The sequence below is a fragment of the Zonotrichia leucophrys genome, chromosome 26 (assembly GCF_028769735.1).
Source record: "Zonotrichia leucophrys gambelii isolate GWCS_2022_RI chromosome 26, RI_Zleu_2.0, whole genome shotgun sequence".
In the NCBI taxonomy this organism is placed as follows: Eukaryota; Metazoa; Chordata; class Aves; order Passeriformes; family Passerellidae; genus Zonotrichia; species Zonotrichia leucophrys.
Genome location: NC_088195.1, coordinates 2,296,536 through 2,412,393, shown reverse-complemented (window position 1 = coordinate 2,412,393; position 115,858 = coordinate 2,296,536). Strand labels below are relative to the sequence as shown.

The 115,858-nt window shown below is 50.5% G+C and overlaps 7 protein-coding genes across 15 annotated transcripts; 4 read left to right on the top strand and 3 right to left on the bottom strand.

Annotated features, from left to right (window-relative positions):
- The first annotated feature begins 14,000 nt into the window (after positions 1-14,000).
- On the top strand, positions 14,001-32,948 carry CCND3 (cyclin D3). The gene is made up of 5 exons (XM_064732882.1): positions 14,001-14,509; positions 17,440-17,655; positions 25,012-25,171; positions 25,864-25,997; positions 31,668-32,948. Exons 1-5 carry the CDS (start codon positions 14,312-14,314, stop codon positions 31,824-31,826), a joined length of 867 nt encoding a protein of 288 aa, XP_064588952.1. The 5' UTR covers positions 14,001-14,311; the 3' UTR covers positions 31,827-32,948.
- Positions 32,949-33,036: 88 nt separating this feature from the next.
- Positions 33,037-42,220, bottom strand: BYSL (bystin like). Its single transcript, XM_064732881.1, has 7 exons — positions 41,944-42,220; positions 41,029-41,185; positions 38,551-38,689; positions 38,305-38,438; positions 37,925-38,085; positions 36,934-37,036; positions 33,037-35,118 (listed from the first exon to the last, which is right to left on the bottom strand). Exons 1-7 carry the CDS (start codon positions 42,218-42,220, stop codon positions 34,770-34,772), a joined length of 1,320 nt encoding a protein of 439 aa, XP_064588951.1. The 3' UTR covers positions 33,037-34,769.
- On the top strand, positions 42,213-48,385 carry MED20 (mediator complex subunit 20). Its single transcript, XM_064732883.1, has 5 exons — positions 42,213-42,333; positions 43,420-43,571; positions 44,640-44,893; positions 47,003-47,214; positions 47,861-48,385. The coding sequence occupies exons 1-5, from the start codon at positions 42,320-42,322 to the stop codon at positions 47,862-47,864; spliced, it is 636 nt and encodes a 211-aa protein (XP_064588953.1). The 5' UTR covers positions 42,213-42,319; the 3' UTR covers positions 47,865-48,385.
- Positions 48,386-49,591: 1,206 nt separating this feature from the next.
- On the top strand, positions 49,592-80,667 carry USP49 (ubiquitin specific peptidase 49). Of its 3 annotated transcripts, none has more exons than XM_064732968.1 (7): positions 49,592-49,645; positions 65,369-65,496; positions 71,121-72,486; positions 74,702-74,906; positions 76,916-77,024; positions 78,487-78,692; positions 80,415-80,667. In XM_064732968.1, exons 3-7 carry the CDS (start codon positions 71,149-71,151, stop codon positions 80,579-80,581), a joined length of 2,025 nt encoding a protein of 674 aa, XP_064589038.1. In that variant the 5' UTR covers positions 49,592-49,645; positions 65,369-65,496; positions 71,121-71,148; the 3' UTR covers positions 80,582-80,667. The 3 variants fall into 3 exon arrangements, with proteins under 3 accessions (XP_064589038.1, XP_064589039.1, XP_064589040.1); XM_064732969.1 differs by lacking the exon at positions 49,592-49,645 and adding an exon at positions 55,795-55,879; XM_064732970.1 differs by lacking the exons at positions 49,592-49,645; positions 65,369-65,496 and adding an exon at positions 69,226-69,249.
- Positions 80,668-82,389: 1,722 nt separating this feature from the next.
- Positions 82,390-84,855, bottom strand: TOMM6 (translocase of outer mitochondrial membrane 6). 5 transcript variants are annotated; one of them, XM_064733117.1, is made up of 4 exons: positions 84,705-84,855; positions 83,708-83,809; positions 82,738-82,776; positions 82,390-82,696 (listed from the first exon to the last, which is right to left on the bottom strand). In XM_064733117.1, the coding sequence occupies exons 1-2, from the start codon at positions 84,833-84,835 to the stop codon at positions 83,713-83,715; spliced, it is 228 nt and encodes a 75-aa protein (XP_064589187.1). In that variant the 5' UTR covers positions 84,836-84,855; the 3' UTR covers positions 82,390-82,696; positions 82,738-82,776; positions 83,708-83,712. The 5 variants fall into 5 exon arrangements, with proteins under 5 accessions (XP_064589187.1, XP_064589188.1, XP_064589185.1 ...); XM_064733118.1 differs by having other exon boundaries at positions 82,738-82,748; XM_064733115.1 differs by having other exon boundaries at positions 82,390-82,824.
- Positions 84,856-86,607: 1,752 nt separating this feature from the next.
- LOC135458146 (uncharacterized) lies at positions 86,608-101,639 on the top strand. Of its 3 annotated transcripts, XM_064733111.1 has the most exons (13): positions 86,610-86,831; positions 89,698-89,772; positions 90,545-90,943; positions 94,557-94,715; positions 94,849-94,925; positions 95,073-95,194; positions 95,286-95,428; positions 95,513-95,623; positions 96,333-96,455; positions 97,662-97,841; positions 97,935-98,081; positions 100,267-100,374; positions 101,159-101,639. In XM_064733111.1, exons 1-13 carry the CDS (start codon positions 86,820-86,822, stop codon positions 101,342-101,344), a joined length of 1,842 nt encoding a protein of 613 aa, XP_064589181.1. In that variant the 5' UTR covers positions 86,610-86,819; the 3' UTR covers positions 101,345-101,639. The 3 variants fall into 3 exon arrangements, with proteins under 3 accessions (XP_064589182.1, XP_064589183.1, XP_064589181.1); XM_064733112.1 differs by lacking the exon at positions 97,935-98,081 and having other exon boundaries at positions 86,608-86,831; XM_064733113.1 differs by lacking the exons at positions 97,662-97,841; positions 97,935-98,081 and having other exon boundaries at positions 86,608-86,831.
- A 479-nt stretch (positions 101,640-102,118) lies between these two features.
- On the bottom strand, positions 102,119-114,898 carry PRICKLE4 (prickle planar cell polarity protein 4). Its single transcript, XM_064733182.1, has 8 exons — positions 114,891-114,898; positions 110,743-110,877; positions 110,553-110,648; positions 109,512-109,649; positions 109,225-109,425; positions 107,621-107,807; positions 104,966-105,262; positions 102,119-103,700 (listed from the first exon to the last, which is right to left on the bottom strand). Exons 2-8 carry the CDS (start codon positions 110,872-110,874, stop codon positions 103,246-103,248), a joined length of 1,506 nt encoding a protein of 501 aa, XP_064589252.1. The 5' UTR covers positions 110,875-110,877; positions 114,891-114,898; the 3' UTR covers positions 102,119-103,245.
- Between the last annotated feature and the right edge of the window lie 960 nt (positions 114,899-115,858).

The window sequence follows — 115,858 nt, the reverse complement described above, 5'->3', positions numbered from 1 at the left end:
CATTGATGGCAGCCCCAAAAAAAGGGGACAGTCCCAATAAAGTCCCCAAAGATGGCAGCTCCAAAAAAAGGGGACAGTCCCAATAAAGTCCCCATGGTTGGCAGCAGCCCAAAATGGGGACAATCCCAATAAAGTCCCCAAGAATGGCAGCAGCCCCAAAAGGGGACACTGCATGGGGATGGCAGCCCCAAAAATGGGGACAATCCCTGATAAAGTCCCCAAAGATGGCAGCTCCAAAAATGGGGGACAGGCCCAGTAAAGTCCCCAAGGATGGCAGCTCCAAAAAAAGGGGACAGTCCCAATAAAGTCCCCATGGTTGGCAGCAGCCCAAAATGGGGACAATCCTTGATAAAGTCTCCAAGAATGGCAGCCCCAGAAGAGGGGACAATCCCTGATAAAGTCCCCATTGATGGCAGCCCCAAAGGAGGGGACACAAAGGGACAATCCCAATAAAGTCCCCATTGATGGCAGCCCCAAAAAAAGGGGACAGTCCCAATAAAGTCACCATGGTTGGCAGCCCCAAAAGGAGGGGACAGTCCCAATAAAGTCCCCAAGGATGGCAGCAGCCCCAAAAGAGGACACTGCACGGGGATGGCAGCCCCAAAAATGGGGAACAGTCCCAGTAATGTCCCCAAGGATGGCAGCCCCAAAAGGAGGGGACAATCCCAATAAAGTCCCCATTGATGGCTGCCCCAAGGGAGGGGACACAAAGGGACAATCCCTGATAAAGTCCCCAGGGATGGCAGCCCCACAGGCACAGCTGGAGCTGCAGCAGCAGCTGGGAGGCCACGATAGCTCCTGAGCTGTCACCTCCCTGTGCCATGGGGACAGTGCCCATGTCCCTCCCTGTGCCATGGGTGTCCCTCCCTGTCCATGGGGACAGTGCCCATGTCCCTCCCTGTCCATGGGGACAGTGCCCGTGTCCCTCCCTGTGCCATGGGGACATTTTTTTTTTGGGAGTTTTGGATTTTGTTTTTTGGGGTTTTTTTGGGAGGGTGTTAGGGTTTTTTGGGTATTTTTTGTTTTGTTTTCCGGGGGGATTTTTAAATTCTTTTTTGTTGTTGTTGTTGTAGTTGTTGGTTTGGGGTTTTTTGGGTTTTTATTTTTTTTTGTTTTTTCCATTTTTTGAGGATTTTAGATTTGAGGATGAGCAGAGGAGGGGTTTTAACAGGAAAAGCCTCAAGAATTCAGAACTTTTCCCTGATTTCAGCAGCAATGATGGAGACGGGATTTCCCTCATCCTCACCTGTAGAGCCGGGGCTGTTTTGGGGGAAATATTAAAATATTGATGAAATCCAAATATTCAAACATTGATGAAATTCAAATATTCAGATGTTGATGAAATTCAAATATTCAGACATTGATAAATTCAAATATTCAGACATTGATAAATTCAAATATTGGAATGTTGATAAATTCAAATATTCAGACATTGATAAATTCAAATATTCAAACGCTGATAAATTCAAATATTCAAATGCTGATAAATTCAAATATTGGAATGTTGATAAATTCAAATATTCAGACGTTGATGCCATGGTTTCCCGGGGGCACCCCAGGGGGGTGGCAGGCCACGCTTCACGTGCACACAACTGTCACCTGCTGTCACTTGGGGCCCCTCTGGTGTGACAGAGGAGCCACCACAGCTGGGGCGGCCGTTGGGGCTGGGGGGGATCCAGGGAGGGGGGACGGGGACAGACAGACAGACAGGGGGTGACAGACGGAGTGACAAGCAGGAAATGGGGAAAAAAAAAAAAAACCAAAAAAACCCAAAACTGCCCCATTTAGTGACATTGGGATGCTCCAAACCCTGTATGGACTCAGGGAAAATGCAACCCCAATTATGTAGGATACTCCAGAAACAATCCAAATCTTCGGGATGCTCCAGATGCAATCCCAATCTTTGGGATGCTCTAACCTTTATGAGGCAAGAAGAATCCCAATCTTTGGGAAATGCAGTCCCAAATTTGGATGCTCAGATGCAACCCCAATATTTGGGATGCTAAACCCTTTATGAGCAGGGAAAGAGACAATCCCAATTTTGGATTTTATCCAAAACCCTTTATTGAGCAGGGAAAGAGACAATCCCAATTTTGGGTTATCCAAACCTTATGAGCAGAAAATCACCCATTTTGGGATGCTCCAGATACAATCCCAACATTTGGGATGCTCCAAACCCTTAATAGAGAAAGGGAAAGAAATCCCAATCTTTGGGATACTCCAAATCTTTTATTGAGGCAAGGAAAGAAATCCCAATCTTTGGGAATTGCAATCCCAACATTTGGGATGCTCCAGATGCAACCCCAATCTTTGGGATGCTCCAAACCCTTTATTGAGAAAGGGAAAGAAATCCCAATCTTTGGGATACTCCAAATCTTTTATTGGCAGAAGAAATCCATATTTGGGAAATGCAGTCCAACATTTGATGCTCAGATGCAAGCCAATATGGGATGCTCCAAACCTTTATGAGGCAGGAAATGCAATCCCAACATTTGGGATTCTCCAGATGCAATCCCAATCTTTGGGATGCTCCAAACCCTTAATAGAGAAAGGGAAAGAAATCCCAATCTTTGGGATACTCCAAATCTTTTGTTGAGGCAAGGAAAGAAATCCCAATATTTGGGAAAATGCAGTCCCAACATTTGGGATGCTCCAGATGCAACCCCAATATTTGGGATGCTCCAAACCCTTTATTGAGGCAGGGAAAGAGACAATCCCAATATTTGGGATTTTATCCCAAACCCTTTATAGAGGCAGGGAAAAATACAACCCAAATTTTTGGGATGCTCCAGATGCAATCCCAATCTTTGGGATGCTCCAAACCCTTTATTGAGGCAGGGAAAGAAATCCCGATCTTTGGGAATTGCAATCCAAACATTTGATTTCCAGATGCAACCCCAATATTTGGGATTGTTCCAAACCTTAATAGCAGAAGGAAAGAAATCCCAATTTTGGGATACTCCAAATCTTTTATGAGGCAAGGAAAGAACATCCCAATATTTGGGATACTCCAAACCCTTTTTGAGGCAGGGAAAATAAATTCCCAATATTTGGGAGAATCAATCCCAACCTTTGGGATGCTCCAGATGCAATCCCAGTCTTTGGGATGCTCCAAACCCTTTATAGAGGAAGGGAAAGATACAATCCCAATATTGGGATTGTATCCCAAACCCTTTATAGAGGCAGGGAAAATACACCCCAATTTTGGGATTGCTCCAAACCCTTTATAGAGGCAGGGAAAGCAACCCAATATTTGGGATGCTCCAAATCTTTATAGAGGCAGGGAAAAGACAACCCAATTATTTGGATTTCCAAACCCTTTATAGAGGCAGGGAAAAATACAACCCAAATTTTTGGGATGCTCCAAATCCTTTATAGAGGCAGGGAAAGAAACCCCAATATTTGGGATGCTCCAAATCTTTTATAGAGGCAGGGAAAAATGCAACCCCCAATTTTTGGGATGCTCAGGACCCCATCAGAATCCTTGAGCTCAAAATTCCCCCAAAACGCCTCAAAACCAGCCAGGGCTGCAGGTGTGGGGTTCAGAGGAGATTTCGGGGCGCACAAACTGCTCAGCTGTGCGCCCAGCCCTGCAGGTGAGCAGAAATCGTTGCTCAGCAGCTTTTGTTTTTTTTGGTTTTTCCCGCCCGATTTTTCACTCTGCAGGAAGTAAAGAAAACACTTCTGAGCGCTCACCGTGGTGTTTGGCGGGTAAAAATAAATTTGTGGGGCACAACGGGTTTGTGGGGACCCCCTGAAATCTGGGGGGGGGCAAAGGCAGCCTTGTGGTTTTGAAGATTTTTTTTTGGTTTTTGTTGTTTCCTGAGGGGAAAAACCCTGAGGGCTCCATCAGGGCAGGAATCAAACAGGATTTTGGTGCTCAGAGGTGCAAAAATTGGGATTTTGGGGTGTTTTGCAGCATTTCCCAACCCTATTTCACAGCAGAACCCTGTGAGGGTTCAGGCCAAATGTGCAGTCACTGTTTTTGGTTCGTTCCTTAGGATAGAATTTATAATTTAGGATATAATTTTTTACTTAGGATACAATTTATCTCTTATTTCCAGTTTATTAATTAGGATAATATTAATCTCAAGCAGAGGATCCCTGAGAAAAAGGGGAGGGGGCTGAGGAAAAATTTGGGATTTCCATTCCAAAATTTGGGATTTCCATTCCAAACCCTGCAGGCCTGAGGAAAAAATTGGGATTTCCATTGAAACCCTTCAGGGCTGAGGAAAAAATTTGGGATTTCCATTCCAAAGCCTGCAGAGCTGAGGGAAATTTTGGGATTTCGATTCCAAATCTTGCAGGGCTGAGGAAAATAATGGAATTTCCATTGAAACCCTGCAGGGCTGAGGACAAATTTGGGATTTCTATTCAAAAATTTGGGATTTCCATTCCAAATCCTGCAGAGCTGAGGGAAATTTTGGGATTTCGATTCCAAACCTTGCAGGGCTGAGGAAAATGGATTTCCATTCCAAACCCTGCAGGGCTGAGGGAAAAATTTGGGATTTCCATTCCAAAATTTGGTATTTCCATTCCAAACCCTGCAGGGCTGAGGGAAAAATTTGGGATTTCCATTCCAAAATTTGGGATTTCCATTCCAAACCCTGCAGGGCTGAGGGAAATTGTGGGATTTCCATTCCAAAGCCTGCAGAGCTGAGGGAAATTTTGGGATTTCGATTCCAAATCTTGCAGGGCTGTGGAAAATGATGGGATTTCCATTCCAAAGCCTGCAGTTTGATGGCACAGCTGCCTCTGGAAGGGCAGGCAGCTGTTCCCCTTTAATCTGTGGGGTGCTGATAGCCCAGGGCAGCCTCTCCCTGCGCCTGGGGACAGGGACAGGGACAGGGCCAGCCCTGCTGGCAGCGCTATCACTCCCTGTCCCCATCCCCACACGTTTTGTTTGTCTCATTTCTCCTTTGCATTCTGAGAAACCCAAGCCTGGAGCTGCAGGAACAAAAAAAAAAAAAAAATTGAGTTTTTGTTTTATCTTTGTCTGGAGCCGCAGGAGCACCCAAGAAAAAAAATGGAGTTTTTGTTTTATCTCTGCCTGGAGCACAAAAAAAAAGGAGTTTTTGTTTTATCTGTGTCTGGAGCTGCAGGAACACCAAAAAAAAAAAGGAGTTTTTGCTTTATCTGTGCCCTTTCTGCCCCCACAGGGCCTCGATAGCCCAGGCTGGGCTGGCAGGATTAGACACCAAGGTGCCACCTGCGTGGCTCTGGGGACACCCAGATGTGGCACAGCTTCCCAAACGCCCTCCCAGCTGCTCTCCACAAAACTGAGGGGATTATTCATGGCTGGAGATGCTGCAGCCACCCCTCAGTGGGGTCTGAGCCCCTCCTGAGTGCCCTTTTTGGGGACATTTTGTGGGATTGTCACACCCGTGGTCAGGCTGGGCAGAAATCAACCAAAGGATGGAGAATTTATGGGAAAGAGAGGCCAGGCTGGTGGGTTTAGCTGGGTTTTTCTGTTTTTCTGATAAGGAAACGAGGGCAGAAGTTCTTAAAATGTTTGGGTCCATCCTGGTGGACAGCAGGGAGATTTTTGTGGGGTGGGAGGGATTTTTTTCTGTTCACCCAGAGTGAGGGGCTGAGTCCTGCAGCCCAAAATTCCCATTTAGGGCATCACAGCCAAACCCTGCTCCTCCACAGAGGCAAACAGGGAGAGAGGGAATCACAGGCACAAAATTAGGGATTTATTTCGGGTAGGAAAATCAGCTCCTCACAGGATTTTGGGGGACAAACAGCCAGTGATGTTTGGGGTTTTGGAGATGAACATTCAATGAAGTATGGGGCTTTGGGAGTTGAGGGAGTGAAACATCCAGTAAAGTTTGGGGTTTTGGGAGACAAACATGCAGTGAAATTTGGGGTTCTGGAGATGAACATGCAGTGAAATTTGGGGTTTTGGAGATGAGCATCCTATGAAGTTTTGGGGTTTGGGGTGACAAATATCCAGTGAAGTTTGGGGTTTTGGGAGATGAACATCTGGTGAAGTATGGGGTTCTGGGAGTTGAGCATCTGGTGAAATTTGGGGTTTTGGGAGACAAATATCCAGTGAATTTTTGGGGTTTTGGAGATTAACACCCTGGTGAAGTTTGGGGTTTTTGGCTGGGAATTTCTTGGGAAACACTGGAGCAGCCCCAGGGCAGGAGGATGAGGAGAATTTTACTGCCCTCACTCAGGTTTGGGGTCCTGGGGGGGCTCCCCCAGCCCCGGGTAGGATGTGGAAGGGCTGAAATCGCCAACAAATCCTGCTGCAAACGCCCCAAACCCCCAAAGCAAAACCCCAAAACCCCCAAAGCAAAACCCCAAACCCCCAAAGCCCCCAAACCCCCCTGGTGCCGGCAGGAAGGGGATCTGGGGCTGCTGGGTCTGAGCCTGCAGAGGTTTCCTGGAGACCCCAGCAGAGCCCTGGCAATGTCTGACCCTGCCTGGGCACTGCCACTGTCCCCGGGGCTGGCAGCAGAGCTGGCCCTGCCACTTCCTCCGGCTGCTGTGTGCCCTGCCAGCTGCTGGCACCGGGACAGGGACACAGAGCCTGGGGGCTCCCAGGGGACAGGGACATCAGCCTGGGGGTGTCCCCTGAGGGGCTCTGAGGGACAGGGACACTCAGCCTGGGGTGTGTCCCCTGTCTGGACAGTCTGGGGGGTTCCCAGGGGACAGGGACACATATTCTGGGTGCTGTCCCCTCTCAGGGACAGGGACATCAGCCTGAGGGGCTCTGAGGGACAGGGGCACTCAGCCTGGGGGTGTCCCCTGAGGGGCTCTGAGGGACAGGGCCTGTCTGCAGACTAGGCCTGTCTGCAGAGCCCTCAGGGGACAGGGACACCAGCCTGGGGGTGTCCCCTGAGGGGCTCTGAGGGACAGAGACACAGAGTCTGGGGGGCTCTGAGGGACAGGGACATTAGCCTGGGAGTGTCCCCTGAGGGGCTCTGAGGGACAGGGACACAGAGCCTGGGGGGCTCCCAGGGGACAGGGACACTCAGCCTGGGGGTGTCCCCTGAGGGGCTCTGAGGGACAGGGACACAGAGTCTGGGGGGCTCCCAGGGGACAGGGACATTAGCCTGGGGTGTGTCCCCTGTCTGGACAGTCTGGGGGGTTCCCAGGGGACAGGGACACATATTCTGGGTGCTGTCCCCTCTCAGGGACAGGGACATCAGCCTGAGGGGCTCTGAGGGACAGGGACACAGAGTCTGGGGGGCTCTGAGGGGCAGGGACATCAGCCTGGGAGTGTCCCCTGAGGGGGACTCTGAGGGACAGGGACACTCAGCCTAAGGGTGTCCCCTGAGGGGCTCTGAGGGACAGGGCCTGTCTGCAGAGCCCTCAGGGGACAGGGACACCAGCCTGGGGGTGTCCCCTGAGGGGCTCTGAGGGACAGGGACATCAGTCTGGGGTTGTCCCCTGAGGGGCTCTGAAGGACAGGGACACAGAGTCTGGGGGGCTCTGAGGGACAGGGACACAGAGCCTGGGGTGTATCCCCTGAGGGGCTCTGAGGGACAGGGACACAGAGCCTGGGGGTGTCCCCTGAGGGGCTCTGAGGGACAGGGACATCAGTCTGGGGTTGTCCCCTGAGGGGCTCTGAGGGACAGGGACACAGAGCCTGGGGGGTGTCCCCTGAGGGGCTCTGAGGGACAGGGACACTCAGCCTGGGGGGCTCTCAAAGGACAGGGACATTAGCCTGGGGGGTGTCCCCTGTCTGGAGAGCCCTCAGGGGACAAGGACACAGAGCCTGGGTGCTGTCCCCTCTCTGGAGAGCCTGAGGAGTTCTCAGGGGACAGGGACATTCAGCGAGGGTGCTGTCCCCTGGGGGGGGTGGAATTCAAGGGACAGGGACATCAGCCTGGGGGTGTCCCCTGTCCCTGAGCCTGGGGGGCTCTCAGGGGACAAGGACACAGAGCCTGGGGGTGTCCCTTGGGGGGTTCTCAGGGACAGGGCCTGTCTGCAGACTAGGCCTGTCTGCAGAGCCCTCAGGGGACAGGGACATCAGCCTGGGGGACTCAGGGACAGGGACACAGAGCCTGGGGGGTCTCAGGGGACAGGGACACTCATCCTGGGTGCTGTCCCCTCTCAGGGACAGGGACACCCAGCCTGATGCTGTCCCCTGTCCCCGAGCCTGGAGGTTCTCAGAGCTGAAACCACAACGGTTCTTGCAAATCATCCCTGGGCAGGTCCCTCCCTGGCTCAGCTCTCACACTTTCAGCAGCAATTTCTTATTTTTTTTAGTCTCCTAAATGAGTTTTGCCCAGAGAAAAATGAGAGTTTTTCCACTAATGGGGTGTGTAATAAAAATATGGGGTCAATATTTATGGTGAAAATTCATATTGGGAGGAACCAGGGATTGAGGATTGTGAAATTCAATATTCAGGGTGGAAATTCATATTGGGAAGAGCCAGGGATTGGGGATTGTGAAATTCAATATTCAGGGTGGAAATTCATATTGGGAAGAGCCAGGGATTGGGGATTGTGAAATTCAATATTCAGGGTGGAAATTCATATTGGGAAGAGCCAGGGATTGGGGATTGTGAAAATCAATATTCAGGGTGGAAATTCATATTGGGAAGAGCCAGGGATTGGGGATTGTGAAATTCAATATTCAGGGTGGAAATTCATACTGGGAAGAACCAAGGATTGGGAAGAACCAAGGATTGAGGATTGATTTTTGGTTTTTGCTCTGCTCAGAGCATTCAGCTGCTCCTGGCCTCAGTTTCCCCCCAGCCAGGTGAGATCACAACATTCAGACACTCCAGGCACCCTCATGGAACTCTAAAATTCACCATATTTATTCTGCATTTCCAGGGCACGGAGCCCATTTTTTATTTAGGTGATTAATTATTAATAATTTTCTTTGATTAAAGGTAATAAAGGCCTTCAGGATGGGAGAAAACTCCCAGGTGGGAGAGGATGCCTTTCAAAACAACTCCACAAACACAGAAACAAAGGGTTTAATTCCCCTTGAAAATGCCATTGTGCACTGCAAGGCTGCAGCAGCCCCTTGGAAAGGCACCTGGTAATTAACAGGGTGTAAATTAATCAGCTTCACACAGGATTTAGGGACTCTCAGAGCTGCCTTTTGTAGTGACAAAACCCAGGGGGGCTTTGAAGTCCTGCCTGCTCCAAGGGGTGGAAATCCAAGATGGGGTGGAAATCCAAGATTTGGGAATATTATTATTATTATTTTAAAAGCATCCCCAGACCAAAATCTGGAATTTTTTTGGGCACTGTCACACGCAGGAGGTGCCAAGCTGGAGATAAGGAGGACAAAGGAGCTGCTGGGAGCCCAGGGAAGGGGAAATGTGGGATTTGGTTTCCTGGGAAAAGCCTGGGGACAAGGACAGGGCCTGGCTGGCTCATGGAAAAAGGGATTTAGGGGAGAATTTCCCTCAGAATCAGGTGGGATCCGGGCAGATCAGGGCTTTGCTCCTTCCAGCAGCCAGCAGAGGATGTTGTGGTGGTGGAACCAGCTCGGTGTGACTGTATTTAAATCAGCAGAAATGTAAAATCAACGGGCTTTGATGTAAAGTGAGGCTAAATTTGTGTAAAAACATCTCAGGGGGGAATAAAGGTCCCGTCAGCTCAGCAAGCAGTGATCCCTGAGGTTCCCACACATGGAATAAAAATAAGAATAAAAATACAAATAAAAATAAAAATTAAAATTAAAAAATAGTTAAAATAAATATAACTATAAATGAAATATAAATATAAATATAAATATAAATATAAATATAAATATAAATATAAATATAAATATATAAATATAAATATACATATACATATACATCTGAATGAAAATGTGTGCAGACATAAATGTAAATATACCTATAAATACAGATGTAAATATAAATATAATATAAAAATAAATGTGCCATAAAATAAAAATAAAAATAAAAATAAACCTAAAAATAAAATAAAATAAAAATAAAAATAAAAATAGGAATAAGGAAATATTCTCCCAGAAAATCCCAGGAAATTCCATTTGTGCTGCTCCTCTGAGGAGCTCCAAGCTCCCAACATCAAATAAAAAATATTTAAAAAATAAAAATATATATATATAAAAAAACCATAAAAATAATCTGCAACCCCAAATTATTCCTTTAAATTTTTAAACTATTTAAATATATAAAATATTCAAAATATTCAAAAAACCCAAACTCATGGACTCTCCCATCAGGGCAGGAAGGATGGACAAGGCAGGGGTGCGGAAAAGAAAAAGAAAAAAAGCTGAATTTTAGATGTAAAACATCAGGGCAGAGGTTTTTGTTTCACTGTTTGCATAATTGGTGACCACAGATAATCCCCTGAAATGACCTAAATTTATCCCATCCGGGGGCTTTCCAAGCCCAGGTTGTTTTCTGAAATTTTGGTTTCAACTTTGCTTTTTTTCTTTATTTTAATTTTTTTAAATTGTCTTCCCCAGCAGAATATTAGTTCTAAAAATGCTGATTTTGGGAGGAAAAATGAGATTTCATTGGAGATTTCCTGGGAAAAGGGAACTGAGGCACCAAACAGCTGGGAAATGGCAAAGGAGGGCAAAAAACCTGAAAAATCAGGGGAAATGAAGGAATTTCCTATGGGATCAGCAGGAATTTCCTGTGGGATCAGCAGGAATTTCCTTATGGGATCAGCAGGAATTTTCCTATGGCAAATTTCCTCATGAAAGGAATTTCCACAGGAATTTCCTCATGGAATTAGGAGGAATTTCCCTGTGGAATCAGAAGGAATTTCTTCAAAAAATCAGGAGGAAATTCCTCATGGAATCAGCAGGAATTTCCTCATGGAATAAGGAATTTCCTTATAGGATCAGGAAGAATTTCCTATGAAATCAAGAGTAATTTCCTATGCGATCAGGAGGAATTTCCTCATGGAATCAGGATTTTTTTCCTCATGAAATCAGGAGGAATTTTCCTACAGGATCAGGACACATTTCCCTATGGGATCAGGAGGAATTTTCCTAAGGGATCAAGAGAAATTTCTTCATCAAATCAAGAGAAATTTTCCTCATGGAATTAGGAGGAAATTTCCCATGGAATCAGCAGGAATTTCTTCATAGAATCAGGAGGAATTTTCCTATGGGATCAGGAATTTCATTACAGGATCAGGAGGAATTTCCCCCATGGAATCAGCAGGAATTTCTTCAAAGAATCAGGAGGAATTTTTCTACAGGATCAGGAGGAAATTCCTCATAGAATCAGGAATTTCCTTACAGGATCAGGAAGAATTTTCCTACGGAATCATCAGGAATTTCTTCATAGAATCAGCAGGAATTTTCCTATGGGATCAGGATGAATTTTTCTTCAGGATCAGCAGGAATTTCCTCATGGAATCAGCAGGAATTCTCCTATGAACTCAGCAGGAATTTTCCTATGAAATCAGGAGGAATTTCTTCATAGAATCAGGAGGAATTTTCCTATGGGATCAAGAGGAATTTCCTCATGGAATCAGGATGATTTTTTCTACAGGATCAGCAGGAATTTCCTCATGAAATGAGGAGGAATTTCCTCATGGAATCAGCAGGAATTTTCCTATGAAATCAAGAGGAATTTACTATGGGATCAGGAGGAATTTCCCCATGAAATTAGGAGGAATTTCTTCATAGAATCAGGGGAATTTTCGTACAGGATCAGGAGGAATTTCCCCATGAAATTAGGAGGAATTTCTTCATAGAATCAGGGGGAAATTCCTCATGGAATCAGCAGGAATTTCCTCATGGAATAAGGAATTTCCTTATAGGATCAGGAGGAATTTCACTGTGGAATCAGGAAGAATTTCCTATGGAATCAAGAGGAATTTCCTATGGGATCAGGAGGAATTTCTTAATGAAATCAGGAAGAATTTCACTGTGGAATCAGGAATTTCCTGTGGAGTCAGGAGAATTTTCCTATGAAATCATCAGGAATTTCTTCATAGAATCAGCAGGAATTTTCCTATGGGATCAGGAGGAATTTTCCTATGGAATCAGCAGGAATTTCCTCAAGGAATTAGGAGGAATTTTCCTACAGGATCAGCAGGAATTGCCTCATGAAATGAGGAGGAATTTCCTCATGGAATCAGCAGGAATTTTCCTAGGAACTCAGCAGGAATTTTCCTATGAAATCAAGAGGAATATACTATGGGATCAGGAAGAATTTTCCCATGAAATCATGAGGAATTTCTTCATAGAATCAGGAGGATTTTCCTCGTGGAATCAGGAATTTCTTCATGGAATCAAGAGGATTTTCCTATGGGATCAGCAGGAATGTCTCTGTGGGATCAGGAGAAATTTCCTTATGGAATCAGGAATTTCCTATGGAATCAGGAGGAATTTCCCCATAAAATCATGAGGAATTTGGAGTCCCCATTCCCAGAGGTGCCCAAGGAATTCCTGGATGTGACAGAGCTGGTGACAAACTGGGGACCATTCCCAGACTGGGCTGGGATTTTCCAGCCCCAGCAATTCCAGGAACACAGAAATGCCCCCACATTCCATGGAAAACTCCCACTTTTCATCACCAACATTCCCAAAAAAATCCCAATTTTATCCTTCAGCCAAGACCAACCTCACCCTGCCCAGCCCCTGGAAACCTCTGAGGGTTTTTTTGTCATTTGCACTCCCAAGGAATTTCCTTTTTTTAACCTTGTCCAAGCCAGGAAATCGCCTATCTACGGCCAGCAGTGACCAAAATTTGGTTTTCCTGGAATTTTCCCCCATTTTTCTGCCCACACTCAGACATTTTAGGCTTTTTAGGATCCTGCATTTTAATTTTTTTTTTTGCATTTCCAGCTTCTCCTTGTGGCTTTCAGAGGTTCCAGTTCTGCCCAGTCATCATCTGGAGGGAACAGCAGCTTGTGCAATGTTCCCTTCCCCCTTTTTTGGGGCCACAAACACCAGAAAAGGAGCAAAAAACTAAACAATTAAAATAACAAAAATTAAAAAAAAATAAAATAACAAAAATTAAAAAATAACAAAACCAGAAGGCCCAAAAGGAACCACTGGGGTTTAAATAACAAAAATAACAAAACTTCTGACTCCTTTGCTGGAGTCAAAAGTTTTGTTATTTTTGTCATTTAAGTTTTGTTATTTTTGTTAATAATTAAATGGCATAAATGGCAATATTAAATGGCATAAATGACAATAATTAAATGGCAATAATTGCAATATTAAATGGCACAAGTTGCAATTATTAAATGGCAGATCCCAGAAATTTTTGCTCTCTTCCTGAGTTTTGTGGGGACAATATTTTATTTTAGTTTATTTTATATATTTTTCTGTTATATATTTTTAATTCTAGGTTTATTATTATTTATATTTTTTATATTTTATATATTTCAATTTTTATTTTATATTTTTATATCTTTTATATAATTTTTATATTTTTACATATAAAATATTTAATTTCATATATAAAATAGATAAAATTTATATTTTCTATTATATATTTATTTTATGTATTTTATATTAAAAATTTTACTTTATGTATTTTATATATAAAATAAAACATAATTATATTAAAAATACTTAATATACATTTTATATATAGAATATTAAAAACGATATAAATTTTTAATATAAATTTAATATACAAAATTTTAAAATTCTATATAAAATATAAATTTTATATGCTTTCCAGCTTATCTGGGCAGCTCCCCCCACGGTTATCTCCCGCCCCAGGGCGAATTTTGGAAGCCAGCAGGGTGCAAACATGTGCAGGGCTGATTATTTCCGCAGCCTTGAAAAAAATGTGCTAAAAAAAGAAGAAAAAAGGAAAAAAAAAAAGGAAAAAAAGGGAAAAAATGGGAAAAAAAAAAGAAAAAAAAGTTATAGGATAAGAAATTCAAGTGTCAGAGGTTGCCAGGCGCCTCGGAGCAGGAAGATGAAGGGGACGCGGCGGAAACGCGCGGGGGGTGCCGCAGTGTCCGTCTGTCTGTCCGTCTGTCTGTCCCCCTGTCTGTCCCCGTGTCCCCCCCCCAAGATGGCAGCAGCGCCCCACGTGCGCCCGTCCCGCCAGAGCACCCCGGCTCCGCCCCCTCCGCGGCGCTCAGCGCTCTGATTGGTCAGTACCGTTATAACCACTCCCTCCAACTCTGCGGGCGCGGCGCTGCCTGTCTCTGATTGGCTGCAGCGCGGCGGTGCCGCTCGGCGATTGGCTGCGGCGCTGTTCGGGCACGCCCCCTCCCGGCGCGCGGCGGCGCCTGGAGCCGGGGCCGGGGCGGGAGCGGCGCCAGTTCCCGGCGTCCCGCGGCGGAGCCGGCGGTGCCCGCGGCGCCTCCTCCGAGCGTCCCCTTGGCGTCCCCACAGCGTCCCCTCAGTGTCCCCATAACCCCTGCCCGCCCCCTTATGGAGCTGCTGTGCGTGGAACCCGCGGCCCGCGCCCCCCGCGCCGGGCTGGACCCGCATCTGCTGGAGGACCGGCGGGTGCTGCAGAGCCTGCTGAGCCTGGAGGAGCGCTACAGCCCCCGCGTGTCCTACTTCCAGTGCGTGCAGAGGGACATCCAGCCCTACATGCGCAAGATGTTGGCCTTCTGGATGCTGGAGGTACCGGAATGCTGCGGGGTTTGACCCCAAAAACCCTGGGGACAAGGCAGAGCTGATGGGTGTCCGGGCACAGCGGTGATGCCGGTGGGGATGGAGGGTGAAATTCGCTCTCCTGTGTTAAAATTGGGATTTTTTTTTTTCCTCAAAAGCTCCGGGCAGGGCTCAGCTCAGCCCCCAGGGGGAAATAATAACAACGCTGCTGTTAAGTTCCTGAAATTAAAAATTAATCTGCGGGTGGAGTTTGGGGCAGGGTCCCCATAAATGACAATTCTGCAGGGCTCCGTCCTGCCTGTCCCAACCGATGCTGCGGGCAGCGCTTCCAAAAAATCCAGAATATTTCCATTTTAAAGGGAATTTTTTTTTCCCCCCTTTTGCTATCATTATTCCCGCAATCCCCTTTTGTAGATAAACCCCCCCTTTGGGAGCGGCTCTAAAAGCAGCGAGGTGGCACTGGGGGATGTCACGACCCGCGTGTCATTGTCCCCATCGCTGCTGGCACCAGGGTGGCGTTGGCTGCAGGAGGAGCAGAAACCGCAATAGATTTGGTGGTGGCGGTGTCGAAAGAAGGAAGTTCGCTGTGACAAGTGGCTGGGGACAGATAAGAGACACGGGGCTGAAATTTGGGAGCTGCTGGTGGCTGAATTTTGGGGAATTTGGGGGTTATTTGGGTGATGCCATTGATTGTCATCGCGTCCCTGGAGAGCTCCGGGTGGAATTGGCAATCCTGGATCCTTCTCTCCACCCTTCAGCCAAAAAATGCACCAAAAAAAAGGAAATTTGGAGCTCCAGAGCTGCCCAGGGGATCCCCAGCAGGGCACAGCAGAATTGGGGCTAAATGGGGCAAATTCAGATTTATCCATGTGCTACAGGTGGAATTTCCAGCCCTGGATCCTTCTCTCCACCCTTCAGCCAAAAAAATGCACCAAAAAAAAAGGAAATTTGGAGCTCCAGAGCTGCCCAAGGGATCCCCAGCAGGGCACAGCAGAACTGGGGCTAAATGGGGCAAATTCAGATTTATCCATGTGCTACAGGTGGAATTTCCAGCCCTGGATCCTTCTCTCCACCCTTCAGCCAAAAAAATGCACCAAAAAAAAGGAAATTTGGAGCTCCCCAGGGGATCCCCAGCAGGGCACAGCAGAATTGGGGCTAAATGGGGCAAATTCAGATTTATCCATGTGCTACAGGTGGAATTTCCAGCCCTGGATCCTTCTCTCCACCCTCCAGCCAAAAAACGCACCAAAAAAAAGGAAATTTGGAGCTCCAGAGCTGCCCAGGGCAGGGGTGGCAGCTGGCAGGAGCCGTTCCCAGCAGGACACAGCAAAAATGCGGCAAATTCAGATTTATCCTCATGTTCCAGGTGGAATTGCCAGCCCTGGATCCTTCTCTCCACCCCTCAGCAACCTGAGGGAGGGAAACTGAGGCACTGGGAGATCCCAGGGTTTCCATGAATTTCAACTCTTTTTGGGGCACATCCTACCCAGGGATCTGAAGGATCCACCCTGGTTGAGGGAGTTAAATCTGAATTGTCCATGGATTTCAAAGAGAAGATATCCAGGGATCTGTGAAGGGTTCACCCTGGTTGAGGGAGTTAAATCTGAATTGTCCATGGAGAGTCCTCTTCCCTGGATTTCCATGGATTTCAAAGAGAGAATATCCAGGGATCTTTGAAGGATTCACCCTGACTGTGGGATTTAAACCCAGGTTACTGGATTTCCATGGATTTTAAACCTTTTTGGAGCACATCCTGCTCCAGTAAAAAGCGCCCTCCACCAGGGCACATTAAAAATGGGGCAAATTCAGATTTATCCATGTGCTACAGGTGGAATTTCCAGCCCTGGATCCTTCTCTCCACCCCTCAGCAACCTGAGGGAGGGAAACTGAGGCACTGGGAGATCCCAGGGTTTCCATGAATTTCAACTCTTTTTGGGGCACATCCTACTCCTGTGTAGAGGGAATATCCAGGGATCTGAAGAGTTCACCTTGGTTGAGGGAGTTAAATCTGAATTGTCCATGGATTTCAAAGAGAAAATATCCAGGGATCTGAAGGATCCACCCTGGTTGAGGGAGTTAAATCTGAATTGTCCATGGAGAGTCTTCCTCCCTGGATTTCCATGGGTTTCAAAGAGAAAATATCCAGGGATCTGTGAAGGATCCACCCTGGTTGTGGGAGTTAAATCTGAATTGTCCATGGATTTCAAAGAGAAAATATCCAGGGATCTGTGAAGGGTTCACCCTGGTTGAGGGAGTTAAATCTGAATTGTCCATGGAGAGTCTTCCTCCCTGGATTTCCATGGGTTTCAAAGAGAAAATATCCAGGGATCTGTGAAGGGTCCACCCTGGTTCTGTGAAGGGTCCACAGCAAAAATGGGGCAAATTCAGATTTATCCACGTGTTCCAGGTGGAATTGCCAGCCCTGGATCTTCCTCTCCACCCTCCAGAGCTGCCCAGGGCAGGGGTGGCAGCTGGCAGGGGCATCCCCAGGAATACACAGCAGAAATGGGGCAAATTCAGATTTATCCACGTGTTCCAGCAGCCCTGGATCCTTCTCTCCACCCTCCAGAGCTGCCCAGGGCAGGGGTGGCAGCTGGCAGGGGCATCCCCAGGAATACACAGCAGAAATGGGGCAAATTCAGATTTATCCACGTGTTCCAGGTGGAATTGCCAGCCCTGGATCCTTCTCTCCACCCTCCAGAGCTGCCCAGGGCAGGGGTGGCAGCTGGCAGGGGCATCCCCAGCAGAAATGAGGCCAAATGGGGCAAATTGAGGTTTCTCCACGAGCTCTTTGGAGCTGCAGCTGCTCCCCTGCAGGAAGGTGAAGCCTCAGGGGTGACACCACGGGGGCAGCTCCCTGTGACAAGCGTGAAACAGCAGCTCCAGGGCCGAGCTCAGCTCCCTGCCCTCACCAAAACTTCCTTTTCTCTCCGAGGCAGGTGTGCGAGGAGCAGAAGTGTGAGGAGGAGGTGTTCCCGCTGGCCATGAACTACGTGGATCGCTTCCTGGCCTCGGTGGCCGTGCACAAGAACCACCTGCAGCTGCTGGGGGCTGTGTGCATGCTGCTGGCCTCCAAGCTGAGGGAAACCATGCCCCTGACCGTGGAGAAGCTCTGCATCTACACCGACAACTCCGTCACGCCCCAGGAGCTGCTGGTAAAGCCCTGAGTGCCAGTTCCTGCCTGGCATCTTCTTGGCATCTCCTGATCCCATCCCTCTGCGTTTTCTCCCTCCTTGGTGAAGGATTTTCTACTCTTCCTGTGTTGGGCAGCAGAATTGTCCCCTCAACTATCCCCATCCTGGTTGTGGAGGACATTTCCTGTGCCAGCTCTGGGCTGTCACTCCAGTGACATCTCCAAGAGTCACAATTCTGGTCCCTTCCCAGTGCCCATTTCCTGCCTGGCATCTCCTGATCCCATCCCTCTGCATTTCCTCCTCTTTGGTGAAGAATTTTCTACTCTTCCTGTGTTGGGCAGCAGAATTGTCCCCTCAACTGTCCCCATCGTGGTTGTGGATGAAGTTTCCTGTGCCACCACTGAGTTGTCACTTTGGGCTGTCACTCTGGGCTGTCACTCCAGTGACATCTCCAAGAGTCACAGCTCTGGTGCCCTCCCAGTGCCCAGATCCTCCTGGCATCTCCTGATCCCATCCCTCTGCATTTTCTCCCTCTTTGGTGAAGGATTTTCCATCCTCTCCATGCTGGGAAGAAGAATTGTCCCCTCAAATTGTCCCCATCCTGGTTGTGGATGAAGTTTCCTGTCCCAGCTCTCGGCTGTCACTCTGAGTTGTCACTGCAGTGACATCTCCAAAAGTCACAGCTCTGGTGCCTTCCCAGTGCCCAGATCCTCCTGGCATCTCCTGATCCCATCCCTCTGCATTGCCTTCCTTCTTGGTGAAGGGTTTTCCATCCTCTCCATGCTGGGAAGAAGAATTGTCCCCTCAATTGTCCCCATCCTGGTTGTGGAGGAAATTTTCTGTGCCACCACTGAGTTGTCACTCTGGGCTGTCACTGCAGTGACATCTCCAAGAGTCACAATTCTGGTCCCTTCCCAGTGCCCATTTCCTCCTGGCATCTCCTGATCCCATCCTTCTGCATTTTCTCCCTCCTTGGTGAAGGATTTTCTACTCTTCCTGTGTTGGGCAGCAGAATTGTCCCCTCAATTGTCCCCATCCTGCTTGTGGAGGAAATTTCCTGTGCCACCACTGAGTTGTCACTCCAGTGACATCTCCAAGAGTCACAGCTCTGGGAACATCCCAGTGCCCCCTCCCAGTGCCCAGCTCCTCCCTGGCATCTCCTGATCCCATCCCTCTGCATTCCCTTCCTCTTTGGTGAAGGATTTTCCATCCTCTCCATGCTGGGCAGCAGAATTGTCCCCTCAATTGTCCCCATCCTGGTTGTGGATGAAGTTTCCTGTCCCATCTCTGGGCTGTCACTGCAGTGACATCTCCAAGAGTCACAATTCTGGTGCCTTCCCAGTGCCCAGATCCTCCTGGCATCTCCTGATCCCATCCCTCTGCATTCCCCTCCTCTTTGGTGAAGGGTTTTCCATCCTCTCCATGCTGGGCAGCAGAATTGTCCCCTCAATTGTCCCCATCCTGGTTGTGGAGGAAATTTTCTGTGCCACCACTGAGTTGTCACTCTGGGCTGTCACTGCAGTGACATCTCCAAGAGTCACAGCTCTGGGAACATCCCAGTGCCCCCTCCCAGTGCCCAGCTCCTCCCTGGCATCTCCTGATCCCATCCCTCTGCGTTTTCCCACTCCTTGGTGAAGGATTTTCCATCCTCTCCATGCTGGGAAGAAGAATTGTCCCCTCAATTGTCCCCATCCTGCTTGTGGAGGAAATTTCCTGTGCCACCACTGAGTTGTCACTCCAGTGACATCTCCAAGAGTCACAATTCTGGTGCCCTCCCAGTGCCCAGATCCTCCTGGCATCTCCTGATCCCATCCCTCTGCATTCCCACCCTCTTTGGTGAAGGATTTTCCATCCTCTCCATGCTGGGCAGCAGAATTGTCCCCTCAATTGTCCCCTCCTGGCTGTGGATGAAGTTTCCTGTCCCAGCTCTGGGCTGTCACTGCAGTGACATCTCCAAGAGTCACAGCTCTGGTGCCTTCCCAGTGCCCAGTTCTTGCCTGGCATCTCCTGATCCCATCCCTCTGCATTCCCACCCTCTTTGGTGAAGGATTTTCCATCCTCCCCATGCTGGGAAGAAGAATTGTCCCCTCAATTGTCCCCATCCTGGTTGTGGATGAAGTTTCCTGTGCCACCACTGAGTTGTCACTTTGAGCTGTCTGGGCTGTCACTGCAGTGACATCTCCAAAAGTCACAGCTCTGGTGCCCTCCCAGTGCCCATCTCCTGATCCCATCCCTCTGCATTGCCTTCCTTCTTGGTGAAGGGTTTTCCATCCTCTCCATGCTGGGAAGAAGAATTGTCCCCATCGTGGTTGTGGAGGAAATTTTCTGTGCCACCATTGAGTTGTCACTCTGGGCTGTCACTGCAGTGACATCTCCAAGAGTCACAATTCTGGTGCCTTCCCAGTGCCCAGATCCTCCTGGCATCTCCTGATTCATCCCTCTGCATTCCCCTCTTTGGTGAAGGGTTTTCCATCCTCTCCATGCTGGGAAGAAGAATTGTCCCCTCAATTGTCCCCATCCTGGTTGTGGATGAAGTTTCCTGTCCCAGCTCTGGGCTGTCACTCTGGGCTGTCACTGCAGTGACATCTCCAAGAGTCACAATTCTGGTCCCTTCCCAGTGCCCATTTCCTGCCTGGCATCTCCTGATCCCATCCCTCTGCGTTTTCTCCCTCCTTGGTGAAGGGTTTTCCATCCTCTCCATGCTGGGAAGAAGAATTGTCCCCTCAATTGTCCCCATCCTGGTTGTGGATGAAGTTTCCTGTCCCAGCTCTGGGCTGTCACTCTGAGTTGTCCCTGCAGTGACATCTCCAAGAGTCACAATTCTGGTGCCTTCCCAGTGCCCAGATCCTCCTGGCATCTCCTGATCCCATCCCTCTGCATTCCCCTCCTCTTTGGTGAAGGATTTTCTACTCTTCCTGTGTTGGGCAGCAGAATTGTCCCCTCAATTGTCCCCATCCTGGTTGTGGAGGAAATTTTCTGTGCCACCACTGAGTTGTCACTTTGGGCTGTCACTCTGGGCTGTCACTGCAGTGACATCTCCAAGCTCAGGGTCAGGGAATGTGAATTTCCCACATCCCCCCAATTTCTGCAGCTCTGCCTCCCCCCCAGCTGCAGAAATTGGGGGAATGTGGGAATTGAGGGAATGTGGGAGATTTCACTTCCACAGCAGCAGGAAAATTGGGATTTTAGGTGCAGAGTGAAGCAGCAGAAATGGCTGTGAGGGCTTTGTGGGCTCAGTGGGTGCTGGGGATGGGTGGAATTCCTGCTCTGCCCCTGCATTTCTCATCCTGCACCCACAAAGTTCCATTCTGAGCTCTGAAAGGCCAAAAGTTTTCTGATAAAACCTCTGAGATCCAACCCAGCGAGCTCAGCCTCAGCCACGAGGGAGGAAATGGGAGAAAAACCCTTTTTTTGGGGCCTGAGGAGGGAGCAGTGACCTCTCCTCAGTGACAGAGCATCCCTGGGGACCCCGGGGGCTTTTTGGGGTTACTCATCACCCCCCTGGTGGTTTTGGGGTGGGATCTGAGCCCCAGAACCCCCAAAACTCTCAGGTGGTGACTCAGGGGCACTGCAGAGCTCTGAGCTCAACCTGGTTTTTCCCAATTCTGGGGAAAATCCCCTCCCCTCCACAACAGTCATTAGTGGGTGCTGATTGCCTTAATTAACACTCCTAATTAGCTGATGAGGGATGGGGATCCCACAGCAATGGGGTGCCCCATCCCTGAGGGACACCACGGCCACTCCTGGTGGCCCCACAGGTTTAAATCTGATTTTTTGGGGAGGATTTGCTGTTCCCAGCTCAGCCTGGAGCATCCCTGCAGGTTCCCCCTCATTCCCAGGCTCCATTCCTGCTGGGAATTCCTCTTCCATCCAGCAAGGAGATATAAAATAAATGAATTTATTTTCCTCCCTTCCAGGATCCCTGGGTTGCGCTTGGATGTTTCATGAATGAAAATAATTTTATTTTGGGGGTCAAAAGTGATTTTTTTGGCTTTTCCAAGCAAACTGGATCCTTTTCTTCCCTGGATTTCCATGGATTTTAACCCTTTTTGGAGCTCATTCTGCTCCAATAAAGAGAGAATACCCAGGGATCTGAAGGATTCACCCTGGCTGAGGGCCCTGAGGGAGTTAAATCAAATTTACTGGATTTCCATGGATTTTAACCCTTTCTGGGGCAAATCCTGCTCCAATAAAGAGGGAATGGAGGGAATACCCAGGGATCTGAGGGATTCACCCTCACTGAGGGCCCTGAGGGAGTTAAATCAAATTTACTGGATTTCCATGGATTTCAACCCTTTTTGGTGCACATCCTGATCCAGTAAAGAGAAAATACCCAGGGATCTGAGGGATTCACCCTCACTGAGGGCCCTGAGGGAGTTAAATCTGAATTTCCTCACCCCAGAGCTGCTCCTTCCCCCTCTGTGCTCACCCCCTGCTCCAGTAAAGAGGGAATGGAGGGAATACCCAGGGATCTGAGGGATTCACCCTCACTGAGGGCCCTGAGGGAGTTAAATCAAATTTACTGGATTTCCATGGATTTTAACCTCTTTTGGGGCAAATTCTGCTCCAATAAAGAGGGAATACCCAGGGATCTGAAGGATTCACCCTCACTGAGGGACCTGAGGGAGTTAAATCCAATTTACTGGATTTCCATGGATTTCAACCCTTTTTGGGGCAAATCCTGCTCCAATAAAGAGAGAATACCCAGGGATCTGAAGGATTCACCCTGGCTGAGGGCCCTGAGGGAGTTAAATCTGAATTTCCTCACCCCAGAGCTGCTCCTTTCCCCTCTGTGCTCACTCCCTGCTCCAGTAAAGAGGGAATGGAGGGAATACCCAGGGATCTGAGGGATTCACCCTCACTGAGGGCCCTGAGGGAGTTAAATCTGAATTTCCTCACCCCAGAGCTGCTCCTTCCCCCTCTGTGCTCAGCCCCTGCTCTTTCCCAACCCCCTGAAGGAGGGAGGGCAGAGCAGGGCCAGGGGAGCTTCTTCAGCAGCCTGGGGACAATGGCACATCCTGGTGGCCCGGGGCCATCCCTGCAGGAAGCTGGCTCGAATTCCCGGCCTCTGCTTCCTCCTCCTCCTCCTCCTCCTCGGGCAGGGGCTTGGCAGCAGCTCAGCCCTTCAGAAGGACACAGAAGCGCTCTGGAGTTATTCTGGGGGAGAAGGAAATGATGCAAGGAGGGATTTGTCCATTTGGAGGAAGTTGGGTTTCCGTCCAGGCCCTTCTCTAACCCACCTTGGGGTTGGTGTTTTGTTTAAATTTAATTCTTTGTTTTTTTAATTTAATATTTTATTTTATTTTATTTTATTTTATTTTATTTTATTTTATTTTATTTTATGTTATTATTCTTATGTTATTTTTTTATTTTATGTTATTTTATATTATTTTATTATTTCTGTTATTTTATGTTACTATTTTTGTGTAATTTTATTTTGTTTTTTATTTTTACATTATTTTATTTTACATTATTTAATGTTATTATTTTTATTTTATTTTATTTTATGTTATGTTATTTTATGTTATTATTTTATTTCTGTTATTTTATTTTATGTGATTATTATGTTATTTTATTTTTTAATTTATTTTATTTTAATTTTTACATTATTTTATGTTATTATTTTTATTTTACATTATTTTATGTTATGTTATTTTTTATGTTATTTCATTATTTTATTTTATTTTATTTTATTTTATTTTATTTTATTTTATTTTATTTTATTTTATTTTATTTTATTTTATTTTATTTTATTTTATTTTATTTTATTTTATTTTATTTTATTTTATTTTATTTTATTTATTTTATTTTATTTTATTTTATTTTATTTTATTTTATTTTATTTTATTTTATTTTATTTTATTTTATTTTATTTTATTTTTATAAAGACTTTTCTGGCCTGGCTGAGGGGGGGTTCAGCTGCTCAGAGCTTGGGGAAAGCAACTTTGGGGCAGGAATGGCTCCTGTGGGGACAATGGGGTGACAAATTTGGCCCAGTGTGGGTTTTGGGGCACCTTGAGCAATTCTGCCCCTTTGAGCAACCCAGGGCGGGTTTGTTGTGCAAGGGGAAGGGAGGCAACAACCAGAAAAAAAAGGGGAAAATGAAGATCTGAGCTTGGGAAAGAATTGTCACTGTTGTCACTTCCTCAAAGTGTCTGTGCTGAGCTCCGGGGCAGCGCTGGGGGGATCCTGAGTGTGGGGAGCAGAAATGAACCTGGGCCTGACCTGAGCCCAGGGCAGCTCTGGAGCCTCAGCGGGGACATGGCCAGGGCTGGAATTGTGCCTTGGGGACAGCGTGGGGACAGCACAAGGGACAGCCCTTCCCCATCCTGGAGCTTCCAGGGCTGGAATTGTGGCCTGGGGACAGCGTGGGGACAGCCCAAGGGACAGCCCTTCCCGATCCCAGAGCCTCCAGGGCTGGAATTGTGTCCTGGGGACAGTGTGGGGACAATCCCTCTGCCCTTCCCCATCCTGGAGCCTCCTGGGCTGGAATTGTGGCCTGGGGACAGCAATGGGGACAATCTCTCTGCCCTTCCCGATCCTGGAGCCTCCTGGGCTGGAATTGTGCCATGGGGACAACCTGGGGACAGTGGGGACAACCCCTCTGCCCTTTCCTGTCCTGCCTTGGCCCTGGAACCTCCTGAGCTGGTGTGGTGGCACAGGGACAACATGGGGACAACCCATCTGCTCTCCCCTGTTCTGCACTGGCCCTGGAGCCTCCTGGTCTGCAATTGTGCCTTGGGGACAGAGTGGGGACAGCACAAGGGACAGCCCTTCCCGATCCCAGAGCCTCCAGGGCTGGAATTGTGGCCTGGGGACAGCAATGGGGACAATCCCTCTGCCCTTCTCCATCCTGGAGCCTCCTGGCTGGAATTGTGCCATGGGGACAGTGTGGGGACAACCCCTCTGCCTTTCCCCATCCTGTCTTGGCCCTGGAACCTCCTGAGCTGGTGTGGTGGCACAGGGACAACATGGGGACAACCCATCTGCTCTCCCCTGTTCTGCACTGGCCCTGGAGCCTCCTGGTCTGGAATTGTGGCCTGGGGACAGCATGGGGACAGCCCAAGGGACAGCCCTTCCCCATCCTGGAGCCTCCAGGGCTGGAATTGTGGCCTGGGGACAGCGTGGGGACAATCCCTCTGCCCTTCCCCATCCTGGAGCCTCCTGGGCTGGAATTGTGCCATGGGGACAGCCTGGGGACAGTGGGGACAACCCATCTGTTCTCCCCTGTCCTGCCTTGGTCCTGGGGCCTTCTGGGCTGGCATGGTGGCACAGGGACAGTGTGGGGACAGCCCCAGTGCCCTTCCCCGTCCTGCCCTGTCCCTGGAGCCCCCTGAGCCCCCCATAACGTGCTGCCCCCTCTCTCTGTGCCCTCAGCACTGGGAGCTGCTGGTGCTGGAGAAGCTCAAGTGGGACCTGGTGTCGGTGATCGCCAACGATTTCCTGCCGCACATCCTGCACCGGCTGCCGCTGCCCGCCGACAAGGTGGAGCTGGTGAAGAAGCACGCGCAGACCTTCATCGCCCTCTGCGCCACAGGTGGGGGCTCCTGGCACGCCTGGCACGCCTGGCACGCCTGGCATGGGCTCCCCTCCTTTTTTGGGGGCTTCTTTGCAGTCAGGGTTCAGGGTGGGATGGTGCTGTGGGATGCCAGGAGAGCAGGGGTGTGTGCCAGGCTCTGTGTGCCTGTGGGAGGGCAGGTGGGGTCCAAGGATGGAGGAGGAATTGGGAATCTGGCTCCAACTTCTTAGAAGGCTAAAATATAATATAATATAATATAATATAATATAATATAACATAATATAATATAATATACATAACATAATACAATACAATACAATATAATATAATATCATATCTATTATGTCCCACATTATATTATATAATATTATATCAATAATGTATTGTATTCCTGTATAATATTGTAATATTATATTATTCCATATTATAATATAACATAATGCATAATAGAATCGATAATATTATATTTTCTATGTGTTATATTACGTTACATTACATTATATTACATTATATATCATATTAAATTAATAACATCATATTATAATATTATATTATTTTATTCCATAATATAATATAATATAATATAATATAATATAATATAATATAATATAATATAATATAATATAATATAATATAATATAATATAACCCTGACCCCAAACCCTGCCTGACCCTCCCTGACATCTGCTCTGCCCTCTGTGGCGTTTGCAGACTGCACGTTTGTGATGTACCCGCCGTCCATGATCGCCACCGGCAGCATCGGCGCCGCCGCGCACGGCCTGGGGCTGCCGGGCAGCGGGGAGGCCCTGACCGAGCTGCTGGCCAGGACCACGGGCACCGAGCTGGTCAGTGACGGGCACCGGGCTGGGAGTGGGCACTGGGGCTGGCACCGAGCTGGGAGTGGGTACTGGGGCTGGGGAGTGCCACTGGGGCTGGCACTGAGCTGGGAGTGGGCACTGGGGCTGGCACCGAGCTGCTGGCCAGGACCACGGGCACCGAGCTGGTCAGTGACGGGCACGGGGCTGGGGAGTGGGCACTGGGGCTGGCACCAAGCTGGGAGTGGGCACTGGGGCTGGCACGGCTGTGGGAGCCTTCCTGCCCCTCCATCAGGGTGGGACATGGGGAGGGTGTGGGCTCTGTGCCTCTGGAGATGTTCCAGATCCACCTGATGTGTCACCTGTGTCACCTGTGTCACCTGTGTCACCTGCTCCAGGTGAACATGGTGATGGTCAGCCTGGGATGGTCTGGCTGTGGTGATGGTCAGCCCAGGATGGAGTGGTCATGGTGGTGGTCAGCCTATGATGGTCTGAATGTGCTGATGGTCACTGGGATGGACTGGCCATGATGGTCACTGGGATGGTCTGGCCATGATGGTCACTGGGATGGTCTGGCCATGATGGTCACTGGGATGGTCTGGCTGTGCTGATGGTCTGGCCGTGCTGATGGTCACTGGGATGGTCTGGCCCTGGTGATGGTCACTGGGATGGTCTGGCCGTGCTGATGGTCACTGGGATGGCCTGGCCATGCTGATGGTCACTGGGATGGTCTGGCCCTGGTGATGGTCACTGGGATGGTCTGGCCGTGCTGATGGTCACTGGGATGGCCTGGCCATGCTGATGGTCAGCCAGAGATGGTGATGGTCACTGGGACGGTCTGGCCATGATGGTCACTGGGATGGCCTGGCTGTGCTGATGGTCACTGGGATGGACTGGCTCTGGTGATGGTCACTGGGATGGTCTGGATGTGCCGATGGTCACTGGGATGGTCTGGCCCTGGTGATGGTCACTGGGATGGTCTGGCCATGCTGATGGTCACTGGGATGGTCTGGCCGTGCTGATGGTCAGCCAGAGATGGTGATGGTCACTGGGATGGTCTGGCCATGATGGTCACTGGGATGGTCTGGCCATGCTGATGGTCACTGGGATGGCCTGGCCATGATGGTCACTGGGATGGTCTGGCCGTGCTGATGGTCTGGCCGTGCTGATGGTCACTGGGATGGTCTGGCCATGATGGTCACTGGGATGGCCTGGCCATGCTGATGGTCACTGGGATGGCCTGGCCATGATGGTCACTGGGATGGACTGGCTGTGCTGATGGTCACTGGGATGGTCTGGCCGTGCTGATGGTCACTGGGATGGTCTGGCCGTGATGGTCACTGGGATGGACTGGCCATGATGGTCACTGGGATGGTCTGGCCATGATGGTCACTGGGATGGTCTGGCCATGATGGTCACTGGGATGGACTGGCCGTGCTGATGGTCAGCCAGGGCTGCAGGGATGGACTCGAGGGCCCTTCCAGCCCCATCTGCTCTGGGTTCTGTGGAATTTTCTGTTTGCCCCGGTTTGAGCAGAGCCCGGGGCTGATCAGGCACAGCCAGGGCGGGCTCGGAGCCCTCGGAGCGGCGCACAAAGGGCAGGATCCGTTCCCTGCCCGGGCAGGTGTTGGCAGGATCGGGTTCTCGGCCTGGGACGGGGACAGGGACACTCAGGCTCAGCATCTGCTCCCCTCAGTGTCCGGTGTCACCTGGGGGGGACAGGGGGGGTGGCACATGAAACCTGGCAGCTTTGGGGGGGCTCTGCAGCCCCTCCGTGCCCTGGGAGGGGGCGCAGGGACCCTGTGGGGCTCCAATCTGAGCTTCTGCTCTCCCCTTTGATCTCCTCCCCTGCCCAGGTGGGTTACAGTTCCCTGCCAGGACCCGGGGTGGCTTTGTCCGGGGGGAGGCTCCTGCTCTGTTTGTGCAGATGGAATTTTTTTTGTTCTCTGGGGCCTTTTTGAAGAGAGAGAATCAGTGCAGCCACCTGCTCCCAACCTGCTCTGGGGGCCGGGGCCGTGCAGGGAACAGGTGGGAGGCAGGGAGGGCTCTGTGCAGGGAGAGGAGCTGAAATGGAGCCCGGCACCCTCCTGTCCCCTCCTGTCCCCTCCTGTCCCCTCCTGGCCCCTCCTGTCCCCTCCTGTCCCCTCCTGTCCCCTCCTGTCCCCTCCTGGCCCCTCCTGTCCCCTCCTGTCCCCTCCTGTCTCCTCCTGTCCCCTCCTGTCCCCTCCTGGCCCCTCCCGTCCCCTGCTGTCCCCTCCTGCCCCTCCTGTCCCTTCGTGTCCCCTCGTGTCCCCTCCCTGTCTCCTCCTGTCCCCTCCTGTCCCCTCCTGTCCCCTCCTGGCACCCTCCTGGCACCATCCTGACACCCTCCTGTCCCCTCCTGTCTCCTCCTGTCCCCTCCTGTCCCCTCCTGGCCCCTCGTGGCCCCTCCAGGCCCCTCCTGGCCCCTCGTGGCCCCTCCTGTCCCCTCCTGTCCCCTCCTGACACCCTCCTGTCCCCTCCTGGCCCCTCGTGGCCCCTCCTGTCCCTCCTGTCCCCGCTGTCCCCTCCTGTCCCCTCCTGGCCCCTCCTGTCCCCTCCTGTCCCCTCCTGGCCCCTCCTGGCCCCTCCTGTCCCCTCCTGGCCCCTCCTGTCCCCTCCTGGCCCCTCCTGGCCCCTCCTGTCCCCTCCTGTCCCCTCCTGTCCCCTCCTGTCCCCTCCTGTCCCCTCCTGGCCCCTCCTGTCCCCTCCTTGTCCCCTCCTGTCCCCTCCTGTCCCCCCCTGTCCCCTCCTGGCCCCTCCTGGCCCCTCCTGTCCCTCCTGTCCCCTCCTGGCCCCTCCTGTCCCCTCCCGGCCCCCCCGGCCCCTCGTGGCCCCTCCTGTCCCCTCCTGTCCCCTCCTGTCCCCCCCTGTCCCCTCCTGTCCCCTCCTGTCCCCTCCTGTCCCTCCTGTCCCCTCGTGTCCCCTCGTGTCCCCTCCTGGCACTCTCCTGTCCCCTCCTGGCCCCTCCTGGCACCTCCTGGCCCCTCCTGTCCCCTCCTGTCCCCTCCTGTCCCCTCCTGGCCCCTCCTGGCCCTCCCCAGCACCTGCTGTGCCCCCTGCCCAGCTGTGGGTGCCTCACAAACAGCCCCAGCCAGGGCAGCTCCTCCTGGGGTTGAACACAGAGCTTGGGGTTCCTGAGAGAGCTCCTGGGCTCAGCTCCCTCACCTGTGCTGCTGCTGCTGCTTCCTGAGCGTGCCCAGGTGCCCCTGGTGATGCCCAGCTCAGGCCCAGGAGATGCACAGACCATGCCCAGGCCCCTGTGATGCCCAGCTCAGGCCCAGGAGATGCACAGACCATGCCCAGTGTCCCCTGGTGATGCCCAGCTCATGCCCAGGAGATGCACAGACCATGCCCAGTGTCTGCGGGGATGCCCACCTATGCCCAGTGCCCCAGGAATGCCCAGCCCTTGCCCGGGTGCCCATGGAGATCCCAGCCCCTGCCCAGTGTCTGTAGGTTGCCCAGCCCTGCCCGTGCCCATGAGGATGCCCAGCCCCTGCCCAGGTGCCCATGGAGATGTCCAGGGATGCCCACCCCTGCCCAGTGCCCATGAGATGCCCAGCCCATGCCCAGGTGCCATGAGGATGCCCAGCCCCTGCCCAGGTGCCCAGGGATGCAGGGCATCTGCCACTCAGGCCCAGTGAGATGCACAGACCATGCCAGGTGTCTGTGGGGATTGCCCAGCCCCTGCCCAGTGTCTGTGGGATGCCAGCCCTGCCAGTGCCCATGAGGATGCCCAGCCCATGTGGTGCCCATGAGGATGCCCAGCCCATGCCCAGGTGCCCCAGGGGATGCCCAGCTCAGGCCCAGGAGATGCACAGACCATGCCCAGGTGTCTGTGGGGATGCCCAGCCCATGCCCAGGTGCCCATGCCCAGGTGCCCATGGAGATGCCCAGCCCCTGCCCAGGTGTCTGTAGGGTTGCCCAGCTCCTGCCCAGGTGCCCCAGGGATGCCCAGGAATGCAGAGCCCTTGCCCAGGTGCCCATGGAGATGTCCAGGGATGCACAGCCCCTGCCTAGGTGTCCATGAGGATGCCCAGCCCATGCCCAGGTGCCCATGGGGATGCCCAGCCCTTGCCCAGGTGCCCATGGGGATGCCCAGGACATGCAGAGCCCTTGCCCAGGTGCCCATGGAGATGCCCAGGGCATGCAGAGCCCTTGCCCAGGTGCCCCAGGGAATGCCCAGCCCTTGCCCAGGTGCCCATGGAGATGCCCAGGTGTCTGTAGGGATGCAGAGCCCTTGCCCAGGTGCCCATGGAGATGCCCAGGGCATGCAGAGCCCTTGCCCAGGTGCCCATGGAGATGCCCAGCCCATGCCCAGGTGCCCATGAGGATGCCCAGCTCCTGCCCAGGTGCCCATGGAGATGCCCAGCCCATGCCCAGGTGCCCCTGGAGATGCCCATGCCCAGGTGCCCATGAGGATGCCCAGCCTATGCCGAGGTGTCTGTAGGGATGCAGAGCCCTTGCCCAGGTGCCCATGGAGATGCCCAGCCCGTGCCCAGGTGCCCCTGGAGATTCCCAGCCCCTGCCCAGGTGTCTGTAGGGTTGCACAGCCCCTGCCCAGGTGCCCATGAGGATGCCCAGCCCCTGCCCAGGTGCCCATGGAGATGCCCAGGTGTCTGTAGGGATGCCCAGCCCTTGCCCAGGTGCCCATGGAGATGCCCAGGGGATGCAGAGCCCCTGCCCAGGTGCCCATGGAGATGCCCAGGTGTCTGTAGGGATGCACAGCCCCTGCCCAGGTGCCCATGGAGATGCCCAGCCCCTGCCCAGGTGCCCCTGGCACTCAGGGCCGGGCAGGAGGAGGCTGCACTGACGGGAAGCGGGGCAGGGGAGCCGGGCGGGAGGAGCCGGGCGGGAGGAGCCGGGCGTTGCTATTTTCGCTCGCCACATCCTCTGTCAGTTTCTAAGAAGCGCCGCGGATTCCTGGTAAGAGATCTCAGGGTGTGACAATGTCCCCGTGAGGTGCAAACTGTCACCGGGCCGGGCCCTGCCCCTGGGGTGTCCGGCTGGGAGTTTCCTCCTGCTTTTACAGCTCAAAACCAGAGCAGGGTTTGCATTTCTGGCGAGGTTCTGGGGTGTCCCAGAGGGGACAGGAGGGTGGAAACCTTGTCAGAAGGTTCTGAACCAGGGGCACCCAGCAGAATTCCTGGCAATGCTGGGCTGGAGGGCCTGGGGAGCTGGAGGGGGATCCATGTCCCAAGGACATCAACATTTGTGGCATTTGGGAAGCTTGTCCTGCTCTTGTCACCCATCTGAAGCCACCCCCTGGCTCCAGGACTGGACACATCCCTGCAGAACAGGGGTCAGCATTGAGGAGAACAACCACAGTGTGGGGATTTACCTGGGGAGGGACAAAGATGGAGAAAATCTCCTTTTGCTGCTGCTCAGATGGAAAAAAAATCAATAATTATTTTCATTTCTTTCATGCCCTGGCCTTGCAGATGAAGTCAGTGTCTTCTCTTGAAATACCATGTCTGCTTGCAGAAAAGCAATATATTATTGCCATAGGCATAACAAGCTGTAGCACTGCAACCCAAGAGGTTGCTGGGGGGTCAGAGATGAAGCCCTGAGAGGTTTTTTGGGAGAATCCCTGGGCGAGGAGCTCCGGGGACAGGGACAGCGCTGTTGTGAGGGAGCAGCAGGAGCAGGATGTGATGTCCCATGTGCCTTTCCCCGTTCCAGGACTGCCTGAAGGCCTGCCAGGAGCAGATCGAGGCGGCCTTGGCCGAGAGCCTGAAGCAGGCATCCCAACCCCAGCAGGAATTCAGCTCCAAGGCGGCGCCGTACGCGGGCAGCCAGCCCACCAGCACCCCCACGGACGTCACCGACGTCAACCTGTGAGCAAGGAGCCCTTTGGCCAGAGCTGCAGCCCCTGCCCGGACACCCCCAGCTCGCTGCACCCCCCTGCCCAGCCAGGAGCCTGGAGGGGAAGTTGGAATTGTTTGTGTGTTGGTGTTTCCCTGGCTCTCCGGGTTCCTCACGGATGAAAATCCCAGAGCCACCCCAGTCCTGGTCACTCCTGGCTGTTGTGGGGCTCGTGGAGCAGCTGCTTGGTGGCCCCTTGGTTGCTTCGTGCCACGTCCCCAAGGCTCCAGGGGACGCCGTGCAGCTGCTTGTGCTTGGGGAGGAGCCGTGGGGGCTCGTTTGGGTTTTTGCTGTTGGATGTGGGAATTTCGGGGACGCGCCTTGGGAGGAGTTCAAGGTCCCCTCGGCTGCTTAATTTATTGTTCACTGCTGGGAAAAGGGGAGGGAGGAGAGCTGGGGTTGCTCAGGGTGCTGCTCTCCTCTCCTCCCCAGTGAAGTGCCTTCGCCCTTTCTCCCTTCCCTGGCTCCCTGGGCAGTGCAGACTCTGCTCAGAGCTGCCTTTGGTAGCTTAGGCATCAGACTAGGATTTAAGGAAAACCTTTGAATGTGCTGCTATGGTCTGGGATGCATCTCCACTCTTCCAAGGCAGGGATTTCAGGTCGTGCTCAGGAGGGAGCTGTGTCCAAATCCGCCAAAGGTGGATCTGGAGCTGCCTCCTGACAGGGTGGAAAACTTTGCTGCGCACTTGAGTTGGGAAAGCAATTACCGCGTTTTTGTGTTGTTGTTGTTGTTGATTCCTTGTTAAGTTTTTTTTTATAAAAATTGTTGTAAAACAGAAAAAAAAAAAGAAAAGAAAAAAAAAAATAATGCTGCTTTTCTATAAGAAATCCAGAGTGGAATTAGCCAGGAGAAGCCAGAGACTCCACAGGGATGGGAGGCAGAATCTGCTGCTCCCTGGGGACATCTGGACGTGTGGCTGTTGTCCTCCCGTGGGGGGATGTGTGGAAAAGGAGGTCGAGATCTTCCTTTTGGATGGCACCAAGCCCGCAAAAACCCGGCGGAAAAAGGTGGGGCTGCTGCTCCTCCCTGAGCCTGCCTGGCCCGGAAAGCCACGGAGCCACTGCCCCCTGCGAGCAGGAGGGCTGGGACAGGGCCTGCCTGTGCAAGAGGAAATGTTTCTTTCTTTTTTGGTTTTGTTTTTTTTTTGTTTTGTTTTTTAATATATATATATATATAAATATATATGTATATCAAAATGAATTTTTAATTTAAGAGTAAAACTGGTTTGGTGTTCACTCGCACGAGTCTCGCTGCTGGGAGAGCCGGAGAACCCTGTGATGTTGCAATAAAATATTTTAAACAAAAAAAAACAAAAAAAAAAAAATTGGTGGCTCGAGGGTTTCCCTGTGGTGTTCTTGGGTCTTTTCATGGTTTTGGGGATCCCTTGGGAGCTCCAGCTTTGCTTTTCCCAGCATGGAGTGGGGAGAGGACCCTGAGGGACACTGGCAGTGACAGTGACACAGGGCACAGAGCTGGCAGTGACAGTGACAGCAGGGCACAGAGCTGGCAGTGAGAGTAGGGCACAGAGCTGGCAGTGACAGTGACTGCAGGGCACAAACCTGGCAGTGACAGTGACACAGGGCACAGAGCTGGCAGTGACAGTGACAGCAGGGCACAGAGCTGGCAGTGAGAGTAGGGCACAGAGCTGGCAGTGACAGTGACAGCAAGACACAGAGCTGGCAGTGACAGTGGCACAGGGCACAGAGCTGGCAGTGACAGTGGTACCAGGACACAGAGCTGGCAGTGACAGTGACAGCAGGGCACAGAGCTGGCAGTGAGAGTAGGGCACAGAGCTGGCAGTGACAGTGACAGCAAGACACAGAGCTGGCAGTGACAGTGACACAGGGCACAGAGCTGGCAGTGACAGTGACAGCAGGGCACAGACCTGGCAGTGACACAGGGCACAGAGCTGGCAGTGACAGTGGCACAGGGCACAGAGCTGGCAGTGACAGTGGCACAGGGCACAGAGCTGGCAGTGACAGTGGTACCAGGGCACAGAGCTGGCAGTGACAGTGACAGCAGGGCCTGGTGGAAAAGTCTCCCCTGGGTTTGGTTTTCCAGCAGAGGTGGCACTCGGGCACAGTGCCAGTGGCACACCAGGCAGGTGACCCATGGCCAGGGGAGGATGGTGGCGCTGTGGCTTCAGGAACCAAACCCTGAGAGGCTTTTTTTGGGAAAATCCCTGGGCAAGGAGCTCCAGCAGCTGGTGGGGACAGGGACAGGCTGGGAGCAGAGCCAGCCCTGACTGAGTGACAGGGCTCTGGTTTTATTTTGAGTACAGGAACAAGCCAGAGGGTCCAGGAACAAACCAGAGTGTCCAGAAACAGCCAGAGTGTCCAGGGACAGACCAGGGTGTCCAGGAACAGCCAGAGTGTCCAGGAACAAACCAGAGTGTCCAGGGACAGCCAGAGTGTCCAGGAACAGCCAGAGTGTCCAGGGACAGGCCAAGGTGTCCAGGAACAGCCAGAGTGTCCAGGGACAGCCAAGGTGTCCAGGGACAGGCCAAGGTGTCCAGGGACAGGCCAGAGTGTCCAGGAACAAACCAGAGTGTCCAGGGACAGCCAGAGTGTCCAGGGACAAACCAGGGTGTCCAGGGACAGCCAGGGTGTCCAGGAACAGCCAGGGTGTCCAGGGACAGCCAAGGTGTCCAGGAACAAGCCAGGGTGTCCACCAGGGACAGGCCAAGGTGTCCAGGGACAAACCAGAGTGTCCAGGGACAGCCAGGGTGTCCAGGGACAGCCAAGGTGTCCAGGGACAGCCAGAGTGTCCCCGTGCTGCTGTCCCCGGGCTCCTGGCTGGCACTGGCAGCAGCCCAGTCCAGCTCTGAGGGCCCAGCCTGTCCCAGTGCCCGCTCAGAGCAGCAGGACCCAGCAGGGATCTCGTGCCCCAGGCTCCAGCTGCATCCCAGCCCTTCCCTGCTCACTCCATGGCCGGCGCCCGCTCCCCCTCCACGTCCCTGGTGCCGGAGTTCATCAGCTCGCGGCGGATCTCGGGCGAGATCTGGGGGTGGCTGTGGAACTTGAGCAGCTCCAGCAGAGCCTCCTTCTGCTCCGAGGCCAGGTCCTCCTTGTAGCGCTGGGCCAGGGCCAGCAGGCTCTGGTGCCACAGCACGGGCAGCGGGCGCTGCTCCGCGCGGAAGGCCAGGAAGTGGAACACCAGCGCGTCCAGCACGCGGAACGGCAGCGCGTACTTCTTGTCGATGAGCAGGCGCAGGAAGATGCTGTTGGCACCGCTGTACTGCATCTCTGCCAGCTTCAGCAGCGCCGCACTGCGGGGGGACAGCACGGCCACAGCTCAGGGCGTGAGACGTGGCACAGGGGATGGAGCCATGGGGACATGGGGGAGGTGAGGGAACAGAGACATGGGGACATGGGGACATGGGAGAGGTCAGGGCACAGGGGATGGAGTCATGGGGACACGGGGGAGGTGAGGGGACAGGGCATGGATTCATGGGGACATGGGGAGGTGAGGGGTCAGGAAACAGGGACATGGGGACATGGGAGAGGTGAGGGGACAGGGGATGGAGTCATGGGGACATGGGGGAGGTGAGGGGTCAGGGGACAAGGACACGGGGACATGGGAGAGGTTAGGGGACAGGGGATGAAGTCATGGGGACATGGGAGAGGTGAGGGGACAGAGACATGGGGACAGGGGAGAAGTGAGGGACAGGGCATGGAGTCATGGGGACATGGGGGAGGTCAGGGCACAGGGCATGGAGCCATGGGACATGGGAGAGGTCAGGGCACAGGGCATGGAGACATGGGGACATGGGGGAGGTGAGGGGACAGCTCAGGGGATGGGGCATGGGACAGGGGAGAGGTCAGGGGACAGGGCATGGAGCCATGGGGACATGGGGGAGGTGAGGGGACAGAGACATGGGGACATGGGAGAAGTGAGGGGACAGGGGATGGAGTCATGGGGACATGGGAGCAGTCAGGGACAGCTCAGGAGATGGGGCATGGGACAGGGGAGAGGTGAGGGGACAGGGGATGGAGTCATGGGGACAGGGGAGAGGTCAGGGGACAGGGGATGGAGTCATGGGGACATGGAAGAGATGAGGGGTCAGGGGACAGGGACACAGGAGAGGTGTGGGGTCAGGAGACAGGGACATGGGGATACGGAAAAGGTGAGGGGAGAGGGGAAGGGGACAGGGACATGGGGACAGGGGAACAGTCAGGGGACAGGGGATGGAGTCATGGGGACACAGGAGGGGTGAGGGGTCAGGGGACAGGGACACAGACATGGGAGCGGTGAGAGGTCAGGGGACAGGGACATGGGGGACACAGGACAGCTGAGGAGTCATGGGACAGGGACATGGGGACACGGGAAAGGTGAGGGGTCAGTGGACATGGGCACAGTGAGGGGTCAGGGGATGGAGCCACAAGGACACATGAGAGGTCAGGGGACAGGGACACAGGAGAGGTGAGGGGACAGAGGATGGAGTCATGGGGACATGGGAGTGGTGAGGGGTCAGAGGACACGGACATGGGGACATGGGAGAGGTCAGGGGACAGCGGACAGACAGGGACATGGGAAAGGTGAAGGGGTCAGGGGACAAGGACATGGGGACAAGGAAGAGGTGAGGGGTCAGGGAGCATGGGGACAGGGAAAAGGTCAGGGGACAGGGGATGGAGTCATGGGGACACAGGAGTGGCGAGGCATCAGGGGACAGCGACACAGGAGAGATGAGGAGTTGAGGGACAGGGACATGGGGACATGGGAGCAGTCAGGGGACAGGGACACAGGTGAGGGGTCAGGGGACAGGAACACGGGGACACAGGAGAGGTCAGGGGATGGAGCCATGGGTCCAGGGAAGGGCTCAGAGTCAGGAGACAGAGCCACGGGGACACAGGAGGGGTGAGGGGTCAGGGGATGGAGCCATGGGGACAGAGCAGGGACCACAGGGGTCAGGGGGACCTGGACTGGACCATGGAGCACTGAGGCACAAAGCTGAGCCTTGAACCTCAACCCAGAGGGAGCTGAGTGACCCCTCACCACCTCCGAGGGGCTGAGGGCTGGATCCAAGGAGCTTCCCAGGGCCCTGCAGGAGGAACTGTTCCCCCCCAGCCCCTCAGGGCCTCACCTGGAGTGCAGCACGGGGATGGAGCACTTGCTGAGGATGCTGCCGATGATGATGGCCTCCCTGAGCGTGCAGGTGCCAGACTCGCACAGCGGGATGAGGATCCCTGCCAAGGGCAACAGGCAGGTGTCACTGACACATTTTATAAAAAATCTTTTCTTTAGGATCCTTTCTCCTGAGAAGCTGAGAAGCCTCAGAGGAAAAGAAAACCAATGATTATCTGCTGCTGTGGGATGCAACAGGTGAATCTTTGATTAATCTCGTGTGGTTGTTTCTAATTAATGGCCAGTCACAGCCCAGCTGGCTCAGACTCTCTGAGAGTCACAAGATTTTATTATCATTCCATTCCTTTCCTTTCCTTGCAAGCCTTCTGATGAAATCCTTCCTTCTACTCTTTTACTACAGTTTTAATATATAATTTACTTTTAATATAACATATATCATAAAATAATAAACCAGCCTTCTCAACATGGAGTAGTCAAGATTCTCTTCCTTCATCCTGGGACCCCTGTGAACACCACCACAGCCAGGTGTCACAGACATCTTTTATGGAAAATCCTTTCCTTAGGATTTTTCCTCCTGAGAAGCTGAGAGGCCTCAGGAACAAAATGTAAACATTGATTATCTGCTGCTGTGGGATGCAACAGGTGCATCTGGGATTGGCCCATTTAATTAATGGCCAGGCACAGTCCAGCTGGCTCGGACTCTCTGGTCAGACACAAAATTTAATTATCATTCCATTCCTTTCCTTTCTCCTATTCTTTCAGTATAGTTTTAATAGATCATTTACTTTTAATATTATGTCATAAAATAATAAACCACCCCTCTCAACATGGAGTAGTCAAGATTGTCATCTCTTCCCTCATCCTGGGACCCCTGTGGGCCCCACCAGAGCCAGGCACCAACCACCTCCATGCACAGCTCAGCCCCTTCTCCTTAGAAAACCCCACTCCTGCACACCCCCTGGCATGCCTGACCCCTGCAGGAGCCCTACCCTTGAACCAGGCCGCAGGTTTGAACAGAGCCTTCTTCAGAGCCATGTACAGGTGGAAGTTGAGCCGCTTGTACTCGGCGATGTCGTCGCGGACGCGCGGCAGCAGCACCAGGTTGTAGAACCTCTGGGCCATCCTCTCCTTCAGGTTGGAGGAAAATATCCTGGGATCAGCAAAGCACGAAGGGATGGGTGAGGAAAGGAGGCCAGATGGGCAGGTTGGCGTTTTGTAACCAATTTTGGTGATCTGACTGTGGTTATGGGAACGAAAACCCCAAAGATGCCACGGCAGAGGGTCCCTGAGGTGACCTTACCTGGTGGGGTCCCTGAGGTGACCTTACCTGAGGTGACCTTACCTGGTGGGGTCCCTGAGGTGACCTTACCTGGTGGCCTGGTACATGGCAGCCGCTGTCCACGTCTCTGGCTCGGTGATGTAGAGGATCTGCTCCCAGTTGGACAAGGCAGGGATGATTTTGAACGCCTTGGGGAGCTTCCCACTCCTGTACTTGGACAGCACCTGCAGAGACAGGGACAGCACCAGGCTGTGACTGGGGGAAGTGACAGCAGGGACAAGAGAGCGCGTTGTCACCTCAGGGTGGTGGCTGTGGGTTTGGATGTTCCATCCTCACCTCCCTGACGCCCCTGTAGACCTCCAGGACACGGGGGTCGAGCTGGGGCATGGGGCAGCCCGAGATCTCCGACAGCGCCGTCTCCACCTCCGTCTGCTTCTCCGTGATCTTCTCCATGATGATGTCGGCCAGCGTGCGCCTGGGGAGCAGGGATGGCGTCAGGGGGACATGGGAGGGGTGGCAGGGGACAGTGGGGGACATGGGAGGGATGGCAGGGGACAGGGGCAGTGGGGGACATGGGAGGGATGGCAGGGGACAGTGAGGGACATGGGAGGGATGGCAGGGACAGTGAGGGACATGGGAGGGATGGCAGGGAACAGGGACAGTGAGGGACATGGGAGGGATGGCAGGGGACAGCATCAGTGGGGACATGGGAGGGCTGGCAGGGGACAGGGACAGTGAGGGACATGGGAGGGCTGGCAGGGGACAGGGACAGTGGGGGACCAGGGAGGGCTGGCAGGGACAGTGAGGGACATGGGAGGGCTGGCAGGGTCAATGTCAAGGGGGACATGGGAGGGCTGGCAGGGGACAGGGACAGTGGGGACATGGGAGGGTTGGCAGGGACAGGAGGGACCAGGGAGGGCTGGCAGGGACAGGGACAGTGAGGGACATGGGAGGGCTGGCAGGGGACAGGGACAGTGAGGGACATGGGAGGGCTGGCAGGGACAGGGACAATGGGGACATGGGAGGGCTGGCAGGGGACAATGAAGGACATGGGAGGGCTGGCAGGGGACAGTGGAGGACATGGGAGGGCTGGCAGGGGATAGTGGGGGACACGGGAGGGCTGGCAGGGACAGGGACAGTGAGGGACATGGGAGGGCTGGCAGGGACAGGGACAGTGAGGGACATGGGAGGGCTGGCAGGGACAGGGACAGTGAGGGACATGGGAGGGCTGGCAGGGTCAATGTCAAGGGGGACATGGGAGGGATGGCAGGGACAGGGACAGTGAGGGACATGGGAGGGCTGGCAGGGTCAATGTCAAGGGGGACATGGGAGGGCTGGCAGGGACAGGAGGGACCAGGGAGGGCTGGCAGGGACAGGGACAGTGAGGGACATGGGAGGGCTGGCAGGGGACAGGGACAGTGAGGGACATGGGAGGGCTGGCAGGGGACAGGGATGAGCCAGAGGCTGACAAGGGATGGGGGCCAGCTGGAGTCTGTGCATGGACCAGGGGGAGAATTGGGGGTCACAGGAGGGTGACACGATGGGATCACATCACATGGGATGGGGGTGACCTGGGGGCTGACCCTGGGGACAGGGATTGGGACAGGCTGAGGGGTGACTCGGGGGTCCATGGGGCTGACACGGGACAGGCTGAGGGTGACTCGGGGGTCCATGGGGCTGACACGGGACAGGGATTGGGACAGGCTGAGGGGTGACTCGGGGGTCCATGGGGCTGACACGGGACAGGCTGAGGGGTGACTCGGGGGTCCATGGGGCTGACACGGGACAGGCTGAGGGTGACTCGGGGGTCCATGGGGCTGACACAGGACAGGCTGAGGGGTGACTCGGGGGTCCATGGGGCTGACACGGGACAGGGATTGGGACAGGACCAGGGGTGACTCGGGGGTCCATGGGGCTGACACGGGACAGGGATTGGGACAGGCTGAGGGGTGACTCGGGGGTCCATGGGGCTGACACAGGACAGGGATTGGGACAGGCTGAGGGGTGACTCGGGGGTCCATGGGGCTGACACGGGACAGGGACAGGCTGAGGGTGACTCGGGGGTCCATGGGGCTGACACAGGACAGGCTGAGGGTGACTCGGGGGTCCATGGGCTGACACGGGACAGGTTGAGGGGTGACTGGGGGTCCATGGGGCTGACCCTGGGGACAGGGATTGGGACAGGCTGAGGGTGACTCGGGGGTCCATGGGGCTGACACGGGACAGGCTGAGGGTGACTCGGGGGTCCATGGGGCTGACACGGCACGGGACAGGCTGAGGGGTGACTCGGGGTCCATGGGGCTGACACGGGACAGGGATTGGGACAGGACAGGGGTGACTCGGGGGTCCATGGGGCTGACACAGGACAGGCTGAGGGGTGACTCGGGGGTCCATGGGGCTGACACGGGACAGGGACTGGGACAGGACCAGGGGTGACTCGGGGGTCCATGGGCTGACAAGGGACAGGGATTGGGACAGGACCAGGGGTGACTCGGGGGTCCATGGGGCTGACACGGGACAGGGATTGGGACAGGACCAGGGGTGACTCGGGGGTCCATGGGGCTGACACGGGACAGGCTGAGGGTGACTCGGGGGTCCATGGGGCTGACACGGGACAGGGATTGGGACAGTTGAGGGTGACTCGGGGGTCCATGGGCTGACACGGGACAGGGACAGCTGAGGGTGACTCGGGGGTCCATGGGGCTGACACGGGACAGGGACAGGCTGAGGGGTGACTGGGGGTCCATGGGGCTGACACGGGACAGGGCACAGCCGGGTCTGTGCGGGCAGGCGGCCCCAGCCCGGTGCTCTCACCTCAGCGGCGGGTTCTTGTTCATGAACATCTCGATGGCTTTCTCGTCCTCGGGATCCACCTCCACCTCCCCGCCGTAGTCCCCGCTCCGTCCCGCGGCCGCCGCCGCCTTCTCCAGCGAAGGCCACTCCTCATCATCCTCCGAGTCCGGGTCGGGGCCTGCGGGGAGCGGAGCTGGCTCAGCCCGGGCCGGGCACCCTCGGGTATTTTATGCTTGGCTCTTCGCAAATATTCAAATTAATATTATATGTGTTGTGTTAGAATGTAATGCTGTATTGATTCTCTTAAGTAGTGTGTTCAATATAGTTTTAGGTTATAGAAAATGTTAAAATAGAAACTATGCTATATAGGATAGTTTTTTTTTAAAGAAAGGACTCGCAGTGAGATAGCAGCCACACAACACCTGAATCTTTCAGAGAAAGTGAATTTATTGCCCTCTTTGCCCTCTTATCAGAAGAAACGAACTTCTTCCCACCTCGAAGGCGCTGTTAGGATTCAGAGGAAGAAGCTGACACTGCCCAGACCGAATCCTGTATTTGAATGGAATTTATGCATCATGCATAATAAAAGTATAACAAATGCTTAAGTGTATGAATACGCAACAAACTCTTGTTTTTAAGGGTTAATCCTTTGTTAACGTAGGTCCTTTTTCGGATTTCTGCTGCCCAGAAAAAGGTACCCGGAACTCAAAAGGTACCCAAAGAGTTAGTAACTCTTTGTCTCTATTATCTCACATTGTCCTAATTCAAATTGTCCAAATTATTATTACTCTAATATTACTCTATTACTTGTATTACTGTTTTATAACTATGCATTTTTTTTTTTTATAACTCAAAATTTTAAAAAAACAAGCGATTGGCTTTTTTAAAATTTAAAAAAACAAGCGATTGGCGTTTTTTTTTGGTTTTTTGGCTCACCGAGAACGGCGCTGCGCTTTCGGGGTGCCGCGGGCGCTCCGGGGCCGTGCTCGGCCTCCAGCTCCTCCTGCTGCCGCCGCGCCTGCTCCAGGATGCGCCGGGACAGCCGCGCGTCCACGAACCCGTCCCCGTCCCCGTCCCCGCCATCGCCGCCCGGCTCCTCCGGCCCGCGCTTCTCCCGCGCCCGCAGCCGCGGGGCCGCGTCCTGCAGGATCTGCTCGGCCAAGGGCAGCGCCGGGGCCGGGCCGGAGCCCCGCGCCCGCCGGGCCTTGGGCATCGCGGCGGCACCGGGCACAGCGGAGCGGCACACGCGGGATCTGCCCCCGCCTCTTCCGGGGCCACCGGCACCGCCCGTTCCGGTGGCGGCAGCGGCACCATGGGGGTCACCTGGTGAGAGCGGGGGATCCGGGACAGGGGGAAAGCACCGGGATAAACTTATGGATGGGGGAGCGGAACCGGGATAGACCCCTGGAATGGGGGACGGAACCGGGAAAAGCTCCGGAATGGGGGGGAAGGCACCGGGATAGACTCCTGGAATGGGGGAGCGGAACCGGGAAAGGCTCCGGAGTGAGGGGGAAGGCACCGGGATAGACTCCTGGAATGGGGGACGGAACCGGGAAAGGCTCCTGGAATGGGGGGCGGCACTGGGAAAGGCTCCTGGAATAGGGATGGAACTGGGATAGATTCCTGGAATAGGGGGGTGGTGGAACGGGGATAGACTCCTGGAATGGGGGGCGGCACTGGGAAAGGCTCCTGGAATGGAGGGCGGCACCGGGAAAGGCTCATGGAATGGAGGCCGGCACCGGGAAAGGCTCCGGGGTGAGGGGGAAGGCACAGGGATAGACTCTTGGATTGGGGGGCGGCACTGGGAAGGGCTCCTGGAATGGAGGGACGGAACCGAGATAGACTTCTGGAATGGGGGGCGACATTGGGAAGGGCTCCTGGAATGGGGGGAGGCTCCGGGATAGACTCATGGAATGGAGGCCGGCACCGGGAAAGGCTCCGGGGTGAGGGGGAAGGCACCGGGATGGACTCCTGGAATGGGGGAGCGGAACCGAGATAGGCTCCCGGAATGGGGGGCGGCACTGGGAAGGGCTCCTGGAATGGGGGGACGGAACCGGGATAGACTCCCGGAATGGGGGGCGGCACTGGGAAGGGCTCCTGGAATGGGGGGCGGAACTGGGATAGATTCCTGGAATGGGGGAAGGCACCGGGATAGACTCTTGGAATGGGGGGAGGCACCGGGATAGACTCTTGGAATGGGGAACAGCATCGGGAAGGGCTCCTGGAACGGGGATGGACTCCTGGAATGGGGGGCGGAACCGGGATAGACTCCTGGAATGGGGGGAAGGCACCGGGAAAGGCTCCCGGAATGAGGTGACGGCCCCGGGGACGCGGGGAGAGTGTGCGGGCGGAGGATGCGGAGCAGCCGCGGGGATGTCCCGGCGGGTCCCCGAGCCCCGGCCCGTGTCGCAGCGTGTCGCAGGTGCCGGTGGCCGAGGGCAAGAGCGTGCAGCAGACGGTGGAGCTGCTGGCGCGGCGGCTGGAGGCGCTGGGCGCGGACAAGCAGGGCACGTTCGGCGTGGACTGCGAGACCTATCACACCGCGGCCACCCTCGGCACGCAGGGTCAGCTGAGCCCTTCTCCGAGCTCCTCTTTCCCTTCTCCTTCCCGGCCTTTTCCTCCTTCTCTTCTTCTCCTTCCCCGCCTTCCCTGGAGGTGCCTGGATCTGATGCTGGTTGATGTGGTTTAGGGGTTACAGTGGCAGTGCTGGGCTGGCTGATCTTGAAGGTCTCTTCCAACTTTTGATGATTCTACAATTCCTTCTTTCCTTTCCCTTTTCTCCTTTTCCCTTTTCCTCCTTTCCTTTCCCCTTTTCTTTCCTTCCTTCCCCTTCCTTCCTTCCTCCTTCCCTTCCTTCCCTTCCTTCCCTTCCCTTCCCTTCCCTTCCCTTCCCTTCCCTTCCCTTCCCTTCCCTTCCCTTCCCTTCCCTTCCCTTCCCTTTCCCTTTCCCTTTCCCTTTCCCTTTCCCTTTCCCTTTTCTTTTCCCTTCTCCCTCCTCTCCTGGCTCCCCACATCCCTTCCAGGCACTGATGTGTTCACAGCCCTGCTCTGCTGAGCCGTGGTTCCCAGACAGAGGAATTTCCTGGGTTCCCACAGAATTCCTGCCTTAAAGCAGCTCCTCTTCCTGCCTCTCGTCCTTGCTTTAATTCTGCATCCTCACGTGTTTGTTGTGGCATCCACTCAGGGAACAGCTTGGGTTTTCTGATGGAAATTTATAGGGGAAAAGAAATCCTCGGCAGCACCGGGATAAAATTAAACATCAGCACGGCTCGGGGTGAGGTGAAAGGAGAACTCCAGGAGCTCCCACTGCCTAGAGGGAGCTGGGCTCGGCCTCTCTCCACGTTCCAGCTGCCAAAAAAGCAGGAAAAGCTGCTCTGGAACATTCCAATGGGTCTGGCTGGGAACAGCGGCTCAGCAGAGCCAGGGCTGTGAACACATCAGTGCCTGGAAGGGATGCGGGGACCCAGGAGAGGAGGGAAAAGGGAAAAAAGGAGGGGAAGAGGGTTTGGGTATCTCGGGGTCGTTCTGAGCAGCAGAGAATCCCAGAGAATTCGTTTTTCCAGCCCGAGAGGCAGGAGCAGGAGCTGCTTTAGGGCAGGAGTTTGTTTTCCCAGCCCTCGCTGTCATTGCAGGGCAGACAGGGAAGCTCATGTACGTCATGCACAACTCCGAGTACCCGCTGAGCTGCTTCGCCCTCTTCGAGAACGGGCCCTGCCTGGTGGCCGATGCCAACTTTGACACCCTCATGGTGAAGCTCAAGGGCTTCTTCCAGAACGCCAAGGCCAACAAGATCGAGAGCCGCGGCACCCGCTACCAGTACTGCGACTTCCTGGTGAAGCTGGGCACGGTCACCATGGGCCCCAGCGCCAGGGGCATCTCCGTGGAGGTGAGAGATCTCTGGGAAGGGTGGGGAATTCATGGATGGGCAGGGGGAGTCCATGGGAGAAGGTTTAGGGGTGATTGAAAGGGTCTCTCGCGTGTTCCCGGCACGTCCTGTTTGTATTTACCCATCCTTGTGAGATGCTGAGGGTTTTGAGATGTTTCCATGAAAAGCATGGAAGCTCCAAGCCTGTGGGGATGAGTTCCCAGATGGAATTCTGCCCCTCTGAGCAGCTCCAAGCTCTGGGCTGTGTTCCCAGGTGGAATATCATCCTTCCTGCAAGTTCCAAGCTGTAGGGATGAGTTCCCAGATGGAATTCTGCCCCTCTGAGCAGTTCCAGAGCTCTGGGCTGTGTTCCCAGGTGGAATTCTGCCCCTCTGAGCAGTTCCAGGCCTGTGGGGATGTGTTCCCAGGTGGAATACTGTTCTTGCTGCTAGTTCCAAACCTGTGGGGCTGTGTTCCCAGGTGGAATTCTGCCCCTGTGAGCAGCTCCAAGCCTGTAGTGATGAGTTCCCACATGGAATTCTGTCCCTATGAGCAGCTCCAAACCTGCAGGGCTGTGTTCCCAGGTGGAATATCATCCTTCCTGCAAGTTCCAAGCTTGTAGGGATGAGTTCCCAGGTGGAATTCTGCCCCTGTGAGCAGTTCCAAGCCTGTGGGAATGTGTTCCCAAGTGGAATACTGTTCTTGCTGCTAGTTCCAAGCCTGCAGGACTGTGTTCCCAGGTGGAATTCTGCCCCTATGAGCAGCCCCAAGCCTGTGGGGATGTATTCCCAGGTGGAATATCATCCTCCTGCAAGCTCCAAGCCTGTAGTGATGAGTTCCCACATGGAATTCTGTCCCTATGAGCAGCTCCAGGGCTCTGGGCTGTGTTCCCAGATGGAATTCTGCCCCTGCCACCATCTCCATGGCTCTGGGCTGTGTTCCCAGGTGGAATTCTGCCCCTATGAGCAGCTCCAGACCTGTGGGGGTGTGTTCCCAAGTGGAATACTGTTCTTGCTGCTAGTTCCAAACCTGTGGGGATGAGTTCCCAGGTGGAACACTGCCCCTCTGAGCAGCTCCAAGCCTGTAGTGATGAGTTCCCACATGGAATTCTGTCCCTATGAGCAGCTCAGGCTCTGGGCTGTGTTCCCAGATGGAATTCTGCCTCTGCCACATCTCCATGCTCTGGGATGTGTTCCCAGATGGAATTCTGTCCCATGAGCAGCTCCAAGCCTGTGGGGATGTATTCCCAGGTGGAATATCATCCTTCCTGCAAGTTCCAAGCTTGTAGGGATGAGTTCCCAGGTGGAATTCTGCCCCTGACACCATCTCCAAGCCTGTAGGGATGAGTTCCCACATGGAATTCTGTCCCTATGAGCAGCTCCAGGGCTCTGGGCTGTGTTCCCAGGTGGAATTCTGCCCCTCTGAGCAGCTCCAAGCCTGCAGGGCTGTGTTCCCAGGTGGAATATCATCCTTCCTGCAAGTTCCAAGCTTGTAGGGATGAGTTCCCAGGTGGAATTCTGCCCCTGCCACCATCTCCATGGCTCTGGGCTGTGTTCCCAGGTGGAATTCTGCCCCTGTGAGCAGTTCCAAGCCTGTGGGAATGTGTTCCCAAGTGGAATACTGTTCTTGCTGCTAGTTCCAAGCCTGTAGTGATGAGTTTCCACATGGAATTCTGTCCCTATGAGCAGCTCCAGACCTGTGGGGGTGTGTTCCCACATGGAATTCTGTCCCTATGAGCAGCTCCAGGGCTCTGGGCTGTGTTCCCAGATGGAATTCTGCCCCTGCCACCATCTCCATGGCTCTGGGATGTGTTCCCAGGTGGAATTCTGCCCCTGACACCATCTCCAAGCCTGTAGGGATGAGTTCCCACATGGAATTCTGTCCCTATGAGCAGCTCCAGACCTGTGGGGATGAGTTCCCAGGTGGAATTCTGCCCCTGTGAGCATCTCCAAGCCTGTAGGGATGAGTTCCCATGTGGAATTCTGCCCCTATGAGCAGCTCCAAGCCTGCAGGGCTGTGTTCCCAGGTGGAATTCTGCCCCTGTGAGCAGCTCCAAGCCTGCAGGGCTGTGTTCCCAGGTGGAATTCTGCCCCTGTGAGCAGCTCCAAGCCTGCAGGGCTGTGTTCCCAGGTGGAATACTGCCCCTGTGTGATCGCCAACGACTGCTGGAACCTGCTGATGGAGTTCATGCAGAGCTTCATGGGCAGCCACACGCCCGGCATCCCGTCGGTGTTCGGCTCCAAGCACGACAGCGCCTACAGCCCCGGGGACACCATGGTGCAGTACATGGAGCTCTTCAACAAGATCCGCAAGCAGCAGCAGGTGCCCGTGGCTGGCATCAGGTGAGGAGGAGCCCCTGCAGCTCCTGACTTCAGCCTCATCCTGCCTGCACCACCAGCTCCTCCAAAATCTGCCCCAGGAGCTGCTCCTTCTGGATTTTCCCCCCGTTTCAAACTGTGCAACTCTGGGTGTCCTCCGTGGTTTGGGTTGGTCCAGTGGTTCTGTGGTTTTTTGGACAGTGAAAGGAGAAATTGCAGAAAAATACATTCTTAAATTTCTATTTTTTTTATGTCCACATCGGTGTTTTGTTGTATTTCATCCCAATAAAAGGATGGGTTTTGGGAGGAGGAGTTGTCCCTGCACAGTGTGGGTTGTGCTGGTTTGTGTTGTTTATTTCCAGTCTTCCCTTTGGATTTACTTCAAGAACTTTATGCCCCTTTATGTTTGGTGCAGGGAAAATTCAGAAATTTCAGAAAGTTACAGACATCTCTTAAATTTCGATTTTTTTATATCCACATCGGTGTTCATCCCAATAAAAGGATGGATTTTGGGAGGAGTTGTCCCTGCAGTGAGAGTTGTGTTGTAAATTCCCAGTCTTCCCATGGATTTGCTTTATGCTCCCAAAGCAAATATTTCCCTGTGAAAAAAATCCAGGAATTCCTTAATTTTCCTCTTCCTGGCATGTTCTTACCTTGCCTTCATCTGTAGGTGATGGAAATATCAAAATCTGCTGCCTCCCTTGGATCCATTGGTTCTGCGGTTTTGTGGACAGTGTTTGGACAGTGAGAGGAGAAATTCCAGAAAATTACAGACATCTCTTAAATTTCTATTATTTTTTTATATCCACGTTGGTGTTTTGTTGTATTTCATCCCAATAAAAGGAAGGGTTTTGGGAGGAGGAGTTGTCCCTGCACAGTGAGGTTTGTGCTGTAAATTTCCAATCTTTTTTGGATTTAATAAATTTAATCAGCACAGGGCCCAGAAAGAGATGGTTCATGAGCCATAAAAAATGGCACAATGTCCCCTAAGTGAGGTAAAAATTCCAACATGCTGAATACACTGAATTTTTTGCAGCTCTTAGCCCCAAGTTCACGACTGTTCAGTGGTGAAAATTCACTGTCCTGAACTGGGAGAACTTTAAGAAACAAACTGGGATTTTTAGGGATTGTTATCCCTGTCCTGTTTCCCATTACAAACCTTAAAGTTTAAAATAAAAAAATCCCTGTTAATGAGCAGATTAGTCATGGTGAATGTCGGGAATGCTTTGTTAATTCCGTAACCAGATATGTCAAAACTCTGCTCGTGTGCCTAAAAAACATGGAAGTGTGTGCTGGGATCCCTGGGGATTCCTGGGATTTTATGAATTCATTGTGCTGCTCCTGGAGCAGCTCCTTTCACTCCCTTGATGGCCAAAATTACTCTTTTTTTCCCTGAAAAAATCCCCATTTTGGCTGTCAAATCCCAGTTTGGAAGGTTGGTTGTTTTCTCAGAGGTAGAGGTGAGATCCTGCTCCATCATGGATCCTTTTTTTTTGCTTCTGCACCTCTCAAAATCTCTGTCAGTGTTGTTCCATTCCCTAAATTCATTCCCAAGAGGGATTTTTTTTTTATTATTTTTATTTATTTATTTATACAGGTGATGTTATCAGGGTCACGAGTGCTTCACTGGCAGAGCCTGTCCCAAGTCTCACTGCCATCAGAGTTTGGGTTTTTTTGGGGTGTCCCCTCACCACCTCAGGGACCCTTTAGGGTGTCTCCTCACCAGAAGGAAGACCCCTGAGGGTCTTCATCACCTCAGCACCTCCTTGGCCCCCTCATCACCTCAGGGACTGTTTGGGTGCCCCCTCATCGCCTCAGGATCTCCTTCTCAAGGCATCCATCAGCTCAAAGCCCTCACAGATTCCCCCTTGTGCCCCCCCATCACCTCAGGGACCCCCGTGGGGCGCGCCCCCGCCATCCCCTCAGCACCGCCATCACCTCAGGGCCGCCGTGGGGTACCTCCCGCCCACGCCACCCCCTCGGGGGCCCCCGCGCCGCCCCTTTAAGAGCCTCTTTGTCTCCGATTCACCCTTATTTACCCTCCCGAGCCTCAACCGAACTTCGGCCCCGCGATTCACAAAGCCCGGTACGTCACGGGCGGGGGCGGGACTCGAACCCGCGCCGGCCCGCCCCCCCCGGCGCCCATTGAACAGCGCCGCCTGCCGGCTGCGCAGACGGCGTACGCCCCGACACCGCTCTGCCCGCCGCGGCGTACGCTACGCCAGCGGAGTGCGTAGGCTACGCAAATAGCGTAAACACCCGCTCTCTTCGCCTGTGTGCCGCGCTACGCAATTGGCGTAAGCGGCGGAGAGGGAGGCGGGTGTTGGCGTTGAGCGACGCACACTCCAGCCAATGGAAAGGCGGGGCGGGGCGCGGCGACCAATGGGCGGGGAGGGGGCGTGGCCGGCCGGGGCGTCTCGCGCTGGGTGACAGCTCGCGCGTGCTGGTGATGGCGGTAAATAAAGGGGACGGGGGGACGGGGGGGGGGCGAGGGGAGGTGTGCGGGGGGGGACACACGGGACGCGACCCCTCCTGAGGGCAGAGAGGGACGGAGGGCTGGGGGGATATGGGGGCTGAGGAGGAGGAGGAGGAGGAAGAAGAGGAGGAGAGGAGGGGTCTTCGGTGATGCCCCCCTCAAAGGGACCCCCCCCCGCCGTCCTCCGTGGTGGGGCTGAGGCGGACCCCGCTCCGCTCCCCCCTCATCCCTCACGGGGGTCGCCGCCTTTGTGTGCGGGCGGGACCCCCGCGCCGGGCTCGGCGGCTCCGCAACTTTGCCTTTGTTGAGGGAACATCCTCCGCTCTCCACGTTCCCCCCCTCATCCTCGGGATCCACTCCCATCTCTCCCCAGATTCCCCCTTTATTCTCCTCTTCCTAAAATCCCCCAAACTCCCCTTCCACCTCCTCCTTGCCGGGATCTTCTCCCCTTCCCTTCGCCGGGACCGTGAGGGGGTGCTGGGGGTCGTGGCTTTGCTGGGAGGGGGGGAAAAAAAAACCCTTAAAAAACTGCCTTTAAACCTCCGTGCTGAGCTGGAACGGGGAAAGGGCACCAAAACGAGGAAATTCGGTGCGGGTTTGTGTTTATGTAGGAAAAAAAACAAGCTTAAAAAGCCGTGCGTTTGTGTCCCCAAGAGGGGGGAAGAGCTGAACTTAATCCGGGGGAGGGCTTGGCAGCGAAACTGCTCCAAAATCCCCTTTTTTAAACCTCCAAGGGGATCCCCCCTTTGGCACGATCACGGATCAGGGATAACCGAGCCCTTTAAAACGGGAATCCAGCGTAATTTTAGGAAAAAAAAATCTCCCGTTAATCGCTTTACACGTAGGGAACGAGCCTGATCCTTGTGTCAGGGCAGCTGCGGGTGGAACGGCGTGGGGAGAGCATCCCGTTATCCCGAAATGCTGGAGCTGGGAAAGTGGGAAGTTTTCTTCACTTTGTGGAGTTTTGTTTTTTTTTTTTTGCTGTAGTTTTTAGTCAGGCTGAGCTCGTCTGGTGTGAAACGAGGCGAAATTTGGTCCTTTCACGCTTTGCTGCCTCCGGGAAGATGCTCCTGGAGCCCAGGGATGGAGGTGGAGATCCCAGGGAAAACCGATGGATTTTTCCTGGAGTTTTCAGGCGTTTTTGAGGAGGAGAAAAAAACCAGAAAGCAGCAGATTAAAAGGGATGATTTGTAGGGCTGGAAGCAAAAAAAAAATGAAGTGTTGTGGAGGGGGCTGAGAGCTGAGGAAATGTGGCTGGGATGTGGGAATGAGGATGGGAGGGGATAAACGAGTGGAATTGTGAATTAAAAACTCCCTGTGGATGCGAGCAGTGTGGATTAAATTCGGATTAAATGAAGTGTTGGGAGCTGCCCCGTGTGGAATTTTCACCAAAATTTGGCTGCTCTGCCCTGGGGGGCTCCTGTGCTTTATGCAGGGTCACAGAGGTTGGGTGATGTTTTAAAAACCCAAAAAGGAGAAGGCAACAAAAGCGTTTGCTGTTTTATTTGGTGTTTTTAATCGCTGGGTGCAGATATTTGGGAGGGATGTGCCAAGTGTGAGCAGCATTTGATGTCTCTGTGCTTTCAGCAAACCATAAATGTGCATTTATCCCTCCCCTGATCATTCTCCCAGCTGACTCCAAGTGGAAAAGGATGTTTTGAAGTTGGCAGATTCTTTTTTTTTCCAGCGTGGAATAATTCCTGGTTTTGTGCAGCCTGGGTTGGTTACATGAGAATTTTGCTTGTTCAGGAGCAAAGCTTGGACAATAGTCACACATGCAACGGGTTAGGGGCTTAGGAAAGAGCCAAAAAATCCCAAAGTGGGGAAATTTTTTTGGGGCTGTTTTGTGGCCAAGGATTGTTAGGGAGGAATCTCTTGCTGCAGTTCCTGCTGAGATCCCAGCTCCATGTGGTGCAGGGCTGTGAGGATGCAGGAATTTGGGTTGGGAAGGGAGCGCTGACAATTACACAGCGAGGACAGAAAAAAAAAAGCACATTCAGGTTCTGGGTGTCTTTATTTATTTTTATTTTTGCAGAGGATTTCTTGTGGCTGCTGCAGCTCTGCCCACATCACAGGGCACTCTGCTCAGTGCTGAACACACTCACTTGTTAATTATTATTTTTGAGCAGCCCTGTGTTGTCTCAGCACCTCTGGACACGTGACAAGAAGCACTTGCTCAGCACCAAAAGTGGTTTATTCACTATAAAGGACTGAAAATGCCTTTTAGATCCTGGTTTTCTTGGCCTTTTTTTTCCCCCCTCCTCTTCTGTTTTTATACTGAAATGTCACAGGGACTCATAAAATGAAATTTAGTGAGAAGATGTTAACCCTCAACCCTCAGAAGATGTTAATGGATTGATTTAGAATAGTTAACAAATGGAAATAATTCAAAATAATACAAAATTATACAAAAATTATAAAATAATTATATACATTATAATTATATATATTATTATATATATTACATATATATTATTATATACAAAATAATACAAAATTCTAAAAAATCCACCAAAATTCAGCTGTTGGTAAGTGTGGATTCCTTCCTGGCTGTTTTTAGCTTTGGGGAAGTGTGAAAGGTTTTCTCAAATTGACCTTAGCTCTGAGGCAAAACAAACCCGAGGGGTTTGGTTTAAAATTGTCATAAATAAACAGAGAAATAATGAATAAGTTTGCCTGTAAGTGGGAGCAGGGGCTGAGGTCAGGAGGAATGGGAAGGTGGGGTTGAAGTTTCAAAGATCTCCCCTCCAACCCTTTGTGTTGTGCAGGAATCCCCTCCGGTGAGAATGAGAACTTTTCTCACTTTGTTTAACAACATTTGTGGTTTTCAGCTTGAATATTTCATCAAGGCTTGGCTTTGTTGCTGGGGTTTTTATTTTTATTTTTATTTTTATTTTTTTTTCCCTTTGGGGAATGAAACCTTGGGAGATGTTTTTATCTCAGCAGCTTGATATTCATAAATCCTTCGCTTTTCCCAAACTCTTCACCTTTCCTAAAATCTTCACCCTTTCTCAAACCCCTTCACCCTTTCCCAAAATCTTTACCCTTCCCAAACCCCCTTTCTTCACTGTTCCCAAACTCCTTTATTTTCCCCAAAATCTTCACCTTTCCCAAACCCCTTCACCTTTGCAAACTCCTTCGCTTTTCCCAAACCTCTTCCACTTTTCCCAATCCCTTTCAGCCTTTCCCAAAATCTTCCCCTTTCCCAAATCCCTTCATCCTTTCTCAAACCCCTCCACCTTTCCCAAAGCCTTCGCTGTTCATAAACTCTTTCACCTTTTCCCAAACTCTTCACCCCTCCCAAAATCTTCTTCTTTCCCAAAATCTTCTTCTTTCCCAAACCTGTCCATCTTTTCCCAAACCTTTCACCTTTCCCAAAATCTTCCCCTTTCCCAAACCCCTTCATCTTTCCCAAAACCTTCACCCCTTCCCAAACCTTTCACCTTTCTTAAAATCTCACCCTTTTCCAAATCCCATCACCTTTCCCAAAATCTTCACCCCTTCCCAAAATCTTCACGTTTCCCAAACCTCATTCACCCTTCCCCAAAATCTCCCCCTTCCCCAAACCCCTCCACTTCTCCCAAAATCTTCCCCTTTCCCAAACCCCTTCACCCTTTTCGAAATCCCATCCCCTTTCCCAAACCTTTCACCTTTCCCAAAATCTCACCCTTTTCCAAGTCCCATCACCTTTCCCAAAATCTTCACCCCTTCCCAAACCTCATTCACTCTTTCCAAAATTTTCATCCCTTTCCAAACCCCTTCACTTTTCCCAAAATCTTCCCCTTTCCCAAACCCCTCCACCCTTTCCCAAACCTTTCACCTTTCCTAAAATCTCACCCTTTTCCAAATCCCATCACCTTTCCCAAAATCTTCACCCTTCCCAAAATCTCCCCCTTTCCCAAACCCCTTCACTTTTCCCAATCCCTTTCACCCTTTCCTAAAATATTCACTCTTCCCAAACCCATCCATCCTTTCCCAAACCCCTTCATCATTCCCAAAATCTTCCCCTTTCCCAAACCACCTCCACCCTTCCCAAACCTCATTCACTCTTTCCAAAATTTTCACCCCTTTCCAAACCCCTTCACTTTTCCCAAAATCTTCCCCTTCCCCAAACCTCTTCACCCTTCCCAATCTTCTTTCCCAAATCCCTTCACTATTCCCAAAATCTTCTCCTTTCCCAAACCTTTCACCTTTCTTAAAATCTCACCCTTTCCAAACCACCTCCACCCTTCCCAAACCTCATTCACTCTTTCCAAAATTTTCACCCCTTTCCAAGCCCCTTCACCTTTCCCAAACTCCTTCACCCTTCCCCAAAATCTTCACCCCTTCCCAAACTCCTTCACTTTTCTCAAAATCTTCTCCTTCCCCAAACCCCTTCACCCTTTCCCAAACCTTTCACCTTTCCTAAAATCTCACCCTTTTCCAAATCCCATCACCTTTCCCAAAATCTTCACCCCTTCCCAAAATCTTCACATTTCCCAAACCCTTCCACCTCTCCCAATCCCTTTCACCCTTTCCCAAAATATTCACTCTTCCCAAACCCATCCATCCTTTCCCAAACCCCTTCATCATTCCCAAAATCTTCCCCTTTCCCAAACCCTTTCACCCTTTTCGAAATCCCATCCCCTTTCCTAAACCCTTTCACCCTTTCCCAAAATCTCACCCTTTTCCAAATCCCATCACCTTTCCCAAAATCTTCACCCCTTCCCAAACCTCATTCACTCTTTCCAAAATTTTCATTTTCACCTCTTTCCAAACCCCTTCCCTTTTCCCAAACTCCTTCACCCTTCCCCAAAATCTTCACCCCTTCCCAAATTCCTTCACTTTTCCCAAAATCTTCCCCTTCCCCAAACCCCTTCACCCTTCCCAATCTTCTTTCCCAAATCCCTTCACTATTCCCAAAATCTTCTCCTTTCCCAAACCCTTTCACCCTTTCCCAAACCTTTCACCTTTCCCAAAATCTCACCCTTTTCCAAATCCCATCACCTTTCCCAAAATCTTCACCCCTTCCCAAAATCTTCACCCTTCCCCAAACCCCTCCACTTCTCCCAATCCCTTTCACCCTTTCCCAAAATATTCACTCTTCCCGAACCCATCCATCCTTTCCCAAACCCCTTCATCATTCCCAAAATCTTCCCCTTTCCCAAACCCCTTCACCCTTTTCGAAATCCCATCCCCTTTCCCAAACCTTTCACCTTTCCCAAAATCTCACCCTTTTCCAAATCCCATCACCTTCCCCAAAATCTTCACCCCTTCCCAAACCTCATTCACTCTTTCCAAAATTTTCACCCCTTTCCAAACCCCTTCACCCTTTCCCAAAATCTTCACCCCTTCCCAAACTCCTTCACTTTTCCCAAAATCTTCCCCTTCCCCAAACCCCTTCACCCTTCCCAATCTTCTTTCCCAAATCCCTTCACTTTTCCCAAAATCTTCTCCTTTCCCAAACCCTTTCACCCTTTCCAAACCCCCTTTCTTCACCCCCTCCTAAACTCCTTCACTTTTCCCAAAATTTTCCCCTTTCCCAGACTCTTCTCTGGAAAAAATCCCCCCTTGAGTTCCAGTGAAAGAAGGAGCTCCCTCATTAGTGTCAAACCCTTAATGAGCTTTTGCTCCTAAGGATGCTGAGCAAATCCAAATTATTGACCAGAAATGACAGAAAAATCCCATTCAGAGCCGAGAATATCTCAGCTGTTGGTTGATGTTTCCCTGTGTGCCCACAAATTCTTTTTCACTTTTGGGGTTTTTGGAGGTTTTAGCTCCAAGGTGGATCAGGTGAAGCTTTTGTGGCTCAAAATTCCAGCCCAGAGCACCCCATGGGAACAAAACAGATGAAAAAGGAGAAGAGATAAAGCTGGAGGTGAGGTTCTGCCCTTTGGGATGGAATTTTGGGTGAACTAAAGCTGATTTTTTATCCATTTGCTGTCATTGATCCCCTGCTGCACTGAGGGAAATTCAGATTAAACCCCACTGTTCTGCTGCCTGTGGAAGGAAAAATAAAATTCCCTTTTTGCAGCAGCATTAAGGAGTGCCTGCAGTAGGCAGAAAACAAAGCTGCCAAGTTTATCTGTTTTTCCTAATTGTTGTTAATGAGCTTTTAGCTTTGCAAGATGCTAATGAGGAGCACGTGAGCTGTTCCACAAATCAGCTGCAACCCCTCAGAAAACAACAAATTCTTGGGACCCACCTTGAGATTTTTGCAACAACACTGGCTGGGTGAGTGTATTAATTAGCTAATTTATTAATTAGCTAATTATGCTGGAATTAATTCACTGAGAGGTCTGGATTTGCTGAGGGAATAAAAAAATACCTGAAAAAAAAAAACCCTGGAGCTTTTCTTGGTGCTCTCCCTTCTCTCATCTCTGTGCTGGGCTCTGAAAATTCAGATTTCAGCTGCTTTTCCAATGGAGAGCTGCAATCGTTGCTCTGAAATGTGGCAGTGGTGACAAATTCAATATTTAAAGAGAGATTCTCACTCAGGAGGTGTTTTTGGTGCTTTTGCTGCAGTTTTTAAGGAGTTTGCTGACTGAAATACCAAAGGAAAATAAAAAGGAATCCCCCCCACACAAGGCTGGAATCTCTAAATAACTTGGATTTTCAAGGAAATAATTATTTGGGGGGAGGTGGTGGTGTGGACTACAAAAATATTCTAGATTTAGAAGAAAATGCCATTAATTACGCTGAAAAAATTGGCATTATTATTATTAAAATGGCATTAATTATGCTGAAAAAAACCCATCTAAAACTCTGTTATTCTTTAAAAATCAGCTGTTTATTCCCTGGAGCTGTGAGCAAGAGCCCTGAGCTTGGATTTAATGATGTTTAATCATTCTTTGAAAAGCACAAAGGAGGCACTAAAAGCTGTTCAGCTGAGTAAAATGAACTAAAAGCTGGAACTGAGATTCAAAAGTGATTTATTTGCAGAGGTAAATCCATAATCCCAGCAGTCAGGAGTTAATCTGGCATCAGACTAAGACTAAATCGATTTAACTAAGAATAGTTCATTCACCTGAAGGGATGGAAATCCTGCTCAGCAGAGTTGGTTTGGGAGGAAATAAATAAAATATATCAAATAAAATATATCAAATAAAATATATCAAATAAAATCATGAGTGGAAACAGCAAGGGGGGGAAAATAAAATCTCTTTTGGAATTTTTTTCTGTTCTTTTCCTGCACTTCCCAGCATGGTTTGGGTAATAAATCAGAATTAGGAAGGAAATAAATCAGAATTAGGAAGGAAATAAAATAGGAAGGGTTTAGGAACATCAAACCCTTTTTGTGGCATCAACCCCAAATTCAAAATTCACATTTCCCTCTTTGCCCTCCTTGTCCTGTTGTTGTTTCATTGAGGACAAATTGAAGGGATGAACTTTAATTCCTTAGAATTCTGCCTTGATCTGTTCCCAGCAGGAATGAGGGAAAAAATCTGAATTTCCCACCCAAAAAGAGTTTGGTGCCTTCTCTGATTCCTTGGGTTTCAATAGAAAAAGCAAAGGGAGGTGACAGCAAAAATAAATTAGGATTTGGGTTATTTTATCCATATTTTCCTACAGTGTTGCAAAAGAATTAGTTTTAAAAACCCCAAATGTGCTTTATTTAATGTGCTGATGGTTCTGTGCTTCACTTCTGCTGTTCCCAGCAGGAATCAGTGAAAAAAATCTCCCTTTTTCTTTTCCCTTCTCCTTCTTTTTCCCATCTCCCTCTTTCCTTTCCCTTCTCCTTGTTTTTTCCTTTCTCTCTCTTTTTCCCTTCTCCCTCTTTTTCCTTCTTTCCTTCCTTTTTGTTTTCCCTTTTTCCTCTTTTTCCCTTCTCCCTCTTTCTTTCCCTTTCTCCCTTTTTCCCTTCTCCCTCTTTTTCCTTTCTCTCTGTTTTTTCCTTTTTCCCTCTTTTCCCTTCTCCCTCTTTCTTTTCCCCTTCTCCCTCCTTTTCCCCTCTCCCTGTTTTTTCCTTTCTCTCTCTTTTCCCTTCTCCCTTTTTCCTCCCTTATTCTTTTCCTTTCTTCGTCTTTTTCCCTTCTCCCTCTTTCTTCTCCTTTACCCTTCTCCCTGTTTTCCCTTTCTCTCTCTTTTTCCTTTTTTTCCCCTTCTCCCTCTTTTTCCTCCCTTTTTTTTCCTTCTCCCTCTTCCTTTTTCCTTCTCCCTCTTTCCTTTCCCTTCTCCTTTTTCCTTTCTCCCTGTTTTTTCTTTTCTCTCCCTTTTTCCCTTCTCCCTATTTTTCCTTGCCTCCCTTCTCCTTTTCCCTTCTCCTTTTCCCTTCTCCCCCTTTCCTTTCCCTTCTCCCTTTTTCCTCCCTTTTTTTTCCCTTCTTCCTCTTCCTTTTCCCTTCTCCTTCCTTTTTCCCTTCTCCCTGTTTTTTCCTTTCTCTCTCTTTTTCCCTTCTCCCCTCTTCCTCCCTTATTCTTTTCCCTTCTCCCTCTTTCTTCTGCTTTTCCCTTCTCCCTGTTTTCCCTTTCTCTCTCTTTTTCCTTTTTTTCCCTTCTCCCTCTTTTTCCTCCCTTTTTTTTTCCTTCTCCCTCTTTTTCTTCCTTTCTCCCTCTTCCTTTTCCCTTCTCCTTCCTTTTTCCCTTCTCCCCCTTTTTCCTTTCTCTCCCTTTTTCCCTTCTTCCTATTTTTCCTTGCTTCCCTTCTCCTTTTCCCTTCTCCTTTTCCTTTCTCCTCCTTTTTCCCTTCTCCCTCTTCCTTTTCCCTTCTCCCTGTTTTTTCCTTTTTCTCTCCTTTTCCCTTCTCCCTCTTTTTCCTCCCTTATTCTTTTCCTTTCTTCGTCTTTTTCCCTTCTCCCTCTTTCTTCTCCTTTTCCCTTCTCCCTGTTTTCCCTTTCTCTCTCTTTTTCCTTTTTTTCCCCTTCTCCCTCTTTTTCCTCCCTTTTTTTTTCCTTCTCCCTCTTCCTTTTTCCTTCTCCTTCCTTTTTCCTTTCTCCCTGTTTTTTCCTTTCTCTCCCTTCTTCCCTTCTTCCTCTTTTTCCTCACCTCCCTTCTCCTTTTCCCTTCTCCTCCTTTTCCCTTCTCCCCCTTTCTTTTCCCTTCTCCCTCTTTTTCCTCCCTTTTTTCCCCTTCTCCTTCTTTTTCTTCCCTTCTCCCTCTTCCTTTTCCCTTCTCCCTCTTTCTTCTCCTTTTCCCTTCTCCCTATTTTCCCTTTCTCCCTCTTTTCCTTTTTATTTCCTTCTCCCTCTTTTTCTTCCCTTCTCCCTCTTTCCTTTCCCTTCTCCTTTTTCCCTTCTCCCTGTTTTTTCCTTTCTCTCCCTTTTTCCCTTCTTCCTATTTTTCCTCACCTCCCTTCTCCTTTTCCCTTCTCCCCCTTTCCTTTCCCTTCTCCCTCTTTTTCCTCCCTTTTTTCCCCTTCTCCCTCTTTTTCTTCCCTTTTTTTTCCTTCTCCCTCTTTTTCTTCCCTTCTCCCTCTTCCTTTTTCCTTCTCCCTCTTCCTTTTCCCTTCTCCTTCCTTTTTCCCTTCTCCCTGTTTTTTTCTTTCTCTCCCTTTTTCCCTTCTTCCTATTTTTCCTTGCTTCCCTTCTCCTTTTTCCCTTCTCCCCCTTTCCTTTCCCTTCTCCCTCTTTCTTTTCCCTTCTCCCTCTTCTTTTCCCTTCTCCCTGTTTTTTCCTTCTCTCTTTTTCCCTTCTCCCTCTTTCTTCTCCTTTTCCCTTCTCCCTGTTTTCCCCTTCTCCCTCTTTTTCCTCCCTTTTTCCCCCTTCTCCTTCTTTTTCTTCCCTTCTCCCTCTTCCTTTTTCCTTCTCCCTCTTCCTTTCCCTTCTCCTTCCTTTTCCCCTTCTCCTTCCTTTTTCCCTTCTCCCCCTTTTTCCTTTCTCTCCCTTTTTCCCTTCTTCCTCTTTTTCCTTGCTTCCCTTCTCCTTTTCCCTTCTCCTTTTCCCTTCTCCTTTTCCCTTCTCCTTTTCCCTTCTCCTTTTCCCTTCTCCTTTTCCCTTCTCCTCCTTTTTCCCTTCTCCCCCTTTCTTTTCCCTTCTCCCTCTTCCTTTTCCCTTCTCCCTGTTTTTTCCTTTCTCTCTCTTTTTCCTTTTTTTTTCCTTCTCCCTCTTTTTCTTCCCTTCTCCCTCTTCCTTTTTCCTTCTCCTCCTTTCCCCTTCTCCTTCCTTCTCCCTTCTCCTTCCTTTTCCCTTCTCCTTCTTTTTCCTTTCTCTCCCTTTTTCCCTTCTTCCTCTTTTTCCTTGCTTCCCTTCTCCTTTTCCCTTCTCCTTTTCCCTTCTCCTTTTCCCTTCTCCCCCTTTCCTTTCCCTTCTCCCTCTTTTCCCTCCCCATCCCTTCTCCGAAAAAGCTCTAAATAGGTGAGAAAACGAACATTTTCTAGCCATTCCTTCAAATCAGCTTTCATGGAAAGCAAACAGAAGCAAACCCAAGAGTTGAAGGTTCCAATGACAAAGAGCCCAAGTGTTCATTGCCCATCCCACCCCATCCCCTTTGGGCTTTTTGGGGTTCCAGCCCTTCAATCCCAGCCCTACACTCTCATATGATATAAATATAGATTTATACTAAAGTTTCCATTTTTATATTGATGTATTTTATTTAGATATTTTATTGATTTACATTTTAATATATAAATATAACTATAATAAATATATTTTATTTTTCTATATTTTATTTATATATTTTATTGATTTACATTTTAATATATAAATATAACTATAATAAATATATTTTATTTTTATATATTTTATTTATATATTTTATTGATTTACATTTTAATATATAAATATAACTATAATAAATATATTTTATTTTTATATATTTTATTTATATATTTTACTGATTTACATTTTAATATATAAATATAACTATAATAAATATATTTTATTTTTAGATATTTTATTTATTTATATATTTGAAATATATAAATGAATAAAATACATCAATATAAAAAATATATAAATTTTATGTTTAATATAAAAATGTTAAATATATTTTAATATTAATATCTTTAATATAGCAGATCCCCTGGATCTGCTGTGGGAATGATTTCTTGGGAATTGAGGAGAAATTCAATATTTTTTGAAAATTTCATTTCACAGAACCCATGACCAACCAGCTCTTTGATGAATCCTTTAAAAATTCTGTATTTCAGGTTTATTTTTTTGTTCCAAATTAGAAATTTGCTGTGCTGGGGATCTGCTTTTATTTCTTTCTATACATTTAATTTTTTTCTTTTATTTATATTTATTTATTTCTATTTTTTAAATTCCCTAGATCTGCTGTGGGAATGATTTCCTGGGAGAACCCAGCATCTCTTCCCTTTTGGAAATTGAGGAGAAATTCAATATTTTTTGAAAATTTCACTTCACAGAACCCATAACCAACCAGCTATTTGATGAATCCTTACAAAATTCAATATTTCAGAATTATTTTTTTGTTCCAAATTAGAAATTTGATGTGCTGGGGATCTGCTTTTATTTCTTTCTATTTATTTAATTTTTTCTTTTATTTATATTTATTTTTATTTATTTATTTATATTTTTAAAATTCCATAGATCTGCTGTGGGAATGATTTCTTGGGAATTGAGGAGAAATTCAATATTTTTTGAAAATTCCACTTCACAGAACCCATGACCAACCAGCTATTTGATGAATCCTTAAAAAATTCAATATTTCAGAATTATTTTTTTGTTCCAAATTCGAAATTTGCTGTGCTGGGGATCTGCTTTCATTTATTTATATATATTTAATCTTTTCTTTTATTTATATTTTTATTTATTTATTTATTTATATTTTAAAAATTCCCTAGATCTGCTGTGGGAATGATTTCCTGGGAGAACCCAGCATCTCTTCCCCTTTGGAAATTGAGGAGAAATTCAATATTTTTTGAAAATTTCACTTCACAGAACCCATGACCAACCAGCTCTTTGATGAATCCTTACAAAATTCAATATTTCAGAATTATTTTTTTGTTCCAAAGTAGAAATTTGATGTGCTGGGGATCTGCTTTTATTTCTTTCTATTTATTTAATTTTTTTTCTATTTATTTATATTTATTTATTTCTATTGTTTAAATTCCCTAGATCTGCTGTGGGAATGATTTCCTGGGAGAACCCAGCATCTCTTCCCCTTTGAAAATTGAGGAGAAATTCAATATTTTTTGAAAATTCCACTTCACAGAAACAACAACAACCAGCCATTTGATGAATCCTTACAAAATTCAATATTTCAGAATTATTTTTTGTTCCAAATTAGAAATTTGATGTGCTGGGGATCTGCTTTTATTTCTTTCTATTTATTTAATTTTTTCTTTTATTTATATTTATTTTTATTTATTTATTTATTTCTATTTTAAAAATTCCCTAGATCTGCTGTGGGAATGATTTCCTGGGAGAACCCAGCATCTCTTCCCCTTTGAAAATTGAGGAGAAATTCAATATTTTTTGAAAATTCCACTTCACAGAACCCATGACCAACCAGCTATTTGATGAATCCTTACAAAATTCAATATTTCAGAATTATTTTTTTGTTCCAAATTAGAAATTTGCTGTGCTGGGGATCTGCTTTTATTTACTTATATAATTTTTTAAATTTATATTTATTTATTTCTATTTTTTAAATTCCATAGATCTGCTGTGGGAATGATTTCCTGGGAGAACCCAGCATCTCTTCCCTTTTGGAAATTGAGGAGAAATTCAATATTTTTTGAAAATTCCACTTCACAGAACCCATGACCAACCAGCTATTTGATGAATCCTTTAAAAATTCTGTATTTCAGAATTATTTTTTTGTTCCAAAGTAGAAATTTGATGTGCTGGGGATCTGCTTTTATTTCTTTCTATATATTTAATTTTTTTCTTTTATTTATATTTATTTTTATTTATTTATAGTTATTTATATTTTAAAAATTCCCTAGATCTGCTGTGGGAATGATTTCCTGGGAGAACCCAGCAGCTCTTCCCCTTTGGGAATTGAGGAGAAATTCAATATTTTTTGAAAATTTCACTTCACAGAAATAACAGCAACCAGCCATTTGATGAATCCTTTAAAAATTCTGTATTTCAGGTTTATTTTTTTGTTCCAAATTAGAAATTTGCTGTGCTGGGGATCTGCTTTTATTTCTTTCTATACATTTAATTTTTTTATTTTATTCATATTTATTTATTTCTATTTTTTAAATTCCATAGATCTGCTGTGGGAATGATTTCCTGGGAGAACCCAGCATCTCTTCCCCTTTTGAAAATTGAGGAGAAATTCAATATTTTTTGAAAATTACACTTCACAGAAACAACAGCAACCAGCTCTTTGATGAATCCTTACAAAATTCTGTATTTCAGAATTATTTTTTTGTTCCAAAGTAGAAATTTGATGTGCTGGGGATCTGCTTTTATTTCTTTCTATTTATTTTATTTTATTCATATTTATTTATTTATATTTTAAAAATTCCCTAGATCTGCTGTGGGAATGATTTCCTGGGAGAACCCAGCATCTCTTCCCTTTTGGAAATTGAGGAGAAATTCAATATTTTTTTGAAAATTACACTTCACAAAAATAACAACAACCAGCCTTTGACGAATCCTTTACAAATTCCGTATTTCAGAATTATTTTTTTGTTCCAAATTTGAAATTTGCTGTGCTGGGGAGGCTGAAGGGTTAAAGCTGTCGCATATGGCAGTGAGCAGAATCCCAGATGTTGATGATACAACATAATTAGTATTCTTTTATGTAAATGAAGGCTGTCAGTGTTCCCACAGTGTCTGCACTCCTGCAAGCTGCAATTTCTGCTCTCACTGGGGTTAAAGATTTGGAAATAAAATTTTGGTATTTTTATATCCACACCTAAGGGGAAAAATGAGGGGAAAAAAAATCCCAGGTGAGGAAAAAAAGGGATTTTTCCAATTTGGAAAAAAGACCAAATCAATCCTTTGTTTAAATGAGGATTTCCAAAATCCTTTCCACATCTTGGCATTTGGGAGTGAGCTCAGCCTGAGGGAAAAGTGGGAATTTCTGATTTAAATCAAATTTCAGGGGTTCTGTGGGTGCTGGAGTGGCCACGGGAGCTTTCAGTGCAGGGGAAAGAACTGAGGAGCTCTGAGATTCCATCCTCCACTGATAAAGGTGACAATTAAAGCAAATTTCTGTCATTTTGGGGCCAATAAACTGAATTTCCTTCACCTGGCCACCCATGCAGGTGAGGGCTCCATCCCTGCCCCAAAGCTTTGATAAATATTCAATTTTACACCTCATAAAATGCTGTTTAACCACATATTCTGTGTGTGGGCCCCTGTGTAACCAACTCCATTCAGATCTGCTTTTCCATTCTCTGTTTTGTCCCAAATTTTCTCCCCTCTGTGATTTTTTTGTTGCACTTTGCACCTGCCAGCTCCTTTTTATTGTTTGAGAAACCACCTAGAACTGAGATTGAACTGAAAACACAGCTTTGCTTTTTTTTTGATCTTTCCCCCTTCTCCTTGTGTCTCTCACCAGGCAATCCAAGCAGCCAAAAATCCAAAGTGATCACAGGAGGGGCCACATTTTTTTCCTCCTGTTTATTTTATTATTTTCTTTTTTTTTACTCCAATTTTTTCCTCCTGTTTGTTTTATTATTTTTTTTTACTCCAATTTTTTCCTCCTGTTTGTTTTATTATTTTCTTTTTTTTACTCCAATTTTTTCCTCCTGTTTGTTTTATTATTTTTTTTTTTTTTTACTCCAATTTTTTCCTCCTGTTTGTTTTATTTTTTTTTTTTTTTTTTTTTACTCCATTTTTTTCCTCCTGTTTATTTTATTATTTTCTTTTTTTTTTACTCCATTTTTTTCCTCCTGTTTGTTTTATTTTTTTTTTTTTTTCTCCATTTTTTTTCCTCCTTTTTTTTTTTTTTTTTTTTTTTTTTTTACTCCAATTTTTTCCTCCTGTTTGTTTTATTATTTTTTTTTTACTCCAATTTTTTCCTCCTGTTTGTTTTATTATTTTCTTTTTTTTTTACTCCATTTTTTTCCTCCTGTTTGTTTTATTTTCTTTTTTTTTACTCCATTTTTTTCCTCCTGTTTATTTTATTATTTTCTTTTTTTTTTACTCCATTTTTTTCCTCCTGTTTGTTTTATTATTTTCTTTTTTTTTACTCCAATTTTTTCCTCCTGTTTGTTTTATTATTTTCTTTTTTTTTACTCCAATTTTTTCCTCCTGTTTATTTTATTATTTTTTTTTTACTCCAATTTTTTCCTCCTGTTTGTTTTATTATTTTTTTTTTTTTTTACTCCAATTTTTTCCTCCTGTTTGTTTTATTATTTTCTTTTTTTTTTTACTCCAATTTTTTCCTCCTGTTTGTTTTATTATTTTCTTTTTTTTTTACTCCAATTTTTTCCTCCTGTTTGTTTTATTATTTTTCTTTTTTTTTTTGACTCCCATTTTTTCCCCTCTGCCATATGTTGGGGTCATCCACTACAAAAAGCCTCACCATGAAGAGGCTCCATGTGATCAGCAGATTTTTTTTTACAAATAAAAAAAATATAATAAAAATAATAATATTTATTAATAATTTATAATAATATTTATTTGTAAAAAATAATTTTATTTTTTACAAATAAAAAAAAATAATAAAAAAAAAAACGAAAGCAAGGAATGAAATGGGATTTTGTGTGTGGGAATTTGGGATGCTGGGGGTAATTCCACAGAATTATTTCTGGGATCAATGAGTTCTGCACTGAGGGGTGAGTGAGGCTCCTGCCAGCGTTCCAGGCTTGGTTTCTGTGATCACCAGGATGTTTTTCCCTCTCTCTCTCTCTCTCCAGGGTTTTGAAGCTGCCTGGCAGCGAGGAATTCCCAAAAATTGAATTCTGCAGGATCGTGGGAGGAGGATGGGGCTGCAGCACAGCCGGGACACGGCGGGGCCCAGGAGAGGATGTGTGAGCTGCACCCCGTGAGTGCTGAGCCCCAGAGCATTGAGGGACAGGGAAAAGGATCCACAATTCACTGGGGAGCTTCTATCAAACCAACGCCTTCAGATTTTAGCTTTTTATACATTTATAATCCTGTAATTCTTCAGTGTATAACTCTAAATTCCGTGGTTGAGGAGAGGATGTGTGAGCTGCACCCTGTGTGTGCTGAGCCCTCCTTCTGCCCCAGAGCCTTGAGGGGCTGGGGAAGGATCCACAATTCACTGGGGAGCTTCTGTCAAACCAATCTTTTATCAAAATTTAGGATTTCAGATTTTCATACATTTATAATCCTGTATAAATATGTGGCCAAGGAGAGGATGTGTGAGCTGCACCCCGTGAGTGCTGAGCCCCAGAGCATTGAGGGGCTGGGAGAGGAGCCACAATTCACTGGGGAGCTTCTGTCAAACCAATCTTTTATCAAAATTTAGGATTTCAGCTTTTCATACATTTATAATCTTGTAATTCTTCAGTGTATAGCTCTAAATTCCGTGGTTGAGGAGAGGATGTGTGAGCTGCACCCTGTGAGTGCTGAGCCCTCAGAGCATTAGAGGGATGGGGAAAAGGATCCACAATTCACTGGGGAGCTTCTGTCAAACCAATCTTTTATCAAAATTTAGGATTTCAGATTTTCATACATTTATAATCCTGTATAAATATGTGGCCAAGGAGAGGATGTGTGAGCTGCACCCCGTGAGTGCTGAGCCCTCAGAGCATTGGAGGGATGGGGAAAGGATCCACAATTCACTGGGGAGCTTCTGTCAAACCAATCTTTTATCAAAATTTAGGATTTCAGATTTTCATACATTTATAATCCTGTAATTCTTTAGTGTATAACTCTAAACTCCATGGTGGAGGAGAGGATGTGTGAGCTGCACCCCGTGAGTAACCTGGGGATCTGATCCCTCCATCCTGCCCCAGAGCCTTGGAAGACTGGGAAAGGATCCACAATTCACTGGGGAGCTTCTGTCAAACCAATCTTTTATCAAAATTTAGGATTTTGGCTTTTCATACATTTATAATCTTGTAATTCTTCAGTGTATAACTCTAAACTCCGTGGTGGAGGAGAGGATGTGTGAGCTGCACCCCGTGAGTGCTGAGCCCCAGAGCATTGAGGGGCTGGGAAAGGATCCACAATTCACTGGGAATCTTCTATCAAACCAATCTTTTATCAAAATTTAGGATTTCAGCTTTTCATACATTTATAATCCTGTATAAATATGTGGTCAAAGAGAGGATGTGTGAGCTGCACCCCGTGAGTGCTGAGCCCTCAGAGCATTGAGGGGCTGGGAGAGGATCCACAATTCACTGGGGAGCTTCTGTCAAACCAATGCCTTCAGATTTCAGCTTTTTATACATTTATAATACTATAATTCTTTAGTGTATAACTCTAAACTCCATGGTGGAGGAGAGGATGTGTGAGCTGCACCCCGTGAGTAACCTGGGGATCTGATCCCTCCATCCTGTGCCAGAGCCTTGGAAGACTGGGAAAGGATCCACAATTCACTGGGGATCTTCTGTCAAACCAATCTTTTATCAAAATTTAGGATTTCAGATTTTCATACATTTATAATCCCGTATAAATATGTGGCCAAGGAGAGGATGTGTGAGCTGCACCCTGTGAGTGCTGAGCCCTCAGAGCCCTGGAGGGACAGGGAAAAGGATCCACAATTCACTGGGGAGCTTCTGTCAAACAAATCTTTTATCAAAATTTAGGATTTTGGCTTTTCATATGTTTATAATCCTGTAATTCTTCAGTGTATAGCTCTAAACTCCATGGTGGAGGAGAGGATGTGTGAGCTGCACCCCATGAGTAACCTGGGGATCTGATCCCTCCATCCTGCGCCTTGGAAGACTGGGAAAGGATCCACAATTCACTGGGGAGCTTCTGTCAAACCAATCTTTTATCAAAATTTAGGATTTCAGATTTTTATACATTTATAATCCTGTATAAATATGTGGCCAAGGAGAGGATGTGTGAGCTGCACCCCGTGAGTGCTGAGCCCCAGAGCCTTGAGGGGCTGGGAGAGGAGCCACAATTCACTGGGGAGCTTCTGTCAAACCAATCTTTTATCAAAATTTAGGATTTCAGATTTTTTAATCCTGTATAAATATGTGGTCAAGGAGAGGATGTGTGAGCTGCACCCCGTGAGTAACCTGGGGATCTGATCCCTCCATCCTGCCCCAGAGCCTTGGAAGACTGGGAAAGGATCCACAATTCACTGGGGATCTTCTGTCAAACCAATCTTTTATCAAGATTTAGGATTTCAGCTTTTCATACATTTATAATCCTGTATAAATATGTGGTCAAAGAGAGGATGTGTGAGCTGCACCCCGTGAGTGCTGAGCCCTCAGAGCATTGAGGGGCTGGGAGAGGAGCCACAATTCACTGGGGATCTTCTGTCAAACCAATCTTTTATCAAAATTTAGGATTTCAGCTTTTTATACATTTATAATCCTGTAATTCTTCAGTGTATAGCTCTAAACTCCATGGTGGAGGAGAGGATGTGAGTGCTGAGCCCCAGAGCATTGAGGGGCTGGGAAAGGAGCCACAATTCATTGGGAATCTTCTGTCAAACCAATCTTTTATCAAAATTTAGGATTTCAGAATTTTTTACATTTATAATCCTGTATAAATATGTGGTCAAAGAGAGGATGTGTGAGCTGCACCCCGTGAGTGCTGAGCCCTCAGAGCATTAGAGGGATGGGGAAAAGGATCCACAATTCACTGGGGAGCTTCTGTCAAACCAATCTTTTATCAAAATTTAGGATTTCAGCTTTTATAATCCTGTATAAATATGTGGTCAAAGAGAGGATGTGTGAGCTGCACCCCGTGAGTGCTGAGCCCTCAGAGCCTTGAGGGGCTGGGAAAGGATCCACAATTCACTGGGGAGCTTCTGTCAAACCAATGCCTTCAGATTTTAGCTTTTTATACATTTATAATCCTGTAATTCTTCAGTGTATAACTCTAAACTCTGTGGTGGAGGAGAGGATGTGTGAGCTGCACCCTGTGAGTGCTGAGCCCTCCTTCTGCCCCAGAGCCTTGGAAGACTGGGAGAGGATCCACAATTCACTGGGAATCTTCTATCAAACCAATCTTTTATCAAAATTTAGGATTTCAGCTTTTCATACATTTATAATCTTGTAATTCTTCAGTGTATAACTCTAAACTCCATGGTGGAGGAGAGGATGTGTGAGCTGCACCCCGTGAGTGCTGAGCCCCAGAGCATTGAGGGACTGGGAGAGGAGCCACAATTCACTGGGGAGCTTCTGTCAAACCAATCTTTTATCAAAATTTAGGATTTCAGCTTTTTATACATTTATAATCCTGTAATTCTTTAGTATGGAGGAGAGGATGTGTGAGCTGCACCCCGTGAGTGCTGAGCCCCAGAGCATTAGAGGGATGGGGAAAAGGAGCCACAATTCACTGGGGAGCTTCTGTCAAACCAATGCCTTCAGATTTCAGCTTTTCATACATTTAAAGTCTTGTAATTGTTTAGTGTATAGCTCTAAATTCCATGGTGGAGGAGAGGATGTGTGAGCTGCACCCTGTGAGTGCTGACCCTCAGAGAATTGAGGGGCTGGGAGAGGATCCACAATTCACTGGGGAGCTTCTATCAAACCAATCTTTTATCAAAATTTAGGATTTCAGCTTTTTATACATTTATAATCTTGTAATTCTTTAGTGTATAGCTCTAAACTCCATGGTGGAGGAGAGGATGTGTGAGCTGCACCCCGTGAGTAACCTGGGGATCTGATCCCTCCATCCTGCGCCTTGGAAGACTGGGAAAGGATCCACAATTCACTGGGGAGCTTCTGTCAAACCAATCTTTTATCAAAATTTAGGATTTCAGCATTTCATACATTTATAATCTTGTAATTCTTCAGTGTATAGCTCTAAACTCCATGGTGGAGGAGAGGATGTGTGAGCTGCACCCTGTGAGTGCTGAGCCCTCAGAGCCCTGGAGGGACAGGGAAAAGGATCCACAATTCACTGGGGAGCTTCTGTCAAACCAATCTTTTATCAAGATTTAGGATTTCAGCTTTTCATACATTTATAATCTTGTAATTGTTTAGTGTATAACTCTAAACTCCATGGTGGAGGAGAGGATGTGTGAGCTGCACCCTGTGAGTGCTGAGCCCCAGAGCATTGAGGGGCTGGGAGAGGAGCCACAATTCACTGGGGAGCTTCTGTCAAACCAATCTTTTATCAAAATTTAGGATTTCAGCTTTTTATACATTTATAATCCTGTAATTCTTTAGTGTATAACTCTAAATTATCCAGAGTCAGCTGCTGCTTCCCCATTTTTACAAAACCATTCCTCTCCAGGCCTGGGAATCAACAGCACCTCAGTGCCTCAGGCCCTGAGAGATGGGAACAAAAATGAGTTGGGGGAGCAAACTTGGGGTCAACAACTTCATAACCTGAAGTTGTAATGGGAAGATTAAGATGCAAATTTAGGGAAATTGAGCTGGACTCAAATCTGATGATCCTTTTGGCCTCCTTCCAGTTGGGATATCCCACAACTCTACAAGGACATTTCAAATCCACATTGCAGCTCTAAAACCCTTTCCCTTGTGGTTTTTGCCCCCAAGATTGGAGCAGCGACTCCTCCTGTGCAACATGGGTGGATGCAAATGTGGGGAATTTGGGATGTCCTGTGCAGGACTAGGAGCCAGATTTAATGATCCTAACCCTAACCCTATCCCCTCCCTTCCAATGACCCTATAAGGAGATTTCAAATCCATATCACAGCTCTAAAACCCTTTCCCTTGTGGTTTTTTGCCCCCAGGTTTGGGTCAGTAGCACGTCCTGTGCGAGATAGATAGATAGATAGGTAGGTAGATAGATAGATAGATAGATAGATAGATAGATAGATAGATAGATAGATGGATGCAAATGTGGGGAATTTGGGATGTCCTGTGCAGGACTAGGAGCCAGATTTAATGATCCTAACCCTTCCAATGACCCTATAAAAAGACCTCAAATCCATGTCACAGCTCTAAAACCCTTTCCCTTGTGGTTTTTTGCCCCCCAAGGTTGGAGCAGCGACTCCTCCTGTGAGACATGGATCGATGCAAACATGTGGGGAATTTGGGATGTCCTGTGCAGGGCCAGGAGTCAGATTTGATTATCCCAACTCTTCCAATGACCCTAGAAGGAGATTTCCAATCCATGTCACAGCTCTAAAACCCTTTTCCTTGTGGTTTTTTGCCCCCAAGGTTGGATCAGCAGCACGTCCTGTGCAAGATAGATAGATAGATAGATAGTTAGATAGATAAATAGATAGATGCAAATGTGGGGAATTTGGGGTGAGCTGTGAGGGCCAAGAGTCAGATTTGATGATCCCAGCCCTTCCAATGACCCATCAACAAGATCTCAAATCCATATCCCAGCTCTTTTCCTTGTGTTTTTTTGCCCCCCAAGGTTGGAGCAGCGACTCCTCCTGTGAGACATGGATCGATGCAAATGTGGGGAATTTGGAATATTGTGTGCAGGACTAGGAGCCAGATTTGATGATGCTAACCCTTCCAATGACCCTACAAGGAGACCTCAAATCCATGTTACAGCTCTAAAACCCTTTCCCTTGTGTTTTTGCCCCCCAAGGTCGGAGCAGCGACTCCTCCTGTGAGACATGGATCGATGCAAACATGTGGGGCGGCTACGACTCGCCCAGGACCACTCGATCCTGAACCCTCAGAAGTGGCAGTGCGTTGTTTGCCACACCACCGAGTCGCTCTGGGCCTGCCTCAAGTGCTCGCACGTGGCGTGCGGCCGCTACATCGAGGAGCACGCCCTGAGGCACTTCCAGGAGAGCCGGCACCCCTTGGCCATGGAGGTGCACGAGCTCTACGTCTTCTGTTACCTCTGCCAGGATTACGTGCTCAATGACAACCCCGAGGGCGACCTGAAGCTGCTGAGGAGCTCGCTGTCGGCCATCAAGGGCCAGAGGAGCGGGAGGACGCTGCGCTCCACGGCGCTGGCCGAGGACGCCTGGAGGAGGAGGAGCCCTCAGGGCCAGTCCCAGATGCTGACGGCGCTGTGGCACCGGCGCCAGGCCCTGCTGGCGAGGGCCCTGCGCACCTGGTTCCACAGGAGCTCCCGGGGACAGCTGAAACTGAAGGAGAAGAAGCAGATGGAGGAGCTGGAGAGGAAGAAGGAGGCGGCTCGGCAGCGGCGGCGCGAGATGAAGAGGCAGCTCCTGGAGGAGCTGGCCAGCACTCCCCCCAGGAAGAGCGCCAGGCTGCTGTCCCACGTGCACGGCGAGAGCTTGATCCCAAGGAAATTCAGGGAGGTGGCCACGGCTTCCCCTACCTCAAGGCAGAGATTGAAGCAGTTCTACTCCATCCGCCGGCAGCCCCTGATGACGCCCGGGGTGACGGGGCTGAGGAACCTGGGCAACACTTGCTACATGAACTCCATCCTGCAGGTGCTCAGCCACCTCCAGAAGTTCAGAGAATGTTTCTTGACTCTTGATCTCTGTGAAACAGAAGAACTTTTAGCTAAAACTGTGAACGGGAGGGCCAGGATGCCAGGCAGGCTGGCAAACGGAGCCGCTGCCAGCGAGCCGGGGAAGCCTGACAAGGTTCAGAGCTCCCCGGGCTCCATGAACGGCGGCTCCTCCATCAGCCGCAGCTTGGAGCTGATCCAGCCCAAGGAGCCCAGCTCCAAGCACATCTCCCTGTGCCACGAGCTGCACACGCTGTTCAGGGTGATGTGGTCTGGCAAGTGGGCCCTGGTGTCGCCCTTCGCCATGCTGCACTCCGTGTGGAGCCTGATCCCCGCCTTCCGCGGCTACGACCAGCAGGACGCGCAGGAGTTCCTGTGCGAGCTCCTGGACAAGGTGCAGCAGGAGCTCGAGTCCGAGGGCAGCAGCAGGCGCAGGATCCTCATCCCCTTCTCGCAGAGGAAGCTCACCAAGCAGGTCCTCAAGGTGGTCAACACCATCTTCCACGGGCAGCTGCTCAGCCAGGTATGGAATTGCTTTTGCACTTGGAGCTGTGCACACCAAGGAGCTCTGCACGTTGAGGATCCCATTTAGGAGTCGAGTTCCACCATTTCCCACCCTTGGACATGCACAAATTCCATTTCCCACCCTTGGACATGCACAAATTTAGCACAAATTCACTTCAGTTGTGCCACTTCTGGATGGAACCTGTACAGGCACAGTGCTGAGCCCCTCTTTTAGGCTTTGAATGTGTTTAGTCCTGAGGTTTTAGGCAAAGGCTCTGCAGGTTGAGGATCCCATTTAGGAGTCGAGTTCCCAATTCCTGAGGAAAAAAAATCCCTTGAATTGCCACCATTTCCCACCCTTGGAAATGCACAAATTCCATTTCCCACCCTTGGAAATGCACAAATTCCATTTCCCACCCTTGGAAATGCACAAATTCCATTTCCATCCTTGGACATGCACAAATTTAGCACATTTAGCACAAATTCACTTCAGTTGTGCCACTTCTGGATGAGACCTGTACAGGCACAGTGCTGAGCCCCTGCTTTTAGGGTTTGAATGTCAAACCCTGTTTAGTCCTGAGGTTTTAGGCTTTGATTGTGTTTAGTGCTGAGGTTTTAGGCAAAGGCTCTGCATGTTGAGGATCCCATTTAGGAGTCGAGTTCCCAATTCCTGAGGAAAAAAATCCCTTGAATTGCCACCATTTCCATCCTTGGAAATGCACAAATTCCATTTCCCACCCTTGGACATGCACAAATTTAGCACATTTAGCACAAATTCACTTCAGTTGTGCCACTCCTGGATGAGACCTGTACAGGCACAGTGCTGAGCCCCTGGTTTTAGGCTTTGAATGTGTTTAGTGCTGAGGTTTTAGGCAAAGGCTCTGCATGTTGAGAATCCCATTTAGGAGTCTCTTAGGATTTCCCAATTCCTGAGGAACAAAATCCCTTGAATTGCCACCATTTCCATCCTTGTCACATTTAGCACAAATTCACTTCAGTTGTGCCACTTCTGGATGAGACCTGTACGAGCACAGAAGTCCTGAGCCCCTGGTTTTAGGGTTTGAATGTGTTTAGTCCTGAGGTTTTAGGCTTTGAATGTGTTTTTAAGGTACCTTTGCATTTTTTTATGCCCCTTTTCTTTGTGGTTTTTTGCCTCCCAAAGTTGGAGCAGCAACTCCTCCTGTGAGCCATGGATGGATGCAAATGTGAGGAATTTGGGATATCCTGTGCAGGACTGGGATTCAGATTTGATGATTTTAACCCTTCCAATGACCCTACAAGGAGATTTCAAATCCATGTTACAGCACTGAAATCCTTTTCCTTGTGGTTTTTTGCCTCCCATGGTCGAAGCAGTGACACCTGTGAGCCATGGGTGGATGCAAATGTGGGGAATTTGGGGTGTCCTGTGCATGGCCAGGAGCCAGATTTGAAGATCCCAACCCCTCCAATGACCCTACAAGGAGATTTCAAATCCATGTCACAGCTCTAAAACCCTTTTCCTTGTGGTTTATTTCCCCCAAAGTTGGAGCAGTGAACCATGGGTAGATGTAAATCTGGGGAATTTGGTGTGTCCTGTGCAGGGCCAGGAGCCAGATTTGAAGATCCCAACCCCTCCAATGACCCTACAAATTTCAAATCCATGTTACAGCACTAAAACCCTTTTCCTTGTGGTTTTTACCCCCCAAGGTTGGAGCAGCAACTCCTCCTGTGAGCCATGGGTGGATGCAATGTGGGGGATTTGGGGTGTCCTGTGCATGGCCAGATTTGATGACCCTTTTGTCCTTCCAGCTGATGAAAACCCCAAATCCCAAAGCTGTGAGCATTCCCTGCATTTCACTGCCACCCCGCAGCCAGCTGTGTGTCCCTGGATGTTGGGAATTCAGCTGCTAAGGAATGGAAAAGTACAAAACCATGGCTCATTCCAAGTCCTGCACCTGCACAGACAGCAGTGACCTTGGTGGTATAATAACAAACAGTGAAAGAGCCATGAGAAAAGAGAGTGTAACCCCTCAGGTATGAAGATGAGTTAATGCTAGAGTTTAACCAATAGATTGATTGGCTTACAGAATATTCAGAATATTATTTGCTGTATAAGTGTCTGATGCTCTCTTCAATAAAGGGAATTTGCTCATCACTCATATTGAGTGTCCGAGTCTCCCCTCACCGACAAACGGCGTCACCCCTGACAAAGGCCAGCATTTTATTTCTCTGTAACACCTGTGTCCCTGTCCCAGGTCACCTGCAGGACGTGCAACTACAAATCCAACACGGTGGAGCCCTTCTGGGACCTGTCCCTGGAGTTCCCCGAGCGCTACCACGCCCTGGCCAGGGGGCTGCTGCCCGAGCCCCAGGCACAGTGCCTGCTCACCGAGATGCTGGCCAAGTTCACCGAGAGCGAGGCCCTGGAGGGCAGGATCTACGCCTGTGACCGCTGCAACAGTGAGTGCCACCAGCCTGGCACTGCCCCTGCAGGGCTGGCTTTGGAATAGGAATCCCAGTATAACCAGTTAGATGGTGCCTGGGTCAGTGTGGTGCTCGCTGCTGAGCCAAAGGCAGCACTGTGGTGCTTTACCCCAGAGATACCTTGGCTGCTGGAGATTGCAGCAGGGCACTGGTGCCCAGGCTTGTCAGAGACTCCGTTTACCTCAGGAGAGAGAGCTTCTGGTGAAGAGAAAAAAGGAGAGGATTCTGCTGGAGGGTTATATCCAGATGTTTATTATGGTTACAGAGGTCTGAATGCCTGTGACCGCTGCAACAGTGAGTGCCACCAGCCTGGCACTGCCCCTGCAGGGCTGGCTTTGGAATAGGAATCCCAATATTACCAGTTAGATGGTGCCTGGGTCAGTGTGGTGCTCGCTGCTGGGCCAAAGGCAGCACTGTGGTGCTTTACCCCAGAGATACCAGCAGGGCACTGAGCAAGTCCAGGCTTGTCAGGACTCCGTTTACCTCAGGAGAGAGAGCTTCTGGCGATGGTGAAGAGAAAAAAGGAGAGGATTCTGCTGGAGGGTTATATCCAGATGTTTATTCCATGGTTACAGAGGTCTGAACGCCTGTGACCGCTGCAACAGTGAGTGCCACCAGCCTGGCACTGCCCCTGCAGGGCTGGCTTTGGAATAGGAATCCCAGTATAACCAGTTAGATGGTGCCTGGGTCAGTGTGGTGCTCGCTGCTGGGCCAAAGGCAGCACTGTGGTGCTTTACCCCAGAGATACCAGCAGGGCACTGGTGCCCAGGCTTGTCAGGACTCCGTTTACCTCAGGAGAGAGAGCTTCTGGCAATGGTGAAGAGAAAAAAGGAGAGGATTCTGCTGGAGGGTTATATCCAGATGTTTATTCCATGGTTACAGAGGTCTGAACACCTGTGACTGCCGCAGCAGTGAGTGCCACCAGCCTGGCACTGCCCCTGCCCCTGCCAGGGCTGGGGACGGAGCTGGGATAAATCCTGAGCCACAAATTGGGAGGGTTCGGCTCCGGCGTAACTCGGTTTGCTTTGGTTCTCTGGGAGGGAAAAGAAATTTTATTTATTTATTTATTTATTTATTTATTTATTTATTTATTTATTTATTGTTAATTTATACTTTGGAATTAAATGGCTGAGGGATTCTGAATGGCTTTTAAGGAATTCTAAATGGCTCAGGAATTCTACTTTAAAGGAATTTTGAATGGCTTTTGAGGAATTCTAAATGGTTTTAAAAGAATTCTGAATGATTTTAAAGGAATTCTGAATGGCTTTTAAGGAATTCTACTTTTAAGGAATTTTGAATGGCTTTTAAGGAATTCTACTTTAAAGGAATTTTTGAATGGCTTTTAAGGATTTCTAAATGGTTTTGAAAGAATTCTGAATGGCTTTTGAGGAATTCTGAATGGTTGAGGAATTCTAGTTTTAAGGAATTCTGAATGGCTGAGGAATTCTAGCTCACTAAGAGATTTTAAATTGCTTTTAAGGAATTCTGAATGGCTTTTAAGGAATTCTAAATGGCTCAGGAATTCTACTTTAAAGGAATTTTTGAATGGCTTTTAAGGAATTCTACTTTTAAGGAATTCTAAATGGCTTTAAAGAATTCTAAATGACTTTCAAGGAATTAGAAGTGACTTTTTAGGAATTCTGAATGATTTTAAAGAAATTTTAAGTGTCTTTTAAGGAATTCTAGATGGCTCAGGGATTTTAGATGGCTTTTCAGGAATTCTGAATGACTTTTAAGGAGATCTAAATGACTTTTAAGGAATTTAAACAGCTGAGGAATTCTTTAGTGGCTTTTAAAGGAATTCTGAATAACTTTTAAGGAATTCTGGATGACTTTTAAGGAATTTTGAATGGCTCAGGCTGCATTTTTCCAGCTGGAAAGAGTCAATGAAAAGATTTCACCCTGTGCTGGTTTTTCTCTTGGGGGAATTAATTAATCCTGATCATCTTTGCTTTTTGGGGGGGTTTGGGGTTTGTTTTTGGCAGGCAAAAGGCGAAAATCTTCTCCCAAACCTCTTGTTCTGAGTGAAGCTAAAAAGCAGTTGCTGATCTACAGACTACCTCAGGTCCTCCGGCTGCACCTTAAACGCTTCAGGTGAGGAAATTTTTTGGGAAAAAATATCCAAAAATTTGCCTTTAAATACCCTCAGTTCTTGCTAAAATCAGCTGTGTAACTTCTGAGCCGTCACATTTGTGAAACCCCCTTGTGTTGCCTCTTTGCAGGTTTTTTTTTTCCTGTCACAATTTAATATTTTGTGCATTTAATTCTTAATTTTTTCGGGTTTTAATCGAGTTTGCAGGCAGCTTGGAAGGAGAGGTCAGGAAGCTGAGTGGAAGGTGGGAGATTGAGAGAATTCAATGCCAATATTGGTGTTTACCTGGGGAAAAAAGAAAAAAAAACAAAAAAAGAAAGCAGAAAAAGCTGAAAATATGAGGAAAAGTCTCTGAAGTGGTGAGGGTGGGTGTAAGAGGGTTTTATGGGTAGCACTGAGGATTTTAAAGGTGGATTTCTCAGAGGAGAAATCTGGCTCAAAAATATCCCACCTAAAATAAAAACTATCAATGGCAAAGGGAGATTTTGGGGTGAAACCCCTGGATTTGGTGACAGAGTGCTCTGAGCGTGGGATTTGTTGGGATGGGAGGTTCCTGAAGGAGATTTTGGGGTGAAACCTCTGGGTTTGGTTACCCTGAGTGTGGGATTTGTTCTTTGGGGCATTCCTTCAAAGGATTTTGGTTCAAACCTCCCAAATTTGGTTCTGTTGAGCACCCTGAGTGTGGAATTTTTGTGTTTGGGGTTCCTGTAGGAGATTTTGGTTCAAACCTCCCAGATTTGGTTCTGCTGAGCCCCCTGAGTTCAGGCTTTGTGTGTTTGGTGGGTTTTTATTGGGAATTTTGATTCCAACCCCCAGATTTGGTTCTGCTGAGCACCCTTGAGTGTGGGATTTATGCATTTGGTGAATTTTTATTGGGAATTTTGATTCCAACCCCCAGATTTGGTTCTGCTGAGCACCCTGAGTGTGGGATTTGTGTGTGGGAGAGATTTTGGGCTGAAACTCAGGGCTGAGCACCCTGAGTGTGGGATTTATGTATTTGGTGAATTTTTATTGGGAATTTCGATTCAAACCCCAGATTTGGCTCTGCTGAGCACGCTGAGTGTGGGATTTATGTATTTGGAGGATTTCTGCAGGGGATTTTGGTTCAAACTCACCAGATTTTGTTCTACTGAGCACCCTGAGTGTGGGCTTGGTGTGTCTGGGGTTCCTGCAAGGGATTTTGGGGTGAAACCTCTGGATTTGGTTCTGCTGAGCCCCCTGAGTGTGGGATTTGTGTATGAGGGGGATTTTGGGCTGAAACTCAGGGCTGAGCACCCTGAGTGTGGGATTTGTGTGTTTGAGGGGTTTCTGCAGAGGATTTTGGTTCAAACCCCCAGATTTGGCTCTGCTGAGCACCCTGAGTGTGGGATTTATGTATTTGGGGCATTCCTGCAGGGGATTTTGGGGTGAAACCCCCAGATTTGGTTCTGCTGAGCCCCCTGAGTTCAGGCTTTGTGTTTGCAGGTGGTCTGAGCGCAATCACCGCGAGAAGATCGGGGTGCACGTGCTCTTTGAGCAGGTGCTGAACATGGAGCCGTTCTGCTGCAGGGACCCGCCGGCCTCCCCGGGCACGGCCTGCTGCGTGTACGACCTGTCGGCCGTGGTGATGCATCACGGCAAGGGCTTCGGCTCGGGGCACTACACGGCCTACTGCTACAACACCGAGGGCGGTGCGTGAGGGGGCTGCGTGAGGGAGCCGCGTGAGGGAGCCGCGTGAGGGGGCTGCGTGAGGGAGCCGCGTGAGGGGGCTGCGTGAGGGGGCTGCGTGAGGGAGCCGCTCCCAAACCCCTCCCTTGCCTTGGATTTCCCGCCTCTGAACCCTCCCTCAAAATTCCACTTCCTTGGGATGCACTCCTTGCCCTTCAGTAGTTTGTTTTCCCTGTGTATTCTTATTTTTAGCATTTACTTTTGCTTTTTTATTTTAATTTTTTCAAACCTCTCCCTTTCCTTGGATTTCCCTCCTTTGAATCCTCCCTCAAAATTCCACTTCCTTGGGATCCTTCAGTAGTTTGTTTTCCCTATGTATTCTTTTTTTTTAGCATTTACTTTTGCTTTTTTAATTTTTTCAAACCTCTCCCTTTCCTTGGATTTCCCTCCTTTGAATATTCCACTTCCTTGGGATCCTTCAGTAGTTTGTTTTCCCTGTGTATTCTTTTTTTTTTAGCATTTACTTTTGCTTTTTTAATTTTTTCAAACCTCTCCCTTTCCTTGGATTTCCCTCCTTTGAATCCTCCCTCAAAAAATTTTAAAATTCTAATTCAGCTTTTGGGATGATTAAATAATGATTTGATATTTCTAAAGCACCCCAAAAAAAAATTTTTTTAAATTATATATTTTAAAATTCTAATAAAGACTATATTTTTAAAATTCTATTTTAAAATTCTAATTCAGCTTTTGGGCTGATTAAATCATGATTTGATATTTGTAAAGCAATCCCAAAAATTATCCTTTTTAAAATTATATTTAAAATTATATATTTTATATAATATTATATATACGCATATATTTATATAATAAATAAATAATATTTAAAATTATATTTTAAAAATTCTATTAAAAACTATATTTTAAAAATTATATTAAAAGCCATATTTTTAAAATTATATTTAAAATGATATATTTTTAAATTATATTAAAAACTAAATTTAAAAATTATATTAAAAACTGTATGTTTCATTTATATAAAAATATATATTTAAATAATAGAATTTATAAAAGATATAATATATTAATAATTTATTATAATTATAAATTATATATCTATAATAATATATATAATAAATTATAAATTAATATATTATAATAATAATATAATAAATAATAGAATTTTATAAAATATATTTATATATTCTTTATAATAAGAATATTTATATATTTATACTTATACTTTATATTTATATATATTTATATATATTTATATATTTATATATATTTATATATATTTATATATTCTTTATAAAAAGAATATATAAATAGAATAATAGAATGCTTTAAATATATTATATTTATATAATACTATACTATAATGTACTTAAGCAATGGTATTAAATTTATATTTATATTAAAATTATGCTTATTAAAAATATAATTAAAATTATATTAAAATTTATATTAAAATTATATTTAAATATATATTTATATAATACTATACTATAATGTATTTAAGCAGTTGTATTAAATTTATATTGATATTATAAATTTAAAAATATTAAAATATAATTAAAATTATATTACAAATTATATTAAAATTATATTTAAAATGAAATTAAACCCCTTTTCCAGCTTACAGGAGAAGCCAGAGGTGCCTTTTCTCCTGTGGATGTTTCCTGGGAGCAGTTCCAGGATTAAAGGGGATCCAGGCTCAGCTAAAAGGATTTTTTCCCTTTTCCCAGGATTTTGGGTGCACTGCAATGACTCGCGGCTGAATGTGTGCAGTGTGGAGGAGGTGTGCCAGACGCAGGCCTACATCCTCTTCTACACGCAGAGAACGCTGCAGGGCACGGCAGCAGTGCCACACAAACCGCTCCACACTCAGGTGTTCGCCACCCACAGCCAGTGACAGGGACACAGAGGGACACTGGCACCAGGGAAACGCTCCGGCTGCGCTGGGCACTGCTGGGGCTCAGCCCGCCCTGATCTGGGGAACTGCGGGGAATGGGAGCGGGGCGGGGATGGCAACGGGGCACGGATGGGAACGGGGCAGGGATGGGAACGGGGCAGGGATGGGAACGGGGCAGGGATGGGAACAGGGCAGGGATCAGAGCAGGAATCAGGGATGGGATCAGAGCAGGAATGGGATCAGGATCAGAGTAGGGATGGGATGGGGCAGGGATGGGATCAGGGAGGAATGGGATCACAGTAGGGATGGGATTGGGGCAGGATTGGATCAGGGATTGGGTTCAGGGCAGGAATGGGATCAGGGATGGGATCAGGGATGGGATCAGAGCAGGAATCAGGGATGGGATGGATCAGGGATGGGATCAGGGCAGGAATGGGATCAGGGATCAGAGTAGGGATGGGATTGGGGCAGGAGTGGAATCAGGGATGGGATCAGAGCAGGAATGGGATGGGGCAGGAGTGGGATCAGAGATTGGGTTCAGGGCAGGAATGGGATCACAGCTTGGATGGGGTCAGGGATTAGAGTAGGGATGGGATTGGGGCAGGAGTGGGATCAGGAATCAGGGAAGGAATGGGATCATGGCTGGAATGGGATCAGGGCAGGGATGGGGTCAGGGCAGGGATGAAATCAGAGCAGGGATTGGGATCAGGGCAGGAATGGGATCAGGGATAGGTTCAGGCAGGAATGGGATCAGGGATCATAGTAGGGATGGGATGGGGCAGGAGTGAGATCAGGGATGGGATCAGAGCAGGAATCAGGGATGGGATGGGGCAGGAATGGGATTGGGGCAGGAATGGGATCAGGGATGGGATCAGAGCAGGAATGGGATCAGGGATCAGAGCAGGGATGGGATGGGGCAGGAGTGGGATCAGGGATTGGGTTCAGGGCAGGAATGGGATCAGGGATCAGAGTAGGGATGGGATTGGGGCAGGAGTGGGATCAGGAATGGGATCACAGTAGGGATGGGGTTGGGGCAGGAGTGGAATCAGGGATGGGATCAGAGCAGGAATGGGATCAGGGATCATGGCAGGGAAGGGATGGGATCAGAGCAGGAATCAGGGATGGGATGGGGCAGGAATGGGATCAGGAATCAGGGCAGGAATGGGATCAGGGCAGGGATGGGATCAAGGCAGGGATGGGGTCAGGGATCAGAGCAGGGATGAAATCAGAGCAGGGATTGGGATCAGGGCAGGAATGGGATGGGGCAGGGATGGGATCAGGGCACAGAGCTGGAGTGGGATCACAGCTGGAATGGGGTCAGGGCAGGAATGGGATCAGGAATCACGGCAGGAATGGGATCGAGCAGGAACGGGAGAGCAGGGATGGGATCAGAGCAGAGCCTGGAGTTCCATCCCAGGCTGGATTGGATTTCAGCTCCATCCCAGGCTGGATTTTTATCCCAGGCTGGATTTCCCTGGATTTCCATCCCAGGCTGGATTCCCATCCCAGGCTGGATTTCAGTTCCATCCCAGGCCGGATTTCCCTGGATTTCCATCCCAGGCTGGATTTTCCCTGATTCCCATCCCAGCTGCTGGCTCCCAGGGCTGGGCTCGTCCCTGTCTCTCTCTCTGGGTGTGAAACAGAAATCATGTTCTGATGATTTTTTTTGTTGTTGTTGTTATTTTGTAAATCTTTACTCTTTTTACACCTTGTTTTTTTTGTAAGCTGAAATTTCTTATTAAGAAAAAAAAAAAAAGGAAAGAAAAAACAAACAAAGAGAAAAAAAAAAAGAAAGAAATTCCAGTAGGTTGTGTTGTTATTCCATAAAATTTAATAAACATCTGGGGGCGGGGGGTACAGGAGGAAATTCCATCCTCGAGGAATGAATGGGAAACCAAATCTTCCTCTCAGCATTGAACCTTTTGTCCTTGTCACTGCTCCAGGCAGGACAGGGGGGACCAGAGCAGCTCCAGGTGGAACCAGAGGAGCTCCAAAGGGATCTGAGCAGCTCCAGAGGGATTTTAGCAGCTCCAAGGCAATCTCAGAAGCTCCAGGTGGGATGAGAACAACTCCAAAGGGATCTGAGCAGCTCCAGGTGGGATCTGAGCAGCTCCAGGTGGGATCTGAGCAGCTCCAAAGGGATCTGAGCAGCTCCACAGCTCCAGTCCTGGTGGGAGGGTGAGCTCTGCTCTTTCCTGGGACAGGAGTCAGCACCGTCAGGGGAGCTGATTCTGCTCTAAAATCTGGTAAAAAGGGGTTTCTGTGGGGTTTGGGGCAGGCTCACCCTGATTTGTGTCACCTCAAGTGGTGACAGTGCTGTGCTGGGGTGGCAGGGTCAGTTTTTGGGGGGGTTTGTTCAGCTTTGCGGGGCTGCAGCTCCAAACCCTGGTGAGCAGGGCCAGCAGCCAGGGCAGGGCTGGATTTGGGAGTTTTGAGGGAGGATTTTGGAAAAGGTTCCTCCTCCCCAGAGGGTTTGGGGCACTGCCCAGGGAATGGGAACAACCCCGAGGCTGCCAGAGCTCCCCAAGGTGGGATTTTGGCATCTCAGGGACACCCAGAGTGGGATTTTGTCATCTCAGGAATACCCAGGTGGGATTTTGGCATCTCATGGATGGCCAGAGTGGGATTTTGGGCTCTCAGGGATGCCCAGGTGGGATTTTGGGCTCTCATGGATGGCCAGAGTGGGATTTTGGGCTCTCAGGGATGGCCAGAGTGGGATTTTGGGCTCTTAGGGACACCCAGAGTGGGATTTTGGCATCTCAGGGATGCCCAGGTGGGATTTTGGGCTCTCAGGGATGCCCAGAGTGGGATTTTGGCATCTCAGGAATGCCCAGGTGGGATTTTGGGCTCTCAGGGATGCCCAGGTGGGATTTTGGGCTCTCAGGGATGCCCAGGTGGGATTTTGGCATCTCATGGATGGCCAGAGTGGGATTTTGGGATCTCAGGGACACCCAGAGTGGGATTTTGGGCTCTCAGGGATGCCCAGGTGGGATTTTGGGCTCTCGGGGACACCCACGTGGGATCCTGGGGTGTCTGAGCAGGGCAGGGGTTGGATTCGATCCCTGCGGGTCCCTCCCAGCTCAGGATGTTCCCGATCCCGCCCCTCGGTGCCTCCCCCGCGCTGACCGGAGCTACGGCACGGGCTGCGGCGCCATCAGGTCGATGTCGGTGAGGTTCCGGGCCACCCAGACCCCGGCGGCAAAGAGCCCCAGGTTCAGCAGCAGGTTCCTGCAATCACAGAGCCCCAGAAGCGCTGAGCTCGGGAAAGATTTTGGGAAAGTTCACCCGAATCCAGGCTGTGCCCGATCCCCACCCTGAGTGCCACCTCCAGGGATGGGCGCTCCAAACCCCCCTGGGCAGCCCCTTCCAGCCCTTTCCATGAGGAAATTCCTGCTGCTGTCCAACCTGAGCCTCCCCAGCCCAGCCTGAGGCCGTTCCCTCTCCTCCTGTCCCTGTTCCCTGGGATGAGATCCCAAATCCCCCCCGGCTGTGCCCTCCTGGCAGGGAGTTGTGCAGAGCCAGAAATTCCCCCTGAGCCTCCTTTGCTCCGGGCTGAGCCCCTGCCCAGCTCCCTCAGGACCCTCCAAACCCTGCCCAGCTCCCTCAGGACCCTCCAAACCCTTCCCAGCTCCCTCAGGGCTCTCCAAACCCTTCCCAGCTCCCTCAGGACCTCCAAACCCTTCCCAGCTCCCTCAGGACTCCTCCAAACCCTTCCCAGGACTCAACTCCCACCAGACCCTCAACCCTCCCAAGCTCCCTCAGGACTCTCCAAATCCTTTCCAGATTTCTCCAAACCCTTCCCAGCTCCCTCAGGACTCTCCGAACCCTTCCCAGCTCCCTCAGGACTCTCCAAATCCTTTCCAGATTTCTCCAAACCCTTCCCAGCTCCCTCAGGACTCTCCAGGCCCCTCCAGCTCCGCTCCCTTCCCCGGACCCGCTCCGACCCCAAAATGTCCTCCCTGAGGCGAGGAGCCCGAACTGGACGCAGGGACCGAGGGACAATCCCTGTCCTGCTCCTGCTCCAGGCCAGGGACGGACACCGGGCTCCCGATCCCGACCCGGACCCCTGCTCCGGGCCCGGCCTCGATCCCGGCCCCATCCGTGCCCCGCTCCCGGTGCCGACCTGCGGAAGTCGTTGCGGTCGGTGGCGAAGCGGAAGGCGCTGCGCAGCCAGGTGCGGATGCCCCGCGGCGGGGCCGCCACCGCCCCGGCCGCTCCCGCCGCTCCCGCTCCGGCCGCCGCCACCGCCGCCATTGCTGCCGCCCGCGCGCCCCGTGCACGGCGTCACCGGCGCGGCGGTGACGTCACCGCCGGCGCGCGGGGCGCTGCGTGAGGGCAGCGGCGGGAACGGGATTGGGATCGGGAGCGGGATTGGGGTTGGGATGGAGAACGGGATCAGGGATTGGGAGCGGGATCTGGGATTGGGATTTGGAGCGGGAACGGGATCAGGGATTGGGGTCAGGGATCGGGAGTGGGAACGGGAGCGGGATCAAGGATTGGGAGCGGGATTGGGATCAGGATCTCAATCCAGACCAAGCCAGGCCTGGATTCGTGGGGACATCCTGCCACACTGTCCATCCATCCATCCATCCATCCATCCATCCATTCCAGCAGCCTCGTCTGTCCCTGCTGCTGGATCCTCTCCCCACATCCCACTAACCGATCGACCCAAATTGATTTATGGCAATTAGTGACCCTCATTAAGGGGCCAGCTGGAGATCCAGGCATTATTCCCCTGGCAGGACCAGCCAGGTCCCCTGGGCTGCCCTGGCCCCACACCCTGTTTGGGGTTTTGGAAGGGTTTAGCCCCATTCTAATGAGCATGGAAGAAGGCCTTTGAACCTGTCCTTTGTTCATAATTAACCTTTTTAAGTCTTAAGTTGATTTAGGAGCATTTGAATTAAAGCTTTAAAGACGTTGCTTTTTGACAGGAACTTTCTGCTTGTGGCTGAGTTCTGCAATAATAACCTTTTGAAGCATAATTTTAGAATATTGCTTGTATCCTTGAAACTATAGCTTTAGAATATATAAAAAGGAAACGTGCTTATCTTACACCTTAACAAAACAGTGAAAAGCAGCTTGAGAAAGGAAGATTATCACCTCAAGGATTTATAGTTTTGACCAAGGGAAGCTGGACATCACTGTTAGGAGATTTATAGTCCTTGCAATCAAAAGGTGGAGCCACATCTGGAATCTGGACCTCACCAGCTGGGATTCTTCATCCTTCTTTCAGAAACCAGACCCCCACCATCTGGGGATACTCCTTTTGTGATACATCCTGAAAAAAACTAAATCACAATAGTGTACAGAATTGTGACGTAAAAATGGGGAAATAGAAACTGCTGATGAGTAAAAATTGAGAATAGAAACTGCTGATGAGTAAAAAATGGGAATAGAAACTTTGAAACTATAGCTTTAGAATATATATATTATATATTCTGTATAATATATATAGAATAGATATATTTTTTATATTCTATATAATATATATATTCTATATATTATATATTCTATATTTTATATATTACATATATTATGTATATATAATATAGAATGTATATTATATATTCCATATATATTCTATATTTTATATATTCTATATTACATATATTACATATATTATGTATAATATATAGAATACATATTATATATAATACATTTATGATATAAAAACTGCTGAGAAAGCTGATGAGTACCCCTATAAATACCTGTGAGCCTCAACTATCAGTGTGGAGGGAAAACTTCCCCCACTGCACCCAGCACTGTATTGCTCATACTTTATGAATTAATAAATTGATTGATGATTTATTAATGAATAAATTGATTGCTGCTTGAATATTTGCCTAGCCGAGCTTCTATAATTTATAACACCTCGCACGTTGCTGGAAGGCCAGACCGTGTGCACGCAGCAATCCGCATGGCCGGCCCGACCAGTTCCGACCAGTTCCGACCAGTTCCTTATCAGCGCGTCCCAGCCAAAGCCCCCGCGGCCGCCGGGGCCGTTCCGGGCAAGGTGATAAACGCAGGAATCCTCGGGGCAGGGCGGGATGGCCGCGCCTGGAACCGGCCCCGCGGCCCCGGGAGCGCCTTTCCCGGCGGGAATGCCGCGGGATAGGGGGGAGGAGAGCCGGGAGGCGCCGGGCTGGGTGGGCAGCGGCTTTGGGAGACCCTCCTGCAGGGCCACGAGGTGACGGACGGACAGACGGACGCGCCGGGAGGTGACAGCAGCGGCGCCGGCATGGCAGCAAAGGTGGGTGCCGTGGAGCCCCGTCCTGCCAGGGCTCTCCAAACTCCCCAGCCCTGCTTTGTTCCCTCCTCGGTTCTGCTCCAGCTCAGCTCCCCGGGAATGGGGGGGTCCCGCTCCCCGAAGTGTCCCGGGACAAGCCCGGGAGCAGCGCGGGCACCGAGCGGTCGGTGCTGGAGCTGGGGGCGTTCGTGCCCCGAGGGACCCCAGGAGCCCCTTTTCCGTGGATATTCATGGCCTGGGGGTGCAGGATCCCCTCTCCATGGATATTCCACACTCTGGGGGTGCAGGATCCCCTTGTCCATGGATATTCCATGCCCTGGGGGTGCAGGATCCCCTCTTCCATGGATATTCCACACCTTGGGGTGCAGGATCCCCTCTCCATGGATATTCCACACCCTGGGGGTGCAGGATCCCCTCTTCCATGGATATTCCACACTCTGGGGGTGCAGGATCCCCTTTTCCATGGATATTCCATACCCCGGGATCCCCTCTTCCATGGATATTCCACACCCTGGGGGTGCAGGATCCCCTCTTCCATGGATATTCCACGCCCTGGGGGTGCAGGATCCCCTCTCCATGGATATTCCACACCCTGGGGGTGCAGGATCCCCTCTTCCATGGATATTCCACGCCCTGGGGGTGCAGGATCCCCTTTTCCATGGATATTCCACACCCTGGGGGTGCAGGATCCCTTGTCCATGGATATTCCACACTTGGGGGTGCAGGATCCCCTTGTCCATGGATATTCCACACTCTGGGGGTGCAGGATCCCCTCTCCATGGATATTCCACACCCTGGGGGTGCAGGATCCCCTTTTCCATGGATATTCCACACCCTGGGGGTGCAGGATCCCCTTTTCCATGGATATTCCATACCCCGGGATCCCCTCTTCCATGGATATTCCACACTCTGGGGGTGCAGGATCCCCTTTTCCATGGATATTCCACACCCTGGGGGTGCAGGATCCCCTTTTCCATGGATATTCCATACTCCGGGATCCCCTTTTCCATGGATATTCCACACCCTGGGGGTGCAGGATCCCCTCTCCATGGATATTCCACACCTTGGGGGTGCAGGATCCCCTTGTCCATGGATATTCCACACTCTGGGGGTGCAGGATCCCCTTTTCCATGGATATTCCACACTCTGGGGGTGCAGGATCCCCTTTTCCATGGATATTCCACACCCTGGGGGTGCAGGATCCCCTTGTCCATGGATATTCCACACCCTGGGGGTGCAGGATCCCCTCTCCATGGATATTCCACACTCTGGGGGTGCAGGATCCCCTTTTCCATGGATATTCCATACCCCAGGAGCCCCTTTTCCATGGATATTCCACACCCTGGGGGTGCAGGATCCCCTCTCCATGGATATTCCACACCCTGGGGGTGCAGGATCCCCTCTCCATGGATATTCCATACCCCGGGATCCCCTCTCCATGGATATTCCACACCCTGGGGGTGCAGGATCCCCTCTTCCATGGATATTCCACACCCTGGGGGTGCAGGATCCCCTCTCCATGGATATTCCACACCCTGGGGGTGCAGGATCCCCTTTTCCATGGATATTCCACCCTCTGGGGGTGCAGGATCCCCTTTTCCATGGATATTCCACACTCTGGGGGTGCAGGATCCCCTCTTCCATGGATATTCCACACCCTGGGGGTGCAGGATCCCCTTTTCCATGGATATTCCATACCCCGGGATCCCCTCTCCATGGATATTCCACACCCTGGGGGTGCAGGATCCCCTTGTCCATGGATATTCCACGCCCTGGGGGTGCAGTTTGCGGGTCTTTGCTCCCACCCCGAGGTTCCCGGAGGAATTCGGATCCTCGGGGCGGGATCAGGGAAGCGGCGCTGCCCGGGCTGTGCTCGGGGGCGGAATCAGCGGCGGGAGCGGGGCGGGAAGAGGAAGGGAAACTCCTGGGGGAGGGACCGAGAGCTCGGGGAGCGCTCCTCGGGAGGGATCCGCTCCCGCTGGATATTGGTGTGGAACGAGAGCGGGGTGCGGGCCGGGAGGATTGGGGTGCGGGGCTGCGGGACTGGGATGCAGGGAAGGATTGGGAAGCAGGATTGGGGTGCAGGGAAGCAGGGTTGGGGTGCAGGGAAGGATTGGGAAGCAGGGTTGGGGTGCAGGGAAGGATTGGGATACAGGATTGGGGTGCAGGGAAGGATTTGGATTCAGGATTAGGGTGCAGAGGTGCTGGATTGGGATTTAGGATTGGGGTGCAGGGAAGGATTGGGATTCAGGATTGGGGTGCAGGGAAGGATTGGGAAGCAGGATTGGGGTGCAGGGAAGGATTTGGAGTCAGGATTAGGGTGCAAAGGTGTAGGATTGGGATTCATGATTGGGATGCAGGAAAGGATTGGGATTCGAGGAAGCACGATTGGGGTGCAGAGGTGGGGATTCAGGATTGGGGTGCAGGGAAGGACTGGGATTCAGGATTGGGGTGCAGGGAAGGACTGGGATTCAGGATTGGGGTGCAGGGCTCTCCAACCCCTCCATGCTCCAGTGCTGCCACCCCTCAATTTAAGGACAAAAATGGGGTTTGATGCTGGCGGGGGGCTCACCCAAGCCCCCGCGTCCCAACACCCGGATCCCTTGGGGACATCACGGGGTGACCCGTGGGGTTGGCAGGGACACGTGGCAGGGACAAACAGAGCCTGGGGCGGGCAGAGGGGGTGCCAGGGCACTGCCAGCCCCGTGTCACCCCCGGGTCTCGGTGTCCATACCGGTGTCCCCGGAGGTGTCGCGGGGCTGGCAGCAGCGGCAGCAGCACGGGTGGCACCTGGCTGGCTGGCAGCGTCCCCAAGGCGGCAGTGACGTCCCCGGGGGCCGTGCTGAGCCGGCCTCTCCCTGCCTTGCAGCGGATCCCGCAGCTCCCGGCGCCCTCGGCCAGGATGTTCCACCCGCAGGGCTGCAGGAGGAGCTTCCCCAGGGAGGTACGTGCGCCTGGGAGGGATCTCCTGGGAAAGCTCTCTTGGGGATCTTCCGGGGCTCTCCCGGGACTCTCCTGGGTTGGGGCTTTCCTGGGTTGGAGCTCTCCTGGAGCTCTCCTGGGGCTCTCCTGGAGCTTCCCTGGGTTGGGGCTCTCCTGGAGCTTTCCTGGGGCTCTCCTGGGGCTCTCCTGGGTTGGAGCTCTCCTGGAGCTTTCCTGGGGCTCTCCTGGGGCTCTTCTGGAGCTCTCCTGGGTTGGGGCTCTCCTGGAGCTGGGTTGGGGCTCCCCTGGGTTGGAGCTCTCCTGGGTTGGGGCTCTCCTGGAGCTTTCCTGAAGCTCCCCTGGGTTGAGGCTCTCCTGGGGCTCTCCTGGGTTGAGGATCTCCTGGAGCTCCCCTGGGTTGGGGCTCCCCTGGGTTGGAGCTCTCCTGGGTTGGGGTTGTCCTGGAGCTTTCCTGAAGCTCCCCTGGGCTGAGGCTCTCCTGGAGCTCTTCTGCTGCTCTCCTGGGGCTCTCCTGGGGCTCCCCTGGGTTGAGGCTCTCCTGGAGCTCTTCTGCTGCTCCCCTGTAGCTCTCCTGGGGCTCCCCTGGGTTGGGGTGGGAGCCCAGCATCGCCCTGGAGCCACCCTGGGTTCCCCCTGCCCCATCTCCACCCCTGGGGATGCTGAGGAGCCAGGAGAGCACCAGGGTGGGGAGGAGCCCTGGATGATGTGGGCTCTCCCAGGGCTCCCCATCCCTGCCTGCTCCTGGGGCTCTCAGGGCTCTGATCTCTCCACAGCCTGCTCCGTGGTGGGATGGACCGTGGCCGTGTCCCCCTGATGGCCCTCAGGATGCCTGGGACAAGCCACCATGGGATGAACCACCCTGGGACAAGCCACCACGGGATGGGCCACCACGGGATGGGCCACCATGGCATGAACCACCACGGGATGGGCCACCATGGCATGAACCACCATGGCATGAACCACCACGGGATGGGCCACCATGGGACAAGCCACCATGGGACAAGCCACCACGGGACGGGCCACCACGGGACGGGCCACCACGGGACGGGCCACCACGGGACGGGCCACCACGGGACGGGCCACCACGGGATGAACCACCATGGGATGAACCACCCTGGAATGGGCCACCATGGGAGCAGCAGCCCAGGGGACGCCGGTGCAGGAGGGGCCTGGTAAGGGACAGAACTGGGGGGAGATGTCCCAAGGATGGTGACACTTTGTCAGGGAGACCCGGCCAAGTCACCAAATGCCATCCCCAAAACCATTCTGGACATGTCTGCATCCACTCGTGGTCCCCCAGGCACAGACAGGAGTTTGTGGCTTTCTGAATTCCCAAAAGGAGTCTGGAAATGTCGGGATCCAGCAGAAATCTAAAGGATTTCACAGGTGCACCGCCCACCCCAGGATTAAGAATGGCAAAATAAATATATTTACATGGGTATATGTAATATACCTATGTAAATGTATTTATATATATATATGTATTTATATATATACCTAAATATAAAAATAAATTTATATATATATATACCTATATTAAAAATTTTTAAATATATATAGGTATATATATATACATGTATATATATGTATACATATATATATATATATATGTATATATATATACATATATATACATGTATATATATATATACACCTATATATAAAAACAAATAATTTATTTCTTTCCATGGATGGCCAGGACCTCCACCTGCCCATCCATGGAAAGAAATAAATTATTTCTTTTTATTTATTGAAAATTTATTTTTATTATAAAATATATTTTATTATAAAAATATTATACAATATTTTATTATAAAAATATTGTTATTTATATTTTTTTATTTGTTATCACTAATCTGCAGTGCAGTGGGGATTGGTGTTATGAATGAGGTCCTGTACGTCTAATTTATTAAACCACAAAGTCAGAACTTAGCAGCAGTTTTAATTGAGCAGCAATTTTATATAAAATTAATACAACCAAGTAAGCATGTACAGAGTAAATTTGGCAGTGATTTCAAGGCTGATTCCTTAATTATGCCAAGGTCTGTTCTATTTTGGGATGTTACTTATCTCAAACTACATCCTGTATCCTATTTTCTCATGAACATCTGAAAACATCTGTTTTGTGGCACTAATTACATGTCCTTTTCCTCTGTTACTTTTGATGCCGAATTTTGCCCCAAAAGGCGAGAATAACTGCCTAAGAGACTCAGCTTAAGTCAAATAGGCAGGAGGTATTTTATTGCGACGCGTCGGAGAAATCACAAAAGGGATTTCTCAGTATCCCGTAACAAAGCAGGCCTTTTATACAGTTTTGGATGCAGGGTTACATCATATCACATACATAATCATGTCTTTGCATGCATATTCATAAGGGGCGTGGTGTAGGCGGAGTGTGGGCGGGGACATCTCTTTTGAGGATCATCTTGGTGGCCGTTCCGGTTGCCTTCATCGTGGGCAGGGGTCTCCTGATGAGTCTTCCTCCTTAAACTTTGAACTCCCATCCTAATATGGTCAATTCCCGGTGTACTTGGCTTGGTCCCCATGGCTTGGCACGGCTCTTAGGGTCAGTTTGACATTGTTGGCTCCGAACATGCTTAGCTCATCAATTCCCCTATCCCTATCTCTCTTTCTTGTCATTATGTTCCACGCTTTAGCCGATTTATTGCTCTATGTGTTTCTTAAATGCTATGCTTTCTTTAAATGCTTCACATTCCATGTTTTAACTCATTGTTTCTTGAAGGCTATCTGTTTTGGGGCTTCACTTTTTGACTAATATTTTCTAAAATATCAAGATATTTACAATTACAACAGATTTTTATTATTTATTATATATGATATTGTATAATACATGTTATATATAATATATAATGTATAATATACAATATATAATATATATAATATATATTATATATTGTATATTATATATTGTATATTATATATTACTATACTATAGTATATAGTACATAATATATATAGTATATAGCATATAGTATATAGTATATAATATATAGTATACAGTATATAGTATATAGTATATAATAGATACTATATTATATATATATATTTACAAATACAATATGTTTACAATTGTTAGCCCGAATCACATTCACTTATCACAATGGTTACACCAGGGCACTGCTAATTAAATCAATATTTTCAAAATTAATTAGCAATTACAGTTTAGATTGTGTTGCGCAGCCAGACCCACACAAATCTCTTTGGCTCACTCCAGGAGTGACCCCGAAGGGCTCCAGAAATGAATCCACACTCACTCCATGGAAATTCCCCTGTGAAGCCCCAAACTGCCTTTCCAATCAGCATTTTGCAACCTATGTACCTTGCTACTGCACAAGAACATAATTTTGTTTTCAGTGGTACTTATAGGGCGTTATTGATCAAAATGCTTAGGCAGCGCCACAAACTGAAAATCAATCCTAGACAGTCCTATCCCATTCCATGGTTAGCTACTGACGCGACTCCTAAATTTGGAGCCACATCCCATATCACCGGTGGGTGGTCTCATGTTATGTTGAAGGGGGTTTGCCCCATCCACATTCAGGAATTGCTGATGGTGCTGTGCGCCAGGTTACTCATTAATCCGGAAGCAATCCTGGTGGATTCTTCTGTTTGAAGTTTGGTAAGCAGGGCAAACAGGAAGAGAGAGATAGGGATAGGGGAATTGATGAGCTAAGCATGTTCAGAGCCAACAATGTCAAACTGACCCTAAGAGCCGTGCCAAGCCATGGGGACCAAGCCAAGCACACCGGGAATTGGCCATATTAGGATGGGAGTTCAAAGTTTAAGGAGGAAGACTCATCAGGAGACCCCCGCCCACGATGAAGGCAACCGGAACGACCACCAAGATGATCCTCAAAAGAGATGTCCCCGCCCACGCTCCGCCTACACCACGCCCCTTATGAATATGCATGCAAAGACATGATTATGTATGTGATATGATGTAACCCTGCATCCAAAACTGTATAAAAGGCCTGCTTTGTTACGGGATACTGAGAAATCCCTTTTGTGATTTCTCCGACGTGTTGCAATAAAATACCTCCTGCCTATTTGACTCCTAGGCAGTTATTCTCGCCTTTTGGGGCAAAATTCGGCATCACCTGTTCAAAAGTGGAGTTCAGCTTTTGCAGCATGAAATGACGGATGTTGGGGGGTTTGTGGAGCATTTCTCCTTAAAAAAAATCAAATTGCTGCCCTCTGGTTCCTCCCAGGAAACATCTGCCCCTGTTCCCTGCCAGTGCCGTTTGCTCTCGGGGTTTCACATCCTCGTGGGGTTTCATTTTGGGATTTTTGAGTCGCTGCTGCTCTCAGGGCTCTCCAGCACTGCTGGCAGCCTGATCCTCCCCCTCCACTGTTTCTGATTTTAACAGCCAGGTGAAATCTGAGCTGGTTCACCCCTAATTGCATCCTGCTGCTGCAGGGAGGGATTTACCCACAGCCCCCAAAGCAGCGAGCAGGAGAGGCACAAAGAGCTGAGGGTCACAACGGGGAGGGGGAGCAGCAAGAAATCCCAAAAATCCCAGTGGGTTCGTGGGGAAAAAAATCCCAAAAATCCCAGTGGGCTCATGGGGAAAAAAATCCCAAAAATCCCAGTGGCTCATGGGGAAAAAAATCCCAAAAATCCCAGTGGGTTCGTGGGGAAAAAAATCCCAAAAATCCCAGTGGGCTCATGGGGAAAAAAATCCCAAAAATCCCAGTGGGCTCATTGGAAAAAAAATCCCAAAATTCCCATGTTGAGCGTCCTCACCGTGGCCGTTCCCTTTGCAGCCCAGCCCCAGAGCCTTCCCTGGCCCTGGGGACGTCCATTGGAACGAGGAGGAGCAGGACAGGAGGTGGGCACCCCCCGAGTGTCCCCTGCCACCGCCCTGGCATGACAGAGCAGCCGTGCCAGGAGCTGAGGGTGCCTTTGGAGAGTGCTGGTACCAGGTGAGGGCTGGTGGCACCTGGCCGTGGTGGCACCGCAGTGGTGACATGGGGCAGGGGACACTCACTGCTCTGGTGACAAGGACAGCGTGTGGGCAATCCTGTCCCATTCCCTAATCCCAGTTTTTCCCTGCAGGATCTACCTCCTGACCCCTGGCCTGAGTACCCCAAGGAGGAGCGGTGCCAGCCCTGCCCCCCGTCCGGCCCTGCAGGGTGGGTGACAACGAGTGACACCAGCACGGCTGTCCCTGCCTGTTGGCACCGCACAGAGACCCCTCCCAAGCCAGCCCCCCTCCCCACGCTGGGGCTGGCTGGAGGAATCCCTGAAGAAATCCAAGGAAATTCCCGAAATTCCTGCAGGAATCCAGGGAATTTCCACCAGCACCGCCCGCCCTGGAGCCACCACCCGGCTGGGACACGACGGAGCCGCCCCCGGCAGCTGCTCGTGGTGCCCCGGGCGTGGTGTCCCCGACCCTCCCGAGGTCTGTGCTGCCCCCAGGCCGGCTCCTCGCTGCTCCCCATCCTCTCCCGGGCCAGCCTGAGGAGTTCCCGCCGCTGTTTCCCACCCTGCAGGGCACAAGCTGCGCTCCAAGCCCTCCTGTCCTGCCCCGTCCAGGAGGAGCCAGCCCGGGGCCACGAAGGAGCCGCAGCCCCCGGAGCCTCCCCAGTGCCCGGAGCCGCCCCCGGGGGCTGCAGAGAGGCAGGAGCAGCCGCAGGTGAGGGGTTTTACCTGTCCCACCTCATCCCACAGCAGGGCTGTGCTCACCCCGAGCCCGGCACGCTGTGCTGGTTCCCTGCAGGATGTGCCAGCAGGGACTGGGGATGTTCTGGAGCCCCCCAGCCCGGCCAGGAGCCCTCTGGAGAGCCCGGCTGCTGATCCTGGTGCTGATCCTGGTGCTGCAGAGCTGCAGGTAGGACATTCCCCCATCCCAGGGGTGCTCCCAGCCTGGAGCTGCCTGGCTCAGGGCTGTCCGTGGCTGCTGGGGCGTCTCCCTCCTGTCTGATCCAGCCCTTCCCCTCTCCACATCACTTTTTGCCAGGTGTGGAGTTTTTCCAGGCTTTTCGCAGTGTTTCCTGTGGGTTTTAAGTGTCCTGTCCATCCCATCCCATCCCATGGATCCCATCCCATTGATCCCATCCCATTGATCCCATCCTATCCCATCCCACCCCATGGATCCCATCCCATTGATCCCATCCCATTGATCCCATCCCATTTCATCTCATCCCATCCCATGGATCCCATAGATCCCATCCCATTGATCCCATCCCATCCCATCCCATCCCATCCCATCCCATCCCATCCCATCCCATTGATCCATCCCATTGATCCCATCCCATCCCATCCCATCCCATCCCATCCCATCCCATCCCACCCATCCCATCCCATCCCATCCCCCCATTGATCCCATAGACACCATCCCCCTCCCATGGATCCCATCCCATGGATCCCATCCCATCCCATCCCATCCCATCCCATCCCATCCCATCCCATCCCATGGATCCCATCCCATGGATCCCATCCCATCCCATCCCATCCCATCCCATGGATCCCATCCCATGGATCCCACCCCATGGATCCCATCCCATCCCATCCCATCCCATCCCATTTCCTGTCCCCAGGTGGAGCTGGCAGCTGGGCAGAGCCCCGTGGGCAGCCAGGAGCAGGATCCCTGTGCTCCAGGAGCAGATCCAGCCCCTCCTGAGGAGACCTCCAGGAATCCTGAGATCCAGGAGCACCTTGAGGTATGGGACTGCTGTGGAGGGACACAGGACCAGCTCCAGGCTCCCCAGACCCTCCCCACCAGCAGCACACAGCTTCCCCTGGGGATGGTTTCTATTTTTTTCTATTATTTTTTCTCTTTTTTTTTCTATTTTTTCTGGTTTTTTTCTATATTTTGTATTATTTTTCCTGTTTTTCTCTATTATTTTCCCTATTTTTCTAGTATTTTTCTAGTATTTTTCTATTTTTTTCTATTATTTTTTTCTATTTTTTCTATTTGCTATTCCCACCCTAAAGCACAGCCTGCAGGGAGGCACAGCCCCTTTCCCAAACCCTCTAATCCCCTCACTGTGGATTCCACAATGCCCCTGCACAGTGTGGGAGCAACTAATCCCTCTCTGAAATTAAAGACTTTAATTAGCAATAATAAATAAGTATTTATGTATTATTTATATTATCTGTTTATTATTAAATATTTATTATTTAAGGATTTAATTTTTATTATTTATTATTTATTTACTTACTAAATAAGAATTTATTTATTATTATTCATTTAGAAAAAAGTATTGTTCATTATATTACTTATTAAATAAATATTCATTTATAAATAAGCGTATATTTATTTATAAATAAATATGTATTTATTTATAAATAACTATTTATTTATAAATAACTATTTATTTATTTATAAATAACTATTTATTTATAAGTAAGTCTATATTTATTTATTTATAAATAAGTATTTTTATTTATTTATAAATAAGTATTTTTTTATTTATTTATAAATAAGTATTTTTTTATTAGATCAGTAAAGCAGAAGTGGCAGTGCTGCAGCCAGAGGCACACACGCACACTTTTCAGTTCTTTGTGCTGCTGCAATTGCACAACTTCCTCAAATTTCTTGGCACATTCTCAGGGCAAGTTTGCCTCAGCTCCACCCTGGGTTGCTGCAGGGTCTGAGGGTCCATCCAGGACCCTCCCCTGGTTTTCTCCTGATGCCACTTGATCCCTGGCATTCTCTTTTTGCGCTGTTTTGTTCTCTGCCTCTGCTATCTTGGTTCTGCCTTTTGTTATCTCCCGTGCCAGCCTTGCTTTGTGCACATTTTCAGTTACTCAGCCCACAAAAGCCATTGCAAATTCGCCTTCTGTCTGGAAGCTGTTAGGATTCACCAGCAATTCCCGTTCATAACAGCAATAATTTCCCGAATGTGGCTGTTTGTGACGCGCAGGTGGAGCCGTGCAGTGTCCCCAAGGCTGGCAGCGGTCACGGGTCCCCTCCCCGGAGCCCGGCAGCCCCTGCAGACCCTGCCAGGAGGGAAATCCTGGGGTGCAGCTGCTCTGGGGCGGCAGAGCTCAGCCCTCCTTCCTGTGGCGCTGGGGAAACTGAGGCACGAGCTGCCCAGGCTGGGGTGAGTTTGGGGCGTGGGGCAGCTCCGTGTCCCCACCCCAGTGGGGGACAGCGCTGTCGCCGTGTCCCAGCACAGCCACTCTCTGTCCCTCAGCCTCTGCAGAGCCTTCAGCCTCCTGAGAGCCCTCAGCTTCCTCCAGGACCTGCAGCAGAGCGCAGAGCCCGGCCCAGCCCGGCCTGCACCCCACCAGAGGCCTGCACAGCGCCCCAGAGCCTGCCTGGTGCTGGGGCCACCAACCTGGTACGGGCTCTGCGTGCCCCCCAGTGTCCCCCCAGGCTTGGGGACACTGCCAGGACCCAGGGGGATCCCTGTGGCTGCAGGATGTGGGGTTTAGGGGCGGCTTTGTCTGCAGGCACAGCCCGTGTCGGCCCTGGAAAGCAGCCAGGGCAGGAAGCCGAGGCTCAGGGGTGTGAGCACACAGTGTCACAGCAGCGTGTGGAGCTGCTGCCAGACCCACAGAGCACGGCCATGGGGTCAGCACCCCAAAAGCAGCACCAAAACACCCCGATTTTAACCCACAAACCCACAAACATCATCCAAACCCCTGCAGGGCACGGCCATGGGGACAGCACCCCAAAAGCAGCACCACACAACCCCTGCTTTTAGCCCACAAACCTACATACATCCTCTGAGCCCATGCAAGCTCGCCAAAACACCAAATTCACCACCCAGCATGGCTCCCAAAGCTCCTCAGGTGAGATCCCCCCATCCTGGAGCTGCTCCCAGACCTGCAGGGCAGGCCAAAGGTCAACACCCCAAACCACCCCTATCTTAACCCACAAACATCATCTGAGCCCATGCAAACCCACAGCAAGCTCCCCAAAACACCAAATTCACCACCCAGCATGGCTCCCAAAGCTCCTCAGGTGAGATCCCCCCATCCTGGAGCAGGCAAAGGGTCAGCACCCCAAAACCAGCCCCAAACCACCCCTGCTTTTAGCCCACAAACCCACAAACATCATCCAAACCCCTGCAAGCCCCCCAAAACGCCAAATTCACACCTTCACCACCCAGCATTGCTCCCAAAGCTCCTCAGGTGAGATCCCCCCATCCTGGAGCTGCTCCCAGACCCTCAGGGCAGGGCACAGGGTCAGCACCCCGAAACCAGCCTATTTTAACCACAAACCCACAAACATCATCTGAGCCATGCAAATCCACAGCAAGCTCCCCAAAACACCAAATTCACCACCGCATGCCCAAAGCTCTTCAGGTGCAATCCCCCCATCCTGGAGCTGCTCCAGACCTGCAGGGCGAGGTACAGGGTCAGCACCCCAAAGCAGCGCCAAACACCCCTGCTTTCAGCCCACAAACCCTGAAATATCATCCAACCCTGTAAGCCCCCTAAAACGCCAAATTCACACCCCCACCACCCAGCATTGCTCCCAAAGCTCCTCAGGTGAGATCCCCCCATCCTGGAGCTGCCCCCAGACCCTCAGGGCAGGGCCATGGGGTCAGCACCCCAAAACCAGCCCCAAATCACCTCGATTTTAGCCCACAAACCCCTGCAAACCCACAGCACCTCCCACTGCACGCTCCCCCAAACACCAAATTCACCACCCAGCATTGCTCCCAAAGCTCCTCAGGTGAGATCCCCCCCAGCACCCCAAAACCAGCACCAAACCACCCCTGCTTTTAGCCCACAAACCCCCAAATATCATCCAAACCCCTTAAACCCGCAGCACAAATCCAGTGTCACACAACAGCGTGACAGCAGAGTGTGAACAACCCTGGAATGGAGCTCTGAGGAAGCCAAGGAGAACCCTCCAGAGCAGCTTAATTACTGCTAATGAGGGAGAGAAGCTGGGGCAAAGAGGGGGAGTGGGGTGGCACCCAAGGGAGGGGTGACAAAGCAGTGACAAACTGTTGGCACGTAATACGAGTGATTAGTAAATTTTGAACTTTATTGTATTAGTGTTAATGAATTGTATACGTATTGTAAAGGCGAGCTCACTATTGGCTAGTTATTTATTAGGTAACTACGCTTACTTTTGTATTTTTGTGGATATTTTATTGAAAATTTTTTTTCGTATTCTTGCTGAAGATGTTCTTTCCTATCTTACTGTTGCACTAAGGGCACAGTGGTTTTGCTTGTTACTGGACACTGACCACTGACTCTTACACTTGTCTCTTTCAAGCTTAACTAATGGCATTATGTGACCTTTCTCAGCTGGCTAACTGTCTGCAAAGCTCTCCACAACAAACCAGTGGCTCCTTCCACGGGGTGACCACCCCTGGGCTGGTGACTGACCAGTGTGGCTCAGTCCCTTTCTCCTCTGAGCTTTCCTTGGGGTTTTTGTGTCACTGCTGCTCTCAGGGCTCTCCCGATCCTCCCTCCACTGCTGATTTCCACCGTCAGGTGAAATCTGAGCTGATTTCATCCTGCTGCACAAATGGGGGGCTCACCCTTTGCCTTTCCCCCTGGCAGGCTGTGTGTGGCCAGCAGCAGCTCAGCTCAGAGCCCCCCTCGCCATTCCCAGCTGGAATCGATTCCCGCTCTGCTGCCGTGCTCAGGAGGAAGGCAAAGATCGAGCTGGTGAGTCCTGGGGGGCACCTGAGGGGCTGGGGGCAGCTCCAGGATGGGGGGATCACACCTGAGGAGCTTTGGGAGCAATGCTGGGGGGGTGAATTTGGTGTTTTGGGGAGCTTGCTGTGGGTTTGCAGGGGTTTGGATGATGTTTATTGGGTTTGTGGGCTAAAATCAGGTGGTTTGGTGCTGGTTTTGGGATGCTGACCCCGTGGCCCTGCCTGAGGGCTGGGAGCAGCTCCAGGATGGGAGGAATCGCACCTGAGGAGCTTTGGGAGCAATGCTGGGGGATGAATTTGGTGTTTTGGGGAGCTTGCTGTGGGTTTACATGGGCTCAGATGATGTTTGTGGGTTTCTGAGTTAAGATAAGGGGTGGTTTGGTGCTGGTGACCCTGTGGCCCTGCCCTGAGGGGCTGGGGGCAGCTCCAGGATGGGGAAATCTCACCTGAGGAGCTTTGGGAGCAATGCTGGGGGGTGAATTTGGTGTTTGGGGGAGCTTGCTGTGGGTTTGCAGGGGTTTGGATGATGTTTATGGGTTTGTGGGCTAAAATCAGGGTGGTTTGGTGCTGGTTTTGGTGTGCTGACCCCGTGGCCCTGCCCTGCAGGGGTTTGCAGGGGTTTGGATGGTATTTGTGGGTTTGTGGGTTAAAATAGGGATTGTTTGGTGCTGGTTTTGGGGTGCTGAACCTGTGGCCCTGCCCTGCAGGGGTTTGGGATGATATTTGTGGGTGTTTGGGCTAAAATCGGGGTGTTTTGGTGCTGGTTTTGGGGCGCTGACCCCGCGGCCCTGCAGTCGTACCAGCAGTTCAGCCTGAGCATCGCCGTGGTGGCCACGATGCTGCTGCACCAGGAGCCCTCGATGGAGGCGGCGCTGGGGGTGGCGCTCAGGGCCAACCTGCGCCAGGGCCGCCTGCACCACCTGCAGCAGCTGGAGGAGTTCATCGACAGCCTCGACTCCGTGGGCTCCAGCAGCCTCTGAGGGCTGCCAGCCCCTCCTGCCCTGGGACAGGGCTGGGACAGCGCCCTGGGGTGCTCAGGAGCCCGCAGGAGCAGCTGGGAGGCGTTGGCAGCCCCCGTGGAGAAGGAGGGTGAGCAGGATGTGTTTGGTTTTAGCCCTGCCCAAAGCCCTGGGGGCAGCCAAAAGCGTCACTGGTTTGACTGGAGGGAGGGCAGCAGTGCCTGTCCCTCCTTTTCCTGCTGGCCAGGAGTGCGCCCCCAAACCCCAGGGAGTGTTTTTGGGTTTAAATCTGCAAATAAACCGTGTCCTTTTTGCAGCCCCTGCTGTGCCATTGGTGTGTTCCTGCAAGGGAGGGGTCCCACAGGGCACCCCGGCAGTGGCAGAGGGCACAGATCACCCCTGGGGACCTCCCAGCGCTGGTGACAGTGCCAGTGTCACAGTGGGGTGGGAAGGAGCAGGGCAGAGCCTGAGTTCAGATTTCAGCCAGGTTTTATTGGAGTTTGTCACCTGAGACCAGAGCTGTGCCCTGGTCCCCTCCCTGTGGTGGCAGTGGGGACACGGTGCCACCAGGGATGGAGAGAGGTGGCAGTGGGGCCCTGGTGACAGTGCCAGTGTCACAGGGAAGGAACAGGGCAGACCCCGAGTTCAGATTTCAGCCAGATTTTATTGGAGCTTTGTCTCTGGTCCCCTCCCTATGGGGACCTGGTGCCACCAGGGATGGAGAGAGGTGGCAGTGGGGCCCTGGTGACAGTGCCAGTGTCACAATGGGCTGGGAAGGAACAGGGCAGACCCTGCTTTCAGATTTCAGCCAGGTTTTATTGGAGATTTGTCACCTGCAGCAGCAGAGCTGCACCCTGGTCCTGTCCTTATGGGGACACAGTGCCACCAGGGATGGAGAGAGGTGGCAGTGGGGCCCTGGTGACATTGTCAGTGTCACAGGGAAGGAACAGGGCAGACCCCGAGTTCAGATTTCAGCCAGAGTTCAGATTTCAGCCAGATTTTATTGGAGCTTGGTCTCTGGTCCCCTCCCCATGGGGACACGGTGCCACCAGGGATGGAGAGCGGTGGCAGTGGGGTCCTGGTGACATTGTCACTGTCACAATGGGCTGGGAAGGAACAGGGCAGACCCTGCTTTCAGATTTCAGCCAGGTTTTATTGGAGATTTGTCACCTGCAGCAGCAGAGCTGCACCCCTGGTTCCCTCCCTGTGGTGGCAGCAGGACAGAGTGCCATCAGGGATGGAGATGGGGCCCTGGTGACATTGTCACTGTCACAATGGGCTGGGAAGGAACAGGGCAGACCCTGAGTTCAGATTTCAGCCAGAGTTCAGATTTCAGCCAGATTTTATTGGAGATTTGTCACCTGCAGCAGCAGAGCTGCACCCCTGGTCCCCTCCCCATGGGGACACAGTGCCACCAGGGATGGAGAGAGGTGGCAGTGGGGTCTTGGTGACATTGTCAGTGTCACAGGGAAGGAACAGGGCAGACCCCGAGTTCAGAGTTCAGCCAGAGTTCAGATTTCAGCCAGATTTTATTGGAGCTTCGTCTCTGGTCCCCTCCCTATGGGGACACGGTGCCACCAGGGATGGAGAGCGGTGGCAGTGGGGCACGGAGCAGCCCGGGGCAGGACACCCCGCGTTCCCCAGCGCTGGGGGGACGCCGGCAGCTGTCCCTGTCCCCACCTGCCGCCTCGAGGGAGGTGCTGGGGCCGGCCCTGCCCCGCTCCCTTCCTGCTTTACCTGTTCCTAATTGCGGGAGAGCCGGGCAGGAATGGCAGGCTCTGCTCTGCTCTGCTCTGCTCTGCTCTGCTCTGCTCTGCTCTGCGGGGGCAGCGACCCCAGCAGCTTCTCCCACCAACCTCGGGCACCTCCAGGATGTGGCTGGAGCGCGTTGCTGCCCTGGCAGGAGCTGGCAGTGCCCGCTGTCAGCACACGCTGCAGTGCTTGGCCGTCCTGCCCCTGCCCCTCTGCACGGGCTCCCTGCCCAGGGAGTTCATGCCGGGCTTGGGGATGGGCTTCCCGAAAAAGAAACCCTCCTCCTCCGAGTCTGAGTCCGAAGATGAGGAGCAGGTGGGGCACCAGGAGTCTTCCTCCTCCTCCTCCTCCTCCTCTGTGCCGTGCCCTGCCCGGGCGCCGTGTCGGGGACGGGAGGTGCCCGCCTGCAGCTCTGCAGCTCTTCGGGGTTCAGGGGACCCCAAAAGGGCTCTGGGCTCCTTGGGTGGCTCTGGGCCGGGCTGGGGGGCTGCGGGGTGGCTGCCTGCGGGTCCCAGCACCCCTGGGTGCTCCTTGGCAGCGTCGCTGCTCCGCTCGCGTGGGGCTGCGCCGAGATCCTGGGGGCTCCTGAAGGCGGGGTGCACCGGGGGCTGCTCTGAGAGCGCCTCTGCGAGAAAGGGGGAAAGGAGCGGGAGGGAGGGAGGAGAGGCTGAGCCTGTCCGCCCACAGCCCTCCCACAGCCAGGGGTGTCTCGGGGTGGCGCCCAGCTGTCACCGTGGGGAGTTGGTCACCAATTCCCACGGTGTGACATTCCCAGGAACGTCCCCAGAGCCTGGATTTGCTCCCACTCCATGGCAGAGGCTCCTACCAAAGTCCCCAAAATCTCCTGGATTTGCTCCTACCATCCCCAAAATCCCTGGATTTGCTCCCATCCCATGGCAGAGCCTCCTACCATCCCCAAGGTCCCTGGATTTCCTCCTACCATCCCCAAATCCCTGGATTTGTTCCCACCCATGGCAGTAGGATTCCACCATCCCCAAACTCCCCAAAATCCCTGGATTTGCTCCCACCCATGGCAGTAGGATTCCACCATCCCCAAACTCCCTGGATTTGTTCCCACCCCATGTTGGAGGCTCACACCATCCCCAAAATCCCTGGATTTGCTCCCACCCCATGCTGGAGGCTCCTACCATCCCCAAACTCCCCAAAGTGCCCTGGATTTGCTCCCATCCCATGTTGGAGGCTCCTACCATCCCCAAACTCCCCAAAATCCCTGGATTTGCTCCCATCCCATGGCAGTAGGATTCCACCATCCCCAAACTCCCCAAAATCCCTGGATTTGCTCCTACCATCCCCAAAGTCCCTGGATTTGCTCCCACCCCATGCCGGAGGCTCCTACCATCCCCAAATTCCCCAAACTCCCTGGATTTGCTCCCACCCCATGCCGGAGGCTCCTACCATCCCCAAACTCCCCAAACTCCCTGGATTTGCTCCCATCCCATGGCAGAGGCTCCTACCATCCCCAAACTCCCCAAATCCCTGGATTTGCTCCCACCCATGTCGGAGGCTCCTACCATCCCCAAACTCCCCAAAATCCCTGGATTTGCTCCCACCCCATGCTGGAGGCTCCTACCATCCCCAAACTCCCTGGATTTGCTCCCGCCCCATGTCGGAGGCTCCTACCATCCCCAAAATCCCTGGATTTGCTCCTACCACCCCCAAATCCCTGGATTTGTTCCCACCCCATGCCGGAGGCTCCTACCATCCCCAAACTCCCTGGATTTTGTCCCACCCCATGCCGGAGGCTCCTACCACCCCCAAATCCCTGGATTTGCTCCCACCCCATGCCGGAGGCTCCTACCATCCCCAAACTCCCCAAACTCCCTGGATTTGCCCCTGGATTTTGTCCCGCCCCACGCCGGAGGCTCCTACCATCCCCTTGCCCCCTGTCCCTGCCGCTCCCCGCCGCCGAGCTCGGGGCCGCGGGCGCGCACTCGGGGGACGGAGCGGAGGCGATGGCGGAGTCCGAGGAGCCGTCGGAGCCCTCGGAGCCGTCGGAGCCGTCGGAGCCGTCCTGGGCGCGGCCGCAGGGCCCGGAGCAGAAGAGGCGGCCCCGGCGGAGGGCGAGGGGCTGCCCCCGCAGCGGGGCCCGGCAGCGGCTGCAGCACAGGCAGGGCGAGCGGGCGTGCCAGTGCAGCCCCTGGTGCGTGACCCGCTCGCTGTCCGCGCCTGGGGGCAAACACGGGGCAGGGGGAAAGGGGCTTCAAAATTAAATTAAAAAAAAACAAAAAAAAAAAAAAAACCACAAAAAAAAAAAAAAAAAAAAAACAAAAAAAAAAAAAAAAAAAAAAAAAAAACAAAAAAAACCCAAAAAAAAAACCAAAAAAAAAAACCCACAAAAAAAACCCCAAAAAAACCCAAAAAAAAAAAAAAAAAAAACCCAACCCCCCCCAAAAAAAAAAACAAAAAAAAAAAACAAAACAAAAAAAACCCAACAACTACGAAACAAAACGAAGGAAAAAAAAAAAAAAACAACAAAAAACAACCAACCAACCAAAAAAAACGAACAGAAATGAAAAAACCCCAAAAACAAAACAAACCCCCCCAAAACCCCCCCAAAAAAACCCCAAAAAAGAACAAAAAAACAAAACCCCAAAACAAAATAAACACCCCCCCAAAAAAACAAACAAACAAAAAAAATACACACAAAAAAATCCTAAAAAAAGCCACAAAAAAACCCAAACCGAAACAAAATACCAAAAACAAATGCTCCTCCCAAAAAAAAAATTCCCCAAAAAAATCAAAACAAAAAGCCTACAAAAACCCCCCAAAATAAACCCCCCAACACCCCAAACCAAAACAAAATAAAAAAAACCAAAACAACCCCCCACAAAAAAAAAAAACAACCAAAAAGCAACAACAAAAAAACCAAAGAAACAAAACAAAAAAAACCAAAAACCACCAAAAACCCCTAAATAAACCCAAAAAAACTAAAAAACGCAAACCAAAACAAAATACCAAAAACAACTGCCCCCCCAAATAACCCCAAAAAAACAAAACAAAAAAACCACAAAAAAACCCCAAAATAAACTCCCCAAACCCCAAAACTAAACAAAATAAACAAAAAAAACCCCAAAACAACCCCCCACAAAAAAACCCCAAAAAGCAACAGCAAAAAACCAAAGAAAAAAACCAAAAACACCCCCCCCAAAAACCCCTAAATAAACCCCAAAAAAACCCAAACCAAAACAAAAAAAAACCGCAAAAACAACCGCCCGAAAGAAAACCCGTAAAAACCCGAAACCCACCCAAAAATAAAAAACATAAATAAATATAATATATTTTTAAAAAAAACCAAACCGAACAAACAAAAAAAAACCAAACAAAAAAACCCAACCAACAAAAAAACAAAAAAAAAAAAAAAAAAAAAAAAAAACAAAAAAAAACAAAAACAAAAAAAAGCACCCAAAAGAAAACCCGTAAAAACCCGAAACCCCCCCAAAAATAAAAAACATAAATAAATTAAATAAGTTTTAAAAAACCCCAAACCAAACAAGCAAAAACAAACCAAATGAAAAAACCCCAACCAACAAAAAACAAAACAAAACAAAAAAAACAACAAAAAACCACCCAAAAGAAAACCCGTAAAAACCCGAAACCCCCCAAAAATAAAAAACATAAATAAATTAAATAAATTTTAAAACCCCAAACCGAACAAACAAAAAAAAAACCAAACAAAAAACCCCAACAAAAAAAAAAAACAACAAAAACCACCCAAAAGAAAACCCGTAAAAACCCGAAACCCCCCCAAAAATAAAAAACATAAATAAATTAAATATTTTTAAAAAACCCCAAACCGAACAAACAAAAAAAAACCAAACAAAAAAACCCCAACCAACAAAAAACAAAAAAAAAACAAAACAAAACAGAAAAAAACCACCCAAAAGAAAACCCGTAAAAACCCGAAACCCGCCCAAAAATAAAAAACATAAATAAATTAAATAAATTAAAAAAACCCCAAAACCGAACAAACAAACAAACAAAAAACCAAACAAAAAAACCCCAACCAACAAAAAACAAAAAAACAAAACAAAACAAAAAAAAACCACCCAAAAGAAAACCCGTAAAAACCCGAAACCCCCCAAAAATAAAAAACATAAATAAATTAAATAAATTTAAAAAACCCCAAACCGAACAAACAAAAAAAAACCAAACAAAAAACCCAAAAAAAAAAAAAAACCAAAAAAAAACCACCCAAAAGAAAACCCGTAAAAACCCGAAACCCCCCAAAATAAAAAACATAAATAAATAAAATAAATTTTTAAAAAACCCCAAACCGAACAAACAAAAAACCAACAAAAAAACCCCAACCAACAAAACAAAACCCAAAAAATAACAACCAAAAAAAACCAAAACAACAAAAAAAAACAAAAACAAAAAAAAAAAAAAAAAAAAAAAACCAAAAAAAACCCAAACCAAACCAAAAAACCAAAAACAACCCTCCCCCAAAAAACCCAAAAAACCCCAAAAAAACCCCAAAATCCACGCTCCAAAGGCCGGGGGAGCCCCGGATGTTGGCGGCCGTACCGATGGGGTCCCCGCACGCCTGGCACGGCTCGGCGAAGCGGCTCTCGAAGCAGCCCCGGCAGCAGGGCCGCCCGCTGCGCATCACATAGCGCTGCCCGTGCAGGGGCACATCGCACTCCAGGCAGCAGAAATGCTCCGGGTGCCAGCGCCGGCCCTCGGCCTCGATGCACTCCTCCATGAAGATCAGCTGGAACGGGAACGTGGTGAACAGGTGAGATGTTGATACGGTAATTGATAAAAGAGTTAGGAGGTGTAACGCCAAAAAAGAAAGGGAGAGAAGGGGTTCCATCCCCCCCCTTTCCTGCAGATGTTCAAGGACAGGAAAAAGCAGGAGATAACAGTTGCTAAAAATGCTAAAGTTGGGTCCATTGGAAAATGTTAATGATATGAGATTTATTGCTTTGATGCCTAAGTATAATATTGTGTTCATTTTGGCTTACATTATACTGGCTTGGTGCGCATGTGTAACCCAAGGGTGAGTTGAAGGACGTCGAGGAAGAGGAGAGGCCTTCATCAAAAACGAGCCCCCAAAGAGAAAGAGTTATGCGAGCACCAGAACGAGTGGTGGAGCATGCACGGAGGTGTAATGCCAAGAAAGAAAGGGAGAGAAGGGGTTCCATCCCCCGCCTTTCCTGCAGATGTTCAAGGACAGGAAAAACCAAGATATAACAGTTGCTAAAAATGAACAGAAAGAAGGGAAAATCTGGTTGGTTTCTCCCAGGAAAATGTTAATGATATGAGATTTATTGCTTTGATGCTTAAATATAATATTATGTTCGATTATACTGGCTTGGGGCGCATGTGTAACCCAAGGGTGAGTTGAAGGACGTCGAGGAAGAGGAGAGGCCTTCATCAAAAACGACCCCCAAAGAGAAAGAGTTATGCGAGCACCAGAACGAGAGGTGGAGCATGCACGAAGGTGTAATGCCAAGAAAGAAAGGGAGAGGATCCATCCCCATCCCTTTCCTGCAGATGTTCAAGGACAGGAAAAACCAAGAGATAACAGTTGCTAAAAATGAACAGAAAGAAGGGAAAATCTGGTTGGGTCCCAGGAAAATGTTAATTATATGAGATTTGTTGCTTTGATGCTTAAATATAATATTATGTTCGTTTTGGCTTACATTATACTGGCTTGGGGCGCATGTGTAACCCAAGGGTGAGTTGAAGGACATCGAGGAAGAGGAGAGGCCTTCATCAAAAACAACCCCCAAAGAGAAAGAGTTGTGCGAGCACCAGAACGAGTGGTGGCGCATGCACGGCAAAGGTGGTGATGAGGGCGGAGGTGGAAGCGTGATGAATCGGAAATGGGAGGAGATGGCACTGCCACATGGCATTTCAGGGGGGAATCTTCACTTGGCAAGCTCGTACTGAGGTGGCACAGGTCCAGAACCCCGCGGTTATCTTTGGCTTATGCGCTATTATTGGAACCAAATTATCCCTTATTTTTAATATTGACAATTGCTTTCCCATTGTTCAGTAACTAACGGACCTTAAAGCTTGCTTTCACTTCAATCTCACTTCTAGTTTCCGTATTCTCAAAATCTTTTGCCAGGCAATCCTATTTACAAGGCTTTCCTGTTCCGTGCTCCCCAACGGGCGCCCACCTGGTCGCAGGAGGCGCAGCGGGGTCGGAAGAGCTCGGCGTGGTGCCGGCCGCAGTAGATCCTCCCATCCTGCTGGAAGTAGATGAGATCCACCAGCTGCTGCTGGCAGAAGTGGCAGGAGAAGCAGGACGGGTGCCAGAACTGGTCGCCCAGGCGAGACGCCGACACCCCCGGGTCCCCTTTGTTCAGCCTGCGGCCGCACTGCAAGGCAGAAGGAGGTGAGGTTTGGGGCAGGGCTTTTGGGGCCAGCTCCCTGCCGGGGGGTGGCAGCTGGAGGGACGGCTCACCTTCCTGCAGGGACAGCCGTGGCAGGGCCCTGGCACCGGGCACGCCAGGCCCTGGCCCAGAGCCTCCTGTCGGCGGCGGGCGCTGAAGGCGCGGAGCTGGCGCCGCTCCTCCTCGGCGAGGCCGGGGCAGTAGCGCTCCTGTGGGGCACGGGGGTCAGGGGATGGGCTCTGCTGGGGCACCCCCATGCTATCTCCAAAAACACTCCCAGCACAATTACAAACACAGCCAAAACCTCCTTCCGAATCAGCCTGATCCCAACAGCAATCTATATCCACCCCGGAGCAGAAAGCGTCACCTCCTTCTGGGAATGAAGGTTCATTATAAACTTCAAAATCCCCATCAGCCTAAAAAGAGACTTCTGCTCCCTTGCCTTCTTCCCCATTGCACTATTTGTATCATGATCTATCCTACATATGGCCTCAGACCCCTACATTACAAAATTTTTCACCTATCTGCTATTCCTCCTCATCGCCATACTCATCCTCATCATCACCAACAACCTATTTGTCCTACTCATTGGCTGAGAAGGAGTCAGAATCACATCCTTCCTTAGGAGTTTAGCTTTTATCTTTTCCAGACATTTATAATCCTGTAATTCTTTAGAGGTAAACTCTAAACTTTAGTGGTAAACTCTAAACTTTAGTGGTAAACTCTAAACTCCACACACAGCGTGAGCTGCTGCTTTCCCATTTTTACACAATTCCTCTCCAGGCCTGGGAATCAAACACCTCACTGGTCAGTCCCTGAGAGATGGGAACAAAACTGAGTTGGGGGAGCAAATTTGGAGTCAATGACTTTGTTACCTGAAGCTGTAATTGGAAAATTAACCCCCAATATGCAAATGGCCCAAACTTATAAAAGTGTGAAAACCCCGTGACCCGTGGTCCATTTTTGGGTGGGCTTCAGCTGCATTTAGTGCAGCTGAATAATGAATAAAACTGCTTTTTATTCCCTTAATTCGGCCTGGCCTCTGTTTTTGGGTAATGCCAGCACCAGGTGGGCCCGGGGAGGGGAGCAGCAGCCGGAGAAGGGGGTCTCACATCGCAGTCCTGGGGGGGCAGCTGCTGCAGGAGCGCTCTGGCGCGGAGCCGGGTCCGGTCGCGGTCAGAGCCCGGCTGGGGCGAGCACGGCGGCACCTTGGGGGAAACAGCGAGTTCAGAGAGGGATTCAAATGCGTTTAAGGGGCTGAAATGTGTGTTTAACCCCGGAAACGGGGTGGGAAGCACCCACCTCGGGGGGCTCCAGGTACTCCTCCAGGGCACAGCCGGAGTCGCTGTCGGACGAGGCCGGGGGGAGACCCCCGGTGGTGCCGCAGGGAGAGGGCTCGTCCTGCTGGGGCCATGCAGGGCTCGGCAGGGACATCAGCTGGGGACACAGAGAGAGCCACAGGTGTCAGAGACAGGGCAGGGATCCATCCCTGGACACAGATCCCGTGTCCCTGTGCCAGCAGGACAAGCAGCTCCTCATCCTTACAGGGACCTGGGGCACGTCCAGCTGGGATGATGCTCCAGGGCACCACGACCTTGAGACCTTCAGCTGAACCACTGCAGGGATCCAAGGCATTTTTGGGGGGCTCCTTTCTCTTTGGGGGTTACAGCAAACCCACACTGAGGATACAGGCAGGCACTTGCTGAGCAGGAAGGGATGGGATGGGATGGGATGGGATGGGATGGGATGGGATGGGATGGGATGGGATGGGATGGGATGGGATGGGATGGGATGGGGTGAGGATGGGGATGGGGATGGGATGGGATGATGGGATGGGATGGATGGGATGGGATGGGGATGGGATGGGATGGGATGGGATGGGATGGGAATGGGATGGGATGGGATGGGATGGGATGAGGATGGGGATGGGATGAGGATGAAGCCAGGCAGGGAAGACCCCAAATGCCCAAGCTCAAGCTGGAACAGGTTTTGGAAAACAGCAACACCCACAGCAGGAGCTTTCCCCCAGCTGCCACGGCTAATCCCAGGTTTAGTGGCCCATCCCTGAGTGGGAGCAGACCGAGGTTGAGCCCAACTCAGTGGAAAATAATTCCCTCCCCTCGGGCTGCCATTGTTCTGCCCAGGGCTGTCCCAGCCCACAGCACAGCCTGGCTCGGGGTCAGGCAGTGAAACCCATCCGGAGCCCTCCCCTCTTTCCAGCACGCCGCTTCCTTCCTGCCCCGGCTTCCCAAAACAAAGGCCAGATGCTGATGTGGTGGCTCCTGGGGTTCCCTGGATGCCAGCCCAGAGCCTGACGCCCTCAGCCCACACTTCCTGCCGTGCCATGGGGAGCCAGGGTGGGATGGAGGGGAAAATCACGGGGCTGTGACCAAACACAGCCAGGGGTTCACCCCTGCAACGCCCACCGCGGATGGATCAACCCCTCTGGAAAATGTTCCAAGCACAAAACAGTCTCAGGGATGAGCGGTGAGAACCCCCAGACCATGAAATTTTGTTCCTCCTCCACCTCTGCCACCACCAGGATCCATTCCCTGCTCCACACTGGGATGGTGCTGGTGTGTCCCCCCTGCCAGGGACATCCCAGTGTCCCCAGTGCTCCCACAAACAGCACCTGGGGCTGCTGGGCTGTGGCAGGGGCAGCTCCGGGGCCGGCAGCAGGTGGCATCAGCTCCGGTTTCCCTGCCCTGCTGCCGGGTCAATGATTAACACATCGCCTAATCAGCGAGATTAAACAAAAGCGCTGCTGGCTTTTTCCTGCCGTTTGGGGTCTGGAAGCCTGGGGGGATGCAGGGCTGGTTGTAGGGTGTTGTTCAAAGCTGTGCTTTGGGATAGGGATGAAATAATCCGGTTTGACTGGGTGTTTGCTGCCCAAAAAGAGCCCCGGCCTTGCTGGCTGGGCCAGGGAGACCCTGGGGTGCTGAGTGGGGACCCTCGTGTCCAGCCCAGCTCTGCTGCTGCCTGCTTTGGGAAATGTCCCCATTTCTCCCTCCCGTGGGATGTGGGGGCACTCCCAGGCCGAGCTCATTAAGCCTCCAAGCTGCATTTGTGTAATCTCTTGGAACTTTGCTGTTAATTGGACCCCTGCGATGCCCGGGGCACTCGGGGGGGGGTGGCAGTGCCAGCCTGGCCCCATTCCCGAGAGCCACAGGGACCCCATGGCAGGGCCACCAGCACGGTGGGGCGACACCGGCGTGGGGAGGGCGGCTTGGGCAGGGCGGGGATGCGCCGGAGAGCGCGGCCCAGCCCGGTTTGATGTGATTACCCCGGCTGGCAGCCGTCTGGGCTGGAAACAAGTCCCTGTAATTAGCCCCAGACGGTGACAGAGGTACGCGCCTCCCATGCTAAAGAGCCAGGCAGCCCCAACAGGTCCGGCTCCTCCGCTGCCCTGCCCTGTCCCCTCTTCCTTCCTGCCCTCCCTCGCTGCCTGCGGGCTCTGCCCTGCCCTGCCCTGCCCTGCCCTGCCCAGGGATGCGGGGATGCTCCCAGCCTGCAGGAGGTGGCACCGCGGTGGCACTTTGGGGCAGCTCCTGTCCCTGCCAGCGAGTCCCCGAGAGGGGACGTGCGACAGACCCGTCGGGCAGGCTGGGGTGGCACCGCTGTCATTTGCCTTGGCTGCAAACCCTCCCTGCTGCCCGTGGGAGCTGCTCCGGATGCGTTTGCCCGAGCTCCTCTCTCGCTCTCCCCAAAGCATCGGAAGCCGTCGCGGCTCCCTGGGCGCAAGAGGCTGAAATTCCTGGGAATGTTAATCGGCTTTGGCTCGGCGGGAGCAGCCCCCGTCTCCAGCTGGCTGTGGGAGCCCGTGCGGGCTCTGCTGCCAAGGTCACACATTAACTTGGAGCTCGGCCGCGCCAGCCTGCTCGGAATTCAGCACGGGCTCCGCGTTCCCAGCCCGCGCAGGGAGCTGCACCCCATCCCCGCCTCAGCTTTGCTTCCGCAGAGTCCCCAGGGAGACACAACAACTCCTAAAAGCCCCTCAAAGCAGCGCTGGCAGCTCCCAGGGGCACGGACCCACGCTGGCCTCACCCACGGGAAAAGCTGTTTGTGCTTGAGCTGCCGTCAACACAGCTGCAGGAACAGAGATGCAGAGGAATAAAATGCAAAGAAATAAAGGTGCAGAGAAATAAAGGTGCAGAGAAATAAAGGTGCAGAGAAATAAAAGTGCAGAGAATAAAGGTGCAGAGAATAAAGGTGCAGAGAAATAAAGGTGCAGAGAAATAAAAGTGCAGAGAATAAAGGTGCAGAGAAATAAAGATGCAGAGGAATAAAGGTGCAGAGAAATAAAGGTGCAGAGAAATAAAGGTGCAGAGAAATAAAGGTGCGGAGAAATAAAGGTGCAGAGGAATAAAGGTGCAGAGAAATAAAATGCAGAGAAATAAGGATGCAGAGCAACAAAGATTCACAAAAACAAGGATGCAGAGCAAAAAGATGTAGAGAAATAAAGATGCATAACAACAAGGATGCAGAGCAAAAAGATGTAGAGAAATAAAGATGCATAACAACAAAGATGCAGAGCAATAAAGATGCATCTTTTGGGGTGAGATAAGCTGAGGTCTGGCAGGGAGAGCAGGAGCAGCCAGTCCTGCCCGACCTGGAGCCGGTCCCACCGAGGGGCCCACGGTGCCTTTTTGGAGCTGGGGTGGCACCAGCTGGAGGAGCCCTTGGTGCCACTGCTGGGCACAGCAGAGTCATGGGCCTCACTTTAAAAACGCCTTTGCAGCCCCCCCAAATGATGAGGGAGGGTCTCAGCATCTGCTCTGCCACACAGCACGGTGTCACCAGAGGGGACCGTGGCCTGTTGGCTCACCAGGGATGTGCCAGCTCTGCCAAAGGCTTTTCCTGCCTTTTCCCGCAGGAGCAGTAATCCATTAACCCATTAACCCACCCTGGCTCGCCCTTTCGTGCACCCGCAGGTACGGACCGAGACCCCCGCCCCTCCTCTCCCTGAGGCCACCGGGATGGAGATTCGCGACCCCTCCTCTTTGGTGGCCACCAGAACGGAGCCCCCCACCCCTCCCAGTGGCCACCAGGCTTCACCCCGGCAGGTCCAAGGGTTCCAGCTCCATCCCCAATCCCGACTGATCCCGTTCCCGGCCGACCCCAGCAGGGATGGTGGCACCAGCGCTGCCCGCGCACCTGGCAGAGCCTGGCACGATGGGACGCGCGTCACCTCCTGCTCTCAGGGGACAATTCCCGAAAACAAAGACAGCGATGTTATCTCCTCCCAGAAAATCTGGGAACTGCCCAAATCCCCCTGCTCTGCCTCATCCCCTTCCCCTCGCAGGACCCTCCCGCTGCCCCCCGCTCTCAATCCCCCTCTCCCCCAGCTCCATCTCCCCTCGGAGCGGGCAGAGCCGAGCCCGGGATTCCCTCCCAGCCCCACGTACCTGCCTTATCCCGGGATTTCGGGATTCCCTCCCAGCCCCACGTACCTGCCCTGTCCCGGGATTCCCTCCCAGCCCCACGTACCTGCCTTATCCCGGGATTTCGGGATTCCCTCCCAGCCCCACGTACCTGCCTTATCCCGGGATTTCGGGATTCCCTCCCAGCCCCACGTACCTGCCCTGTCCCGGGATTTCGGGATTCCCTCCCAGCCCCACGTACCTGCCCTGTCCCGGGATTTCGGGATTCCCTCCCAGCCCCTCGTACCTGCCCTGTCCCGGCGCTCCGGGCCCCGCTCGCCGCCGCTCCGGGCTCGGCCGCCCGCTCCAGCCCCGCCGTCCCGCCCTGCTCCGGAGCACGCCAGGGAATGGAGCCCGGGCTGCGAAAACTCCGCAAAGCGAAAGGAAAACATCCAAGCTCAGCCGGGGAAACACTTTTTTTCTGTTTTTTTCTCCTTTCTTTCCTCTCTCTCTATTTTTTTCCCCCCCTGCCTGCCCAGGCACTGGCTCCGCGGCTGCCGGGGTCCTAATTAGAGGCTTTTTAGCCTAAACCTCGGGAGGCAGCCAATGGCTGGAATTCCAGGGCAGGCAGGGAGGGGAAAGGGGGGGGGACATTAACCCTACAGGGGAAGGAGCTGCCGATGACATCTGGCTCGCTCCTACCTCTCATTTTCCGAGCGCCCGCGCCCTTCCCTCCATCTGCGGCTCGGTTCACCCCGGGTTGCCGTTTGATGGCTTTTTATGATCCCGCGCGGTGATTTATTTCCCTGCCGAGATCACAAAGAGTTGAAGCTTCATGAAAGAGGGGGAAGTGTCATTACACCCCAATTTAGAGGTGGAGAAACCTTGGCTGGGCTCTCACAAAGGAGTTAGCCAGCGGCAAGTCAGGATGTCCCAGTTTCCACAAGCCCTGCACACCTGACGAGGCTCCTCCAGACTGCTGCAATTCCACCCAGGCAGGAGCCAGGGGAAAAACTGATCAGAGCACAGCGTCCTGCTGGTGTTCCCGTGCGTTTCTC

Coding starts and splice junctions, on each gene's coding strand:
- CCND3 (XM_064732882.1), top strand. CDS start 14,312: ATGGAGCTGCTGTGCGTGGAACCCGCGGCCCGCGCCCCCCGCGCCGGG. Junction 14,510..17,439: donor TGGCCTTCTGGATGCTGGAG/GTACCGGAATGC, acceptor TCTCCGAGGCAG/GTGTGCGAGGAGCAGAAGTG. Junction 25,172..25,863: donor CATCGCCCTCTGCGCCACAG/GTGGGGGCTCCT, acceptor TGGCGTTTGCAG/ACTGCACGTTTGTGATGTAC.
- BYSL (XM_064732881.1), bottom strand. CDS start 42,220: ATGCCCAAGGCCCGGCGGGCGCGGGGCTCCGGCCCGGCCCCGGCGCTG. Junction 41,186..41,943: donor AAAGCGCAGCGCCGTTCTCG/GTGAGCCAAAAA, acceptor CGCTCCCCGCAG/GCCCCGACCCGGACTCGGAG. Junction 35,119..36,933: donor ATCCCCGTGCTGCACTCCAG/GTGAGGCCCTGA, acceptor GTCCCCCCGCAG/TGCGGCGCTGCTGAAGCTGG.
- MED20 (XM_064732883.1), top strand. Junction 43,572..44,639: donor GGCCACCCTCGGCACGCAGG/GTCAGCTGAGCC, acceptor CTGTCATTGCAG/GGCAGACAGGGAAGCTCATG. Junction 44,894..47,002: donor CCAGGGGCATCTCCGTGGAG/GTGAGAGATCTC, acceptor CTGTGTTCCCAG/GTGGAATACTGCCCCTGTGT.
- USP49 (XM_064732968.1), top strand. CDS start 71,149: ATGGATCGATGCAAACATGTGGGGCGGCTACGACTCGCCCAGGACCAC. Junction 72,487..74,701: donor ACGGGCAGCTGCTCAGCCAG/GTATGGAATTGC, acceptor TCCCTGTCCCAG/GTCACCTGCAGGACGTGCAA. Junction 77,025..78,486: donor CTGCACCTTAAACGCTTCAG/GTGAGGAAATTT, acceptor TTGTGTTTGCAG/GTGGTCTGAGCGCAATCACC.
- TOMM6 (XM_064733115.1), bottom strand. CDS start 84,835: ATGGCGGCGGTGGCGGCGGCCGGAGCGGGAGCGGCGGGAGCGGCCGGG. Junction 83,810..84,704: donor GACCGCAACGACTTCCGCAG/GTCGGCACCGGG, acceptor CTGTGATTGCAG/GAACCTGCTGCTGAACCTGG.
- LOC135458146 (XM_064733111.1), top strand. Junction 95,429..95,512: donor AGAGGCAGGAGCAGCCGCAG/GTGAGGGGTTTT, acceptor GGTTCCCTGCAG/GATGTGCCAGCAGGGACTGG. Junction 97,842..97,934: donor CACGAGCTGCCCAGGCTGGG/GTGAGTTTGGGG, acceptor TCTGTCCCTCAG/CCTCTGCAGAGCCTTCAGCC.
- PRICKLE4 (XM_064733182.1), bottom strand. CDS start 110,874: ATGTCCCTGCCGAGCCCTGCATGGCCCCAGCAGGACGAGCCCTCTCCC. Junction 110,649..110,742: donor AGTACCTGGAGCCCCCCGAG/GTGGGTGCTTCC, acceptor GTTTCCCCCAAG/GTGCCGCCGTGCTCGCCCCA. Junction 103,701..104,965: donor GGACAGGGGGCAAGGGGATG/GTAGGAGCCTCC, acceptor CCTTTCTCGCAG/AGGCGCTCTCAGAGCAGCCC.